The 144,179-nt window shown below is 37.6% G+C and overlaps 1 long non-coding RNA gene across 1 annotated transcript; it reads right to left on the bottom strand.

The window, feature by feature from the left end:
- Nucleotides 1-24,100: 24,100 nt before the first annotated feature.
- On the bottom strand, nt 24,101-133,454 carry LOC138419827 (uncharacterized). The gene is made up of 4 exons (XR_011249085.1): nt 133,245-133,454; nt 29,960-30,041; nt 28,378-28,528; nt 24,101-25,108 (listed from the first exon to the last, which is right to left on the bottom strand). It is a non-coding gene; the product is annotated as an uncharacterized lncRNA (long non-coding RNA).
- Between the last annotated feature and the right edge of the window lie 10,725 nt (nt 133,455-144,179).

The following is a 144,179-nucleotide window of genomic DNA, read 5'->3' as shown; positions in this document are numbered from 1 at the left end:
CATTCCCTGAGTTCTGTTAGTTTGAGTGAGCCTTCCTAAGTCTGATGAACTCTCTCTCAACTGACCAGGCTCTTGTCAAGCTCAATCGGTATGCAGAGCAGAGCCAGGATCATGGAATACCAATCAAGGTAGTTTGTCTTCTGTGATGAACCTAACTGTGTGGTCACCTGGCATTATTTGAGCCATGAGGAAGAATTCTTGTTTTTCAACACCAAATCAAATCGACCATGGGTGACTAACTACCTGTGATAAATATAAAATCTTAACTTCTTTAAACTTAATTCTCCTGTTTTCTTTATAAGATAAAACACTGGAATAGACAAAATTTTTTTCATATATGACATACATAATATTTACCTTTCTCACTATAGATAGATATAGACATATATTACACATGTCATGCTGTACCATTCTGATTTTACTTTCAAGACTCTTCTCTTTTTTTTTTTCCCTTAAATATTTATTTATTTTTTTTGTTTTGTTTTTTATTTTTTAAATTTTAAAATCTTTAATTCTTACATGCATTCCCAAACATGAACCCCCCTCCCACCTCCCTCCCCATAACATCTTTCTGGGTCATCCCCATGCACCAGCCCCAAGCATGCTGCATCCTGCGTCAGACATAGACTGGCGATTCAATTCACATGATAGTATACATGTTAGAATGTCATTCTCCCAAATCATCCCACCCTCTCCCTCTCCCTCTGAGTCCAAAAGTCCGTTGTACACATCTGTGTCTCTTTCCCTGTCTTGCATACAGGGTCGTCATTGCCATCTTCCTAAATTCCATATATATGTGTTAGTATACTGTATTGGTGTTTTTCTTTCTGGCTTACTTCACTCTGTATAATCGGCTCCAGTTTCATCCATCTCATCAGAACTGATTCAAATGAATTCTTTTTAACGGCTGAGTAATACTCCATTGTGTATATGTACCACTGATTTCTTATCCATTCATCTGCTGATGGACATCTAGGTTGTTTCCATGTCCTGGCTATTATAAACAGTGCTGCGATGAACATTGGGGTACATGTGTCTCTTTCAATTCTGGTTTCCTCGGTGTGTATGCCCAGCAGTGGGATTGCTGGGTCATAAGGTAGTTCTATTTGCAATTTTTTAAGGAATCTCCACACTGTTCTCCATAGTGGCTGTACTAGTTTGCATTCCCACCAACAGTGTAGGAGGGTTCCCTTTTCTCCACACCCTCTCCAGCATTTATTGCTTGCAGATTTTTGGATCGCAGACATTCTGACTGGTGTGAAGTGGTACCTCATTGTGGTTTTGATTTGCATTTCTCTAATAATGAGTGATATTGAGCATCTTTTCATGTGTTTGTTAGCCATCCGTATGTCTTCTTTGGAGAAATGTCTATTTAGTTCTTTGGCCCATTTTTTGATTGGGTCGTTTATTTTTCTGGAATTGAGCTGCATAAGTTGCTTGTATATTTTTGAGATTAGTTGTTTGTCAGTTGCTTCATTTGCTATTATTTTCTCCCATTCAGAAGGCTGTCTTTTCACCTTGCTTATATTTTCCTTTGTTGTGCAGAAGCTTTTAATTTTAATTAGATCCCATTTGTTTATTTTTGCTTTTATTTCCAGAATTCTGGGAGGTGGATCATAGAGGATCCTGCTGTGATTTATGTCTGAGAGTGTTTTGCCTATGTTCTCCTCTAGGAGTTTTATAGTTTCTGATCTTACATTTAGATCTTTAATCCATTTTGAGTTTATTTTTGTGTGCGGTGTAAGAAAGTGATCTAGTTTCATTCTTTTACAAGTGGTTGACCAGTTTTCCCAGCACCACTTGTTAAAGAGATTGTCTTTACTCCATTGTATATTCTTGCCTCCTTTGTCAAAGATAAGGTGTCCATATGTGTGTGGATTTATCTCTGGGCTTTCTATTTTGTTCCATTGATCTATATGTCTGTCTTTGTGCCAGTACCATACTGTCTTCTCTTCTCCTTGTAACTCAGTGAACCTCTCTGAGTGTCCCTCAATGTGGAGAAACTTTTCATCTTTAACCTAGATGTTTTATCAAGACTCTTCTCTAAAACAAACCTTAGAAAGCTGTGGTTGAGTCAACGGGATCTGTCAACATGACATCTTTGACCAATGATTTCTAGAACTGTTCTGATTCCTTTTTTCAGATTTTATTTTATGCCTAAATCATTTGGTTTGATTAAAACACGCAACTTATATACTTACTGTAGAGACATTTCATTCTTTACAACTACAAACATTCAATGTCTATAAATTTAAATGGGAAGTTTTCTTTTTTTGTTGAAGTACAGTTGATTTAAAATCTGTTAGTTTCAAGTATACATAAAAAGTGGTTCAGATATATCAGTTCAGTTCAGTCCAGTCATTCAGTGGTGTCCAATTCTTTGTGATCCCATGAATTGCAGCAAACCAGCCTCCCTCTCCATCACCAACTCCTGGAGTTCACTCAAACTCATGTCCATTGAGTCAGTGATGCCATCCAGCCATCTCATCCTCTGTTGTCCCCTTCTCCTTCTGCCCCCAATCCCTCCCAGCATCAGAGTCTTTTCCAATGAGTCAATTCTTCGCATGAGGTGGCCAAAGTACTGGAGTTTCAGCTTTAGCATAATTCAGATATATATATGCGTACATATATATATATATATTTAGATCATTTGTCTCTTGTAGGTTATTAAAATATTGAATATAGTCCCCTATACTATAAAATAGGCCTTTGCTGGTTATCTATTTTATATATAGTAATATGTTCATCTCAACCTCCTAATGTATTCCCCCTCCTCTCCTCTTTGGTAACCATAAGCTTGTTTTCTATGTCTGTTGTCTATTTCTGCTTTGCATATAAGTTCATTTGCATTTTTTGTTTGTTTGTTTTTTTAGATCCCATACAGTAGGAAGTTTTCAACGGTGCTCACTCAGCCTGTTACAAACTAGTTACCACGAATAGCTATGCTGAGCTGACCTCTCCATGTTGGTCTAGAAAATGCCTGCTGCAATTTACTTTCTTCTGTGCTTGAGTTCATACTATTCTGAGAACCCTCTGATGTTGAAGTGGCTGCTGTTGATTCGACTGGAACAAGAATGACTTCCAAGTTGTGTGAGACCTTAAAAAGCCTCCCCTACCAAACAGCAGATATTGACATTTATGTTCCGCCTGCATTGCAATATCATGCGTGCTGTGTGGTAGGGGCACCCTGTGGCTTTGTTGGACAGTCATTTTGCGCTTTCTGCCCTGTAGCAGACTTATTCTAGAGTCCTGTTTAACTACTTTGGCTTATAAATGCTCCACCAAATGGATGAATGGATGGATGAATTATTCCAGACATGAGCTGACAATATTTGCTTATATGTTCATCTGTTGCTTTATAACCATGGTAATAGGTGTAATCTTTCTGATTTAAATTAAGCACCCCCTTTTTCCTCCAAATTACATATTATTGGAAAGGGTTTCATCATCTTCAAACAAGACATGCCAATCACTAGACAATAATTTAAGTAGAAATTAACATAAAATGACAAATATCTGCTTTTAATGAGAGAGAACCAGAATCTTAGAAAAACAGAGCACTAAGGACATCAAAGATTAATCTTCAGTAATTTAGCGTTGAAATAACTGAAGGATAATATCACTATTGACTGAACTATAGTGTCCTTAGCAAAAAGCTTGTCAGGACTAATAAAATCCAACACAAAATTGATACAGGGAATCGTGACCCTACATCTTAACCACCACACTGGGTCTTCCCCATCCAGAGTAGGTAATTAATTAATTTCAACTGGAGAATGTCTTCCAGGTCTGTAATTAACAATATGTATACCTACCATCCTCTCACCCTCATCCTCCATTATGCTAAGAATGTGCAAGGTGATTAGTGAAGCCAGATTGTAAATGTGCCCCCTGGTTGTTCCTTCTTCCACTTCAAACTCTCTCAGCCTCCAACCCCTTCCCACATTCCTTATCATGTTCCTAAAGAGAGTATTTTTTTTTTATTCAAGTAAAGTGTAAAATATCTGTTTTCTTCATTTTCTTGAAAAGATGTTTTACTATACATCTATTTCTTGAGTTATAAAGTAAACCTTGAGTAAGTTTCATGTTGGTTTATTACTATTAATATAAGACATGGTAAAATGCTCATAAAATACATATTCTATGTATTTTAGTCATTTTTTTTAACTTGTGAAGTATTTGAGAAATGATAATTAAAGGTACATAGTAAAGATACTACATGTTTGCTTTCTTCAAGATTTTGACCTGGCATCTGTATAACGTAGGCAGCCCAATAAAATAATCAAGTAAATGGAACAATAAAAAATGTAGCATATGTGAAATGGCATGAATGGAATTAAATCAGGACATTTAACTGGCTTTAGCCATGTGCCCTTGGAAATATTAGTTAGCTTCTCTGCAATTTCCTTGTTTCTTCTATGAAAAGAATACAGGATGCTTGGGGCTGGTGCACTGGGATGACCCAGTGGGATGGTGTGGGGAGGGAGGTGGGAGGGGGGTTCAGGGTTTGGAACACATGTACACCCATGGTGGATTCATGTTGAAGTATGGCAAAACCAATACAATATTGTAAAGTAAAAATAAATAAACAAATAATAATTTTAAAAAAGAATGCTACCAATATGGTGAGCACATCATTATAAATGTATTTTAGGTATGTGTATTAAATATAAGGGCTTCCCAGATGGCTCACTGGTGAAGAATCCACATGTCAGCGTAGGAGACCTGGGTTTGATCCCTGGGTCAGGAAGATCCCCTGGAGAAGGAAATGGCAACCCACGTTAATATTCTTGCCTGGAGAATCCCATGGACAGAGGAGGCAGGTGGGCTGCAGTCCACAGGGTCGCAGAGTCGGACACAACTGAAGCGACTGAGCATGCATGCGTTTGTTATATTTCTAATATTAATTTTCTTAAAGCCAGAAAAAGTATTGAGTTCTTCAGGCAGCATTCCTACAATCTCAACAAACTATTTATTTTTGACATAGCTTTTATTTTGGAGGAACTTCAAGAAAACTTGGATAAATAAAAATGCTGAGCTTTGTAAATGAACATGATTATCCATAAAATGGTGAATATCATGCTAAATTATTAGCAAACAATCATTTATTTGGTTGCAGATGTGCAGAAGAAAAGTTGGAGCTATCAGCAAAAAACTATGCATAAAGGAAAAAGGATAAATAAGGAATGTTATTTTGTCATATTTAAGTATGAAACTTTTGTTAGTAGGAACTAATTTTATTGCTCTCCATTATTCTGACTGTAATATTAACTCAGAAAGTAACTAAGTTGGCTAAACATTTCTCTATAAAAATATTCATTCAAAATATAGCAAAACAGAAACAGACACACAGAGAACAAACTAGCGGTTACCACTGGGGAGAAGGAAGAAAGGAGTAGGGGTAGAACAGGACAGGGTAAAGCAGAACAGGAGTAGGTGATTAGAGGTACAAACTACCATCCATAAAATAGCAAAGCTATAAGAATATATTATACAGGACAGGGAATATAGCCAATATTTTATAACATTAAATGGAGTAAAATCTATAAAAGTATTGAATCACTATGCTGTATACCTGAAACTAATGTAATACTGTAAATCAACTATACTTCAAAAACTCCATTCACATATTACTTTTATAAGTTTTATTTATCTATTTGGCTGCATCAGGTCTTATTTGCAGCACGTGGAATTTTAGTTGCAGTGTGTGGGCTCTCTTCTTAATGGTGCAAAGTCTCCCCAGGTGGCGCTAGCGGTGAAGAACCCTCCTGCCAATGCAGGAGATTTAAGAGTCCTGGGTTCAATCCCTAGGTCAGGAAGATTCCCTGGAGGAGGAAGTGGCAGTCCACTCCAGTGTTCTTGCCTGGAGAATCCCCATGGACAGAGGACCCTGGTGGGCTATGGTCCATAGGGTCACAAAAAGTCAAACACAACTGAAGCAATGGCACACATATGATTCCTTAGTACCTTAACCAAGGATTAAAAATATATCCCCTGCATTTCAAGGTGGATTCCTAACTACTGGACCACCAGGGAAGGCCCCACTCATACATTATTAATCGAAGTAACTCTTAGGAAGAACTTGCTTCAGTTCAGTTCAGTTCAGTTCAGTCGCTCAGTCATGTCCAACTCTGCAACCCGATGAACCGCAGCACGCCAGGCCTCCCTGTCCATCATCAACTCCCGGAGTTCACCCAAACTGCTGTCCATCGAGTCAGTGATGCCATCCAAAATTCACCATTATTTCATTAAACAGAACTTATTCAAAATAATTGTATTTTGAATTGAGATATGTTTCTTTTAAGTTGTCCATACCAATCCAAGACTTAGTTCTTCCTAAATTTATAGATCATCACATTTTTGTGCACTCAGCTGTGATATAAACCAAAAAAGTCTCTGATTTCAGGGTCTTTGTTTTCTTTTTTTTTTTTTTTTGTCTTTACTATAGAATGTCCCACTCTAGCAAGATGGTAGACTAAGAAATATTTAATATACTTTTACTACAACCGTGTTGAAATGCTGGATAAACTAATAGATATATATATTAAATAAATAACTAAGCTTACAAAATGGAGATAATCTCCCTCAAGTTGATAGGCACAATAAGATGACTAAAAACCAGAGCTGAAGTACTTGAGTTGATCAGGCGCTGCAGCTGTGTGTGTCTCCCCAGTGCGAAGGAGACAGAGGAGTCAGGAGTGAGGCGCTAGTCTTAGTACCATAGACACTTGAGGTTTCAGGTCAAATTAGCCTTAAAACATGCCTTTAGTCATGAGAACAAAGGTGGCATTATTATTATTTTTTTAACCACATTTTTAAAGAACAAAATAGAACTTTAAGAAATGCATATCTCTGTATCATATGAAAAACTGAACACAAGTTTATTAGCATATGCAACATAGTTGAAGGATTACATGAATTACGTAGATTACATGAATGTGAGATCATTAGGAAGACTTCATCCAGAATTCTGCAGAGATTAAAGAGAGAATATTTGAAAGAGCTTTACAGGCATCAAGAGTTAGATCCAAATACATACATATAAAATAAGAATCCCAGAAGGAGAAAAAAGGAAAGAAGCAATACTGCAAAGTAATTGCAGTAGAGTTGAGAATGTCCCCCATTCCTCCTATTACAGGGCGGAGCTCACTTATCATTGTGCTTGATACAGATTAGCCTGTGAGTGCTTTGAGCAATGGAGTACAGTGAAGCCAGTTCTGTACTTAGCCTTTCGATGGCTATCCACTTTTGCTTGCTGGCTGGGAGCCCTGAGCTGCCATATATGGAGTCTAAGTACTGTGCTGAACAGACGATATGGAGTGATTTTGAGATGACATGAAAAGTGTGAGTGGCCTGGCAGAAACCAATCTTCAAATCATCTCTACCAATCCCTGGCCTGTTTGTGCCCTCTAGATCAGACTCTTCACCAGTTAAATATCACTGAGTGATCTCTCTGTGCCACGTGGAGCAAAAACATCACTCTGCTGAGTCCTGGAAGAATCAGGAAGCACAAAATCATAAGATGTCTTCAAATGTTTTTGATTTAGAGCTGTTACATCTTGAAGTGAAGTTGCTCAGCTGTGTCAGACTATTTGTGACCCCATGGACTATAGCCTACCAGGCTCCTCCATCCATGGAATTTTCCAGGCAAGAGTACTAGAGTGGGTTGCCATTTCCTTACATCTTGAGGCACTTTTTAAAAGCAGCAATGGATACCTGGAACATAAATAATGCCAAGAATTTTCCAAAATGAACAAAATATGGAATCCTTAGATGGAAGAATTACATCAAGTTCCGAACGAGGGAAATAAAATTAATCTCTACCCAAATTCATAGTTGTAGCCAGAAGAACAAGAGCATAGTGAGGTCTTAAATAAAGCAAAAAGGTAGATTGCATATAAATAATTTTAAGGCCGAAACAGATTCCTTAAAAGAAGGAAAAGAGATGAGAAGATAATGGATTGACACCTTTAAGTGATGTGGGTTAACTGTAAACCCAGAACTCTACATCCTGCCAAATATTCAGGATTGAGATCAGAATCAAGACAACTTCTGTCCTAAAAGACTGGAAATTCAGAAGGAATAGAGATGCATGAAACAATAAAAGAAAACAAATAGCAATATCCACCTGTGAGGAAAACAAAACAGAAAATGACAAGTCAAACTAAGCATCTTTTTATACATTCCCCAAAGTCACTATTAGCAGATGAGCATAACTTATCTTAATTATGCATAACTATCACCATTGTTATTTTTTCCTGTTACTTTATGCTTGATAGAAATAATACTTTATCTCATGTAAACTCAGCAACTCAAAGATAAACATGGAGGATGGGATAAATTGGGAGACTGGGGTTGACACATGTACACCATTGATACTATGTATGAAATATATAACTAATATAGCACTGGGAACTCTACCCAATGCTCTGTAGTATCTGAATGGGAAAGAAATTCGAAGAGGAGACTGTATGTATACATATAACTGAGTCACTTGTACAGTAGAAACTAACAAAACATTGTAAAGCAACTATACATCAATAAAAATTTTTTTAAAAGAAAAAAAGATGAAATAGGAATTAAATTCCTCATATAACAGAGGAAAACATGCATTAAATAAATAACTCATCAGAATCTGAACAGCTGTTAAAATGTAGAGATGAAGTTTGAACTGATTCAGTGATTTCAGATAGTGAGCAGACTCTCTCAAATATACAGTCTCTTGTGCATACTTTTAGGCCTTCCCCCCTTCACATCTCAAGCGGATTTGTTTTAAGCAACTTTAGATGCTTTATCTCTATTTCTCTGTTCACGTCCCCCAAATACTCCCACTTCTCCTTTGCTATCAAACACAAATAATAACATACCAAAATGTGTTCATTCTGAAAACAGAGAATTACCAGTGCCTAAAACTAGGTTTCCAAGACAAAATGATTGTGGAAAAGTTAAGGTATAAATGACCTTGCATATGAACACTGTATATGGAGCATAAATGTCTGCATCTGAAGGATGGAGATGTTGCTTTCTATGTATCTAGCAGAGGAAGACTGCTACTCTCACTTTATTTATTTATTTTTATTTGACTGTGTCAGGTCTTAGCTGTGGCATGTGGGAGCCTGTTCTCTAGTCAGGGATTGAACCTGGGCCCTCTGCATTGGGAGCATGGAGTCTTAACCACTGGACCACCAGGGAAGTCCTGCTACTCCATTTTATTAATAAAATAGATAATAATGGAGCTTAACCAAACAACATAACTAAACCAAGATAACTAAGGAGTTAAAAAAAGAAGAGATTCAAAATAAATAATGCCCAATGCTTCTGAAGATACTATATGAACTACCACCCATGATGACTACCTTAGGTTGGGAGAATCTATGATGTCTGGCATGTGCTAGGACTTGTGTTTAGTTGCTCTGCTAAGCTGCTAAGTCGCTTCAGTCATGTCTGACTCTGTGCGACCCTATAGACGGCAGCCCACCAGGGTTCACCATCCCTGGGATTCTCTAGGCAAGAACACTGGGGTGGGTTGCCATTTCCTCCTCCAATGCATGAAAGTGAAAAGTGAAAGTGAAGTTGCTCAGTCATGTCCAACTCTAAGCGACCCCATGGACTGCAGCCTACCAGGCTCCCTCCATCCATGGGATTTTCCAGGCAAGAGTACTGGAGTGGAGTGCCATTGCCTTCTCCGATTTAGTCTCTCAGTCATGTCCAACTCTTGGTGACCCCGTGGATTGCAGCCCACCAGGCTTCTCTGTCCATGGGATTCTCTAGGCAAGAATATGAGAGTATGCTGCCATTCCCTCCTTAAAGGGATCTTCCCAACCCAGGGATCGAACCCAGGTCTCCAAAACTGCAGATGGATTCTTTACTGTCTGAGCCAACAGGGAATCATGATGTCTGACATAGGAAGTTGCTACTATAAATGATTTTTGATCTCTTGTTAGAAAAACGTCATGTGCCCAAGTGAAAACAATTCCGAACGATAGTAGCCAATACTGATTTACTGATCACTTAAAATTTTCTGCTCCGTGAACTGTTACTTCATACAGATGCAATAACTGGGCACATCTCTAAAATGTGGAGAAGATGTGACTCATGTTAAAGGGAAAGTGAAAGTCGCTCAGTCGTGTCCAACTCTTTGCGACTCCATGGACTACACAGTCCATGGAATTCTCCAGGCCAGAATACTGGAGTGGGTTGCCATTCCCTTCTCCAGGGGATCTTCCCAACCCAGGGATCAAACCCAGGTCTCCAGCATTGTAGGTGGATTATTTACCAGCTGAGCCACTAGGGAAGCCATGTTAAAGTCAAGGTCAATATATGAGGAGGATGGGATTCAGGATACACACATCCTTCCACTAGTCTTCAAAAAAGAACAGTTCTGAGTGAACTAATAAAAGTTAATTCTGGTGGTGATGTTATTAAGGCAGGTAAAGTGGAGCAGAGGCCTAAGCGTGTTCTACTGTGTATGCTAAGTCGCTTTAGTCGTGCCCAACTCTTTGAGACCCCATGGACTGTAGACCGCCAGGCTCCTCTGTCCGTGGAATACTCTAGGCAAGACTCTGGAGTAGGTTGCTATTTCCTCCTCCAGAGTATTTTCCTTACCCAGGGATGGAACCTGTGTCTGTTACATATCCTGCACTGGCAGGCACATTCTTTTCCGCTAGTGCCAGCTGGGTAGCCCAACAGGAACTTTAAACCTGGAGGTAGGAGAAAGGGATGTACAACTAAGAAGACTCTTCTCTGTGCTCCTTCATTGTTCATTCTGAGCTTTATTTCCTTAGCTTATATTGTAGAAAATGGCACCTACACTTGTAATTTGTGTGAATGTTGAAGACAAGGCTAGAGAGTGAGAGAATGAAGACGAAAACACATAGCATAGATTTGAGCATGATGTAGCTATTTAAAACATCACGTGAATTGTTTATTGACTAAAAATTAATCATACTGTTTGAGAAAGAAAGCTAGTAAAGAAAACAAATGTGGGCATAATGGATATGGGCATCAAAACTATTTTAAGAATTGGGCATGTGATCTCATAAAGGGAGACAGAAATGTACTTATTAAATTTTGTCATACTGTTTTTCCTATTAATTTTAATTAGATCCTGTTCAGTATTCAAGGATTATTTTTAGTGGTTACCAGACTTACTATTTAGATGTATTATTTATTGTAGATGGAACTTCCCTCTTGCTAGATGTACTGTCTTTGGGGGAATTTTGTTTCATTTAAGTGTTGTTCAAATGTAGCACCCCATGGCAGGTCCCCGAAGAATACATCACAATGCTATAAATATTGTTCAGAGTACAGGTATTTCTCTCAATGGGGACTTTACTCTGGCTACAGTAACTCTGGCCAGAACTCTTGTTAAGTCAGACATCTAAAACCAATTCTCAGTCACGGTCACAGGTGCAGAAATTTAACACCGGTCATTAAAACAAAAATGACCTCACTAGAGAACTAAGGAATGTTCCTCTCCAATGATGATTTGTATATTGCATATTTATGACCTCTTCAAAAATAATCCATCCAAATAGGAAATTAGTCCCTACAAGAGAAGCATTTAAGTATGAAAAAAAATTTATGGAGGCTGAGATCTAAACTCTCATCCTATAGATAGAGATGGTGACAAAAACTGAAACTTAAGACTGTGGGAGATAGGTGAATTAAGTGTTCTGCTTACTGAATTTTTAATTCACTTGTTTCTCTTTCATTTGTGCATTTTCCACAGTGGATTACAGTAACCAAAGAGTTTTCCTGAAGGAAATAACAAGTAGGCTTTAGTGGGAAACAAAAAAGGAAAGGTATTCCTATTTCCTACACTCGGAAGCAGTTTGAAGTGGCCTATTAACTGGGAATTCCAGAGATGAAGAGTAATTTAGAGCTAGTAGAAAAAAAGCACCTTTGATGAGTGGCTACAAATAAGGTCAGAGAACTGTGCAGTGCTGCATCATGGAAGGACTTCTGTGCTAAATTACGAAGTCTGAAACGTGTTCAGAAAATTACAAAGAGGAATTGAAAGATGATGCATTCGTGTTCTAATGCTGCTATAAAAAATTACCGCAAATTCGGTCACTTTAAACTACATAAATTTATCATCTCACATTTCTGGAGGTCCAAAGTCTGAAATCAGTCTCCCTAGCCGGCAGTCGTAATATCGGCTTGGCTGGTTCCTTCTGCAGCCTCTGAGAGGGGATCCATTCTCTCTGCCTTCTTATTTGTACTCTAAAGGCTGCCTGCATCCTTGATTCCTGGCTCTTTCCTCACATCACCCCTACCTTTTTCTTCCACCATCATCTCTCCTACTAACTCTGATCCTCCTGCCTCACTGTTAGAAGGATTCCTGTAATTAACCTAGGCCCACCTGGAAAATCTAGGATAATCTCCCCATCAGCATCCTTAACTTAATCATATCTGCGAAACTCCTTTAATCTTGTTAAAGATTTGGTGAATTAAGACATGAATATTTTCCAGAAGCTATTATTCAGTTTACCAGAAACTATAAACACAGTTATGACATGATAAACTTTATATTTTAGAATGAACCCTCTGATACCATGGGAGTTAAAGAAGGATCAGTCTGGAAGAAGGGGACCAAGGGGCAGTTGCTGAGCTCTTGAAGAGAAATGGCTTATTCCATACCTATTAATGTTCAGTGTTTGACTCTAACACTACTATGCCCCATTTCCTTCACAGGATTAAATGAGGAATAGCAAAAAAATGTGTATAAGGTGCATTTTAAGAAAACCTAGAAGCTAACTAAATTGGGAGAGAAGTGAGGAGTAGAGACAGGGAGTGATTAAAGTCTCCAAATTTGAATTGACATTAACAGATATGCAAATTTTAGGAAAACAGGAGAGTGAAGAAGAAAAGAAATTCATTCAAAGACCCTATGAGTTTGTAGAGCATCAGTGTGCAAATTTGGAAAAGATGCCCCCCTGCCTCCCCTGGACAGATGCTGTCTCACAGGCACACAACTTGGTCACGTGACCATGCCTTTAGAGAGAGGAAATTGTGTCCCCTTCTCTCGGTTAAGGCTCTATCAGAGCACAGTAGGAGCCTGCCACAGACCACAGTCATAATATGTCCTGAGCTGTTCTGTATATGATAAACAAAGCATTAGTGAACTTAGATGGAGTTGTCTATTGGCACCAGAGTTAAAACAAAAACTCTGGATGCGAGTTTTATATCAGCAGAAAAATAACAGATGAATGAAATGTATAGGCTGGCTGAGATTGTATAGGCAGCAAAGAAAGTATTAATAACTAACTTCAAGAGGCAATCAAGTTTAAAGATAGAATGTCCAGCACCACAGCATGGGACAATCTCTTGTTGCAGAGACATTCTAGGTGAATATATAGTGCATTTAGTCTTGTTTATGACAACGATAGACTGATATCATTTTTCTTGTTTGTAATTTTACAAAAATGTTAATGTATTAAATGTATACCATTTGGGGATCAACAATAAAAAACAGAGGAGAGCTAGATGATTTGATATCAGCAAAAGGGAAGATTGGTAAAAGGGCAACTGGGGTATATCAAACATGGGTGAAAGCAGACAGAAAACGCTTTGATGCATAATTAAATCAAAGTCTCTTAGAAATCTCTGGACAGGAAAAGGGGCAGAAAAAAATTGGAAAAGGAGAAAATAGAAACATGTAATTAACATGAAAATATTGTTGATTTTTTAACCAATTTATTTTTAAAATAAATTAATTCCAAGAAATGATGCTTCGTCCTGATTATTTAAACCTGTGAAATGTTTTGACATGGGAAAATGCATCCCCTTCAGTTCCATTTGTGGAATTTAGTTATCTATTCAATATATGTATTTCATTTAAACTTCAGCTGATTTGAGACACCCAATTCTCCATTGGGAGGCACTTGGCTTTTCTCATAAATGTGTAATTTTCAGCTCGAAGAAACATTTGCACCTTCAGGGAGCAATATATTCTCTTCTCCCAGTAGTTTCTTATTTTATTTACCCTGTCAAGTAGCCAACAAGAACATTTTCTCATACTGTACTGAGCCTAAGTGAAGTTCAAGCATTCAGTTTGCCCAGCTTTTAGAGGAAATAAGAAAATACTTTCTAGCAAAGTAACTAATAATAGCTCTTACTGAGCCATAAGCCACCTGTTTGGACGTATCGATCAAATTAGCTTTTAGAATAAAGACCTAGTATTTTCTTAAATATAATGCATTACCAAAGTGTTTGCATTTTTGCATTTGGCATGGAGGTAAAATGTTGGGAGGAAAAGATCTGAATTTTAGCTCATACATTTGTTAATTACTCCATTTTGGAGGAAACTAACCATGAAGAAGGAGAAGTGCTATTTCTCTTACTGGTCATTTAGTGAGATTCATAAAAGTGAATATGGCAAGCCTGATTCTTTGGATTGTTATTTGTTGAAAATGTGCTGAAATAAAGCTATCAGAAGTGTTTCTTTTAAATGAATATTGAATGGAAGCTCGTGCCATTTATCCAATAAAGTAATTTCTTCCTTACTTAGAATGGGCTTAGTTAGAGGGGAAATCCTATTTCAGGGCCATTTTTTCCTCCTCTCATTTACGCCCAAAGCATATTGTATGTAGACATATCATGCCAGGGACCCAGTAATAGTTCTGCTGTAGACAGTTTCCACCTGACTGCATTTCTATTACTGCGGATAACCTTCAACTCAGGAACAGCATTCACAATTTATAAAGAATATAGAAAAAAGAAGTCTTCCATATAAATCCAGAATTCTAACTGTGTGAAGTATGGATAAATTGCATAACTTTGAAAGCAAATGTGAAATCTTTTTGAGTGTGATCCTCATGGGAAGGAATGCTAACTTGCTGTTCACCTTGAAAGTTTCCTCAGTGTGCTATTATTTTTCTCAAATGTCAAATAGTTTGCAAGACATTTCCCTGATAATTCCCACAGGGCATGGAGAATAAGATTTACTTTGATTAGAAGAGGCTGAAGATGAGGAATCTGGTTTAGCAACAGGCCCTGCCAAAGAATAAAAGCTGATTAGTTTTGTTAACCCGGATCAAGCAGACCAGAGATTGATTCTTGGAATCTGGCTCCATGAAGAAGCACTGAAGAACTGGACTACACTTAAGCAGACAGCCTGAAGTATTCAGGAGCTAGGCACAGCAGATCTGGTTTTTATTGCTGACCCTCTTAATAATGTATTGTGTAACCTTTGGCAAGTAAATTAATACATCCGTTCCTCCTTTTCCTTATCTGTAAAGTGATTTCAGTCGCTTGATCCACAAGATGCTCAACTCCAAGCTTCTTAGTTTGAAGGAGGAGCGGAATTAGTAAGCTTATGATACAAAGAAGTTGTTTGTTTTCTAATCTCTTTCCTGTCCTTCCATTCATGGCTACAGTAGCACTTCACATGTCTGCTTCCATCCAGAGGAAAAGAAGGAAAATAGTCATTAGGTCCTTTTATATCCATATTTTATAAAAGTGAAGGACTATATAAATCAACAGGGCCTGCCAGAAGTATAGCATTTTTTTATAATTGCACTGCGCTAGCTTTAGCTGTAAGTTTCACCCATCCATTCAAGCATGCACATATCCATCCATTCATGCATTCATCCATCTACCCTCCATCAAAATATCCATTGAATCAATATGTACTATGTACTTATCTGCTGGCTGCATAAATACTATAAATACACTGGTCAACAAGACAGGCTTGTTCTTTCTTCAGGGAACTGAGAGTAAATCAGTAGGCCTGTGTTAACAAACAATTAATTTTAATTACATATGTGAAAAGTGTTGTTTAAGAAATACAGCGAGTAGTAACAGTGACTAATGAGCAGTTTTTTCTTCATATAAGAACAGACCTGATTATCCCCACACAAATTAACTTCTTTATTCAAAGGAAGGTAGAGGTGCAAGTTGATTGAAAAGTTAAGAATGAAATCCCTTTTTCAATGTTCAGTCACTTGACCTGTTTGCAAGATCATATTATCAAAACAGTTACACTTCTGGCTTCTGAATAACAAAGAATTACATTTATAAAACTCTCCATGCCTGTCACAACTTCCCAAGAGGCCTTGGGAAAGACTTTGCCCTTGCGAAGTCATCCAGAAGAAGAGTAACCTTTAATTTCAAATTGATATTCCAAGTATACTAAGGCAATAAAGAAGAACGATAACAATCAAATCCTAAAGGAGCTAACAGAATCAGCCTTTATTTGGCAGAGAATGGCATGCAATTATAAAGTGATCAAGGCTCCATACCTATACATTTAATTAAGCATAAAGATGGGCGAGTATTGAAATACTAATGAGAAAACTTAGACTTCCTTATAATGAGATTTCACAATTATGACCCAAATATCCCATTCTAGATTATGTTGACTAACCATCTGTCCTGGTTTATCAGAGACCAAAGGATGTCAGCCTTTTAATGCCAACCCGGGAAAATCGTGGGCAAACTGAGGAGAGCTGTTTTCCAACATAGCTTCTATAAAGTAATAATAATGTAAGCCTAATTATACAAGGTTCTAAACTTATTCAATTTATGCTCTCTAAGCACTGGCAAACCATGAATCATGGCCACTCACCCTTTTGTAAAGGATATTTTAGAACCCACTAATCTGTCAACAAGTCATGTTCTTAGCAGGGGCTACTTGCCCAAAGTACTACCAGGGAACAAACATGCAGAAACTAGTCATCATAGTTATTTATTTCCACTTTGCAAGGTATACCTCTTCTTTGCAGAATCATAAATAAAAGTAAACGGCAAAATCTATCAGCTGGCTGACACACATATGGCTTAACTAGCACTGCGGTTAGTGATTCTAGCTCTGTTTCTGAGTTGTCTCCATTCAAAGTTACTTAGTTAGAGCATGTCAACATCAGTTAATCTTTCTGAGCTTTGGTTTCCTCAACTTAAAAAAAACAAGTTTGACTGTCATAGATGAACCAAAGTCTCCTTTTCCCAGGTTTGAGTTTGGTTCGGTTCAGTTCAGTTCATTTCAGTCGCTCAGTCGTGTCTGACTCTTTGCAACCCCATGAACTGCAGCACACCAGGCCTCCCTGCCATCACCAACTCTCGGAGTTCACCCAAACTCATGTCCATCTAGTCGGTGATGCCATCCAGCCATCTCATCCTCTGTTGTCCCCTTCTCCTCCTGCCCTCAATCCCTCCCAGCATCAGAGTCTTTCCCGATGAGTCAACTCTTCGCATGAGGTGGCCAAAGTATTGGAGTTTCAGCTTCAGCCTCAGTCCTTCCAATGAACACCCAAGACTGATCTCCTTTAGAATGGACTGGTTGGGTCTCCTTGCAGTCCAAGGGACTCTCAAGAGTCTTCTCCAACACCACAGTTCAAAAGCATCAATTCTTCGGTGCTCAGCTTTTTCACGGTCCAACTCTCACATCCATACATGACTACTGGAAAAGCCATAGCCTTGACTAGATGGACCTTTGTAGGCAAAGTAATGTCTCTGCTTTTGAATATGCTATCTAGGTTGGTCATAACTTTTCTTCCAAGGAGTAAGCATCTTTTAATTTCATGGCTGCAATCACCATCTGCAGTGGTTTTGGAGCCCCCAAATTAAAGTCTGACACTGTTTCTACTGTTTCCCCATCTATTTCCCACAAAGTGATGGGACCAGATGCCATGATCTTCGTTTTCTGAATGTTGAGCTTTAACCCAAATTTTTCGCTCTCCTCTTTCACTTTCATAAAGAGGCTGTTTAGTTCCTCTTCACTTTCTGCCATAAGGGTGGTGTCATCTGCATATCTGAGGTGATTGATATTTCTCCCAGCAATCTTGATTCCAGCTTGTGCTTCTTCCAGCCCAGCGTTTCTCATGATGTACTCTGCATAGAAGTTAAAGAAGCAGGGTGACAATATACAGCCTTGACGTACTCCTTTTCCTATTTGGAACCAGTCTGTTGTTCCATGTCCAGTTCTAAGTGTTGCTTCCTGACCTGCATAGAGCATTCTCAAGAGGCAGGTCAGGTGGTCTGGTATTCCCATCTCTTTCAGAATTTTCCACAGTTTATTGTGACTCACACAGTTAAAGGCTTTGGCATAGTCAATAAAGCAGGAATAGATGTTTTTCTGGAACTCTTTCTTTTTCGATGATCTAATGGATGTTGGCAATTTGATCTCTGGATCCTCTGCCTTTTCTAAAACCAATTTGAATATCTGGAAGTTCACGGTTCATGTATTACTGAAGCCTGTCTTGGAGAATTTTGAGCAATACTTTGCTTGCATTTGGTAGATGAAGATAATAGTGGAAAGTAAGTTGCTAATAACCACATTACAGGACTACATGGAGGGCTTCATTTAATTTTACACAAAGGCCTATAAAAATATGAAAATTTCTAAAAAATGATAATGCTTTTCCAGATGATGAACTAAATTACTGTACTGGCTCAATCTGGAATAGGTTAGCCATGACTGGGTTATAGAAGCCTAGGCAAGAAAACAAAACAAAACAAAAAACCAGAAACCAACCAAACCTTTCCTAAGTTCTTGTTTTAAAAAAAATTTAAGCCAATTTCTTGAGATATGATTGACATATCAAGAAACTACATATTTGATATTTACTAATCCATGAGTTCATGGATAAATATACATCTATGACAACATCACCACCATCAAGGTCATAGAAATATTTGTTACTACCCAATGTTCCCACCTGCCTCATTTAATAGTAGTAATAGGAATACCTAAAATAAAACTTTACCTCTTATCTCACAGCTCGTAAAGTAATGCTCAAAATTCTCCAAGCCAGGCTTCAACAGTACATGAACCAAGAAATTCCAGATGTTCAAACTGGATTTAGAAAAGGCAGAGGAACCAAAGACCAAATTGTGAACATCCGTTAGATCATCGAAAAAGCAAGAGAGTTCCAGAAAAACATCTACTTCTGCTTGCCTTTGACTGTGTGGATCACAACAAACTGTGGAAAATACATAAAGAGATGGGAATACCAGACCACCTTACCTGCCTCCCAAGAAATGTGTATGCAGGTCAAAAAGCAACAGATAGAACGGGTCATGGTTCCAAATTGGGAAAGGAGTACATCGAGGCTATATATTGTCACCCTGCTTATTTAACTTATATATAGAGTGCATCATGCAAAATGGCATACTGAATGAAGCATAATCTGGAATCAAGATTGCCGGGAGAAATATCAATCACCTCAGATATGCAGATGACACCACCCTTATGGCAGAAAGTGAAGAGGAACTAAAGAGCCTCCTGATGAAAGTGAAAGAGGAGAGTGAAAAAGCTAGCTTAAAACTCAACATTCAAAAAATTAAGATCACAGCATCCGGTCCCATCACTTCATGGCAAATAGATGGAGAAACAGTGGAAAAAATGACAGACTTTATTTTCTTGGGCACCAAAATCACTGCAGATGGTGACTGCAGCCCTGAAATTAAAAGATGCTTGCTCCTTGGAAGAAAAACTATGACAAACCTAGACAGCATATTAAAAAGCAGAGACATTACTTTACTGAAAAAGGTGTGTATATTTAAAGCTATGGTTTTTCTAGTAGTCATGTATGGATGTGAGAGTTGGACCATAAAGAAAGCCGAGAGCCAAAGAATTGATGCTTTTGAACTGTGGTGTTGGAGAAGACTCCTGAGAGTCCCTTGGACAGCAATGAGATCAAACCAGTCAATCCTAAAGGAAATTAGTCTTGAATATTCATTGGAAGGACTGGTTCTGAAGCTGAAGCTCCAATACGTTGGCCACCTGATGTGAAGAACTGACTCATTGGAAAAGACCCTGATGCTGCGAAAGATTGAAGGTGGGAGGAGAAAGGGATAACAGGATGAGATGTTTGGATGCCAGCACCGACTCGATGGACATGAGTTTGAGCAAGCTCCGGAAGTTGTTGATTGACAGGGAAGCCTGGTGTGTTGCAGTCCATGAGGTCGCAACTGAGAGAATGAACTGAACTGAACTGAACCTCTTATCAGATATTAGTACACAACATATATTGTTAGGTATAGGTGGTATAATAGAATTCCAGCACTTATTCCTCTTATAAAACTGAAACTTTGTACCTTTGACTATCTCTTCCCCATGTACCCCTCTCCTTGGCCCTTGTCAACAATCATCCTATTCTCCGCTCCTGTAAATTGACTATGTTAGATTCCACAAATAAGTGACCTCATTCTGTAACTATCTTCTGTGTCTGGCTTATTTCACTAAGCATAATGTCCTCTAGGTTAATAGATGTTGCCTCAAATAGCAACATTTTCTTCTTTTCTAAAGGTTGAATAATACTAATTGTATGCATATATCATGTTTTCTTTATTCATTCATCCATCCAGGGACATTTGGATTGTTTCCATACCTTAGCTATTGTGAATAATGCTACACTGCCCAGGGGGTGTAGGCATCTTTCTGAGATCCTGATGTCAATTCCTTTAGATAAATATGAAGATTGGAGTTGTTAGATCCCATGGTAGTTTTATATTTAATTTTTCCAGGCATGTTCATATTGTTTTCATAATAGTTGTACCAATTTACATCCCCACCAACAGTTTACCAAACTAATCTTTTACTTACATCCTAACTAACATTTGCTTTTTTAATAGGTGTGAGGTGAAACCTCATTGTAGTTTCAATGTACATTTCCCTGGTGATTAAATGGACTGAACACTTTTCATGTACCTGTTGGCCATTTGCATGTCTTCTTTGGAGGAATGTCTACTGAGGTCCTTTGCACATTTTTCAATAGAATTAGTTGCTTTTATTTCTTGTTACTGTATTTTGAATATTAATCATTTATCAGACATAAGGCTTGCAAAGTTTTCTTTCATTCCATAGGCTATCTTTTCATTGCAACTATTTCTTTTGCTATGCAGAAGATTTTTAGTTTCCTATAATCTCCTCTATTTTTGCTTCTGTTGCCTGTAGTATCCAAAAATTGTGCTTTTGGTGTTGTATCCAAAATCATTGAAAAGATGAAGGTCAAGGAGCTTTTCCTCTGAAGTTTCCTATAGAAGTTTTATCATTTCAGGTCTTAAGTTTAAGTCTTTAATCCATTTTGAGTGAAATTTTGTGTATTCTAGATGTGGATATTCAGCTTTCCTAACATTATTTAAAGAAAAAAAATACCCTTTCCCTTTTTGTATTCTTGGCACCCTTGTTGAAGATTAGTAGACTCTGTATGCATGTGTTTATTTATAGGCTCTTGATTCTATTCCACTGGCCTGTTTGTCTATTTTCATGCCAGCACTGTAGTGTCCTTGCTTATTCAAGCTTCGTAATATAGTTTGAAATCAGGAAGTGTGGTACCTCCAGCTTCATTCTTTTTGCTCAAGATTGTTAAATAGGGGACTCCTGTGGTTCCATATGAATATTGTGATTGTTTTTTAATTTCTGTGAAAAATGGCATTGGAATTTTGTTAAAGATTGCCTTGAACCTATAGAGGGTTTGAGTACTATGGGCATTTTAACAATATTGATTCTTCTAAGTTATGGTTATAGGATATCTTTCCTTTTACAGGTGTCCTCCTCAGTTTCTTTTATCAATATATTAGAGATTTCAGTGTACAGATCTTTCACCACCTTGGTTAAAAATATTCCTAAATATTTTAATGTTTGATGCTATCATGTCAGTTTTCTTAGTGTCTTTTTCATGCAGTTCTAACAACTTTTGGGTGGTGTCTTCAGGGTTTCATATGTGAAAGATCATGTCATTTGTAAACAAAGATAATTTCACTTCTTTCTTCCTTTTCACTTTGTATGTGTTTTCTTCTTTTCTAATTGCTCTGGCTAGAACTTTTCATACTGGTGACAACAGGCACCCTATCTTGTTCCTGACCTTAGAGGAAAAACATTTAACATTTCACCACAGAGTATGATATTAGCTGTTGGTTTATCATATAAAAGTCTCTATTATTTGGGGGTACATTTCTTATATATCTAATTTGTTGAGAATTTTTTAATCACAACATGATGTTGAATTTTATCAAATTATTTTTCTGCATTTATTAAAATTATCATGTGAATTTTATTCTTCATTGTGTTAATATACTGTGTCTAATTTATTGATTTGTGTGTGTTGAACCATTTATCCCAAGGATAAATCCTACTTGATTACAATGCACAATCCTTTTAACATTCCATTGAATTCATTTTACTACCATTTGGTTGAGAATATTGGTGCTCATCAAGGATATTGGCCTATAATTTTCTTTTCTTGTGGTGTCCTTACTTGGCTCTGTTGTAAATTTATTGTTGGTCTTGTGAATGAGTTTGGCACTGCTCTTCCCTCTTCAATTTTTTGGAATAGTTTGAGAAGAATGGTATTAATTCTTCTTTAAATGTTTGGCAAGCTTTACCAATAAGCTATCTGATAATGGGCTTTTCTTTGTTGGGAGGTTTTTCATTATTAATTCAATATCCTTACTCTTATTAAATAAATCTGTTAGATTTTCTATTTCTTCAAAATTTAGTCTTGGTAGACTTAATGTTTCTAAGAACTTACCCATTTCTTTTAGTATATCCAATTTGTTGACATATGGATTTAATAAAAGTTCCTCATGATCCTTTGTATTCCTGTGGTATCAGTGGCAATGTTGCCCCTTTCATTTATTAATTTTATTTTACAATTCTTTTTTTCTCTTCTAGCCTAAGGATTTGTCAATTTTTGGTCTCTTCAAAAAAAATCAACTCTAGCTTCACTGGTCTTTTCTACTGGTTTTCTGTTCCCTATTTCATTGATTTTCACTTTGATCTTTGTTATTTATTTCCCTTTGCTATCTTTGGGCTTATTTTAGTCTTTTTCTAGTTCCTTGAGGTGTACCATTATGTAGTTTACTTGATGTCTTTCTTTGCCCTTAATGTAGATTTTTATTAGTATAAACTTTTCTCTTAGAAGTGCATATGTTGCATCCTATGAATTTGGTATGTTGTGTTTCCTTTTTTATTTTTATCAAGATCTCTTCTGATTTCTCTTTTGTCTTCCTTGACCCCTTGCTTATCCAAGAGTGTGTTATTTAATTTCTACATATCTATGAGTTTTCCAATTTTCACTCCGTTACTGATTTCAAGTTTTATATTACTGTGTTCAAAGAAAATACTTAGTTTGATTTCAGATTTCTTTAATTTGCTAATATGTATTTTGTTGCTTAAAAGATGATCTATCCTGGAGAGTGTTCCATATGATGTAGATCTGTCTCAAATCATGCACGCACACACACACAAACACACACACACATGCGCACACACACACACGCACACACACGTATATATACACACTTCAATACTGAGATGAGTAACTTGTTAATTTCTTCATGATCACTCACTTTTTAGAGTAATGGTCAACTGTACTCTAACTACCTTTCAGAACATACTTATGACTATACAATATAGGTAATATTTCCAAGCAAGAATGGCATACACTAGAAATTTTAATTTATAGCCATACCATTAAATGCCAAAATCAGCACCGTCTTCAACACAACCACCATGTTTTTTTTTAACACTGCTATTTTGTCCTAATTTTCAGAGCTTAAAATTTGTGATTTTTCTCCTGAGCTTCTGAGTTCAGCCTGGCAGCTGGAGTCATATATCTTAATTCTAGAATACAAAAATATTCCCAGTTTTTGCCTAGTCTGAACCAGAGAATCATCTGGCAGTAAGTGAAATGATCACACAGGATAAGATGGAAATCGCCTGAGATCAGGTGTCATGTCATCACAGATGATGGGGTGGGGCAGAAGGAGACTATACAGACAGTGATACTTTCAAATTTCAGCCTCCTCAGTAGACTTGACACTATCTCATGAGAAGCAGTGGCTCACTGTAGCACTTATCCTCAAATAAGAGGAAACATCAGAATCTGTAGCAGAGGAAGAGGAAATATCAGTTGAGTCTCTGACCTACTGCCCATACCTGGCAAACACAAATTTCCTGTTAAGCAATCTAAGAATCAGGTTTTCTGAATTTTATCTAACTCTGACAATTTACATCAAATAAGAGACATTAGGATTGCCCAATTTTTCTAGCCTATGTTTCCTTCAAAGAGTTTGATGAAACTTATATGTAACTCTGTGATGTGTTTCTCACATCAATTTACCTCACAGAATTAAAAATTTTTAAATAAGGATATAAAGATGTCTCAAATGTACTTTTATTAGTAAAAACCCACCTGACATGCTATGCACAGCTAACAATCATATATTAGAGGGGGTATTAAAACTAACATTTCCATGAAAATGAACAGAATGATAAAGAAAACACAAAGCATTTGAGGGTTTGAAGGAGGAAGCAGTGATATCTAAATAAGACGTGGTGTGGCACATGAAAGATTTTACTAATGAGATATTTGAAGAGTTATTTTCTATTTCAGTTCAGTTCAGTCGCTCAGTTGTCCAACTCTTTGTGACCCCATGGATTGCAGCATGCCAGGCTTATCTATCCATCACCAACTCCCAGAGCCTAGTCAAACTCATGTCCATTGAGTTGGTGATACCATCCAATCATCTCATCCTCTGTCATCCCCTTTTCCTCTCGCCTTCAATCTTTCCCGGTATCAGAGTCTTTTCCAATGAGTCGGTTCTTCACATTAGGTGGCCAAAGTACTGGAGTTTCAGCTTCAGCATCAGTCCTTCCAATGAATATTCAGGACTGATCTCCTTTAGGATGGACTGGTTGGATCTCCTTGCAGCCCAAGGGACTCTCAAGAGTCTTCTCCAACACCACAGTTCAAAAGCATCAATTCTTCGGCACTCAGCTTTCTTTATAGTCCAACTCTCACATCCATACATGACTACTGGAAAAACCATAGCTTTGACTAGATAGACCTTTGTTGGTAAAGTAATGTCTCTGCTTTTTAATATGCTGTCTATGTTAGTCATAGCAATTTTCTATTTACTAGTCCCTTAATTTGCTCCAAAAAGACAAAGCCAGTGATTCAAAGATAAAACACTTCACTTGCAAAAATTTTAAAATGTCATGAAAAGTGGAACATAATGTCTTACAAAAGAGTGAGTTTCTATCAAGTAGGTACTTTAAGCAAGAGAGTGTCAAGTAAAAAATTTCTAAAGATGTTTTTGACTTCCATTCACAAGGTGTGTACCATGGAAGAGCTGATCCAGGTTAGGTTAAATGATGTTTCTGAACAAAAGAAGGAAAGAAAGAAATCTGTCATTGAATATGATTGAAAAACACTAAGTTAAAAGAAATTAGACTTTTAATTGCAAGACTTAACAGAGTACTTTAAATAATAATGCTCATTCCTTGGCAATGAATGAAGAGGGGATGTGAATCAAAAAGAATGAATAAAAATGATGTATCTGCGATCTCAGGATATTATTTTTGCCTTCTTATCAACCTTGCTCCAAACTATTCTAAAACCTATTGTACAGAGTGAAGTAAGCCAGAAAGAAAAACACCAATACAGTATACTAACACATATATATGGAATTTAGGAAGATGGCAATGACGACCCTGTATGCAAGACAGGAAAAAAGACACAGATGTGTATAACGGACTTTTGGACTCAGAGGGAGAGGGAGAGGGTGGGATGATTTGGGAGAATGGGAATTCTAACATGTATACTATCATGTAAGAATTGAATCGCCAGTCTATGTCTGACGCAGGATGCAGCATGCTTGGGGCTGGTGCATGGGGATGACCCAGAGAGATGTTGGGGGGAGGGAGGTGGGAGGGGGGGTCATGTTTGGGAACGCATGTAAGAATTAAAGATTTTAAAATTAAAAAAATAAATAAATTAAAAAAAATGAAGTTGTGCTTAAAAAAAAAAATAAAATAAAACCTATTGCTATGTAATGCTAGTATGTTAAAATAATAACAGTAAATACAAACCAGCTATGGAAGATAAACACCGTATTGGTGTTTAATACAATATGAATGTCTAATATTTTATGAGTGCATAAAATAGAATCTCAACATAATGATAGTGAAGAACAGTAAATGTGGTGACATTATCCATAACATATTTACCCCCAGTTGGCAATAAGTCACTGGGCTTGAGGCAACCACTTTAAGTCAAATTTCAAGACCTTGGAGTAACTCATTCATTTAACTGGAGTCTGTAATGAATAATGTTTCTGCCTCCAATGAGTCAGTTGATTTAGCCAGCCCATGCCCTGTATGCCTTGAGATCTAGTCTTGACTCTTTTTCTGCTGCTCTCTAGATGATAGGGGAGCTGACCTCTACAGGTTTCCAGGTCAGCTGACTTCTGCCTGGGTCTAATCAACAGGAGATGTTGATGAGAGACTGGAAGGCATGGAGAATAGAAGATGAGAGATTTCCCTTCTCTTTCTCTGCCTCAGGCTAGGTCTGCAGTGCATCAGAATTGCTTTGATGATTCTAGCCCTTTGGACCTGGTAAACCTTCCTTTCCCTTGGTTCATCCTGCCTAGGAAGACAGAGGTTTTTTTGCTTTTGGTCATCTCTAGATTATACTGGAGTTTTCTTTTGGCCTCTTACCAGTTCTATCACCCATATAACACATTTCCAGCACTTTATCTTATGTATTTTCAGTGGTTTCTGTTTTCCTGGTTGGATTCTGATAAATATAATGGTTTTCTACATTATAGGAGCATTTTTTGTCAATGTTAATGCATTACTGATGTTGAAGCTGAAACTCCAATACTTTGGCCACCTGATGCAAATAGGTGACTGAATTGAAAAGACGGTGATGTCAGGAAAGATTAAGGGCAGGAGGAGAAGGGGATGACAGAAGATGAGATGGTTGGATGGCATCACCGACTTGATGGACATGGATTTGGGTACACTCAGGGAGTTGTTGATGGACAGGGAGGCCTGGAGTGCTGCGGCTCATGGGGTCACAAAGAGTCGGACACACGACTGAGTGACTGAACTGAACTGAACTGAATGCATTACTATTTTCTCAAAAGATTCTGAAGATGAAAAGGATCTTGGAAATTGCTTAGCTAAACAGACTAAAGTGTCTGGTAAAGAGAGAGAGACAGCCAAATGGGTAGGGATGTGAAATTCTCATCCTTGTTTCAACAAGATCATTGTAAATATTTACCTATTAACAGGTATTGATTCTATGTCATAAAAAAAAGCTGTCACATTGATGTGGTTGTAAACCTTAATGTTACAGAAAAGGCCCAGGTAAGACTTGACTTTTTTTCGTTCAATTCACTTTCTATTACATTCTTTCAGATTCATCAACATTTTATAAAGTAAATCCTGCTTCCTCCACCACAGTATCAAAAAGGACTCTCCTAGATTGTCTTGCTTTATCTTGCCATCAATTTCTTGAAGGTGGAAGTATTATTCAGAAATTGAGATTCAGAAAGGTGAAGTAGCCTGCCTTGGAGAAGGCAATGGCAACCCACTCCAGTACTCTTGCCTGGAAACTCCCATGGATGGAGGAGCCTGGTAGGCTGCAGTCCATGGGGTCGCTAAAGTCGGACACGACTGAAACGACTTAGCAGCAGCAGCCTGCCTACATCTCTACTGTAAATAAGCATCCAAATCAGACCTAAACACCCCATTAATGTCCTTCCACACACAGTCCTGTTTCCCTTGATGATTAAATGCTTACCTGATCTTACAGTTACACGAAGAGTTTTAGAGAGCAAAATGGTGGAGTTCAATTTTGGAGATGTGAAATAAAAGTGAATATGCCTTCTAGCAAGGACTTAATCTAATGCCTGATCTACCTCTGATATAGTAACTGTTGCTGACTGTTTTTTGTTTGTTTGTTTGTTTAAACAATGTCTTATAAGAGATTCCATTCCCAAGGCACAAGATGAATATTAGCATCTATATACTTTTCTGTAATCTTCCCAGGTGGCTCAGTGGTAAAAAATCTGCCTGCCAGTGTAGGAGATATGGGTTTGATCCCGGGGTTGGGACAATCCCCTGGAGAAGGGAATGGCAACCCACTCTAGTATTCTTGCCTGGAAAATCCCATGGACAGAGGAGCCTGGTGGGCTACAGTCCTTAGCGTCACAAGAGTCGGATGTGTCTAACCATTCATGCACACTTTTACTTAGCCTACCACTTAGAATACACCTGTGTCACAAATCATTCCACCCTAGCTCCTCAATTAATATTATAATCCTCATCATCATTGTTTCCAAAGTAACTCAGTGTAGAAGCTTTTTCTGATGAGGGAAAGAATAGACAAAATTGTTTAACAGACTCACATATGGGAGGGAAAAACCAATTAAAGACTATCTCTGAACCAGGACCGCCAATATGAGATGAGATGCATAACTAATCAGCCCAAGACATACAACAGGTGAAGTGAGGAAAATGTGATTGTGAGAAATGTAACAGTCTGATGTGCGTAATTCACTTTTCCCATGGAGCCCTGGCCCATCTGCTGTGACTCAATTGAATATCAAAAGATGGAAGGAGGCCATCATTCATTAACTTACCCAACTCCTTCAGGGCCTGGCTTCGCCTGAGCTTTGTTTTTGTTCTTGCACCAAAGATTTGGAAACCACTAATATTTCTCTCTGGGTTTCCAAACTTCCCATGCTAGGATCTAATCCGATTCTCTTCCAAAGGGACCAGAGGTGTGAAGTGCTGTATACACAAAGCAAAGTGTATCGAACATTTGTTAAAGCACCAGAGAACTGCCTCCTCCTCAGCTCTGATGGATTAAAACCATGAAAACATAGCACTAATTCTAATGTTCTTGGAAACAATCCTCCCAGGCTTTCTTTTTCCTATGTCTGCCTGGGCTCAGGCGGATTTCTCACACTAAACATTGCCAGTCAGGCTTTGGATTCATTGCTCAAAAGAGTTTCTAAACGTGAAGGCACACAAGGAGTGAGTAGATGATTTTAAGCTAATTCTGTAGATATGAGTCATTTTAATTTTTATTGGAGTGTAGTTGCTTTACAATGTTGTGCTAGTTTTTTCTGTACAACAAAATGAATCAACTATATGTGTCTACATATGCATATATCCTCTATTTTTTGAATTTCCTTCCCATTTTGGTCACCACAGAGCACTGAGTAGAGTTCCCTGTGGTATCCAATAGATTCTCATTAATTATCTGTTTTCCATATAATATCAGTAAGATATATATATGTCCATCCTAATCTCCCAATTCATCTCACCACCTCCTCTTCCTGCCTTGGTCTCCATATATTTGTTCTCTACATCTATGTCTCAATTTCTGCTTTGTAAATAAGATGTGGTACATATATACAATAAAATATTACTCAGGCATGCAAGGGAACAAAATTGGCTGATTTGTAGAGACATGGGTGGACCTAGAGACTGTCATACACAGTGAAGTAAATCAGAAAAACAGACTTTGCTTTACTTAAACAAATCAGATGCCTTTAAGAGTGCATATATAATTTTTAGAAAATAGTTGAGCTTACAAAATATGCACTGTTTACAAGTAGAGATATGTCTTAACCATGTTGGTGATCCCTTCTGTCTTATATACATACAGACAATAATCCCTACATTTTTTGTTTGTTTGATAGATGGATTTTCAGTTTGACCAGTGTAAAATCAAACAGTACTAATACTACAATGAACTAAATGCCTTTTAAGTAATGTTTTTCATTTGTTAAAAATTAAAGACAAACATGGGGCATTTGAGTATCAGGATTATTCTCTTTTCTTGATTTAAATATTGCTTTCATTGCACTTTAAAAAATAATTAGTTTTATGTTAAAAATGTATATTTTGAAAAGTATATAATTTGGTGAAACTTGATGAATATATAAATCTTTGTAACTATCAGCCAGACCAAATTATAGAAATCGGAGGTTTTTCCTCCTTTCCATCTCAAAGATGGAATCACTCTTCTATTCTGATTGTTCAGTTCAGATCAGTTCAGTCACTCAGTTGTGTCCAACTCTTTGTGATCCCATGGACTGCAGCACGCCAGGCCACCCTGTCCATCACCAACTCCCGGAGTTTACTCAAACTCATGGCCATTGAGTTGGTGATACCACCCAACCATCTCATCCTCCTGTCCCCTTCGTCTCTCACCTTTAATCTTTCCCAGGATCAGGGTCTTTTCCAATGAGTCAGCTCTTCGCATCAGGTATTGGAGTTTCAGCTTCAACATCCACTGGATCATCGAAAAAGCAAGAGAGTTCCAGAAAAAACATTTATTTCTGCTTTATTGACTATGCCAAAGCCTTTGACTGTGTGGATCACAATAAACTGTGGAAAATTCTTCAAGAGATGAGAATACCAAACCACCTGACCTGCCTCTTGAGAAATCTGTCTGCGGGTCAGGAAGAACTGGACATGGAACAACAGTATTGGAGTTTCAGCTTCAACATCAGTCCTTCCAATGAACATTCAGGACTGATTTCCTTTAAGATGGACTGGTTGTATCTCCTTGCAGTCCAAGGGACTCTCAAAAGTCTTCTCCAACACCACAGTTCAAAAGCATCAATTCTTTGGTGCTCAGCTTTCTTCACAGTCCAACTCTCACATCCATACATGACTACTGGAAAAACCATAGCCTTGACTAGACGGACCTTTGTTGGCAAAGTAATGTCTCTGCTTTTTAAAATGCCACCTAGGTTGGTCATAACTTTTCTTCCAAGGAGTAAGCATCTTTTAATTTCATGGCTGCAATCACCATCTGCAGTGATTTTGGAGCCCCCCAAAATAATGTCTGCCACTGTTTCAACTGTTTCTCCATCTATTTGCCATAGATGCCATAATCTTTGTTTTCTAAATGTTGAGCTTTAAGCCAATTTTTTTCCTCTTCTTTCACTTTCATCAAGAGGCTCTTTAGTTCTTCACTTTCTGCCATAAGGGCGGTGTCATCTGCATATCGGAGGTTATTGATATTTCTCCTGGCAATTTTGATTCCAGCGTATGCTCATCCAGCCCAGTGTTTCTCATGATGTACTCTGCATATAAGTTAAATAAGCAGGGTGACAATATACAGCCTTGATGTACTCCTTTTCCTATTTGGAATCAGTCTGTTGTTCCATGTCCAGTTCTTCCTGACCCGCAGACAGATTTCTCAAGAGGCAGGTCAGGTGGTTTGGTATTCTCATCTCTTGAAGAATTTTCCACAGGTTATTGTGATCCACACAGTCAAAGGCTTTGGCATAGTCAATAAAGCAGAAATAAATGTTTTTTCTGGAACTCTCTTGCTTTTTCAATGATCCAGCGGATGTTGGCAATTTGATCTCTGGTTCCTCTGCCTTTCCTAAAACCAGCTTGAGCATCTGGAAGTTCGCGGCTCATGTATTGCTGGAGCCTGGCTTAAAGAATTTTGAGCATTAGTTTACTAGGGTGTGAGATGAGTGTAATCGTGTGGTAGTTTGAGCATTCTTTGGCATTACCTTTCTTAAGGATTGGAATGAAAACCGACCTTTTCCACTCCTGTGGCTACTGCTGAGTTTTTCAAATTTGCTGGCATATTGAGTGCAGCCCTTTCACAGCATCATCTTTTAGCATATGAAATAGCTCAACTGAAATTCCATCACCTCTACTAGCTTTGTTGATTGTTGCTGTTCTGATGGTTGCTGTTGTTTAATTGCTAAAAATCCTGCCTGACTCTATTGGGATATCATGGACTATATCTCTCTTGGCTCCTCTGACTAGGATACTCCAGGCAGTAAAACTGGAATGGGCAGCCATTTCCTTCTCTAGGAATGGAATTTTCCTGACCCAGGGATTGGAACTGTGTCTCCGCCAGGAGGATTCTTTACTGCTGAGCCACTGGGAAGCCTCTATTCCAATATTTCTAATGACTGAAGTCATACAGGAGTATCAGGTAATTTGAAATAGATATGGTAACATTATTCTCTTAACACTTTAAAACAATTTAGAGCTTTATATCTAATTCATTATCAGTGGACCCAGTTTGCAAGTTTTTCTAGTAGAAATACTAGAGTAAACAAAATTACTTTATTCTCCTTTGCAATTTTTTTTTCTTTTTTAAAAAATATAAATTTATTTATTTTAATTGGAGGTTATTAAAATTTAAATAACAGAAATCAATATTGATCTTGCAAATAGAATAAAAATACTTTTCTAAAATGAAGTAATGTAAGGGTATAAGAGAGCTTCTAAATTTCTTGGGTTAAAAAGTAGACTTAAAATCATATCTGGAAATATAAAGCTTACTGCTTTTCATTAGGGAGTCTTACTTAAAACCAAGATTGTTGGGCAGAGTACAACCCGTTAGGTTGCAAAAGGACAGTGGAATATAGCTACAATCTAGCTATAATTTCCAAAACCAGATTAGAAGTATAAAATCTTTAGGAATTACTAGCAGTTTTGAGGGTTATATTTAAATATGCCTGCAAAGATGTTTGGGCTTCCCTGTTGGCTCAGATGGTAACGAATCTACCTGCAATGCAGGAGACCAGGGTTCAATCCCTGGGTTGGGCAGATCCCCTGGAGAGGGAAATGGTAACCTACGCCAGTATTCTTGCCTGGAGAATTCCATGGACAGAGAAGCCTGGTGGACTTAAGTCTATAGCCCGGTGGGCCTGGCTATAGTCCATGGGGCCATACAGTCGGACACAACTGAGCGACTCACACATACACACACACTCGAAGATGCTTAAGAATGTAAGCTTATATGCAGTTGGAAGGCTGCAAGTTCTGTTTTCCTGTCAGAAACCTTAATCAACTGACACTGTTGATACAGTCCAGAAACAATGAACATGATTAGTGGAAGTTACACATTCTACTCATTATTACTTTGTTGAAGACTCATTCAATTGAGAGAACAATATTATAGGACTTACTTACACTGATGTGAATCATTTGGTTCATAAACAAATGAGTAATGACCTGTTAATCCAGGAGATTAAAAGCTAAGTAGATATTTCACAAGAACAAAGACCAGTCTAGGGGAGGAAACAGCAAATTCATGTTAGTCATTGGCTTTCAAAACTGAAAAATGTTAGACAACTTGAGTTTGTGGAGTGGAACAAGGGAACACAGCTGCCATTTTTGCTGAGGACCATTTATAAAGAAGTTTCAGTTTCTTTTTGAAAAATTACTTGGATTTCAAACAAAGAGTGAAAGTCGCTCAGTCATGTCTGACCCATAGAGTCCAAGGGATTCTCTAGGCCATACTGGAGTGGGTAGCCTTTCAAGCAGTTACTAAGAAAATGGGTCCTTAAAGAGATCCCCCCCCCAAAACTTTGTAAATAGCTACCAAACATCTCCTGTGGATGTGATATATGACTCTGGGATTTATTTCACTAGACTTTATACTCATCTTTAATCCATGGACCCACTGTAGTTCAGTTCAGTTCAGTTCAGTCACTCTGTCGTGTCCGACTCTTTGCAGCCCCGTGAACTGCAGCACGCCAGGCCTCCCTGTCCATCACCAACTACCGGAGTTAACGCAAACTCACACCCATCAAGTCGGTGATGCCATCCAGCCACCTCATCTTCTGTCGTCCCCTTCTCCTCCTGCCCCCAATCCCTCCCAGCATCAGAGTCTTTCCCAATAAGTCAACTCTTTGCATGAAGTGGCCAAAGTACTGGAGTTTCAGCTTTAGCATCAGTCCTTCCAAAGAACACCCAGGACTGATTTCCTTTAGAATGGACTGGTTGGATGTCCTTGCAGTCCAAGGGGCTCTCAAGAGTCTTCTCCAACACCACAGTTCTAAAGCATCAATTCTTCAACATTCAGCTTTCATCACAGTCCAACTCTCACATCCATACATGACTCCTGGAAAAATCATATCCTTGACTAGATGGAAGTTTGTGGACCCACTGTAGTAGGTAGGCCTATAACTGTAACTCTATTCATGCTACCATGAGAGAGGAAATTTTCCCAGAATATTGGAAAAATATAAAGAACTAGAAATTGGAAGTTTAGAGAGATCAAGAAAGTCAATCTGGTAATAATAAGGTGATTAGAGCAGAGGATTCAAATAGGGTCTAACATGGTGATTTTAAATGAACTTATTTAAAAAAATAGAAATAGATTCTTAAACATAGAAAACACAAACTTATGGTTACCAAATGGGATAGCTGCTGGGGTGGAGAGGATAAATTAGGAGATTGAGATTAACACATACACACTATTATGTATAAAATAAGTAACAAGGACCTACTCAGTAGAGCAGGAAATCAAACTCAATACCTTGTAATAATCTATAACAGAAAAGAATCTGAAAAAAATGTATATGTATATGGGTGTGTATGTGAATAAAGTCAGTTCACTTTGCTGTATAATTGAAACTAACAACATTGTAAGTTAACAATACTTCAATTTTAAAAATGAATAAAAGGATCTTATTGCAGTTCATGTCAATGAGCGTTATGCCTTTGTTTTCTTCTATGAGTCTTATAGTGTCTGGCCTTACATTTAACTCTTTAATCCATTGAGTTTATTTTTGTGCATAGGAAGTGTTCTAATTTCATTCTTTTACATGTAGCTGTCCAGTTTACTCAGCATCATTTATTGAAGAGGTTGTTTTTTTGACTTTAACTAAGCTATTTCATGTCTCTGAAACTGGGTTCTTCATTTCTGAAAAGAAGAAGATACATTTTTAAGGACTCCTCTAGCTCTTAAATACTATTGCTGTAATTTAAAGTGGAGCTGGTCTCTAAAACTTGCTGATTTATACTTGAAAAAAAAATGGTGATTTTACTTGGTGTTAAAAGACCTTTTCAAACTCTTCAGTCAGAAAAAATAAATTTTTTTTAATTTTCTTTTTTTTACTTTACAATACTGTATTGGTTTTGCCATACATTGACATGAATCCGCCACAGGTGTACATGAGTTCCCAACCCTGAACCCCCCTTCCACCACCTTCCCCATATCATCTCTCTGGGTCATCCCAGTGCACCAGCCCCAAGCATCCTGTATCCTGTATCAAACCTAGACTAGCGATTCGTTTCTTACATGATAGTATACATATTTCAATGCCATTCTCCCAAATCATCCCACCCTCTCCCTCTCCCACAGAGTTCAAAAGTCTGTTCTTTACATCTGTGTCTCTTTTGCTGTCTGGCATACAGGGTCGTCATCATTGCCATCTTTCTAAATTCCATGTATATGTGTTAGTATACTGTAATGGTGTTTTTCTTTCTGGCTTACTTCACTCTGTATAATCGGCTCCAGTTTCATCCACCTCATTAGAACTGATTCAAATGTATTCTTTTTAATGGCTGAGTAATACTCCATTGTGTATATGTACCACAGCTTTCTTATCCATTCATCTGCTGATGGACATCTAGGTTGATGACTTTACAGTTTGTAACAAGATGTCTTGATTCTGGATTTCTGGGCCTGCAAGCATACACTGACTTTCCTATGTAGGATCCTGTTAGATATCAGAGAGTCATTTAGCTCGATATTTCTGGTACTGAGACAAGGGGAAATATGGATTTGTATTGATGAAATGCAATAATGATGTTTAATCTTAGACTCTCAAATGCTTGTATTTTTAGAGAAAGGAAGGTAGTCTTTGACTGAACAATATTAAGACCTGAGAACACAGCTTTATTTTTCTCACTTTGCATGATCATCGTGCACATAAGATACAGAGAGTTTTAAAAAATGACTGAAGAATAAATAACAGACTCAGGGTTAAAAATTCAAGTAGGTTTGAGTCCAGTCCCATGTTTTTCCATAAATTAAATATTAAAGGATTTATAAGTGGTCAGTCAGGATGTAAATCAAATTGGGGGGCTTTACAGATCATATCAGCTCTCTACCCCTGACTCACATGTGCTATTATAAATATGCTGTATTCTATTTTAGTCTTCATCAAAGTTGTGCTGGCTTAGTGTTCAACAGGTTTTGGATTGCTTAACCTCAGCAAACCATTTGAAAATCTAACTATGCCATCCAGTATAGTCACTGGAATGGCCCAATTAAGAATATGCTATTCTTCTCAATGTAATTTAACTATGCCTTTTAGTAGCTTTAAGGCTGCATGAATATTAGAAGATTTTGAATGCATTTGCTAATATGCTGATTACATAATCAATGATACTGATCATGTAGTAGGATAAATTGCCATTGACTTTGAACTGCCTTAAAATTCCCCAAACATAAATTACCATAAAATTTTAATTTGAACTAATTTTGTTTCTAGAAAAGGCAACAGACACTATCATTCTGCCTATGTATTTATTTGTAATTCATTGACTACAGTCAGTGTTCTTAGTATTTCAGATGAAATCTTGCCATTGAAATTTTTCCATTAAAATTATCTAGAGCAGACTTACTGGGTCCCTACTACAATTATATGCATATTCCAGGCCTGATATACACCCTCATTCCTCACCATTTCTGTCCTAGTAAAACATATCTCTCTTACTTGTACTACAATGATCAAGCATCATATCCTTAAAAAATGTCTTTCTTGTAACTACAGGCCATGGTACATAATGTGTATACTTGAAGTAAGTGTTAGTCACTCAGTCATGCCTGACTCTGCGACCCTATGCACTGCAGTCCACCAGGCTCCTGTGTCTATGAGATTTTCCAGGCAAGGATGCTGGAGTGGGTTGCCATTTCCTTCTCCAGAGGATCTTCCCAACCCAGGGATCAAACCAGGGTCTCCTGTACTGCAGGCAGATTCTTTACTGACTGAGCTACAAGGAAGTGTATGCTTTACTCTCATGGAAAGAAGGGAAGAAAGAGGAAGATACAGTATATTAAGAACATTAATTCTACTGCTAGTAATAATAGAAGCTAACATTTATTGATACTTATTCCATTAATCACTTTATATACAGTAATGTTGTCAGTGAAACCCCAATCTAACCATCAGGAACATTGCCTGCAGTTGATAGTCATTTTGTTACTGATAGCACAGGAGAATGCCCACCATAGGAAACCATGGGATATCTCAGTAAGCATACTGTGTATGTGTGTGTGCATGCTCAGTCACTTAGTTCAGTTCAGTTCAGTCACTCAGTTATGTCTGACTCTTTGTGACCCCATGAATTGCAGCACGCCAGGCCTCCCTGTCCATCACCAACTCCTGGAGTTCACTCAGACTCACGTCCATCGAGTCAGTGATGGCCATCCAGCCATCTCATCCTCTGTTGTCCCCTTCTTCTCCTGCCCCTAATCCCTCCCAGCATCAGAGTCTTTTCCAATGAGTCAGCTCTTCGCATGAGGTGGCCAAAGTATTGGAGTTTCAGCTTTAGCATCATTCCTTCCAATGAACACCCAGGACTGATCTCCTTTAGAATGGACTGGTTGGATGTCCTTGCAGTCCAGGGGACTCTCAAGAGTCTTCTCCAACACCACAGTTCAAAAGCATCAATTCTTCGGCTCTCAGCTTTCTTTACAGTCCAACTCTCACATCCATATATGACTACTGGAAAAACCATAGCCTTGACTACATGGACCTTTGTTGGAAAAGTAATGTCTCTGCTTTTGAATATGCTATCTAGGTTGGTCATAACTTTTCTTCCAAGGGGTAAGTGTCTTTTAATTTCATGGCTGCAATCATCATCGCAGTGATTTTGGAGCCCAAGGAAACAAAGTCTGACACTGTTTCCATTGATTCCCAATCTATTTCCCATGAAGTGATGGGACCAGATGCCATGATCTTTGTTTCCTGAATGTTGAGCTTTAAGCCAACTTTTTCACTCCCCTCTTTCACTTTCATCAAGAGACTTTTTAGTTCCTCTTCACTTTCTGCCATAAGGGTGGTGTCATCTGCATATCTGAGGTTGATATTTCTCCCAGCAATCTTGATTTCAGCTTGTGCTTCTTCCAGCCCAGCATTTCTCATGATGTATTCTGCATAGAAGTTAAATAAGCAGGGTGACAATATACAACCTTGATGTACTCCTTTTCCTATTTGGAAGCAGTCTGTTGTCCCATGTCCAATCACTCAGTTGTGTCTAAATCTTTGGGATTAGGAAGGAGTTATTATAGGATTTGGGCTCCCCAGGTCACTCAGATGATAAACATTCTTCTTGAAATGCAGGAGACCTGAGTTTGATCCCTGGGTCATGAAGATCCCCTGGAGAAGAAAATGGCAAGTCATTCCAGTATTCTTGCCTGGGAAATTCCATGGACAGAGGAGCCTGATGGGCTACAGCCCATGGGGTGACAAAGAACTGAACAGTATTAAGTGACTAACACTAATAATTGTAGGACTTAGGCCCCAGTTGAATTGGGGTGGGTCCAAAGAAGTGGAGATTCACACAGGTTTGGGTGATGTCAGAAAGCAGGTATAGTTCCATAACTGTATATCTCAATAAATCTTATTTGCTGGGAAGGTGAACTAACAAAAGCCTAAAGCTGTATTGATAAAACAGAAGCAGCCATCCATATTAACTAGGAGAAAGGGTTGTTGGGTACTTTGTGCCTTGAACAATATTCATAATTGGTCAGTTTTTAGACTTGACTGTGGAGTGATCTTGTTATTGGTGTGATCCATCATGACCACCGTATGGTCTTCTCTGATGTTGATATTCTATGTAATTGCTTATGTTCAACAGTTGAATAACAGGGCCTGGCAGTGAGTGCAAGAACAGCAAGTAGCAACAGCAAGGCCGAGCTGACAGCCCCAGGCTAGCTCCAGATGCCCAGGACTGCTTGTCTCTTACTTGATACATATATTAGGCCATTTATTTCATCAACAATCTGATCAGTTTTATGCTACTATCATCTCCATTCTATTGGTGAGATAAATGAAAGTCAGATGGGTTATATAACTTGCTCAAGGACACAGTGACAGTAATTGGACTCATTAGTGGAACATTAGGCTGTCTGCTTCCCTGATTCCAGAGGCCAAACCATTAATCCTACACTAAACTCTCCATTAATAGGCATATGAGAGAAATAATTATTGTATTTTTCTCCTTTTGAGTCATGTTATTACCCTAAGAGCTACAAACATGAAAAATGTTTCTCAACCCTCTGATATCATCAAACATTTCAATTGTAGCCCTTCTCTCTCCCCTCAACCCTTCACAATGTTTCAGCTTGTAAAGTGGTCAGCTTGCTCTGTTGAGTCACAAGGTCCGCTCAAAGCATATTATTCTGATGCCTTATGCTGAAATACAGAAAGCATAGAAATGTTTCCAGGCTGAGACACCCAAACCCATAAATAGGCAAAGCTTTCCCCTGCCTCCTACCCAAGGATATGAGCAGCAAAACTTTCCTGAACAATCCCAGGAACACCCTCTAAGATTGCTTAGGGATTTATCTGACTTACAACCCAAGTCACAGCAGCCCTGGACAGCTCAACAATATGATGTGGTTCCTCATGACTTACTTTCATACAGACTGGTATTCAGCTTTATCTTCTTCCATGAATTCAGTCACTCTGGGAAGAAGTCAGACTCATGCTACTGGACATTTCATACTTTTAAGATTAAAGACAGGGAATTCCCTGGTGGTCCAGTGATTAGGACTCTGCTTTCGCTGTTGAGAGCCTGGGTTTGATTCCTGGTTGGGGAGCTAAGATCCCACGAGCATTGTGGCATGGCCAAAAAATAAGTAAATAAATTAAAAAATAAAAGATAGTTAATAGCTTGACCCCAAATTTGGCTAATTTCATTTTACATTTATGGGTATATAATATTTTGCTGCACTTATAATTATATAATATAATTATATTGCAGGTCTATATAACATTAGAGATAAACTTCTAGTTTTACAATATAACTGTAAATTCTGAAACGTTTCTCCTAATGTATGGTAAGTCCCCTCCCTTTGAATGTGGACAGGTTTGTGACTGCTTTGGTCACTGAAATATAGCAGAAGTGACCCAATGTGACTTATGAGGCTACATTATAAAGGCAAAGCAGCTTCTGCCTTGTCTGTTGGAAAACTCATATTTGGAGCCCTCAGCCCCAGATGGGAAGTATGTGAAGTCTGAGATTGCCTACATCAGCAGATGAGCCCTTCCTGCCTAGGAACCAGACCTTTGAATGAAGCTGTCTTGGGCCCTTTGGACCATTTGCCATGATAATACCACTGGAAGATATCTCACCACACCACATAGGACAGAAGAACCACCCAACTGAGCGCTGCCCAGATTTCCAACCCAGAAAATCACAATATACAATAAAAGAGTTATTATTTTGTCATAGTTTCATACACAGAAGTAGATAACTGGAATAATTTACCCCTGAAGAACTTATTGCAAAGAATTTCACATGGCTGGAGAAATGGATAATTATTAAAAGGGACCCGTCTTTTTGGCAGATTCAATACATCATGAGCATTATTTGATACTTCTCCCACACCCAAAAAAGTAATGCAATCTGTATACGGTTGGGAGGCAAGCAAATATCCCCTTAAATTATTTTGTGTAAAGCACACCAACTATTCTTTAAGTATTCATTCATTCAACCAGTGTACCATTCACCACAGGCAATAAACTTCGACTTGAATTTCACTTTGTGCAAGGTTTAAGTATGAATTTTTATGGACGCAGTAGTAAGAAACAAGTATATACTACTCCTCAAGGATGTTTTGAGTTTAGAGAAAAAATACAAATTTTAAAAATAATTCTGGTATTTTTGTGACATATTTTCAGTCATCATTTTCTAACATGTCCAATTATCTTCTTCAATTTATGGATTCAAATAGCATGGAAATGCAGTTTAGTTTAATAGGTAATCTACTGAATTACGAACATAACAAAATGATTTAACTGGTATGAAGTTATTTTTATATTAATATACAAAAATAATTTAGGAGAAATGTTACTAATAAATATTAAATTGCTGAATTTAAATATAGTAAGTAAAAAAGGTTTGTATCAGCAGATCTCAAATTGAGTCCATATTTTCATTTAATACACTTTTTTCAAGTGTGTCTAGTACTTTGGTAATTAAAACCTCTGTCGGTCCTTTGCCACTAAATCAGTGTATATTTGCCTTTGGGACAGGAAATATGTAAACCAAAATAAGAGAAATCATGACTGATCTTATTTTTGAAGTTATAAGAAATATATTAGGTGATAGGTCTTGATAAAGCATAATTTTATATTTTACTACTAGTTACAAAAATTATATCACCTCTTATACAGCTACAATTTTCTATTGAAAATAATCAAGATTCTCATTAAGTAAAAACAGTTTTATAATCATCCCTCACTCTACACTATATATGGTTAAAGTATAGGGGTGAACAATATATGAAGTATTCAGATACCCATTAAGAAACTGCAAATATAAGAGGACTAATGCTGAAACAAAGAACAATTGGATGATTAAGAAGGTCAGGGGAGGAACTGAAAGACATCTTTACACAATTCATTAATAAATTCTAACCAAGATCATAAAGGGGGACATGTAGAGAACTCTGTAGCTGCATATACTTTAACACTGATGCTGTGAACACTCATTCACATGGACCAGAACTTTCCCCACATTTGGAATTTGAATGATTTTAAGTGGTAAGATAGCAAAATGAAAAATAAAATAAATCCCGCAATAAGAAGCCATTTTCCTTTTAATCCATCTTTCAGTCCTTTTGAATACTGTGAAAGATTCAGTTTGGCACTGGTGTGTCCTAAACACCATTCTGAAACTTGTTTAATCCAACAAAGAGTCGGTTTATGGCACAAAACCATGACAAAATAGCACAATCGTATTACACTGTGATCACATAGCTTTTTGTATTTATTTTTATATTTACCTTACTTTATCAACTGACACTGATTTTTACACTCATAGTAATAGATAAATAGCTTTCCAGAATGCTGATAGAGTACACATGAAGATTTAATGAGGTATATATGATTACTGCCTGAGCCTTCTGTTCCCGAATGAAGATACATATGTACAGAATCTGAATTTGATTCTGCAGCCAAATCCACTAAAAATGTTGCTATCTATAAATTTGGTTGTCCAGATTCTAATCTTCACCACCAACCTCTACCTCCCATGTCAGAGGCACTATCGTCTGTCACCACAATTAAATAACAAGAACTTCTAACTGATCTCCAGTTCCTATCTCTTTCCCTATCTGTATTCCATTTTAAATACAGCATCCGAAGTATCCCATAAAAAATGCTGTCAGACCCCACAGCTTCTCTCTACAGATTCCTCCAACATCTCCCCACTTTACTCAGAACCAAAGTCCATCTATTTGCAATGTCCTATTGAGATCTGGGTGCTGATTATCAACTTGACCTCACCTATTACAAAGCTCATCCAACTTGCATCCACCAGAAAAAAAAAAAGTTCCTAAGAATATTATTAATATGTCTCCAAGATGTTTGACACTAATACAAATATTTTCCATTAAATTCGAGTTCTAATAATTTTTATTAGATGGTGCTATTTCATTTTTAACTTTTGACATAAGTATTCAACCCCTTAAGCAGTTAATGTTTTGTGCAATTTGAATGATGACTTTCTGGTCTTTATAAAATTAGGACAGTCTTTAAAACTATTAACAATTTATATGTACAATTATTTACCAGTTCTCAAATCCCAGCCTTTATTATTCTTCATAAAAGGCCAAAATCCTATGGTGTAGAGTGAGATCCAAACAGCCCACTGACAGGATGCTGAAGCAAGCGGGAGAGACATGCTAATTGCTCACGCACTCCATTATTAACATGTTCCCAACACTGTTTTCCATTTCACATCATGTATCAGTAAAAATGTGGCAATGACAAGGTAATAGAAGGAAGATTAGCTTTAATGTACTCCCATTCATGTTTATAGTTAGAACAAATATGAACTAATTTATACCTTTAGCTATTTTTCTTTTCTGTGTGTATTGTAACAAATGTGAACATTGCTGGTGTAAGTGCAATCGATCAGTTGAGATAAATGCAAGTTGAGTTCAATGAATCTTTAACACATTTTCATAAGGCTACCTTTTTTAGTAAAAATTGTTAGTCATTTCCCTGTCAGCATAAACACCACAGAATCCTGGGAACTCCAGGTTCCAGTAGGCAACATGGATTTTTTGATTAAACAAGTGAATTGAATAGCAACAAGTCAAATCAAGTTTGTGAACAATTAGATGGTACTGAACAAACAAATAACAAAGCTTGCATTTGATCTTAAAACTACATTTTATGTTTCAACAGTACAGCTAATCAATATTTTGAAAGGTCTTGGACAACTGTAAAATGGTATGGGCAGTTAGTTCTGAATAACTCTAAGTGAAATGTATCCCAAATTATTCACTATTTTTATTTAGTGTTATATTTTTGGATATCCTTTAAATACTAGAGACATAATTAGAATGACTAATAGAATCTTTATCAAATTTAATGATATACTTTAAATATATCAACAGTGAAGACTTTGAGTCAATTTTCAAGGCATACATCAATACAAATACAAGTTGGCACAATGGAAATCTCTTTTTAGATACTGATCTAGATACATATAGATACAAATATATATATATATATATATATATATATATATATATGTAAGTCCTCTATTGGGTATAATCCAAACAAATATACTATCAAGCAGTGCTTAGACCTCAAAAGCACCTAGAAATGCCTCAACTAATAACAGTGCTTGTTAATTTCCCATGCTCACATGGTTCAAAGCTCTGGTGCCTTAATACTGAGATGTCAGGAATAGTTTGGGGAAGGAACTTGGTGGTGACACTCTCCCTGTTTGAGGTGTGTACTGTCTCTGTAACAGCTCACTGTGAAACAATCACTGAAAGCTATTTTCACTTTTCACCTTTTTGCATGAAAGCGAAAATCCTCTTCAGATTTCTTTCAGTTTGCAAAAACTGGTATAAATGTAGATCTTTTCAAAAAACTAAAAGGGCATGAAACAAACCTTCAAAAAGCAGGGGATACCTATATACCCAAAGGAACTGAAATCAGGATCTCAGAGATATCTGCACTCTCCTGCTCACTCCGCATTATTCCCTATAGCCAAGACATGGTAGCAACCTAAACACCCACGGATGGACGAATGGAAAAAGAAATGTAGCAGACACATATAGTGGAACACTCTTCATCTTCGAAAGAAAATCCTGCATTTGAGACAATATCAGTAGACTTGGAGTACACTATGCGAGGTGAAATAAGCCAGACAAACAAAGACAAATGCTGCATGATAAAACTTACATAAGGAATCTAAAATAGTCAAACTAGTTGAAGCAGAGAGTAGAAGGTGGCTTCCAGAAGGTTGGGGGAGGGAGAAATTAGGAGATATTAGTCAAATGGTACTAGCTTTGTTATGCAAGGTAAATGAGTCATAGAGAGCTAGTACAAAGTACTATAGTTAAAATACATGCATATAGTTAAAATTTGCTAAGAGGGTAGAGTGTATGTAAATATTATCAAAATATTATGCAAAAATAATAACAATAAAAAGGGCAGGAGGAGACACTTGGAGGTGATGGTATAGATTGCAGTGATGGATTCAAAGAGGTAGTTCTCTCTAAACTCACTAAACTGTATACATTAAATATGTACAGCATTTTGTATGCCAGTCATACCTCAATAAAGTGGTTTTAAAAGTGAAACGTTAAAGCAAAAAGTTGACAGTCACAGAAAATCACCACTGTGATTCTGATTGCTTAAATGCAAAATCTATCCCTCTAAGAACAATTCATGATTTCCCTAGACAGGTAAATGTCTTTCTATCTAAATTCCCATGTCATTTTATTCGTTGATTTTGTCTCAACAAAAGAATAATGTTTCAGAGTCACAAAAATTGCTAAAGCAATCTGTACCTCATTTCCATTTATTCTTTAGGGCTATCCTATATTCGACAAAAGTATTGATAAAAATAAATGTAGCCCCAAGATATTTAAAAAGGATAAAATAGTCTCTATAGCATTCTTACACTCAGTTCAAGAGCTGAAGAAATTTTTTTAGAAATATATATTTAAACCACTTTAAATAGGAATATTGGCACTTAACACAAATTTTGCAGGGGTCAGAAATGACAAAGTACTCCAACATATTCAGATAAACTTTATTCCTAGTGTGGCATGCATTAACATCATTCACCACATACCTCTGGTTCTCTATCCAGCCAAATAGTGGGACTGCATTTCCCTGCCTCTTGGAGCTCAAGGGCCATGCAGCCAGCATTGGTCAATGAATATGTGAGTGGGAATAATATGTATGACTTCTAGGTGGAAACTTTAGGAATTAATGTGCAACCATTCCTACTTAATTTTTCCCACCTTTGCAATAACCAGAGCACATCCAGACAGTTAATCTACTTCACACTGTGCCTCTGAATGAGGATGATGTAGAGCTGAGCCCATCAGCCACTCTGTGCTGTTCATATATTGTTAGTTGAGCAAGAAACAACCTTCTGTCATTTTAATCCACTGATATTTTTAGAGTTGTTTGTTACAGCAGCATAATCTAACTTATACAGACTGATATACTTATTATTATCATTTTTCTTAGAAAAAAAGAAATATATGGCTCATATTTTCTGGAGCAATATGTCACAAAAGTAAAAACTAAAATATTGAATGTGCATAGTTAAACAATGATGTGATGTATGATATGCTATTTTCCTTTAAAAATATCATTTCTCTAGACTGGAGGGCATGCAGCAAGCATCTGTCAACAACTTGCCACTTTGATCACATAAAAAAGTTACTTTATGAGATCCTTTACTTTGAAATGTTGAATTTTTTATTTTATCCAGAATCTTGTCTGCCATGCTTGGTTATGACACAAATCAAAAACTTTTTTTTAATTATACTGATCAAAAATAGATATTATGATAACTTGACAGGTGAAGCCATCTACCTTTTAAAACTGAAAAAAAGTTCCAAAAGTTGATAAGTGTGTTTGAAAAATACACAATTTCTACAATAAGTATCAACTTCCTGAAGGAAATCCACTTTGAAGCTTGGATATTAAACATAACAGTATAAACTGCATTTGAAAGAGGTAAGACCACGAAAATTGGAAATGTCTAGTCTTGGTCCCTTCACTGTCGGGTGGGTCCATATGGTAAGATCTGGCCACTGAAGTGTGAGCAATTTTGACATACATAATTTCAGGCTGAGGAACTGAAAAGCCTATTTTTGATGTGTCAGACCTTCTTCCAAGTTCTAGTACTCAAAGTAGACTCATATTTCTGATAGGGTTGATAAAAGATGGCAACATCTCTGCCAGTACAGCACGATCTTCAGTGATTTCCTTATACTGGCTAATACCTTAGCAAATTGACTTATTATTAAACATTCCTGGAACAACACTAATTTAAGCATCCCATCTGTTTTTTGCTGGGCCCCTAAGTCATAGAATCAGGCTGTGGCCCAGAATTTTAGGAGGAAAATGGCATCCCTCTTTCATCTACCTGGCTTATGATAACCATGTAACATCAAGAATAAGTAAACCTCATATATTAAGCCACTGTGAAGAGAATTCTTTATCAAGGCTCCAAAACCCTAAGCCAATCCTGAAAAATACACCTATTGGACTAAATAAGAATTCGTCTGTACCTGTTTTAAAGAAACTGGTAAGGGGGTGAATACAGAAGGAAAAAAGCCAAAAGAAGGTACGTTTTAGAATAGTGCTGGCAGAATTTTTCAGAGGAACTCTGGAATGTAAATGATACATCAGTTCAGGGGCTTAACATTCCAGGTTCCTATGCAATATTGTTCTTTACAGCACAAGATTGTACTTACACCCTAGACACATCCACAGTTGAACATCATTTCTATTTTGGCACAGCTGCTTCGTTCTTACTGGAGCTGTTAGTAATTGTCCTCTACCTTCCCCAGTAGCATATTGGACACCTTAAAACCTGGGGGATCATCTTCCATCATCATAATCTTTTAATTTTCATACTGTCTGTGGGTTCTCCAGGCAAGAAGACTGAAGTGGGTTGCCATTTCCTTCTCCAGTGGACCTCATTTTGTTAGACCCCTTCACCATGACCCATCTGTCTTCGGCAGTCCTGAAAAGCATGGCTCATAGCTTCACTGAGTCATGCAAGCCCTTTGCCACAACAAGGCTGTTATCCATGCAAGGGCCTTAGGAAGCATTACTGTGAACAAAGCTAGTGGAGGTGATGGAATTCCACTGGAGCTATTTACAAAGATGATGCTGTTAAAGAGTTGCACTGAATGTCAGCAAATCTGAAAAACTCAGCAGTGGCCACAGGACTGGAAAAGGTCAGTTTTCATTCCAATGCCAAAGAAGGGCAATGCCAAAGAATGTTCAAACTATTGTACAATTGTGCTCATTTCACATGTGAGCAAGATTATGTTCAAAATCCTTCAAGCTGAGCTCCAGCAGTGCATAAACCAAGAACTTCCAGATGTACAAGCTGGATTTAGAAAAGGCAGAGGAACGAGAAATCAAATTGCCAATATCCACTGGATCATAGAAAAAGCAAGAGAATTCCAGAAAAACATCTACTTCTGCTTCATTGACTACACTAGAGACTTTGCTTCTGTGACCACAACAAACTGGAACATTCTTCAAGATATGGGAATAACAGACCACCTTACATGTCTCCTGAGAAATCTGTATATCGGTTGGTTAAGAAGAAACAGTTCGAACCGGACATAGAACAACAGACTGGTTGAAAGTTGGGAAAATAGTACAGCAAGTCTGTATATTGTCACCTTGCTTATTTAACTTTTATGCAGGGTATATCATGTGAAATGATAGACTGGATGAATCACAAGCTGGTATCATCATTGTGGAAGAAATATCAAGAATCTCAGATATCCAAATGATACCGCTCTGATGGCAGAAAGTGAAAAGTACCTAAAGAACCTCTTGATGAAGGTGAAAGAGAGGAGTGAAAAAAGATGGCTTAAAATTGAACATTTAAAAAATGAAGATGATGGCATCCAGTTCCATCATTTCATGGCAAATGGGGAAAAATGGAAACAGTGACAAACTTTATTTTCTTGGGCTCCAAAATCATTGCAGATGGTGAGTGCAGCCATGAAATTAAAAGCCACTTGTTCCTTTAAAGAAATGCTAGGAGAAACCTAGACGTCATATTAGAAAGCAGAGACATCACTTTGCCAACAAAGATCCATCTAGTCAAAGCTATGGTTTTTCCAGTAGTCATGTATGAAGGTGAGAGTTCAGCCTTAAAGAAGGTTAAGCATGGAAGAATTTGAAAAAAAAAAAAAAAGAGAGAGATGCTTTTGAACTGTCAGCTGGAGAAGACTCTTGAGAATCCCTTGGATAGCAAGGATATCAAACCAGTCAATCATAAAGGAAATTGACCCTGAATATTCACTGGAAGGACTGATGCTGAAGCTCCAACACATTGGCCACCTGATGCAAAGAGCTGACTCATTGGAAAGGACTCCGATGCTGGGAAAGATTGAGGGCAGGAGGAGAAGGGGACGACAGAGGATGAGATGGTTGAATGGCATCACCGACTCAATGGACATGAGTTTGAGCAGACTCCTGGAGATAGTGAAGGACAGGGAAGCTTGGCATGCTGCGGGCCATGATGTCACAAAGAGTTGGATAGGACTGAGTGACTGAACAACAGTAGGTTTATTGTTCAAGGAACAATAAAGGCCCGGGTTCTTGTCATGACTAAGGGAGTGAGGAAGAGAACGTTGGAATATACAATTAGAGAGAGAATCAAAGCCAGACAATAGGCCCTTGCAAGCCAAGGCAATGTTTATTCTTGTGTATGTTTGTTATTGATGTTGTTTTCTATTGTAAGTCACTAGAAGAACACAAACACAGGAGTTGCATTAACTGATTCTAGAAAACAAAGAACACGAATGAACTTAATCTCCCACTGTAAAAAACTAGAAAACTGTATATTATACATAAAACAACTGGCTCCACACACGGGACAATAGGTAGCATTGAATTCTGGTTCTGAAAGGGAAGGAAAGTAGTTGAGATCTACAACTGTCCCAGTTTCTTGCCTGGATGCATTGTCTAGACTGTTATTCACAGACAGGGAAGAACACAAACTAGAGCCTGGCAATCTCAGTGAGTTTTGTCACTGGAGACCAGACACGCATGAGATTGGAAGGAGCAGGGCAGAGCTCGGAAAGAACCTGTGCAGAAATTCAGTTCTAGACATCTACACAAAGTCTCCTGCAAGTCTTTGCTGAAAACTTAACTGTATGTACAAGCAAGCTAAAAAAACAAAAAACTGTAAAACTCACATAAGGCAAGAAGTTATTCAATGTCTAGCCATCATAAAAGAATCTTGGTGATCAGCTAGGCCTGGTGGAGACCTCTGGAGAGTTATATTGGTGGAAACCTCAGGAGAGTTATATTGGTGGAAACTTCAGGAGAGTTATGTTTTAGAAATAGGGCTTCCTCATCCCAGGTGGCTCAGTGGTAAAGAATCCACTTGCCAATGCAGGAGACACAGGTTCTCTCCCTGGGCCAAATTCAATCTCTGGGTCAGGAATATCCCCTGGAGAAGGAAATGGCAATTCACTCCAGTATTCTTGCCTGGGAAATACCACCGACAGAGGAGACTCACAGGCTATACTCCATGTGGCTGCAAAATGAAGTTTACTCTAGAAACACCCTAAGAAATCTTAAAAACTGGTCCATGTTCATAATATGTACCCATAATAATTGTCAAAATGCATTGCTTAAACAATAGCATAGCGTTCATAAGATCCAGCCTCATATCAAATATTTTATACATACCAAGAAGCAGATAAAAGTAAATAACTAGCCAAGAATAAAATCATTCAACAGAAGACACAGAAATGGCAGAAATGATTACAGACAAGGATGTCAAGCACTTATTTTAAGTATGAGCAGTATTTCATTAAAAACATGGAGAGAAAATTAAGATGTTTAAAAACGGGCTTCCATAGATTAGAACAATATAAAATTAAGATATTGATAGATGGGATTAACAACAGATTAGATGCTGCAGAATAAAAATATAAGTGAACTTTAAAACATAGCAGTAGAATCAAACCAAATAACACAGGGGAAAAAAAAAAGAATTTAAAAAGCCTCTATGAACTGTGAGACAACTTACATAGTCTGACATACATAAAATTGATCTCCTAGAAGAAGCAGAGAGACTAGGAAGACATAAAAAATATTCAAAATCATAGTGACTAAAAAATTTCCAAGTATGATACAATTTATAAGCCCACAGATCCAAAAACCTCAAAGAACATATACAGGATAGACATACACAGACATGCCAAGATGCAGCAAAATGCTGTGCTGTGTGCTTAGTTGCTCAGTAATGTCTGACTCTTTGTGACCCCATGGACTATAGCCTACCAGGCTCCTCTGTCCACAGGGATTCTCCAGGCAAGAGTACTGCAGTGGGTTGCCATGACCTTCTCCAGGGGATTTTCCTGACTCAGGATGCAACCCATGTTTCTTGCATGGGCAGGGTGATTCTTTACCACTGTACCACCTGGGAGGCCAGGGGATGGAAGGGAGAGAGGAAGATTAAATTAATAGAGGACTTCCCTGGTGATCCAGTGGTTGACTCCATGCTTCCAATGCAGGGATGAGGGTTCAATCCCTTATCAGGGAATAAGGATCCCACATGCCTCAGGTCATGGTCAAAAAAAATTTTTTTTAAGCTAAGAAATAAATTTTAAAAAGATTAAATTAAGAGACCTTTCTTACTGCTAAACCACTCTGCAGATTTATTTGCTTTTAAGAACATATCACTATATTAAATTATTGTTAATTTGTCCAATTTTCAGCATCCTCTAACAAGTAAGAAAATAGATATGTCTTGCCCTCTACTCTATCAGCTACCCATAGAATTATGCCTAGCATATAGTGGGTAGGGACTAACAGATGTAGGAAAGGAAGATATAAAGAAAGGATTTTCAAAACTAGGTTTCAAAAATGCCTTTAAAAACTTTTTTCTCATTGGCCTAAGGTTATTTGCATTCTGCATAAATTAGTTTCCTTCCTGGGAGTTAAAATGTTATCTACTTTGCTCTTTGGGAAATAATAAAGTGAGATGAAATTGAGATGGCATTTGGCCAGTATTCCCTCTCTTGAGTTCTTGTAGGGAGATGCATACACAAAGGAGGAAGCAAGGCAGAGGAAAACTTTATTACTGGTTGACATTCTGTCCCCACAGCCCTGGGAAGAATGCTTGCGATACAGACCGGAACAATTGGAGAAATCATTTTTTAATCTGCTTTGAATGCCCATGCAAACCAGAATAAAGAAGTCCAAAAGGCTGGATTTTGTTCATTTCCACCTCAAAGAACAGAGACAATTATCAAGTCCGCATTGCAGAGAACGAGAAGGACTGGACAAGAGTACAACTGCAAAGGTTGGTTAGAACTGATTTTTTAAGTGTGTTTTATTTTTTATCATCATCATAGACCATGGTTATTATCCCCTTGCTTAGCTGTCTTTTTTAAAGGAAGAAACCATTTTTTTAAAAGCAAGTATAACTACCTTCTGACCCTGACCCCCACCAAAAGGATTTTTAGTTTTTCTCACTACTGAAGCAAACTAGATAACTAATAAGAACCTACTTTATAGCACAGGAAACTCTACCCAATACTCTGTAAGACCTATATGAGAAAAAAGTCTTTAAAAATGTGTGTATATATATATATATATATATATATATATATATATATGATACAATTTGCTGTACACCTGAAACTAATGCAACATTGTAAATCAACTTACCCCAATATTTTTTTAAAATTACATCTCAATAAAACTCTTTTAAAAAAAGCCTTTAAAGTATGGAGAGATAGTAAATTGGTGATATATTACCAAGATTAACAGTCTCATGAATCTCTATTTCTTTGCATGATAAATGTCTAAAACAGCCAAGGGGATTGGGGTTGGAAGATACTGGAACTTCTCTCAGAGAAGAAGGCAAAAGCTTTATTCAATGTTTCCTTTAATTACAAAAATCAGAAAAGGATATAAGGACAGAAAATAAGAGATGATTAGTAGATGGGCCCAAGCTCCTCCTTCATGCAAACAGACTCTTTCTAGCGTCTTTGAATAAAATGAGAAACAGCATGGAAATAATGACCCAACAATACGTGATGACAGAACTTCGACTTACAACCTCTGCAGCCATCGTTCCGGAAGGCCAAACCACTACCTCTTCAACATCAACCAGAATGGTTAATTAATGTTAAGTTCATACTTCCCTATTTTTCCCTCTGCTTGAGAAAGCCAAATCTTCTTTCTAAATCAGTCATACAATTTGCTCATTTCTAGGTAACCCAACGTCAGCTTCCCATGCCAACAACTTACAAAGAACACCTGAATTTATTCCCTGTTTTTTGCTATAAAATTCTCCCACATTCTTGCCTGGTTTTGAGACTCTACCAAATTCAAGAAAAAAAAAAAAATTGACTCCCTTGCTATAATAAGCTCTGCAGAGTTTCCTTTGTCTGTTCTTATTTGAGTTGTTTTCCTTTATTTCCACAAAATAAGACAGGCATAACATTTATCCCCATGCACAAAAGGTGATAAACTTCTATAGCAGTAGTCTACTTTCTGCACTAAAGTATTTTTTGCTGATATCAATCCTTGTTGAGAAGGATTGTACCTTGAAAATATTTAGACTTTCATGAACTCCCTTGAACTATAATAAACTTAAAATGAAAATAATAAATAAAATGCTGGAAAGTCGCTTCAGTCGCGTCCGACTCTGTGCGACCCCATAAACGGCAGCTCACCAGGCTCCCCCGTCCGTGGGATTCTCCAAGCAAGAACACTGGAGTGGGTTGCCATTTCCTTCTCCAATGCATGAAAGTGAAAAGTGAAAGTGAAGTCATTCAGTCGTGTCCAACTCTTCGCAACCCCATGGACTGCAGCCTACCAGGCTCCTCCATCCATGGGATCTTCCAGGCAAGAGTACTGGAGTGGGGTGCCATTGCCTTCTCCAGTGCATGAAAGTGAAAAGTGAAAGTGAAGTTGCTCAGTCGTGTCCAGCTCTGTGCGACCCCAGAGACGGCAGCCCACCAGGCTCTCCCATCCCTGGGATTCTCCAGGCAAGAACACTGGAGTGGGTTGCCATTTCCTTCTCCAAATAAATAAAATAATGTTTCAATTATTATTCTTGAATACCAGAGGAGAGTACTAAATTGCTTTGTTTCATGGGTTTCTTGATTTTTTTTTTTTTCGGTAGGCTTTTATCCCAAGGTGAAACCAGAAAGAATTATGAGATTATGAATACAGGAGATTCTCCCATGCCCTTTTCTCTGTGAGCACTGCCACTTTCTTAACGAGTGAGATTCTATATAAAATGTTCAGGAAAGAAAAAAATTATCTCCATTCATTTGAACCCACTCCCTTCTTACCTCCTACATCAACAACTCCATGATCTCTAACCATTTTGTATATACCCTCAAAATTCCCAATTTTTCTGTTATATCAGGAATAAATGTATAGATACTCAGTTGCTTTCTAAGTGATGGTGAAGCAAAAGGGCCACTTCAGATCTTGTGAGAGGCACAATTTTAAGAAAGCCAAATTTTCGTGGGTAAAATGAGCCTTCTCTTGGTATAGAGATAGAAACCATGCTAGATGCCTTATTTATATAATCTAATTTAATCCTCACAATAGTCAAGCTAGGTAGTTATGACTTCATTAAAATGTGGAGCGAAATGGAATATTCCTCGCTATATCAGTAAACAAAGGATGTCACAGTCATCAGCAACAGCAGCCACCACCCATGGTGAGCTGTGAGGCCTGAGGGAACTCAGGGAGGAAAGAATACCTGCCATCTAGCAGCCACCAGAGCTGTGAAGAAATTCAGGATGCAAAAACACAGGATACTGGCCCCAGATTGGTGTAGTGCGCATCAAAGGAAATATTTCAGTGGGCCCAGACTCCTGCGTCTTCCCATATATAGAAAAGTGCTAAATTCCTTAACTTGAGATATCTGGGTTTCCTTTAATTCACAACAATCCTTTGATATTCAGACTATCTGATACTTTTTGTTGCAAAACATTTTACATATAACCTGGCTCCCCTCTTACTTCCTCAGAGCTGTTTTCTCAAGGTTGCTTGAGATGGTGCCTCCTAGGCTTGAAGTCCTAAAAATTCCTGCTGAATAAAACTTAACTTTCAACTTTCAGATTGGGGGTATTTTTGTTTTTTTAATTTTTTCTAAATTCAAATTTATTTATTTTAATTGGAGGTTAATTACTTTACAGTATTGTATTGGTTTTGCCATACATCAACATGAATCTGCCACAGGTATACACGTGTTCCCCATCCTGAACCCCTCTCCCTTATTGGGAGTATTTTTGAAGTCTATAGTGGGTAACACTTAAAATGGGACAGGTTCGGCAACTTCCTACCTATGATATCATGAGAGATCAGATTTGCTGATATTTAAAACCACCTCTATTGGTAAAGAATCTGACTGTCAATGCAGGAGATGCAAGAGACGTGAATTCGATCCCAGGGTTGGGAAGATCTGCTGGAGCAGGGGATGGCAACCCACTCGAGTATTCTTGCCTGTAAAATCCCATGGATAGAGGGGCCTGGCTGGTGACAGTCCATATGGTTACAAAGAGTTGGAGATGACTGAGCACACAGGGTCTCTCTGACCCCAAAGACTCTTCTTAGTCAGTACTTAGCTAATCCTAAATTAAGTACTTAGGATTAGTACTTACATAGCTCAGTTCAGTTCAGTTCAGTTCAGTCGCTCAGTCGTGTCCGACTCTGCGACCCCATAAATCGCAGCATGCCAGGCCTCCCTGTACACCACCAACTCCCGGAGTTCACACAGAGTCGCGTCCATCAAGTCAGTGATGCCATCCAGCCATCTCATCTTCTGTCATCCCCTTCTCCTCCTGCCCCCAATCCCTCCCAGCATCAAAGTCTTCTCCAATGAGTCAATACTTCGCATGAGGTGGCCAAAGTACTGGAGCTTCAGCTTTAGCATCATTCCTTCCAAAGAAATCCCAGGGCTGATCTCCTTCAGAATGGACTGGTTGGATCTCCTTGCAGTCCAAGGGACTCTCAAGAGTCTTCTCCAACACCACAGTTCAAAAACATCAATTCTTCGGTGCTCAGCCTTCTTCACAGTCCAACTCTCACATCCATACATGACTACTAGAAAAACCATAGCCTTGACTAGACAGACCTTAGTCAGCAAAGTAATGTCTCTGCTTTTGAATATGCTATCTAGGTTGGTCATAACTTTTCTTCCAAGGAGTAAGCATCTTTTAATTTCATGGCTGCAGTCACCATCTGCAGTGATTTTGGAGCCCGCCAAAATAAAGTCTGACACTGTTTCCACTGTTTCCCCATCTATCTCCCATGGAGTGATGGGACCGGATGTCATGATCTTCGTTTTCTGAATGTTGAGCTTTAAGCCAACTTTTTCACTCTCCTCTTTCACTTTCATTAAGAGGCTTTTTAGTTCTTCTTCACTTTCTGCCATAAGGGTGGTGCCATCTGCATATCTGAGGTTATTGATATTTCTCCCAGCAATCTTGATTCCAGCTTGTTTCTTCCAGTCCAGTGTTTCTCATGATGTACTCTGCATATAAGTTAAATAAGCAGGATGACAATATATAGCCTTGACGTACTCCTTTTCCTATTTGGAACCAGTCTGTTGTTCCATGTCCAGTTCTAACTGTTGCTTCCTGACCTGCATATAGGTTTCTCAAGAGGTAGGTTAGGTGGTCTCGTATTCCCATCTCTTTCAGAATTTTCCACAGTTCATTGTGATCCACACAGTCACAGGATTTGGCATAGTCAATAAAGCAGAAATAGATGTCTTTCTGAAACTCTCTTGCTTTCTCCATGATCCAGCAGATGTTGGCAATTTGATCTCTGGTTCCTCTGCCTTTTCTAAAACCAGTTTGAACATCACAGTTCATGTATTACTGAAGCCTGGCTTGGAGAATTTTGAGCATTACTTTACTAGCGTGTGAGATGAGTGCAATTGTGCAGTAGTTTGAGCATTCTTTTGCATTGCCTTTCTTTGGGATTGGAATAAAAACTGATTTTTTCCAGTCCTGTGGCCACTGCTGAGTTTTCCAAATTTGCTGGCATATTGAGGGCAGCACTTTCACAGCATCATCTTTCAAGAGTTGAAATAGCTCTACTGGAATTCCATCACTTCCACTAGCTTTGTTTGTAGTGATGCTTTCTAAGGCCCACTTGACTTCACATTCCAGGATGTCTGGCTCTGGATGAGTGATCACACCACCACTCATTAAAAAAAAAAAATTCTCTTTCTGGATAGCTAGGACATTCTTGAAAACACTGAACCTGATCATTAGAATTTAATTTTCGGTTTACCATATTCTATCTCTTCTGACTCAACAGAAAATTAAGTCAATGTGATCTTTTCATTAAAGCATGCTGTAACAAGGATTGGAAAGTGAAAAAAAAAATGTTGTTTCAAGTGCTTTGAAAAGTCAAAGACTAGCTTTCTCAGCCCAGATGTCCTAGGAGGGAGGAGGAGAAAGGAGCCTGAAGCCAAGCTTCAGGTAAAATAGGGTCTGGATTATAACTCTGGGCTAGCAAGAAAGAGAAGAAAATGTAGTCAGTTGAGGAAGAGGTAAAGCAAGTGCAAAGTAGTCCATGACTGACTTAACAACGGCAGGACCACTTCAGCTGTATGTGGAATCATACAGGGTCTCACAGTCTATTGGAAAAAGAAAGAAAGAAGAATGCATTCAGCTGTCTGCCATCTTCTGTAATTCATCTGTCCCAGTATATCCCAGAGAATTAATGTTCCCAAACTTTTGGACTTGACAACCTGACTTTTCTAGAACTGACTCTGGGAAATCCATTTCTCAGGCCCCACTGATTAGTTCTTCATCTGAAACTAAGAGTGAAGGGAATATCTATTGTCTTCCTAGAAACATTTGGGGTAGATATGGGAGTTAGAGCCCTTGCAGCTGCTACTCTGGTGTCCAATGATTGTCATCCAAAAACCTGGCCCTCCTACTGGAGCTGCTGAAATAGCTGGTGGTCTCAATAAACAAGCCAGCTGGTGGGATAAGTGCCTAATATTCAGGGATTGATTATGTTTATGTGTGTACAGTATATGTGTGTGTATACTCATGAACACAGAGACTGGGGTGTGGAGGGGTGGACAGAGGGAGCCGAGAAAGTTGGAGAAGATACACTGGGTGACCAAAGAGTTCATTCCAGTTTTCCGCAAGGTGTTACGGGAAAAACCCCAATGAAGTTTTTGGCCCACCCGATATGAACTGAGTCCCATGGAACCACTCTTTCAAATCTGCATTCAGCATTCCTGCTGATTCTCTGTTTCCTCATGAGCAACGCATGTGAATGAGTTTTGGAATTTTCAAAACAATAAACAAATGGTAGAATATATTTCAATGAAATGCCCCAAAGTAATCCACCCTATAAACTTTAGTCACCTATTTATTAGTTTATTTAATAAATCCCAACAATTCACTCAGCATTCATTTATTATATTATGAGGTTCTGTTCTAGGAATTAGGGTTATAGCAGAGAATAAAATAGATAAAAAATTTTGTCCAGGAGGAGCTTAAACTATTAAGATAGCTATTAAGATAGTGTCAGCTGGTGATAAATCTTAGGAAGAAAACAAGACGGTGCAATGTGCAGAAAGAGGAGGGAAAAGTTAATTTAGGTTGGTTTAAACTGAATCCTTAATGATAAGAAGGAGAGAGCTAAGCCAGCTAAATTAAGGATATGGGGGGGTGGGGGGATTAGGAGTTTTTGAGAGAGGACAAACTAAGTGAAAAGATCCAACAGAGAGAATAAACCTGGTACATTTAAAGAGAAAAATAGAAGGCATGTCTTCCCATCCTTTTCTAGTAGAGTTATGGAGTTCAAGTTAATAAGGGAAATAACAACTGTGTTTTCCATACAAGAGTAAGGAATATTCTTTCCTGAGAATGTTATTGGAGGATGAAGAGAGCAGGTGGTATAGTGGAAAACATTCTTTTAGTTCCTCTAAAAGGATAGCTGTAATACAAATGCTGGAGAAATTTCAAAAACATATTTGTGGCTCCTAGAAGATAAATAATTATAGCGTAAACCTTGATCAGCCATGAGGTGTGGCTAATATTTTACCTCAGGGGTTTTACTGCATAAAAATTGATGCTTTCACAAAAAAAAAAAAACAAAAATGTTGTCCTTGGTCATATGAGCACAGTTCTCACACAAAATTGTCCTTACACCTAAGAGGTAAAACTCTGAAGCATAAGTCTCATTCAATATGTAAATTAAAGGCCAATCTGACTGTATCTCTTTTAACATAAATGTTGAATTCAACAGATAAATACAAATGAAATACACTCATAGACAAATGCATATGAGTGACTTTGTCTGCCCTCTCCCAAATCTTTGTATCTTATTTTGCAATATGTTTACCCATCCTCAAGCAAACAGCTAGAGAAAAAGATGAAAGTGGGAAAAGGAGAAATGCAGTTGCCTTGACTCACCTCTCCACAATAGTACAGATGCTTATATAAATCAGCACTATATAATTATCTTCTATACATCAAACTGACATTTCATTACAGTGGTAATACCAAGTGCTGGCAAAGGTGAGGTTTATTTGACAGTATCACTCACTGATGGAATAAGCATAATCTCTTAGAAGTCAATGTCTATCAACAGCCTTAAGAAAACTAGTAGTAATGCCACATTTCAATCTAGACAGCATATTAAAAAGCAGAAGCATTACTTTGCCTACAAAGGTCCATCTAGTCAAAGCTATGGTTTTTCTGGCAGGCATGTATGGATGTGAGAGTTGGACTATAAAGAAAGCTGAGCACCAAAGAATTAATGCTTCTGAACTGTGGTGTTGGAGAAGACTCTTGAGAGTCACTTGGATGGCAAGAAGATCAAACCAGTCAATCCTAAAGGAAATCAATCCTGAATATTCATTGAAAGGACTGATGCTGAAACTGAAGCGCCAATACTTTGGCCACCTGAGGCAAAGAGCTGACTCATCAGAAATGACCCTGATGCTGGGAAAGATTGAAGGCAGGGGAAGAGGAGAAGAGGATGACAGAGGATGAGATGGCTGGATGGTATCACTGACTCAATGGACATGAGTTTGAGCAAGCCCCAGGAGATGATGAATAGGGAAGCCTGGTGAGCTGCAGTCCATGGGGTTGCAAAGAGTCAGACATGACTGAGTGATTGAACAACAACAAATATTACCATGTTTACTATCCTTGATTTTTAGGAAAATTAGATTTGTAGAAATATTATTTCTTAATATGTTAATGATGAAGTCTAACAAATCTTTAAAAAAATGTAAAAGAAGTAACAGAAATGTGTTAAAAGAGGGTTATTTGAATAAATGATGGTACAATAGAAGGGTGGAAATTTTGAAAAATAATATATTTTGAAAACAAAAATATTACTAACATGGGAAAACACAGTACCCTATTCAGGAGAAAAATTGGGAGCAATGCCATGTTGCATTAGAGATCTTAAGATAAATCACCAAATCTTGTGCTTCTCTCTTCTAAAGGAAAGAGTTGCCATTGCTAAGTGACTGTTGAGCCAGTTATTACACTTTCTAGCTTCTCTTTTATCTAGATGAGTCCATGATATATGTGCTTATGAAGAGATTAGAAGAATTTATTTGTGCCATTTCCAGTCAAGATTATGTAAGAAGATATATTTTCTCCATGCATTGTTTAAATCCATTTCTTGTATGGAAGCAACTAATTACAATGTTGTGGAAGGTGAAAGTTGAGAGATATAAAATAGAAGGAACCTGGGTCTATGTATCACTCCATAAAATAGAGTCTCCCAGAGACAAAGAAATAGACCTGTATACCTAAAAACAGTAAGTTTCCATTGTGTTGAATCTTTGTGCCTTTTGAGGCTATTTGTTTCAACAGCTGGTGTTAACCCTAACTAATTGGGAAATGTTCTGTCTATGATGACAGAAAAGTCACATGCGTGTATGTGTGTGTGTGTGTATGCATGCACAAACTTAAGTGTGCAGTTCTATGGGTTTTAGAAAATGTATATACTCATTTAACCACCCATAACACCAGAAAGTTCATTGCCCTTTCCTCAAAAAACAAAATATATATGTGTGTGTGTGTGTGTATGTTTTTTCCCTGTTCTGATTTCTGTCACCATAGATTACACTTGTCTATAATTAAAATGGGCTTCCCTGGTGGCTCAGATGGTAAAGCGTCTGCCTGCAATGCTGGAGACCCAGGTTCGATATCTGGGTCAGGAAGGGCCCCTGGAGAAGGAAATGGCAACCCACTCCAGTACTCTTGCCTGGGAAATCCCATGGACAGAGGAGCCTGGTAGGCTACAGTCCATGGGGTTGCAAAGTGTCAGACACGACTGAGCTACTACTTTACTTTACAATTAAAATTCAAATAAATAGACTTTTATATATTCCCATACAAATAACTTTAAAAAATATTTTAATTTGAAATAATTTGACATTCACAGAAGAGTTAACGTTGTATGAAGAGTTCTTATATGTCTTTGACTCAGCTTCCTGAAGAGTTAATATGTGACCATCATGCATTGAATATGTGTGCCCTCCAGAATTTATACATTTAAGCCCTAATCCTTAATGTGGTGCTAGTAGCAGATGGGACTTTGGGAACATAATCCAGTCATAAGGATGAAGCCCTTGTGAATGAGATTACCAGAAATGTAAAGCCGTATATGCTCTCCATGTGAACTAAGAAACAGCAAGTGTCAGTTTCCAGCAAGAAATAAAACAAATATGCAGTATGATTTCAACTTATTCCTTTACCTAGATTTGGTCTGCCTTAAAATCCTAGTCAAACTATCGTACTCTTATAATAAAGTATCCTTTCAACCTAAATCAGAACAAGTGGTTATTTTTTCTAGCTTTAATGAAATATTATCGGCACATAACATATGGACATGAATTTGAACAAACTCCAGGAGACAGTGAAGGACAGGGAAGCCTGGCATGCTATAGTCCATGAGTTTGCAAAGAACACAACTTAGCAACTGAACGACAAGCATATGGAACCTTAAGGTATAAAGGAAACCAGAATTGAAAGAGACACATGTACCCCAATGTTCATCGCAGCACTGTTTATAATAGCCAGGACATGGAAACAACCTAGATGTCCATCAGCAGATGAATGGATAAGAAAGCTGTGGTACATATACACAATGGAGTATTACTCAGCCGTTAAAAAGAATTCATTTGAATCAGTTCTGATGAGATGGATGAAACTGGAGCCGATTATACAGAGTGAAGTAAGCCAGAAAGAAAAACACCAATACAGTATACTAACACATATATATGGAATTTAGGAAGATGGCAATGACGACCCTGTATGCAAGACAGGGAAAGAGACACAGATGTGTATAACGGACTTTTGGACTCAGAGGGAGAGGGAGAGGGTGGGATGATTTGGGAGAATGACATTCTAACATGTATACTATCATGTGAATTGAATCGCCAGTCTATGTCTGACGCAGGATGCAGCATGCTTGGGGCTGGTGCATGGGGATGACCCAGAGAGATGTTTTGGGGAGGGAGGTGGGAGGGGGGTTCATGTTTGGGAATGCATGTAAGAATTAAAGATTTTAAAATTTAAAATAAAATAAAATAAATTAAAAAAATTAAAAAAATGTGATGATTTGATAGTTTATTATGTAAAATAATCATGACAATAATGTATGTAACATATCAAGTTCTCTCCTAAGTAGCTAGAAAATTGTTGTCTGATAACATTTAACATTTATACTCATAACTTCCAAGTACATAAAACAGTATTGTTCATTATAGCCACTACTCTGTATGTTTGGAGAAGGCAATGGCACCCCACTCCAGTGCTCTTGCCTGGAAAGTCCCATGGATGGAGGAGCCTGGTAGGCTGCAGTCCATGGGGTCGCAAAGAGTCAGACACGACTGAGTGACTTCACTTTGACTTTTCACCTTTATGCATTGGAGAAGGAAATGGCAACCCACGCCAGTATTCTTGCCTGGAGAATCCCAGGGATGGGGAAGCCTGGTGAGCTGCAGTCTATGGGGTCACGCAGAGTCGGACACGACTGAAGCGACTTAGCAGCAGCAGCACTCTGTATATTAGATCCCTAGCACTTACTCACTTTACGGCTGCAAATGTGTACCCTTTGATCAGCATTTCCCCATTTCCCGCACTCCCCAGTTCCTGGAGGCCATCATCTACTCTCTATTATTATAAGTTCAGCCTCTCAATTTCTAAGAATAAGTGAGAAAACATAGTATGTTTCTCTGACATTTCACTTAGCATAGTCCCTCAAAAATTATCCATGTTATTGCAAAAAGACAGAATTTCCTAGTGTATGGCTCAATAATATTCCATCACACACACACACACACACACACACTCACCTCACACGTACAAACACACACACATCACACTTTCTTTAGCCAATCAACCATCAATGGATGCTTGGATTCTTTCAATGCCTTGGTTATTGGGAATCATGCTGCAATGAACATGGGGGTTCAGATTGGTCTTTGTTATAGTGATTTCATCTCCTTTGCATATATTCCCAGAAGTGGGATTGCTGAGTCATATGGTAGATCAATTTTTAAATTTTTGAGGGCTCTTCATACTGATTCCCATAATGGCAGTACCAATTTACATTCACACCAACAGTACGTAAGTGTTCTCCTTTTCATATCCTCACCAACATTTGTTGTCTCTAGTCCACTTGATAATAGCCATTCTAACAGGTGTGAAGTTATAATATTCTGTTGCATTTTTTATTGCCTCCCTGATAACTTCTGAGATGTTGCTCACTTGACTTCTTCGGAAAAATGTCTATTTTGTTCCTCTGCCCATTTTTTAATCATTTTTTTAAACCAATTACCTGATATAGCTGCTTTGTCCACCCTGATGAACTATCATTACTTGGCTTTCAAAACAACAAATACTCTTAGTTTTCTGCTCATCTCAGTGATCATCCTTCTCTGTCTCCTTTAATCATCCCTATTTCTGTCTCCAACTTCACAGTGTAAAGTCTTTGAGAATCAATCCTTGGTTATCTTCTCTTCTTTACCTATGCTTATTTCCTGGAAGCTCATTTCTCTCCTGGTTTCTCAGATGGTAAAGAATCTGCCTGCAATGAGGGAGACCTGAGTTCAATCCCTGGGTTGGGAAGATCCCATGGAGGAGGGCATGGCAACCCATTCCAGTATTCTTGCCTGGAGAATCCCCATGGACAGAGGAGCCTGGTGGGCTATAGCCCATAAGACTGCAAAGAGCTGGATATGATTGAGTGATTAAACACACAGCACACATTTCCTTCCCTTGTGGCTCAACTGGTAAAGAATCTGCCTACAATTCTGGGAGTCCTGAGTTCGATTCCTAGGTTGACAAGATCCCCTGGAGACCAGAAAGGCTACCCACTCCAGTATTCTGGCCTGGAGAATTCCATGGACTATATATTCGGGCATGACTGAGAGACTTTCACTTTCACTTTTACACACTTCCCTAAAATTCCATAATATCCAGTAACTCTCTTACTTGCCCCAGCAAAACCATCTCTCCTAAACTCCAGATTTGTCCATCCAATGGCCTACTTAACACAATCATCACTTGAATGTCTAGAGACACTGAGAATTTTATTTACCCTGTACTGGGTAAATCATGTTGACTCTATCTTCAGTATATAATCAGAATTTGACTACCTCTAAGCATATCCAGTCATTTTGCATTTGAAGACAAATTATAAAGTGCTCTAATAAAGATGGTTTACAATAGTTGCTCATGTTCTTAGGAAACTTCTCATTCAGGAGAGGTGGAAAATCTTTGAATCCCACCCTCTTTGCACCATTTTAAGAAATTTATCTAATAGTACCAAACCTCAGTTTGATTATATGAAAAACAGGATCAAAACCACCAACTTGAAAGAATTTTCTAAGGATGTCATCATATACCAAAGTTTTATCTCTAAGAAATGTATATCGTACCTCTAAAATACCCCAGTAGGGGTGCCCAGAACCTAGAAATCCCCAATTTAAATCTTTTCTTCCATAACTCACACAAAGCTAAATGCTGTTCTGCTTGCAGAATCTGATCTATTGTGGTGAGCTGAAGAACTCTGCTAACTCGGTCCCTCTACCAAAGCCAACTGTGGAATGAAAGATAGTTTCAATGTTTCAAGTCTGGATTTTGAACAAGAATAAAGAAGAAAAGGTGGTTTGAAGAGAAAGTGATAACTTTATTGTGGAAACTGGTATGAGACTCATGGAGAAAGCAAAAAGAACTCCCTCAATAATTTGAAACTTTGGAGCCCAGTGGAGATCAAGGAACTCAATAAACTGCTGAACTCACAGAAGATAATGGCAACTGTAGGAGAGAAAAGAGAAAGAAGACAACCCAAGGAGGTAAAACAGCAAAGACCAGATCTTTTCCTAGCCTTTGGTTTTCACTTGTATAACTCTGTTTTCAGCTAGCATAGTAACATCACTTTTTGTCATTTTTTTCTTGCCCAAGGAAACATGTCCTTTAAAAGCTTTTGCTGCTAAACAAAAGCTCTTGTATTGATTGAGTTAATGTAACTTTAAAAAAATTTTTTTTTTAATTCACTAAAATGTTGTCCACAACATTCAGGACATCAGACTGCCTTGCGTGTGAAGCACTTCTTAATAAAATTATGGAAATGATTTGGCTTACTTGGATAAGTTCCAACACAGGCTAGCTTAACCAAAATTCTGCAGCAGCAAGAAGGAAAATGGAGCACTGGGTGGAATCCTCTTGAAGGCTTTAGCAGAGTGAAATCCTAAAGAATTAAAAAGCCACAGAGTCAGTGACCTGGGTTTCAATTCTACCATGTCTGCAGTTCGTGCCTCTGTAGGCTAGGTTTCTCCACTGTGAGACGTGTGTCTTACTTAGAGTAATCTTGTGAGCATTCAGTTCAGTTCAGTTGAGTTCAGTCGCTCAGTCGTGTCCAACTCCTTGCAACCCCATGAATCGCAGCACGCCAGGCCTCCCTGTCCATCACCATCTCCCGGAATTCACTCAGACTCATGCCCATCGAGTCCGTGATGCCATCCAGCCATCTCATCCTCGGTCGTCCCCTTCTCCTACTGCCCCCAATCCCTCCCAGCATCAGAGTCTTTTCCAATGAGTCAACTCTTTGCATGAGGTGGCCAAAGTACTGGAGCTTCAGCTTTAGCATCATTCCTTCCAAAGAAATCCCAGGGCTGATCTCCTTTAGAATGGACTGGTAGGATCTCCTTGCAGTCCAAGGGACTCTCAAGAGTCTTCTCCAACACCACAGTTCACAAGCATCAATTCTTCAGTGCTCAGCCTTCTTCACAGTCCAACTCTCACATCCATACATGACCACAGGAAAAACCATAGCCTTGACTAGACGGACTTTAGTTGGCAAAGTAATGTCTCTGCTTTTGAATATGCTATCTAGGTTGGTCATAACTTTTCTTCCAAGGAGTAAGCGTCTTTTAATTTCATGTCTGCAGTCACCATCTGCAGTGATTTTGGAGCTCCAGAAAATAAAGTCTAACACTGTTTCTACTGTTTCCCCATCTATTTCCCATGAAGTGATAGGACCAGATGCCATGATCTTCGTTTTCTGAATGTTGAGCTTTAAGCCAACTTTTTCACTCTCCTCTTTCACTTTCATCAGGAGTGAGCATTAAGAGACATTAAGTGTCCAGAGAAGAAAGCAACTGGCACCATCGCAGGCTGATGGCTAGACTCCCACACTGTGTGTCTCCTCTGTCAGCATTTGTCCCAGGGAACATGAGGTAGATTACAGGGCTTTGTGTAAACAGGCATGGGGCCATGATGAAAGTTTTCTAAGAATACATTGAAAGCCTTGCCTGAACAGCCGAAAGTGCTTTTCAGCACTAATTAACTTGATTTAAAACTTCTCAAATGTTTCCCCATCTCTTTGTGTAAACATAAGAGTGACTCAGAAAGACAACTTGAATGCAGTCAATAAAACCATGAAAAAAAATGCTTTAAGAATATAAAACTATTCCCATTATCTTCTCTGAAGGTCTCGGATTGTTACTTGGTAATCTTGAAATGAAAGCAGATCTAATACTAGTTGATAACAGTACTTTTTTCCCACAACATGCTGTTAGAAATATAAAATTAGACTGAACTGCCAACCTTATCTTTAAAGGTACGTGAAATGTGAAAATGTCTAAAATTTTATTATATACTCTGTTGAAATGTGAACATAACTTGCTTTTTTAAAATGTCCTTCCTTTTGTGTTAAATAGTAATAGAAAGTTTAAAAAGAGATGCCCAACTACAATGCTACTGTAAAAAATAAAACACATGAACATAGAAACAGTGTAACTTTTGAGAGCTTTCTAACTTCAGTAAAGAGACACAATGTGAACCAATATGAAAATACTTATTAAAGAAGATAAAATCTATTAAACAGCAATACTCTGATTCTAACAATTCAGATTTAATGACACATTTAGAATATGCTATTACTGATGCTGTTCATTTAAATATGCTATTACTGATATTGTTTCATTAGGAATACAATTTCCAGCTCAGTGTTTTCATGCCTAAGTGACCTCTAAATTGGTCTGCCACAAATCACCTCTAATGCACACACAACAATCTAATCCACTCAACCCTGTTCAGAGACTGAACAAAGCAGAAAGAGGTTTTGACTTCTCAGGAGACAGATGAATCTTCAGACACAAAATATGCTTCCTTTTTCCTGTCATGTTCTTCTTTGTCCCTTCATCTTTTGCTTTTCCTTTCTCTTTCATTCTCCCTGTCTCCCCTGAATTATTTTCTCTTCCTACTCAGCATCCTCCAATACTTTTCCAACACCCCCAACTAAGGTCAAGTTGAGTACTAGAGTGGCACACTCTGCTTTCTGAAATAATAGAACTTGTTGCCCAAAATTGGGATTTATGGACATAGGAGAAAAGGAATATCTCCAACTGTTCTATTCCAAGGGGCATTCATCTCTGAACAAACAAAGCCAGTAACCACCACTGCTATGTAGTTGAACAGTGAAAGGGGGTATGGTTCTAAAGTCAGATACTGTGAATCCAAATCTTGGATTTCATTACCTGTCCAGCCTGGAGTAAGTTATGTATCTTTGCAGGGTTATTGCTTAATATATAGAAGTTGGGGCTAAGAGCAAGATTTATTTCATAGACTTCACACAGATTAATCATTTATTTTTTAAGCATTTATTGTGTTTCTGTTCTGACTAGACATTGCTCAATGGGTTGGTGATACAGCAATGAACAAAACAGACACAACTCTTGCCCCATTGGAGCTTACAGTCTGTTAAAAGGAGGCAAAATCTGGAGTGAGTAGCCTATCTCTTCTCCAGAGGATCGTCATGACCCAGGAATCAAACCAGGGCCTCCTGCATTGCAGGTGGATTCTTTACCAACTGAGCTATCAGGGAAGCCCTGAAATATATACTATTCTATAATAAATTAGATTTGGCTTCCCCAGAGGCTCAGCAGGTAAAGAATCTGCCTGCAATGTAGGAGACATAGGAGGTGCGGATTCAATCCCTGGGTCAAGAAGATCCCCTAGAGGAGGGTATGGCAACCTGCTCCAGTATTCTTGCCTGGAAAATCCCATGGATAGAGGAGCCTGGCGGGCTATGGTCCATGAAGTCGCAAAGAGCTGGACATGACTGAAGCAACTGAGCACACACACGTATAATAAATATAGGAAACTACTAGGTGATGACAAATACAGTGAGGAAGATGCATGTGAAGTACTTAGCAGCATGGTTGGAATGTAGTAAGTACTCAGTAAATATTCAGGCATTCAGGGTAATTTTCAGAGAAGTTTACCTGGTTAGAGGACAGACTCCATCATAAACTAAATAGAGTCCTTATTCATCTCAGCCCTGGGCTGAAAACACAGACGCAATGACTGCTTCGAAGCAAGGGAGAATCCGTCAGCTGCCTGGACACAGGGAACTATAACACATTACTTCTCCCCTCTATGCAGCCATGCATCCACCAGCCCCCAAAGGGCAAAATAAAGGCCATTTTGTTCTGCCCATAAAATAGTGTGTTCAGTGCCAGAGAAAAAGAAAGTTGTTATTTTACTTTGACAAGGTCCCTAATAAAAATAATATATAAGGATCTATTGATTTTTTTCACTGTCAGTGTTTTTGTTTTCCTTGAAGTTTTTATGTTTACCATGCCCAAGTAAAAGAGGATTTATTTTAGATCTCGACAAGTTCCATCAAGGAGTCACTTCAGATGTTCCTTTGAAAACAAATGCATGGCAACAAGATGACCAGTATGTTCACATAATTGCATGGGAGCTGCAGGAAAGGGGAGCAAAGCCCAGTGAGACCTGGGACTGTCTCTCCCGTTAATAGGCAAGGAAAGGAGCAGCTTGGAGACAAGAGAGGGACCAGCAGGGAATTGTGAAACAGGAAAACACTCAATTAAAACTCAGAGGCCCATGCTCTATAGACCACTTGGCATTTATGCATCTGTAATTAAGCAACACAGCAATGTGAGATGTGATATTTGGGAGGTTGTCCTATTTGTCCCTTTACAGGCCACTTCTAACAAGTTCAGAGAAACGACAGGATTAAATGGGGAGATGTCTGCTGCTGCTGCTCAGTCGTGTCTGACTTTGTGACCCCATGGACTGTAGCCTGCCAGACTTCTCTGTCCATGGGATTTCCCAGGCAAGAATACTGGAGCAGGTTGCCACACTCTTCTCCAGGGGATCTTTCCAACCCAGGGATCAAACCTGCAACTGCCCTGCAGGCAGACTCTTTACCACTGAGCCACCTGGGAACCCCCAGGGAGAAGTGTGCTTATACCTAATTTGTCTTTGGGGCCATTACCTCCATGAATAGCAGTGTTTGGGCTGGTTCATGGTGAATTGGCAACACCAAGGAGTTACTCCATGAGAGAAGCCCCATTCATTTCTCCAATGTGTGCCTTTTAAAACTATCTGCTTACAGGTTCAATTTAATGGGCTATTTATGACCCAGCAATTTCCGTCCATTTGGTATGTATCTGCCAGATTTATCCAGTCATTTGGAGGGTTTTTGTCCACCAGATGTATTATGTCTACCAGAGTACTGCATGGCATGTACTGATGGAAGGTTGCTTGGGGGATAAAGAAAATATACATCTTTTTTTTTTTTTTCAAATAATATATAGAGTTGTGTGTGTATGTGTTTAAGTACTCATCACATATCGCCTTGGGATAGAAACAAGAAATAGTTGCAGCAATTTGCTACAGGCTGAAGATATTTGTAAACTGTGATTATAAATTTAACACATGCTGTAGGAGTCAATGCTTGTTTGTGCTGAAGGCTAAAAAGGGCCTTGGGGGACAGCTGCTTAGGAGTTATAGGATTTCAAATCACCATCATTGGCCCCAATTTTATCTTACAAAGGCTACAATTCCCCACCTTTGCCACTACCATATTTGCTTGGATTAAACCCTCCAAAGTCAAAAGTTCCTGATGTATCAAATAATATCTTTGTCATATTGAGACAAATCTGAGTATCACAGGTATACTCTGAAAATGAAAAAAAATTAAGGTATCCAGCACATGGGAAAGTAATTGACAATTGATGAATATGTTTGAAGAATAGTAAGAATGCTCTGGAATACATGTCTGGAATACAGCAGGTACAGGAGAGCAAGAGGCAGAGACAATCTCCTATACACATTTTGTAGCAAAGACTGATACACAATGGTTACTGATGGGATGCTCTGAGGAAGGAATGAAAGAAGAATGTGATAATCATTTCATGATGTATTTATGTTGAATCATGATGCTGTACACCTTAAACTTATACAGTGCTGTATGTCAATTATATCCCGATAAAACTGGAAGAAAAAAATAGAACGGAGGGAGGATGAAAGTAAGGGAAATTGTCCATTACTGCCATGAGTTCAGTTTATAAAATGCTGGAACTGGTCTATCTTACTTCCAGGCAGGGTCCATTTTGATTCACCTCACTCTTACTACCCACACTCTTATGCTAGTAGGAAAGAGGAAGGGTTTTTTGCTGTTCTTGGCCACATTGTCTATTACTTTGCCGACAAAGGTCTGTATAGTCAAAGCTATGGTTTTTCCAGTAGTCATGTATTGATGCAAGAGTTGGCCCATAAAGAAGGTTGAGCATGGAAGAATGGATGCTTTTGAACCATGGTGTTGGAGAAGACTCTTGAGAGTCCCTGGGACTACAAGGAGTTCAAAGTCAATCCTAAAGGAAATCAATCCTGACCATTTGTTGGAAGGACTGATACTGAAGCTAAAACTCCAATACTTTGGCCACCTGATGTGAAGAGCTGACTCATTGGAAAAGACCCTGATGCTGGGAAACACCGAGGCCAGGAGGAGAAGGGGATGACAGAGGATGGGATGGTTGGATGGCATCACCGACTCAATGGACATGAGTTTGGGTGGACTCCGGGAGTTGGTGTTGGACAGGGAGGCTTCGCGTGCTATGGTTCATGGGGTCGCAAAGAGTTGGATACGACTGAGCAATTGAACTGAACTGATGCAAAGAGCTGACTCATTGGAAAAGCCCCTGATGCTGGAAAGATTGAAGGCAGGAGGAGGAAGGGATGGCAGAGAATGAGATGGTTGGATGGCATCAAGGACTCAATGGACATGGGTTTGAGCAAGCTCCAGGAGATGGTGAAGGACAGGGAAGCCTGGTGTGCCGCAGTCCATGGAGTCACAGAGTGGGACACAACTGAGCGACTAAACAACAGACATTGATGACTAGTAATTCTAAGATAGCGTGATGTGTTTGAAACAGACAGCCCCATCTTACACAGACAAGGCTTCTAACTCCACTTCTATGACTTTCTAGCTGGACGACTTTAAACTTTCTAAACCTCTTCTAGATTGGGATAAGAATTTCTGCCCCTTAGGATTGCCATGGGAATTAAAGAGTAGTATGAATACTTGCATCCTTAAGGAAGACAGACACAAGGCGAAGAGAAAGAGTTTCCTCCCCAGGGACACACAGGTTCCACTGGAGCTTTGTCTTTGTGCCACTCCTTTTCCCCTTCGCGGCATTACTCATAAGTAGTCAGGAGCATGGTGCATTGCTCTGAGCTTTCCTTTTTCCTGTATGTTCTTCTGTATCCCAATTGTGCCTCATTTTTCACAAAGCACTTATCTCCAGCTTTGGCAGGACTTCTCTACCCACTGGGATTAAGGATCAAAATAAACTCAGGAATGTTTGTTGTCATATATTCCCCAAGAGTACTGAAATCTGAACAGATGTCTGGCCCTTCATGGACCCAGCCCGTCCATTCTTGGAGGCCACTAGGGAAGGACCACTGTTCCACAGCAGGATTCTGGCAAGGAGCAGAGAATAATTCTGTGTATCTGAATATTCACTGGAAGGACTGATGCTGAAACTAAAGCTCCAAAACTTTGGCGACCTGATGCGAAGAACCGAATTATTGGAAAAGACCCTGATGCTGGGAAAGATTCAAGGCAGGAGAAGGGGATGACAGAGGATGAGATGGTTTGATGGCATCACCAACTTAATGGACATGAGTTTGAGCAAACTCCGGGAGATAGTAAAGGGCAGGGAAGCTTGATGTGCTGCAGTCCATGGGGTCACAAAGAGCTGGGCACAACTAAGTAACTGAACAATTAACAACAATCCCCAAGAGAACAATTAACACATTTTTTTGAATCCTGCTGTCCCTGCAAAAACCTTTCAGTAATTTTTCCTTCTAGATAGCATATCTCACTGATGAATGTTCACTTCACATTGCGATTATCTGTCATTGAAAGGAACTACTTATTTGTAATACAAATATTTGTTCTTTGCTCTTTTTTTTTTTCTTGTTCACTAGAACATGAATATGACTAGTGCTTATTTAAAGAAAACTTGGTAAGTATAAAGAAGACATTTGGGAAACATTTGCTTATTCAGATTGAAAACACTAGTGGGTCTCAAAGTACACTTAAGAATTACTTAAAGTACTTGTTTAATCAGTACACTCATGGCCCCATTACACATATGCAGATTCAAATAAAAATATTGGGGGTCAAAAGCAAGGCATTCCAGTAATTTCCCAGGTGACTCCTATGTAGACCTTAGAGTTCCACTTCTGGATAATCAATGTGAATAAGTCAGAAAGAATTTAGATCACATATAATTCCTCAGCTTTTCTAAGAGCCTAAATCATTGCTGGGGCAGTATGAAGAAGGAAAACAATATTCACTGAGCACTTAATATATACCCAGTGTTCTGCAAAGCATCTGCTATGCAGAAGCTCATTTACTTTTCATAGAAAAGCTATGACAGAAGCTTCTTTATTTTTCCCATTTTCCACATGAATCAGTAGAATCTCAGACTGATTAAGCCAGTGAGAGGTTGCTCACACAACTGGTAGGCAGTAGGATTCATCCTGGCCTGCCTCAGAGGTAACTCTGGTCCCTGTGTGACAAAGTCTCATTTCTCTTAACAAATCCTTACACAGTATCCTTTGAAAAATAGGATACTTGGCCTTTATGTTCATTGAACTGAGTTGTTTTCAGTAGTTATAAACTTTTATGACTTTTTTCTAGTTATTACAGACAATATGTTTTTCCTATAGTGCCTTGGTAGTGAAACCCACATGCTACTATCTGGCCGGCCTCTTAATAGAATGTACTTATTTACACAATCAGTTCCCTGTACCGTTGTTTATTTCTTGGTCCAGCTGTAGATTAATTATAATCCCCATGTTTATGTTCTTATGAGTGCTGTTTTAAAATCATATTTAAGTCAGTTATCAAAAATGCTGGATGACATATAAAGGTTGTTTTTTTCTTTTATATGAGAAAAATCTCCTCGCTGAAAATTCCCAAGTTCTAACTCAAGGACAGAAATTAATTTTGTGGTGTGAAGTTGGGGATAATTTATGGAACCTCACAAAGATAAATAAAACCTTATTATTTTTCCTAAAATACATGTGATGTTGTTTTAAGAAGTCAACAAATTCATTAAAAAAAAAATACTACCACACAAGTCCTGAACTAAAGGGGCTGCTGCATTTACGAAACTAGTAAAGTTTAGTGCCAAGTGTGATCTATTAATATTTGAGGTTAGCCCCTGTTTTCACCATATGTGGTGAAGACTTAAAAAAATTAAGTTTCAATATTAAGTGCTATGTTTCACATATGGTAAAATTGAAAAGTTCTCAAAGGGCTTAACAATAAATTTCCCTTCCCACTCTGCTCCAGTAAATAAGACCCATTAGCCAAAAAAAAATCCTCTTTATCGCTGTACCTTTCCAGGCTCCTCTGTACATGGGATTCTCCAGACAAGAATACTAGAGTGGGTTGCCATTTCCTTCTCCAGGGGATCTTCCCAACCCTGGGACTGAACCCGGGTCTCCTGCATTGCATCTGAGCAACCAGGAAAGCCCTAAATAAAATTATAAATAGTTTCACATTTATTGTCACATAGCATCCTGATAATCTCTATGAGGTTTGATAATACTGATGATCTAGAATTAATTTTATTTTATAGATTAGAAAATCAAAGCAGAAGGCAACTCATTACCTAAGATCTCTCATTTAGCTACCATAACAAACTCCTCTTTTCTGATATTCAAGATGGCTTCTTGCTAGATGTTTCACATTTTGAAGCGAAGAAATATAACTTGCATGCTCCTTGGTTCTTTCACAGAATTAACACTTTCAAAGTGTTTAGCTAATTTACTAAATTTCATATTATTTTGAATTAGAGAACAGTAACCTTGGGCTTCCTGGGTAGCTCAGTTGGTAAAGAATTTGCCTGCAATGCAAGAGATCCCGCTTTAATTCTTGGGGTGGGAAGTTCCCCTGGAGAAGGGATAGACTACCCACTCCAGTATTCTTGGGCTTCGCTGGTAGCTCAGACAGTAAAGAATATGCCTGCAATGTGAGAGACCTGGGTTCAATCCCTGGGTTGGGAAGATCCCCTGGAGGAGGGCCTGGGCAACCCACTTCAGTATTCTTGCCTGGAGAATACCCATGGACAGAGAAGCCTGGTGGGCTACCGTCCATGGGGTTGCAAAAAGTTTGAACACAGCTAAGTGACTAAGCACAGCACACAACCTTGCATTGAGTTGGCATAGACTATAACACTTGCATTAGATTTGAACTGATTATGACAAAGCTCTCATTTGGATGAAAATTATCCTAGGGTGAGATTCTAGATTTCAATTTTAACCAATGTTTTGCTGTGTGACTTAGGGGAAATCACACCCCCTCTTCTCTGAATTTCATTTTCTTCATCTGTAAAGGAGGAGGAGGATATTATAGATCCCCAAGCATCCTTATAATTGTATTATGTTGGAAGGAGGATCAATTATCAGAGTTTGTCATTATGCTTTGGGACATATAGAACTTCATCAGCAATCATTTTACTCACTTCTTTCAACTGCATAAATCTCATCCTTTCCAGATAAAGTCTAAGCATCCCAGTGCAATACCCCAAGTTTTCTATGAGTTGGACCCTTTTTATTTTTTTCTTAAATTTCAGCGTCCATATCCCATCATTTAAAATTTTTGAACTCCTCCAAATACTCCACTGGTTCCATTTCTAACGGTTTTATTGTATATCCCCACACTAAAATGCTCTGTCCTCACGTCTCCATTTGAATAGTTACTGCTTCTTCTTCATCATTCAGCCTAGATTCCATCTTCTCTAAGAAGCATGTCATGATCCCCTCAGCCTGGGCTAAGTGCTGTGTGTGAGGCACTGCAATGCTTTGCAAACTTTTCATAATTCTAAACATTTGTCTGTGGAAATTATTTAAATGTCCCACTTACAGTCTGAAGGCAGCAGTGAGAACAAACTATTTTAATCTGGATCACATTGTGTTAAAAATAAACTGAACGCTTAAAATCCTCACTCTGGTTGCTCATACCTTTTCTACTTCCTACTCCTTCAAGAAGGACTTTGCAGAACTTTATTTGTATTTATGCGTGCCCCCAAAAAGTCTGTTAATGTTTGATCAAGAGTTATCCAATCCAGGTGTCAAATGATTTATTTCGACACGGTATTCAGCATCCTTGGCAAAAATCTCGGCATTCGTGGTTCTAGGTGTTAATAGCACTATAATATCAAAGTGTCATTTCTGGTCTGGAAATGCTTCATTTCAGCCACAAATGAGTATTGTCAAAGGCGATTAACTGTGTCACCTTAATAGATGAGGCTGCTCTCCCTGCCTGCCCTTGCAGGGGTGCTCACCTAGAAGAAATGTTGCTTTGTAAAGGCATGGAAAGGTAAATGGGCACTCTGCTAGAGGAAAGAGTGAAGCAGACCATTAGCCTATTCAGCGTTCAGGGCATGGTTTTTAAGTTAAGTTGAAGTTCAGCAGTTTGGCATTTCTGATATTGCTTAACTACCTGGAAATTGAATTAGATCTAAGTGCTTTTTTCTTAGTGCCCAGGAATTTCTTGGGTGAAAAAAAGGGGGAAAAAAACCAACAACAAACAGGACTGCTTCCAAATCTTTCCATGTTGAATACCATTCAGAAATGGGTATTGCATATATTATCTGCATTAATCAAATGCACTTATGTTACAAAGTTTAAGGTATGTAATTAAGCAGACATAATTAGTAGAAAATATTTTTCCTAGCCACAATCCCCTCCGCTACAATACATACATCAAAAGTGAGTCTCATTTTCAAATTTTAATGATTTTAGTTTAATGATTCTATGGTTTTTATCCATTCCTTGAATTCTGGGATATACAACTAGATGTTTTTATTTAGAACATAAGAGGATGTCTAGAGTGATAGGGAACTACAAAAAGATCTGTTGGATATGTGATTTACTTTTTATTTTAAGATGTGAGAAAGTATAACCTGAGTTCCTGTAATAAAAATTGCATTTCCTAAATAAAGGCTTAGATCAAGAGTTAATGGACACAATGTAAGCAATACTGTGATGCTGTGGAAATGGAAATAAGGTGTATAATGGTATTTGGTGACTGATCATTATATCTTCATCTTTTGTAAATCATTCAGTCAAATGAAGGAATGAGAACTCCAGACTGAATCCCTGAAGTCCCTTATAACTTAACTCTTCATTCTGTAGGCGAAGAAACTGCTATGCAGAGAAGTGATTTGAACTGTCTAGTGACTGAACTGAACTGAACTGAACTGAATATCAGATGAGCAAGCTCAGGATTTACACGGCGGTCTTCAAAATTCTATGTACACATACTTTTTGCTCTCTCTCTCTCTCTTTCATTTATAGGAAACTCAGTCCTTTCTATTAACTATTAACAAGAGATGAAATGCAAACATTACTATAAAACTTGAAGCATTATGCACAGGTGTAAACATTAATACAAAGAAAATAAAGTAATAAAGATAAAGTAAAACTGAACAAAGCAAGTATAAAGTCAATATACAATAGGCTGTTCAAATAAATTAATTTATATTAAAAAAAAAACGACTCTGAGCACCTACTGGTTAAAAAATGCTAAACTAAAAGCACTGTATTGCTCATAAAAATAAACCCCAAGACTCAGTGAAGGAAGCGCTGGATTTCTTAGTACTTAGTATTAAGACATCTGCAATTTTCAGTCTAGCATATAAGGATACTAGAAGTCATCACTTTTGTTCTAACAACAAGAAAAAAAGTTGAACAAACTGAAAATCAACAACTCTTCTGAGGTCCAGCAATGAACTGATGCCACAAGGAAAACTGATGCCCCCCAAACTGGTGGATGCAGAGAATGAAAACTTAACTAGAGTAAAAGTTTAAGAGTATAAATTTGCATAAGAACCATTACTGGAGTAGAGAAACCGACACCATCAATTGCCCAATTGTGAGAGACTCAATGTGTTCAAGCTTGAGAGTTAAAAAAAGAAACACCAGCAGTCCAATCTTGGACGAGTTCCTATACTGTTTTGAGTTTTACTCCATGAGCCTTACCAGGTTCTCATAGCAAAGATCTGAAAGATGAGGAAATGAGTCATCATTTTGAAATACAACTTATTTTACCAGAGCCTAATCAACTTTGGGGAAGAGAATTATCCAACTCCAATTCCCACTAGCCTTCCTATCATAATAAGGGGGTGAAAAGTATTTATGGGATTACAACCCAAGGGCACAGGTACAAGTTCAAGACCAAAACCTGATCATAAAACTAAAATGTGCCCTCCTCCACATACACACACACACACCTGCCACATTAATAGAGCTTCTGCACAATAGGGGAGACAAAAATCAGGAACAGAGGAAATTTTAGTTTCTGATCACTATAGTTAAGTAAACAGTAAAAGCAGCCTAATTCCTAGCCAAATAAATAGAAAATCTCACACTATAGATTTATTTGTCTCAGACCCTTTGTTCTAACATGTGTAACTTTCAACAAAAAAAGTAAAAACAAAAATACATTTTGAAGAGATAAGAAAGAGTCAGCATCAGACTCAGATATGGTAGAGATAAAGAAATTATACTGGGGAGCTTAAAAAATGTTTGACTAATATGCTAAGAGCTGTAATGGCAAAAGTATACAACATGGAAGAACAAATGGATACTGAAGCTGAGACATGTAAAGCCTAAAAAAGAATCAAAAGGAAATACTAGAAATAAAAAACACTGTAACATAAGGGAAGAATACCTTTGATGAGTGCCTTAAGAGACCCAACATGTCAGAATCAGTGAGCTTGAAGAAACATCACCAGAAATTTCCCAAACTGAAATATAAAGAGGAAAAAAAAAAAAAAGCTATAAAAGAGAGAACCAAATAACCAATAGCTAAGGAACAAATTACCAAAGGATAGAAGCCAAGCCACAAATCTAGGAGGCTCAGGGAAAGTCAAGAAGTATATGTACTAAAATAACCACATCTAGGCCTATCATATTCATATTGCAATAAACCAAAGAGCAAATCCTGAAAGAAGCTAAAGGAAAGACAAAGCAGAACTACCTATAGAGGAACCAAGATAATAATTACTCTGGACCTTTCTTTAGAAGCCATGGAAACAAGAGGGTGGTGTTAAATATTAAAACTGAAAGAAAAAATCCAAAATTCAATATCCAGTAAAAGTATCCTTCAAAAGTGAAGGGGGAAATGAAGAGCTTTTCAGAAAAAAAAAAAATTTAGAGGATTTGTCACCAGTAGACTTACGTTGGCAAGAAATGTTAAAAGAGGCTTTATAGAAATAAGGAAAATAACATAAGTCAGAAACTTGGATCTACATTAAAAAAAAGGAAAAGCACTGGTGAAGGAATGAATGAAGGTAAAATATTCTATTTTTTATTGTTCTTAGTTGAGCTAATGGATTACAGTTTGTTTAAAGAATAATAACAAGAAAGTATACCTTATGTGTAAGTGAATAATGACAGAAAATTTATAAGGGGCAGGAATTGAGAATACTCTGTTATAAAGCACTTGCATTATACATAGAAGTGCCGTAGTGTTATGAAAGATGATAGTTATAAATACAATCTAGAAAGTCAAGGGCAAGCAGAAAAATAAGAAGTGTAACTGATGTGATAAGAGAGGAGAAAAAAAGAGATTGCATGAGATGTTTAACTAAAACCAGAGATGGCAGAAAATAAGTGGAAAACAAAAAAGTCACAAAGGCAATGAATAGAAAACAGTAAACAATAAATAAATAAAGCTGATATTATATAACTAAAAACTATAAATATCAATGGACTAAACACACTGATCAAGAATCTCTCAGAATGGATTTTTTTTAAAAAACTACAACTACACGTTATGTATAACAAAGTTTATTTTTTGAAACTTACTTTAAATATAAGACTCAAATGGATTAAAAAGTGAAGAGATAGATGAAGCTAACCCATTCTGACATTAATCAAAAGAAAGTGGCAGTAGGTATATTAATTTCAGACAAGTGAACTCTGGGGCTCTGAACATTATCAAAGACAGAGGAACATCATACGACGATAAAGAGGTCAATTCTCCAAGAAGACAAAACAATCCTTAATATGTCTGCAGCCAACAGTACAGCATCAAAACATAGAGGACAAAAACTGATAGAACTGTAAGGAAAAACAGATGAACTTTCTGTAGTACTATAGTCAGAATTAAATGCCCCTCTGTTGGTATTTGGAGAAGGAAATGGCAACCCACTCCAGTATTCTTGCCTGGAGAATCCCACGGATGGAAAAGCCTGGTAGGCTACAGTCCACGGGGTCGCAAAGAGTCGGACACGACTGAGCGACTTCACTTCAATTCACTTCACTTCACTGTTGGTATTTGGCAGAATCAATACACAGTATATCAACAAGGATACAGAAGAGTTGAATATCACTGATAATCAGCTTGAACTGACACCTAGAGAATACTTCATCCAACAGCAATGGAACCCATTTTTTGTTTTGTTTCAGTTCACACAGAAAAGATTTCATCAACATAGGCCATATTCAGTAGGCTATAAAACATAATTGAACACATTTAAGGGAATAGAAATTGCATAAAGTATGCTTTCAGACAATTATAATAAACCAGGAATTGAGTCGAAAGATAACTACAAAAACACTAAAATATTTGGAGATTAAACAGCACACTTGGAAATAACAAGTAGATCAACAAAGAAGTACTGAGAAAAATTTTAAAAATATTTTAAACAAGTGAAAATAAAATATAAATTATAAAAATTTGGCAGATACAGAGAAAGTAGAGCTTAGAAGAAAATTTATCCTTCATTCTGTTAATGTGGTGTTTCACATTTATTGGTTAATGTATATTGAACCACACTTTTTATCCCAGGGATAAATCCCACTTGATCATAGTGTATATCCTTTTAATCTGCTGCTGAATTCAGTTTGTTGCTATTTTGTTGAGGAAGAAAATGGCAACCCACTCCAGTACCCTTGCCTGGAAAATCCCATGGACAGAGAACCCTGGTAGGCTACAGTCCATGGGGTCGCAAAGAGTCGGACACAACTGAGCGATTTCACTTTCACTTTCACTTTCTGAATCTATGTCTGCTGTGGGCATTAGCCTGTAATTTTGTTTTCTTATACTTTGTTTTGTTTTGATGTCAGAGTAATACAAGTCTCATAGAATGAGTTTGGACGTGCCCCATTCTTTTCAATTTTTTGAAAGACTTCAATAAGGATTGAAATTAATTCTTTAAACATTTGATATAATTCACCAGTAAAGCCATCCAGTCCTGGGCTTTTGTTATTGGGAGGTTTTTTTATCCTTTCCATTTCTGTGGCATTTGTTACAATTTCCCCCTCTTTCATTGCTGATCAATTTGGGTCTTCAACAAACATTTCCCCAAAGAAGATGTGCAAATGCCCAACAGGATAATAAAAATACTCAAAATTGTTATCAGGGAAATGCAAATCAAAACCACAAAGAGATATCACTGCATATCTTTTAGGATGACTACTCGTCAAATAAATGAAAAGCGTTGGAAAGGATTTGAAGACATTGAAACCCTAGTAACCTGTTGGTGGGAATGTGAAATGGTGCAGCAGCAATGGAAAATGGTATAGAGCTTCCTCCAAAAAATTAAAAATAAAACTATCACATGATCTAGCAGTGTAACTTCTGGGTATGTCATCAAAAAATTGAAACCAGAATCTCAAAGGGATATCATCACTCCCATGATCATTACAGTATTATTCACAATAGCAAAGATATGAAAGCAACCTGTGTTCATGAACAGATGAATGGATATGTACACACAACAGAATATTACTCAGCCATGAAAAATCCTGACATCTGCAACAATATGGATGAACTTGGAGGACACTGTGCTAGCGAAATAAGTCAGTCATGAAAGGACCAATCCTCTACTTCTATAAAGTATCTAAAGCAGTGAAATTCACAGAAGCTGAGAATATAATAGTGGTTGCCAGGGGCAAGGGTTTGGGGGAAATGAGCAATTGTTGTTCAATAGGTATAGTTTCAGTTACCCCACACGAATGTGTTAGATATGTGCTGTACAACACAGTGAATATAGCTAACAATATTGTATTATGCAATTCAAAACTTGTTAAGAGAATATATCTGAGATAAATGTTCTTACTATTAAATAAACAAAAAAGAGGTACAAGGACACTTTGAGAGGTGTTAGATATATCTATTACTTTGATTATACTGACAGTATAATTAGTGTTTGCATATAACTAACCCCCCAAACTATATAAAACATATGTACAGACTTTGTCTATTAATTACACACCAATAAAGCTGTTAAAAGGAAGGATATTTATAACATCAAATGCATACACTAGTAAAGAAAGATCTAAAATCAATATGCTAAGCTTCACATTAGGAAACTATAAAGATGAATGATAAAATGTTTATCATGAGATATTAGGCCATCTCTTACACAACCCTATGATCTCAATTCTAGCATCTCAAGATCTAGCCCCATAAAACTCTTTTTTTTCTCCTGGTACATGCTGGCTAGGTCTGGATATGTCCCCTTTCTTACCCTAACAGGGCCAAGACTTATCCAGCAAAATTATGTTGTGACATAATCCAGTTAATATTGGTCTGGTGGTCAAGAGGAAAGTTAGAGTAGACACTTATATGTACTACTTCTATGATCCTGCTGGCAAAGTCCTCTGCAATTTTGCCAAGAAAGAGTACAACTCTTTTTCTTAACAGGACATAGCAGATCATTTCTATATACTTCTACAAGTCCAAAGCATTGTATGTCATCTGGAAACCCAAGATTTGGGGCTGCATTAACAAATACACTTCATCCTATATCTTGATAGCATCCTACTCTTCCAAGTTAAGACTCTGATGCTGGCATAATAGACTTTCAGAACTAGAGATTAACTTCCTCTAACATTCTGCTATTCTTCTAAGTCCTAGGCTTGACCCGAATTGTTTCTGCTCTTTGCATGAGATGGAAGTTTCTCAGTATCATGCTAACAACGTTCTCTGGATTCAGACTTAGTCCTTTATCTAATCCCATTGTCCTATATTTACTCCCTCTGTCCTCCAATTTTTCAAATACCTGAGACAAGCACCTGCCAGCACATATTCTTTCACTAATAGCTTATCCACTTTTACCACAATTGAAATTCCCTGTAATTGCACAACTATTGCTCAAGCTCTATGGTATTCTATGCATATGTGCTATATGCTAAAGAACTATCCATTCTCCATGTACCACTAGTGATGAGCTGATTATTGACAATTCTTGGGTGATTAGTCCAGCTTCAAAATCCTCTGTCAGAGCCTGATTATTCTTGGTACCACCTGCCTCATGTCAGGTTCTGGGAGACAGATTGGTTCCAGTAGATGATGAAAGTATGCTCAGACAGAAGTTTGGAGCAATGTATTCACAGCAAAAGCATCAGTTGATTCCATGAGGAGCACTAGAGCTGGGATGAGCTTTCAGCATTTTCTTGCCTTAAGGCAATTTTTACCAAGCTCATCTCTTGGGCTGAGGGCAAATTCTCAGAGACAAATTCAACAGTCTGACACCCTTCAGGTAGCTGGAAGAAGGAGTGTGCCATTCCACCATTGGGTTAGATTCTTCACCATACTTGTCTAAGTGACACTTAGTTTAAAAATTAGATTCTACTTGCAAGTCTAAAATTTGCACTTTTGGACAAATAACTTGACATCTCCAGGAATCAAAATTTCCATATGAAATATAGAAATGTTAATATCTTCTCTAAGCTCCTTCTCAGCACATTAAGGCAGGAAAAAATGAAATCACAGAGCAAGGATTTTAAAACTATAAGATTACCTAAAGATGACTCATAAGCTCCTAATTTTGCCTAAGCCTGAATCCATGCCCATTTCTCATGTCCTTAGATAATGCAGAGTCAAAAGTTGTTTCCTGGGTGAAATATGATGTACAAAATTTTCCTTGAAGAGGATGTACATATTAGATGTGAAATCATGTTTTTGCAGGCTGGTAAATATCAGCAGATATTTTACTCCTAATATATAAGGCAAATAGCAAGTGGAAGATATATATAAGTCCATGAACATAACCAGCCTAAGGATTCATGCTGGTAAGCAAACAACAGATTACAGCTTCTCTCTCACCCTCAGGGAACTGCTGAAACCACCTTTTGAGGAAATTACTAGTCAAGGCACTGGGACACATTGAACAAGTGTACATGAAAAAAAGAACTCCTTCCTCCCCCAGCCCTTGACTTAGAGGCGAAAACAAAACAAAACAGGTGTCCTCTTCCAAGCCACTCCAGGCCATTAAAAAATAAGTAAAATAAAATGGTTCCATCCCAGGCCAAGTTATGCAAGTGTTAGATAGAGATAACTCAGAACTCAGAACCACCCACACTACTTGGGTAGAATGCCAGCAAGGCAGACGGACCAGCTTGTAAAATATCTTCAGATGGTCCCAACATTTATTGCATCTGTTTTTATGATTTGAACAAATGGGAAAAAATGTTTTTGGCTTTGTATATTTTATTGGTTTCAAAATCAGGTTATGTCATTTAAAAATCTGTCTCTGGAAGGAACTTCACTTAATTAAATCCTCCCAATGTGACTGGATTTAAGCTCCCAGTGTTGACTGGACTGAACTGATGTTATTTACAAAAATTTTGGAGATTTGCTTTCAAGATCAGCTGTTCCTTCAGATGAAGGCTTTTTCTTACATCTCTGCTGGCCATCTTTTGATCTCGAAAGGGACTAGCCTGGGGAACAAAGTCATTTCTAGCACATGACAGAGGAGTAAGATCGAAAGACAGATACTGACATGGAACCTCTGATTGATTAGTATTAACGTGTTTATGTTAGGACTTCTTGTTATGAGATACAATTGCATTTTTTTCCTTTTGCATTGAGTTCACTGTTATATCTGAATGAATACTCAAAGATACAGAAATGTACATTGGAAGATATTATTTGTAATGGATGTTTAGGTAGAAATGGCATTGAACATAAACATCAAAAAACTTGAGCAATAGATTATACCCTACCCTTTATTGACCATGTGACTTTGTAAAATTATAAACTCCCTGTAGTTAAATGAAGATAATATCTTTAATGTAGAAATTTTGGGAGAGGAAAAAAAATACAGTATTATAAATGTAGATGAAAGAAAACACATTGAAATTATTAAAGGTGTTACATACTATGCTATCTAAAAACATAACTTTTCTAGAGTTTATACTAAAACTTTAAGAGATTTATGCTGACAAAACGACTCCCATATGTGATATGTATGTATTTAATGACATGATGATTTCACATAAATAAATGAAAAGAAGGTTCTGTTTATGGCATTTTATGCCATGTCAACAGCCATCAGCCCTTCATATATACAAATATGATCAGAGGTGATAATTTTGATTGGAAAAATTAAACACAACAGGCAAGTAAATAAAGATGTCTAGAAAAATGTCTAAATTACAAAATTACCTTCAGGACATGATAGAATTAAAAATCCTTTATTGATAAAAATCATGATTGCGTAGTAACTTTGATGGTTTGCATTTTTTATTAAGAAAAATGACAGCAAATTCTTAAACTCTTTCAATCATCTGGTTTAAGTGGGATGAATTTGTCTGAACGGAGCGTTTGTCAAAATTTTAAAGATAAATTACCAAGCTTATTTAAAGAATGACTATTGTAAGAAATGATAAATGATAACAACAAGTAATCAATATAGGGATTCTATTAATTACATTCAAATTTTTCATCATATGTCTAAAAGTTGACCCATATTTTAAGGTAAATAACGATAATAATAAAGCTGGCATAATGTATATTTTAGGTAATTTTTCAGAGTATCAGTGATGGGAAATGCAGAATAAAATGTATCCACATGTGACACCATTTTGAACTTAGCATAACTAAGGCTGAGACAGGATAAAATTCACCATTTATTGGTGACGTATTGTGTGGAAAGAATTTGGCATCCATGATCGAAGTGAATCCTTGTAACTGCTTATGATATAGAAGCCATTATTCTAGTCTTACAAATGAAGACAGTCAGATGAAACAACTAATTCAAGATCACTCAGCCAGTAGATAGGAAACAAGAAACTCAAACTCATATCTATAGAGCACCAAAGTTCATGGTCATAGCCATTACTCTATTCAGCCTTGGAGCTCAGGAGACTTGAATTTTAAGAGTGAAAAGACTCAGCTGTTTAAATGAGAGAGGTCTGGGCCTAGGTGTAAGATGCTCTATCTGTGCCACTTGATGCTGAGCTTTGCATCTCTCCCCACATTTGTTGGACTGAACTAGGACTGTAGAGGTGATTTATAATTTTATGAGCTGATGGCTAAAACACAAAAGCTACAAATATCCTAGAGGGACTCATATACTTGACTCAGACTTACGTTAGTGAGGAAATATCTGGCACATGTTGGTAAAGTCCATGGTGAAACCAGATTACCCATGTGAAATATTTTAACCAGATGTTTTTTGGTGAGTTACATGGAATGTCAAGCTCAGTAAGTTAATTTTAAAAATTATTTTTGTTTTTTGGCCTTGCCATATGGCATCTTGGAGTTTAGTTCCCTGACCAGGGATCAAACCTGCCTCCCTATGGTACAGGCGCAGAGTCCTAACCACTGGACTACCAGAGAAGTCCCAGTAAGTTATGTTTTTTTTTTTTTACACTGATTCTACAATTCAGGGTTCAGTCTTTACAGACACTGAAACAATAGTAGAGCAAGATCTAGTCAAGCCAGTTGATCCTTTTATATTACTCAGATCCATTGGTAAAAGAACAGAGGTTCAGTGTTTCAGAAAACTGAGACTGAAGGAACATAGATAGGACAGAGGTTCAGAGCATTGTCTCTTCAGTTGCTCTATTCAACAATACAATCAATAATGATAGTATTAGTCAGAGCTTATGAAGTAGAGCAGACTTCCCTGGTAACAAGCCTGCCTACCAATGCAGGTAGACACAAGAGATGCAGGTTTGAATCCAAGATGGGGAAGATTCCCTGGAAAAGGAAATGACGACCCACTCCAGGATTCTTGTTTGGAAAACTCCATAGACAGAGGAGCCTAGTGGGTGACTGCCCCTGGGGTTATGAAGAGTCGGACAAGACTGAGCAGACATGAGCACACATGTGCCCATACACACACACGCATGCACACTCGTGAGGTCCAAGCACTGTGCTCAGTATTTTAATATAGTGGCTTACTGAAATCTTCTGAGGTCGGGACTATTGTTTCTCCATTTTACAGATGAAGAAACAGTTGCAGAGCTTGAACAATTCATTCAGTCACGAGGTCAGTGGAGTCGAGATTCAAACATAAGCCCCCGTGTGGGTCAGGGCCCAAGCTCTCAACCACCGCATCATTTTTTTTTTTTTTAAATTACAAACATCATGCGAAGTATTATTGCGATTCTGCTCTTGCTAATGTTTCTCTTTCCTATCATTATCTTACTTGATCATCACAGCAACCTTGTCAAGGAGGTATGATCAACTGCATACAGCAGACAAGGAAGCTGAGGGTCATAGGACTGAATATATCCATACAATGCATCTACCAATGTCTGACTTCCCATAGAAAGACATTGGGCAATGAAAGTCTGTCTTTCCCAAACAAATTTCCATGTTTTTTTCCCCTTGGAGAAAAAAAAATACACATACCATACACAGAACTTTATTTTTGATACATTTTATAAGCTATACATTATAATTATGTAAATGAAATTGTCATCAATTTTAATCATGCTAAAATGCTCATCTTTTTTTATATAAGGAGAAGAGGAATAAATACTCATTAACACTGAAGGCCTCAAGAACTTAAATTTTACTTTGAGATAGGAAATTGATATAAAAACAAGGATGCATTAATTACACTATCACTCTTCCCTCCCTTCTCCATTAAAAAAATAATTTGTACAAGTAATCATCTTTAAAGCCAAAAGGAATTTTACAGGAAAAATAAATTATGTATCATTTAGACTTTTAAAAGCATCAAGCCTTACCAAGTACATAGGTAGGTATGAACTCTCCTCTTTGCCTTGGGAACCTCCCCTTTTGCCTTACTAGGTTTCTGGAGGATTGAGGGGGTGGACAGTGGCAGAAAAAGTTGATTATATTTTGTGCATTTGCTTATGTATGTCCTTATATATCTATGAAGAGGCATTTATTGAAATACTTATTTTGCATCTTTTATTGTAATATATCTTTTATTGTAACAACTAAATAAACTTTGTGTCCTAAGACCTTTCATTATAGTGAATACTCAAAACTTTAGCTCCCTTCATGCACTCCTTCCTTCCAGGCCAACCTGGAACTGTTTCCAGGTTGTATCTGTATTTGTGTGTGTTAGTCATTCAGTTGTGTGCAACTGTTTGCGACCCTTTAGACCGTAGCCCACCAAGTCCCTCTCTCCATGGAATTCTCCAGTAAGAATACTGGAGTGGGTAGCCATTCTCTTCTCCAGGGGATCTTCCAGACCCAGGGATCGAACCCAGATCTCCTGCATTGCAGGCAGATTCTTTATGGTCTGACTATATTTGTTTAATTAAAAATCATTGAATATCTCTGTACAACTTCACAGTTATCCTGGTCATGGACTGGCAGAACTAGTAATTTTTAAAAATGCATAGGATACATTCCTTTATTCGAAGTAACATCAGCCTCTTTCACCAATTCAGTTAATTAGATCACTATCCCTTGACTTATATTGCTTTAAACCCAGGAAAACTCAGAGACATGACTACTACTAACAAGGGCAGAAAAAATAGTGCCAAATATAATATTCTAATATTAATGATAATATTTAATGTGTAGCCTTTTTTACAGGCCAAGTTTAATGCTAAGGGCTTCATATCTCCCCTTTCATCCTAAATAAAAGCCCAAGAGGTAGATACTATTATTAATAACTCTGATAATGGCATTGACTTGGGAAAGAATGAGTAATTGACTCAGTTACACTGTCGCTGAATGTCTACATTCTGATCCAGACTTTTTTGATTTTCCAAATTATTTTCCTGAAAACTATAAACTGACACCTTTTATCTCCTGAATAGTTACAGAACATGCATATACATTACAATAATAGCATACCTTGTAGGAGGAAGCCTAGTTCTAGTAACCGTTTTTCTTAGTTTAGTTGCTAAGTCATGTCCAACTCTTTTACAACCCCATGGACTGTAGCTTACCAGGCTCCTCTGTCCATGGGATTTCTCAGGCAACAATACTGGAGTGGGTTGCCATTTCCTTCTCTAAGGGATATTCCCAACCCATAGATCTAACCCAAGTCTCCTGCATTGCAGGTGTATTCTTTATCACTGAGGCACCTGGGAAGCTCAGCAGTAGAGTGTCTTATTAAAATCAGGAATGTGATTTAAGATTTTTATGGTTCTACCATTAATCTATGTTCTTGAGATTGCATACAACATGCTCAGCAAAAGCAAAAACTGACCAAAATAAAAAGGATAAAACTTGTAAAGGAGATAAAATCATTATTCTTTACAGATGAGATGCATATCTGTCTGCCAGGAAAACCATACAGAAGGAACTAAAGTTATCTTCAAACGTAGCTGGCACATTACAGAGCTTAGTTATGAAGTAAGTGTATAGAATCAATAGAAACTTATAGGACATTGCTGGAATAAAGCAAAGTATTAGAATCCTTATTATGTTAAAAAAAGAATGTTGAGGTAAAGTGCAGTTGTATATTGTTAATCTACCTTGTTTAAATTAACTTTTACTCATTTTTCAATTCATCTAATAATATTTTTAGAAAAATGTCTTCGTCACAGATACTAAAATCCTGAAATGTCTCTGCTTCCCCATAATCAGCCTTTGAAGTCTTAGTCTTAAAAGTATACAGGTCTCAGATGGTTGAAATTGAAGCAAGTCAGGTGAGCTGACTTCCTTGCTTTCTGTGGCTGTGAACCGAGTGAATCATCCAGTGAGTGGATGTTTCCTTGACTGCTACAACTTTGGAATTCAGAAGCAGTTCCCCATGGGGTCCAACCTGTTGGCAAGGCATCACGAGGAGAAGAGCAGGCATTTCATTATCTAAACAGCAGTTTGAAATGGAAGTTCTTCATGCTTCTCAGTGGTAGTTGCACCCACCAGTAAAGTGATGCCAAGAGATGAGGTTGGATGGGAGTATGGGGCAGTCTGACATGAACAGTGTGAGTAAATATGCGCCTTCATTGTGTCCCCAGTACCTCTAAAGGCTAGAAGACATATTTCCTTTCTACCAAAGGAGATAGAAACCTCCTTGACACAAAACAAGATATAGAGTTTTATTTTGTTTTGTCTGCTTTCTTCTCCATTCTTTCCTTCTTGTATGAAATGAAGGTGCTCTGGAAGCTTGGAGCATCCAAGACTTAGGTGGAACTTCAAGTATCTGAATGGCATGCAATGACTGCTTTGTACCCACCACTATTCAGTGAGTATGTGAAGCTTAGCAATGGCCCTAGAACCAGATTGATCTGGACTAGTCTCAACTCTGTTACATTTTCACTGTGTGAACTGAAGCACAATCCACAGTAAATGTTTTTATAGCATTACCAAGCATTTCATGACTTCTCTTATTTGTGAAATGACTTACCTCAGAGGGCTGTTGTCAGGATTAAACATGATAATGGATGCAGAGCGTAGCACTTTACAATAAATATGAGTTACCTATTTCAGTAATTGAGGTGTTAGGAAGAAATAACTCAGTAATCTACTCTTAAAAAGAAGTATTTCTTCTGACATACTATTTTCAATGCCTTCAGTTGTAAACATTCAGAGAACTCAATGAAGGATAATTTAACAAACACTGCAGAATATTCAATGGATCATGTAATTTAAATATGGTATTCAGAGTGAGTTTATTTATAATGTGATCAAGATTGTGATTTTTTTTTCTTTTTGCCATATTCTTGGTTCAAGGTACTCCCATTTTTAAACTAAATGCTCAAAGTGGCTTCCCTGATGATTGAAAATGGCTATAGATGCCCTAAACTTGATGTTGGTGTTCCACAATGTCCAAAGGGATCTTACCATGTTCAAGATTCTAAGGAAAAGTGTTAACATGCCTCATAGTTGAACTACAATTGAAATCTCTCAGTATAATTATGGGAAGTCATCATAGCAGTTGGCTAAATTTAACTGAATCAGAAACTGTCACAAGTAGGGTATGATTAACCCATTAATCCAATCATGGCCCTTGCCCAAGAACTAGAGTTTAGAGTAACTTTGACTTTGACTTTGACCTTTAACTTTTGTTCAGAACAGTTAGGAGGAGATGGAGGACTAGAAATAGAGGTGAATTATATACTTCAAGTAGATATATATTTATATTAACAGAAAACATTTTCTAGCACTTTGTTATGACCTCTCCCATTTGCAGGACTAACTTGCCTTGATATTTTTAACTTGGTATCTAGAGACACAACCATGCTGAACCCCAACCATTACTGAGTGGCAGGATCTTCAGCAAGTCATATCAGATCTCTGGGCATCAAGGTTTTCACTTGTAAAAGAGAAGGCTGGATTAGATGACCTAAAACTTCTCAACAGTTTCAGGGGTCTCAGTGAACACAAGGCATTTCCTTTATAAATGGGGAAGATGGCTGTTAAACAACCTCTCAGCTTCTGTTCTGGAAATTACACAAAATAACCCAAGTTTCTTTTATCTTTCCTCACCAGCACTATTTTCCATTCCTTTAATCTTTTTGTTGATATTCTATGGACCAGCTACAATTTCTCTGTATCTCATTCTCTATATAAGATGTCTAACTGGAAAAAAAAATCTTAAGAGAGGTTAGAAATGTACCCTAAGTAAAGAGGACTCTCTTCCAAGAAGTTATTTTGAACCTTGCTTGTGTTATTTAACAATATTTTATTCTTGAAAATTCCCAACACAGAATATTTTGGCTGGTACTTAAAATGTTCTATTGCTTTTAGAGTATACTTTATTTTTGTAAACTTTAAATACAAAGAAATTTACAATTCCTAACACGTGTTCACTGAATCTGAACATAAACTACCTATGTAACACATTCTTTATTAAAAACTAGAATGCTATCATCGCATAATATTCCTCATGCCCTGTAAAAGTCTAACGACATGGTTTAGATCTGTTCTTGTTGTTTTGTCGCTAAGTTGTGGATGACTGTTTGTGATCACATGGACTGAAGCCTCAGCTGAGATTGCTTTCAGTCTGTAGTAAGTCCTTAGAGCATTGATATATTATCAATATCTAAACTACTGATTCAACTTTAACTTTCAACATTAAAATAAAATCACCTTGCAGTTTCCTTCCTTCTTTGTTAAACAGGAATAAATCTAGGATTTTAAATATTAGCATTAGCTTTTAGAATTGAGGAAAAAACAAACCTATAAGTCTAGAAGGGTCTCCAGCTAAGGATAAGGATTTTAAAATAATAATTTCAATAAATAAATCAGTAATTTCTAAGATTCAACTTTGGGTGAACTGATTAACACCAAAATAAAAGAGGGATGCTATGGAAGAATGAAAGAAAAAATCTTTTGTCAATCCTCAGATTCATCAGGTGTGGTACAGGGGAAATATAGTGATATAAGGCAACTGAGAACTATCCAGTAAAAAGATGACAGAAGTTTCCTATTTAACCTATTTCATCTTTTAAACTCACTAATCAGAGAAACTTTAAATGGGGCAAACACTCAACAGTTGCAGTTGCAACAATTTTGCAAAAGATCACATGACTAAGAAAACATGTTCAACAAACACATGTCTAATTTAAGCTGAAATGCTTTCCAGAGTAAGTAAATACTGGTGTGACCAATGCCACAAGAGGTTCAAGGAGAGAGCGATGAATTCCAAAACAGGAGAAGATGAACTTGAGTGTGGTCTTAAATAATAGATTTTAGACTTTTAGAGAAGTTGGGGAAAGTTAAAATAATGGTTCAGTTCAGTTCAGTCGCTCAGTCGTGTCCGACTCTTTGCGACCCCATGATTTGCAGCACGCCAGGCCTCCTTGCCCATCACCAACTCCCGGAGTTCATCCAAACTCACGTCCATCGAGTCAGTGATGCCATCCAGTCATCTCATCCTCGGTCGTCCCCTTCTCCTCCTGCCCCCAATCCCTCCCAGCATCAGAGTCTTTTCCAATGAGTCAACTCTTCGCATGAGGTGGCCAAAGTCCTGGAGTTTCAGCTTTAGCATTATTCCTTCCAAAGAAATCCCAGGGCTGATCTCCTTCAGAATGGTAAATACATGTATCTTGTTTTTTTTGTTGTTGTTGTTAATTTCTTCACCTCTACTCTATTTCACTTCTTTCATTCTAATAGCAAATGCTAAGTTTATCTCATGGGCTAAACTCTGTGTGCTCTGGGACCTCAGAAGCATGTTTATTTTATTTATTTATTTATTTTTTGACTCCCTTTTCCTGTCTGTAGGTCTCAACTAAATACTATTACCTCAGCAAAGTCATTGCTGACTTAGAAAAAAAAAAAAAAAACCACTTTTCCTGTTATTATTTGTATTCCTCACTCACCTCCAATTTCTATCATCACATTTTTTTTTAACTTTTCAGGGTTTTTTACCTTTCTTGTACAGGGAACACCATAGTATCCTCACTACTTCATGGAATGAATGCATGAATATACCAGTGTCTCTTTTAACTACTTTGCAAATTCTTAAAAGGAAGTGAACTTCCATAATTTTTTCTTTTAGTGTTAATACTCTGCTTTCAGAATAGAAATTTATAAAAACATATTAAATGTTACAGAGGTAACTACAGAACATTGTAAGACAAAGGTGATCTCAGTAGAAATTTTCTAGTACTGCAGAAAATACAAAATGGTTTCAAAGAGGCAGTAATCTATATGTTGGACCTCCAAAAACACTAAGAGTTATTTACTTGGCAGACAAAGGGTCACAGACAACCCAATCAGTTTGCATCCAGCCATTCATTCACTCATCTGATACACATTTATCAAGATACGAAGTGCAGTCTTATTCTAGTCATCTATGACACAAGGTAATCAATATCAGAGTGAAATGAAAGTCACTCAGTCGTGTCTGACTCTTTGCGACCCCATGGACTACACAGTCCATGGGATTCTCCAGGCCAGAATACTGGAATGGGTATCCAGTCCCTTCTCCAGGGGATCTCCCCAACCCAGGGATTGAACTCAGGTCTCCTGCATTAAAGATGGGTTCTTTACCAGCTGAGCCACCAGGGAAGCCCTTAGATAGAGTACCTGGTGTCATTTAACTTAAAATGTCAATCCCATCAGGGGCTGAGAATTAATTAAATAAACAAACTCAAGTGCTATATGTTTTGCACTGAGCATTTTTTCTATATTATTTCATTTAGTTCTCATAATTCCATGGAATAGTTACTATCATCTGCCCCCACTGTATAATAATAAAACTGAAACACAAAGAAGTTAAAGAATTATCCAGGGTGACAATCTCCACACCACTGAAGTGACAGGAGAGGAATTCACACGTGATTGATCAATCAGTTGACAGATTGATTTCAGAGCCTGAGCAGCTGATTCAGAGTTAATATAAAGTCATATGTATCACAAGTACAAACTATGATGGACAAAGGGATATGGGATTAGGCTTGAGAGGTAGACAGGACCAGTTCTCTGACTTTTTTTAAGGACTTTTTTTCCCTCAGAGCTATGGGAATCCACTGAAGTTTTTTTTATATGTATAGATGGGATAAAGAATACAGACCCCCCTACACAGTAACATTCACCTGGAAATAGTGTCCAGAGTGTACATGAGGAAAAGAATCATTAAAACCAATACAATATTGTAAAGTAATTAACCTCCAATTAAAATACATTTATATTTAAAAAATAAACAAAAAAAGCATTGAAAAAAAAGTAAATCTAAAAGAAAAAAAAACTAAAGAAAGGAATAAATCTAGAATCAACTATATGTCAATAAAATACATCATTTTAAAAATAATAAATTTAATTTGTATAAGATAAATACATACCTTGAGGATCAAAAGCAAAATATAATTGAGCTTGACTATCTTGCTTAGCTTATAAAGTGGTTTGAAAATACCTGTAGGAAAGGACCTCTAAATATGATTTGAGACTTAATTGTGTGCATACCTTAAATTTAAATGAAATATCTATGTAGAGACATTTTATAAACTATTACCATATAAATGAGAAGTAATTTCTTTTTTTCTTGCCAAATGATAATTTTTCTGATTAAAATTCAATTTTTTTAAAATAATAATATAACCACTGATGCTTTCAAATTGTGGTGCTGGAGAAGACTTTTGAGAGTCCCCTGGACAGCAAGGAGATCAAACCAGTCAGTCCTAAAGAAAATTAACCCTTAATATTCATTGGAAGGACTGATGCTGAAATTGAAGCTCCAATCCTTTTGCCACCTGATGCAGAGAGCTGTCTCATTGGAAAAGACCCTGATGCTGGGAAAGATTAGGGGCAGAAGGAGAAGGGGGTGACAGAGGATGAGATGGTTGGATGGCATCACCAAATCAATGGGCATGAGTTTGATCAAACTCCAGGGGATAGTGAAGGACAGGGAAGCCTGGTGTGCTGCAGTCCATGGGGTCATGAAGAGTTGGGTGCAACTTAGCAACTGAACAACAACAATCTCTTATATATGTTAGGTTTGAAGATGAAATTACATGTTGATAGGTTCAAAACAATCAAATATCACCAATTTCATATGGTTCGACCTAATAAAAGAAATGCACATAAAAATAAATATATCTAGACTGTAAGATAGTCTAGTACACAGTTTATTTCATCACACTGGTACTGAGGTAGGGTGGTATGGTGGATGGAAGTTTCAGTTTAAATCTGAGATCTACAGTAAACTTTTCTGGTAACTTAGTGCAAGTTATTTTTCCTTAGGAGAGTTCCATTTTCTCTGCAGAAATCAGTACACAAGTGACTAATATATTAGGATGGCTGGAGACAAAGTAACACTGTACTGTGAGGAGATTACAAAGTCCCTTGCTAAATTCCTTACATGAGGGCAGGAGGATTATAATTATAGTTATCAATTTGGCATAGAAAAAAGTGCCTTCTTCCCCACAATCCTTTCTAACTACTGAAATCTCAGAAGTTGACATAGTTTGACCCCTGAGGTTAAAATGGCAGTTGTGTTCACCAACCACTAGTTAGTCCAGAAGAAAATGAATCCTGTTGTTATCTTTTTCTAGGTTATGCTCTTAGAACATATATTCTGAAATCCAGAGAAAGATAAGGAAACCCTAAGAGAGGAAACCTTTTGCTAGGGTTCAACAAACTGTATAGACAACTTTGTATTGTATTACTCTAATGCATTAACACAAATATATTATTTTCATTTTAAATTATAGATCCTAACTTCAGACCAAGAATTGGAAAGTCTAGAGATTATAATATGGTAAAAAAGTCTTAGGAATAAATTTACTATCTACTTAAGGTAGCATAATTAAGAATTTGAAAAAAAATTAAAAGCAATAATATCTAGATATCTCAAAATAGGGAGTTATCAGGTGATAACCATGTTATATCTGACTTCGTGGCTAATATTTTGCTAATATTTATCATTTTGGGGGAAAGACAATTTTTTCAAAGTTCACTTGCTGATCCACAGGGAATGAGTTATAAGTGAGATTGGGTTACAGAAATCTGTAGAGTTAATGAACATGAAAGAAGAAAATTAAGCAATTTCAAAGTCAAGATGTATTTTAGTATATTCTATAAATAAAAGAAAGTAAGGATGTGGTGAAAGTAAATGTAACTCAGTCATGTCCAATTCTTTGGGATCCTACTGAATATAGCCCACCAAGCTCCCTCTGCCCATGGGATTCTACAAGCAATAATACTGGAGTGGGCTGCTGTGCCCTCCTCCAGGGAATCTTCCTGATCCAGGGATTGAACCTGGGTCTCCCACATTGCAGGCATCTGAGCCACAAAGTAAGCCCAAGGATGTGGTACTATTTCCCATTGCTCTAAACCTCTGAAGTCAAGAATAGAGTTTAATCTCCTGTGTCAATCCAAGTAGCTAGGATCATTATAATAGATCAATATAACTTCTGAGCATCCTGACAACTCTTACAGAGAACTGGCTTTGCTTTTATAAATAGATATGTAGATTTTAAAAGTTAAAATTTAGTAATTTGGATTAATGTGCTTTTTGTTCTTAATTTAACAAAAGATAGAAGCAGTCTGAAATAACAAGATGTATGGATGACTCTCAGTATTTTTCTTCATAACCTTATAATTGTAACTGCACATTTCTCTTACTGAAATATAGCACTAGCAGAACAAAACAAATCATGAAAAGAAGCATATATAAAGAGCAATAAATGTCAGGGGAGAGGGATATCAACTTGGAAAATTTGTTAAAAAAAATTACATGAAGTCTATGAATTCAGCTTTGGACTAGGGGATGTGATGGGCAGAGCAATTGTTCCAGACATAAAGAATCGCATAGTTAAAGAACTAGGGTTGAGATGGATGAAACTGGAGCCGATTACGCAGAGTGAAGTAAGCCAGAAAGAAAAACACCAATACAGTATCCTAACACATATATATGGAATTTAGAAAGATGGCAATGACGACCCTGTATGCAAGACAGCAAAAAAGACACAGATGTGTATAGCAGACTTTTGGACTCAGAGGGAGAGGGAGAGGGTGGGATGATTTGGGAGAATGGCATTGAAACATGTATACTATCATGTAAGAATCGAATCTCCAGTCTCTGTCCAATGCAGGATACAGCATGCTTGGGGCTGGTGCATGGGGATGACCCAGAGAGATGTTGTGGGGAGGGAGGTGGGAAGGGGGTTCATGTTTGGGATCGCATGTACACCCGTGGTGGATTCATGTCAATGTATGGCAAAACCAATACAGTATTGTAAAGTAAAATAAAGTTAAAATAAAAATTAAAAAATAATAATAATAAAAAAGAACTAGGGGAAAGAGCATGCTGAGCATAACGAAATAATAGATTGGTACAGTATTTTTTTTATATGTTTGCAGTATTTCAGATCTGGAAGTCTCAGGATACAAGTCTATATAGATCTTAGAGTATGATTACCACTGGAATATGCAGGCTTGGGGAGATATAGCCTTCAACATGATTCTGAGACTTGAAACTTGAGTGGCTAAGAATTGCATATCAGTTTCACAGAAATGTTCCCAACATGTGAGATGAATGAGATTTGGGGAGAAGTTTTACAACATGCTGTAGATACGTGGGGTAGATGAGCCCACCTGGAAATTGTAAATGCAAGTTTGAACAGTGCTCAAGGTCTTAGAGTTGGATTTTTACAGCATCTTCAGGAATAAAGAGAGATGACTCTAGGTAATTCTCTAGACTCAACTCTCTCCATTGTTGAGTCCAACACACACAAAGCTTAATGCTCCAGAAATACTACAAACATTTTCTTCCCCTACATTTTCTGCTGCCCGCTTCACTTTTCCTGTGCTGCTCCCTTCTACCGTGATGGCTTAGTGATACTTGACTTCTTCTCAAGAGCTTATGCCACTTTGAATAATCAGTTTAAATGCTTTTCTTTCTTTGAAAAAGTTCCAAATTTACCCTGCCTGATTCTTGTCATTCTCCTTCTTGGTTCTTATTTCACTTTTTAAACACTGGGACTGATGCCATGCTGTATTTGAATTATTTGCTTTTATGAGTATTTCCCAATAGACCTAAATACAGTTAAGGAAAGGCAGAGTGCTAGTACTTTTATCTGTTCAGCCCTGAGTCCAAGCAGTGTTTAGCATATAGTCTTTACTTGGAAAATTTTCAAAGATTCTTTCAGCTACCAAGAGTTTTGTGTAAACAGTATCACAAGCAAAAATGACAAAGATGTTACTGAGGAGAAACTAAGATAGAAAAGAAGCTATGGAAAACGTGAAAACAGAATTCCAAACCAAACTGACACTCAGATTATATAGTTAGCACTTTCCAGTTATAGCCATTTCTGCCTACTTTATAGAGTTTGTTGTTGTTGTTGTGTTTTTTTACTTTAGCTTATTTTCTTCTGTCAGTTATTCATGTCAATATGATAAGGTATCATATCCAATGATCTTGCTTATTAAGTGAAATATTAGGTTGTAAGATGTTTTAACATAATTAGTTGTTTGCAATTATTTTTCTCTTTTCATATTTACCATTATAACCTCATCACCTAGCAAACTGCCTGGTGCATAAGGAAGACACTTTACTTTCTCAGGCCACTGGACCTGACTATCATGAGGTGTAATAGTTTGTGTTATTTCTCATTTAAAATTTAATAAATCTCAATATTTATGTAAGGAGCATTTATAAAAATAGTTTGTTAATAGAGTTTGAAGTATAAAATCTCTCAAAATTTAAGTCAAGAAATATTAATTTAATTACTTGTGCAGTTAGTATTTGGTAATTAAAAAGGATCAAATATATAACCAGTTTTTTAATCAAAAAGTATTTTTAATATTATAGCATTAAATTATAGAGTTACCATTATTAGTCATATTTATTCATAAGAGGTAATTTGATATCTTCCAAAATAAGCCAATACATGGTGTAACCTCTTGCAGTCTAATTTTCCATGGATGAGCTCTTGCATATTTAATATCCTTGGAGGTTATATTTTAACATAGTCTAATTACCACTTTCCCTTTATTTCTATTCAGTTTGACACAACCACTTTGCCTAAAATAATTCAATATTCTTATGAATGAGATAGTGTTAAAACTAGCCTATAACATCAATTGCCTTTGTTTACGCCAACAACTCTAGTGAATTAACATACTCGAATGTGAGAACAAATGGCCCTTAGAAAGAAGTGAGAAAATACTCTTCATAATTTTTATATGACTTTTGAATAATTTTAAACATTTCTAGCTTGCAACCATACATCTGCACTATACATCAGAATTTTTGGTAGTCTGATATGAAAGTCAAGAACATTTTTATTCTTTCTTTCCCATTGCAATCTTACTCATCCAACCAGGCACCATGTTGCCTGATCAGCCCCAGATGCTTTAGGCAAGCCCAAAGTATGCTTGATGAAACATCACATGGCATTTTTGAGGACTGTGATGCCTCTGCACAGACGCACAAACAGCTGGCCTGTGCACAAGGGATGTTATGAACACATTTCCTGAAGGCAGGTGACTACAACTGAACCACAATACTGATTCTTACCAGTCAGGCCCCCTTGAGTGAGTAACATCACCTCCCTTACCCTCAGTTTCCCAGTTTCTAAAACCTGCCTTATACTATTGTCCAAATTATCATAATTAAATGAGATAATCCATGGCAAATGAGTTTATCAGTATGGCATGTCTTGTGGTAAGAAATCAAATACTATAAGTTGTATTATTATGATTACCATTGGTCTAAATTTTAGACTATCATTTATGTATTCTAAAATTATATTGCTTGAGGCTGTATAATTTAATAGAGGTCAAGTATCTATTAACTTTGGGGACCAGATAAAGACTTTCCAAAAGGCTGATTAAAAGTCAACATTCAAAAAACCAAGATCATGGCATCTGGTCCCATCACTTCATGGCAAATGGATGCAGAAAATGTGGAAATAGTAATAGATTTTATTTTCTTGGAATTCAAAATCACTACAGATGGTGACTGTAGCCATGAAATTAAAAGATGCTTGCTCTTTGGAAGAAAAGCTATAACGAATTTATTAAAAAAGCAAAGACATCACTTTGCTGACAAAGGTCTGTATAGTCAGAGCTATGGTTTTTCCAGTAGTTATATACGGAAGGGAGAGTTGGACCATAAAGAAGGCTGACCACCAAAGCACTGATGCTTTTGAATTATGGTGTTGGAGAAAACTCTTGAGAGTCCCTTGGACAGAAAGGAGATCAAACAAGTCAATCCTAAAGGAAATCAACCCTGTATATTCACTGAAGGACTGACACTAAAGCTGAACCGCCGATACTGAAGCAAAGATCCAACTCATTAGAAAAGACCCTGATGCTGGGAAAGATTGAGGACAGGAGGAGAAAGGGGCAACAGAGGATAAAATGGTTGGATGGTATCACCAAATCAATGGACATGAGTTTGACCAAACTCTGGGAGATATTGAAGGACAGGGAAGCCTGGCATGCTGCAGTCCATGGGGTTGCAAAGAGTTGGACATGACTTAATGACTGAACAACAGTAACTTTTATAAGACTACACAGGATGATCAAAATACTTGTTCCATGCTTTTCTAGATTTTAGACCCAGCCCTAGCATTAGTGGGGCTTCCCTTTTAACCCAGTCAATAAAGAGCCTGCCCGCAATGGGTTCTATCCCTGGGTCAGGAAGATTCCCTGGAGAAGGAAATGGCAACCCACTCTAACATTTCTTGCCTGGAGAATCCCGTGGATAGAGGAGCCTGGCAGGCTACAGTCCATGGGGTCGCAAGAGTCGGACATGACTTAGCGACTAAACCACTACCACCTAGCATTAGTAGTTGATAAAATGACATCCATTGATATTACCATAAAAAGACATGTTTGTATTGAGACATTGGGAACAATTTAGAAAGCAGAGAAAGGAAAAAAAGCAAAATGTGCTCACAGTCACTACTTTCCATTTCATAGCTGGTTGCCTTACTGGGAGGGAAGAAAAAAGCAACCTGAAATCTGTAATGGTTCAAAGCCAAGGAAGTAACTATTCAAAAAATCATGATTGTGAAACATTGAAAATCTATAATAGACATTTATAATTTAATTCTCAGGATGTTCTTGCTAATATATCTTCCTTGGCTGAGAGCAGGTTCTGCCTCCAGCAAACATGGGCAGTGCTTCAAGATGGCCAGAGCCATATTGATTTGCAGAATTCATGTTTTGGTCTCTATCTATCATTGCAAACATTCTCCATTAACTACAATCATTAGCACCACTTCTGCACGATGATCAGTTCGTGCTAATGCAAGAGAACAGTGCTGCAATCTGTCATGTCTTCAGCAAACAACCCTAATCAAACAAATCAAAATATATATTTCTTCTCCTAGCTGGACTCTGATCTATTCACACACTGACTTAAATACTCATCTCAGGACTCTCAAATCTGATTGATGATGTATTTGAACAGTTTAGAAAAGGATAATCAACCACGAAGCCCAACTTGAAGCTGAGCTGAATTTCAAAGCCTAAACATTTAATATGCTTTGATTTATACTTGCTGAAAGGCTTAAGAAATCCACACTGATTATGTATGTATCATCATTCATAGGTTTAAATTTTAAGTTTCATTAGCTGAAATGTTTTTTTGTGGAGAGCACTCCCAACTTAGCACCTGGACTTCAATAGCACACTTTTTAAGTCAGGTAAAGATGTTGATCATCCTTTGCCAACAGCTGATACATTTCTCTCAATATTAAAAACTCCATTTTATAGATTACCAGTATTAATTATAAGTGATTTATCTGTGGTTATGAATCGTACCTTGTGATCACTGAAACATTAAAAATAGTTCATTGAAGGCATTCCCATAACATTAAAATGCAGGGTTCTCTAGAATTCCTATGAAATATACATAATTGTGAAATAACCTGTCTCATAATATATGTAGGCCTGGGGAAAGTAAACAATTTTAAGCTTATTTTGAGGGTCTCAATTAAGGATAACCGAGTGTCATATACTAAGATATCATAATTACAATTTCAAATTCTTATTCTTTGCTCTCAGCATATTTATTACAAAGTAATTGAGAAATTCAGCCTATTATATGTTTGTGTAACAATATATAATTTCCTTTTCCAGGGAACATGCTAGACATTTGATATGTGTAATTACCAAATTTTATTTTCCTTACGAGCTTATTATCCCTGGTTAGGAAAATCAGATAAATAAGTGGCCTAATTCTTACTTTCAGCTACCTGAAAGATGACTTGGAAAGAAAATTGTTTTTCACTGAGACATTAATGTTATCTGATGACAGGTTAGAAAGACAAGAATTATTCTACAGGGAAATACAGATTGAAGTTGGTAGTTATCAAAGCACTTATTAGATGCATGAGAGTGCTAATGAGTTCATTTCTGAACCGTCTCATTTTCCCAAAAAGAGTGCGTCCCCAGAAAAATAGTAACAGAGTCAAACGGACACAATGGGCACAAATGTAGATTTCATGTGCAGCCCAGTGTTTGGACACATTAGATCAGGGGACGCTCTAGTCCCATGTCAGAGATAGGCCCCAATCAATTATTCATATAAAATGCTCCTGTCACCATAGACATGCTCATTTCATATATCCTGTAGACAGCATTGGAGGATTCTGATTCCCCACTCTTGGGTGACAGCAAGATTGTACTTTCACTTCACTCTCCTCCTGGCAATCATGAAGATTTTTTCCCCTACTACATTCCTACCACTGGGTAGGAATTCAAAAACTATTTGTTGAATGAAAACTATTATCACTAATGACTGGGAAATTTAGATGGTTCAGAATTTCCTGTTGTGTACCATGATTTTCCAGCTTTCAGACTTGTACAAACATAAAGAATTTAGTGTTATCCATGAAGCCATGGTCTTCTTTGTTACTTTGGATTTAAAAAAAAAATCACCTAAAGCTGTATTATACATTTTGTATTTGAAGGGTATGCCTGACCTGTCTGTAATATCCAGCAGCTACTAATTAGACCAAAGCAGGAAAATACAGATATTTGAAAAACATAAGATACACATTGGGATGAGATTTTACCATTTTCTTTAAGAAAAAATAATGAAGGAGTAAAATTCCTGTACTTAGTAAAAAAAAAAAAAAAAAAAATTGGTAATAGTTTCCATTCTGCCCATCGCTGCGCTTTGCTAGTAATCAAAGTGAGTCTATTTGAGGTGTTAATACATTGAAAATACAAGCACTATGTAAAATAAATAGCTCAGTCAATTAAAACTTTTTCATCTTTTGGCTGAATAATCTTACGGACTATAAAGAAGGCTGAGTGCCAAAGAACTGATGCTTTGGAAATGTGTTGGAGAAGACTCTTGAGAATCCCTTGGACAGAAAGGAGATCCAACCAGTCAATCCTAAAGGAAATCAGTTCTAACTATTCAGTGGAAGGACTGATGCTGAAGCTGAAACTCCAATACTCTGGCCACCTGATGTGAAGAGCTGACTCATTGGAAAAGACCCTGATTCTGGGAAAGATTGAGGGCAGGAGGAGAAGGGGGCAATAGAGAGTGAGACAGTTGGATGCCATCACCAACTCAATGTACATGAGTTTGAGCAAACTCTGGGAGATAGTGAAGGACAGGGAAGCCAAGTGTCCTGCAGTCTATGGGGTCGCAAAAAAGTTGGACACAACTTGGCCACCGAACAACAATATAGCTTAATATTGCAGGAGATGCAGATTTGATCCCTGGGTGGGGAAGATCACCTGGAGAAAGAAATGGCAACCCACTCCAGCTTTCTTACCTGGAGAATTCCATGGACAGAGGAACCTGGAGGGGTATAGCCCATGGGCTCGCAAAGAATCAGACATGATTAATACTTGCTACTCCTACCACAACCAACCCCTGGCAACAAAGGGCATACCCAAGACTATAATCAGATTATGCTGTGTGTCCCCCAGTGTTTAATACTTTAGTTCACACTTAAGAAGCTTCACTGACACAACACAATGCAGAATTCACACTGATGGTACTGAACATTTAAAACTGATAAACTTCTCCTTCCAGAGTCAGATTAGCAAAGATTTAAATGTGAGTCATTCATGTAAAGCAACTATCTGTTCAGTTCAGTTCAGTTCAGTCGCTCAGTCATGTCCGACTCTTTGCGACCCCATGAATCACAGCACGCCAGGCCTCCCTGTCCATCACCATCTCCGGAGTTCACTCAGACTCACGTCCATCGAGTCCGTGATGCCATCCAGCCATCTCATCCTTGGTCGTCCCCTTCTCCTTCTGCCCCCAATCCCTCCCAGCATCAGAGTCTTCCAACGAGTCAACTCTTCACATGAGGTGGCCAAAGTACTGGAGCTTCAGCTTTAGCATCATTCCTTCCAAAGAAATCCCAGGGCTGATCTCCTTCAGAATGGACTGGTTGGATCTCCTTGCAGTCCAAGGGACTCTCAAGAGTCTTCTCCAGCACCACAGTTCAAAAGTATCAATTCTTCAGCGCTCAGCCTTCTTCACAGTCCAACTCTCACATCCATACGTGACCACAGGAAAAACCATAGCCTTGACTGGACGGACCTTAGTCAGCAAAGTAATGTCTCTGCTTTTGAATATACTGTCTAGGTTGGTCATAACTTTTCTTCCAAGGAGTAAGCGTCTTTTAATTTCATGGCTGCAGTCACCATCTGCAGTGATTTTAATTTTAAAAATGATAAATAAAAATATCTTTTAAAAAATTCTAAGTCACATAAACACAATTCCTAGCTCATCTCCTGTGGCTTCTGTGTACTTCCCACACTAACCTGGGATTATTTTCACTTGCTCTCAACCCCTTTTGCCTTTTCAGAGTCCCTGACTCACACACAAAGCCTCCCTTAGCATGAGGTTTGCTGATAGTAGCCTTCATAAAGGGGAAAGGGAAATTTATTTTTCCCCTTCCCCTCTTGCATAGATATGTTAGGTACCATTATCATCACCACCATCACCACTATCATTAATTCATTCTAAGTTTATGCTAAATACCTGACATAGCCAATCTTTAAAATGACTCTGTGCATGTATGCTCAGTCATGTTCAACTGTAGCCCTCTAATATCCTCTGTCCATGGAATTCTCCAGGCAGGAATACTGTAATGGATTGCCATTTCCTACTTCAGGGAATCTTCCCAACCTGAGAATCGAACCCATGTCTCCTGCTTTGGCAGGCAGATTCTTAACCAATTATTCCACCTAGGAAGATTCCAAAATGACTCTATAAAAGTACTGTATTCTCCTTTTGATAACAAGGAAAAATCAATTTTCTGCCAATTAAAAAACAGCAAGGAAAAGTTCAGAGAAATGGTCACCTGTCTAAGGTCACACAGCTAGTGAGTTGGACAGTTGTTTTACAAACAGTTTATATATTCATACCAGTAAATATCAGAGTTTCTATAACTACATAACTTCAGCTGAATATGGTACTACCAGACATTGTGATATTTGCAGTCTGGTGTATCCATTCTCTTCTCTGCCCATTAAAAAACATAAAACAAAACAACATATAGTTGAGTCATTTATGAAAATATTGTGATAATGGATAGAGTGAGAGTTTTGGATTGACATATACACACTGCTGTATTTAAAATGGATAAGCAGCTAGGACCTACTGTATGGCACAGGGAACTCTGCCCAATATTACAGAACAACCTAAATGGGAAATTAACTTGAAAAAGAATAGAAATGTGTATGTAAAACTGAATCATATTGTTGTACACCGGAAACTATCACGACATTGTTAGCCAACCATAGGCCAATAGAAAATGGAAATTTTAAAAAATATTTTTTAGTATGTGGTTGTGAAGAGTTTGTACAATAATCTGTCAAGCACTTAGCATATTATAATAATGCAGAAAATCTTTTCTACTGTCATCTCCTCTGTACTATTCTGATACATTTTGTCATTTGGCTTTATTTTTCTTTCCTGAGAATGGAAAAGGGCTAGAAGCCTCCCTTCCTTATCCACAGACACTCTGATAGTAGTTCTTCCTATTTATAATCATTTCCTCTCATATGAGCAGTAGCAGTTAGAGTTTCACATTCATCTTTGCTTCCTGTTACACAAATCCCAATTACAGAAAACCAATGCAGGCTTCTCTCTCACACTCATATTTAGGGCACATATAAGGCAGTTGCCTTAGTACTGAAAACTTGTGGGTTTGGATTACTTAGAGCCCTAAATATCCACAGTGTTATCCAGTGTGGTAGGTGACAATATGGTTGGAAACCAAGCATTCCTGAAGAGACCCAGATATAAGAACAGACAGAAAATCAGATATGAACTTGCAATGTAATATGCTGACATTTGAGGAAAAATTTGCCCTGAATATGTATGGACATCATGTTATGATTCCAAGAGTTGATAATATGTCTTTCTACAATACCGTTGAGGATTTACCTAAAACACTTTCCCCAGTTCAGCTCAATAATGCCTGTCATCCTTTTCCTTTTTAAAAAAATATTCTCTAAGCCGCTTAGTAAAATACCTCATGATGTTCAACAGTGAAGGTATTCAAGTTGCTTCTTATTTTAGTTAGTGTCCTCTTTTCTTTCCACTTCATTCCTCATTCTGAATGCTTCCCTGCAAAGTGTCTTAAGCAAATCAAAGGAAAATTTTGGATGCAATGTTTCCCTTAGAAGCCCCATGTCTTTATGTACATTTTAAGGGTCACTTGGTGAATAACATTGATCATATTCTACACATGAAAGAATATTCACTGAACACATTCTTTGTTTCCCAGAAAACATCAAAGGTTTAATGCTACCAAGTATTCTGTACTCTGGGCCATCTGAATCAGTATGATGCTCTTATATTCAGAAGAGATGTCCGCAGTTGAATAGCCTATTTATAAATAGCATTACATATTATACTTAATGTTAGTTCATCCTTCCTATAATCTTTTGGGCTAGGAGTGCATGATAACACCTACCCAGCACCATCATGACTCCCTGCATGCCAGTCTCATCCTCAGCCCATGATATGCCACCTTTTACCTCTTTTTCTCCCCTTGCAATGAAACAGACAAAAGTGCTTGCAACTAGAGGCAATCCAATGTGAGTTAAACAGCTGTTATGGACAGCAGCACGCCAGGCTTCTCTGTCCATCACCAACTCCCAGAGTTAACCAGTCAGCCATGTGTAAATTATTATGGACACTTTAAGAGCCTATTGTTTGAGAAACCTGAGATGGCAATACAAACTTGCTTTTGGTCTAATAGCAAACACAGATCAGTAAACAAGTCACTCCAGACAGGTGAGAAATGTTAAAAAGAGATACATCCTATGTGTCATGGACTCATCAAGAAATGAATGAATTACTGTTCCTACTTCATAAACAGAGGAAGTAATATTAGGAAAAACGTTAGAGGAGATAAAAAAAAAATGATAGAACATAATGTATAGCATTCCCCTAGACACATCTCACCTTCTAAGTTTTACCTTTCCACACGTACAGTCTGTAAAGTGCCCTTTCCAAATTTAGTACTTTTTTTAATAAGCACCATAGCTAGAAAAGGTGCTACTGAGATATAACCCTTTATAATATAGATGTAACACTTCCCCATTACTTATCTGGGATAAGATGAGAGTCAGGATGTACCTATAGCCGGGAAAACCTAGATTCTGGAATTTCTGCCCTATAACCTTGGACATATTACCATAGTTCACTAGAAGATGCCAGCCAAAGTAACATTTAAATATAATTAGATGTCAAAGAGGCAGAGCAGGTTCTGGAGTCATAATGACCTGGGTTCAAATTCTCAATTAGCTATCAAACAGCTGGATGAAATGAGTACAGTTTCCTTGCCACACACTGCCCCCCACCAACCCAAAGAAAGGGGTAGTAACACCCACTCTATACAATAGTAGTGAAAGTGAAAGTGTTAGTTGCACAGTTGTGTCTATTTGTAACCCCACTGACTCCAGCCCACCATGCTCCTCTGTCTGTGGAATTCTCCAGGCAAGAATACTGGAGTAGGTTTCCATGGCCAGTAATATATTACTGGCAGAGGCAAAATCATCCTCATTTGATAGACTACAAAATTGAGACTCAAAAAGTAACAGAAACTAAGTTGCTCAACTCACAAATGGAAGAGCACAAATTCCAATCCAACTGTTAGGAATTCTAAACACTGAGTTTTTAAGTACTACAATATAAGCAATGCTCATCAGCACATCAGTATTGCCCATAGAAAAGAACAAAAATATATTGATTCAGTATTTGGTTTAATATTGATTTATTCGGCATATTAACTATAAGTTGGTGGTGGACAGGGAAGAAAATGTTGATTCAGTATTTGGTTTAGTTTGAAAAGCTTACACTGAAGCACTGCACAATAGTATATGTGTGTGTGTGTGTGTGTGTGTGTGTGTACACACACAAACAATATTGCACATATTATCTATAATGTATACAAAATGTTTCTGTAGTTCAGTTCAGTTCAGTCGCTCAGTTGTGTCCGAGTCTTTGTGACCCCATGGACTGCAGCACACCAGGCTTTCCTGTCCATCACCAACTCCCGGAGTTCACTCAAACTCATGTTCATTGAGACATTGATGTTCATCAGATTGAACTGAACTATAAGAACATTTTATATACATGATATATAAAATATTATGTACAATATTGTTTGTGTGTGTATGTGTGTATATATATAATATTGTGCAGTGCTTCAGTTTAAGCTTTTTAATAGTGTGGCTTCAGTTCTGGTACTTTCAATTACATTGAGTTAGCTGTGCCATATTTAGTAAATAAAAATACAGAACACACACTTAAACTTGAATTTCAGATAACAATGAGTATTTCTTAGTAAAAGTATGTGCCATGCATTATGGGATCAGTGACATATTGCTTTGTCTAGTGATATTGTTGGTGGAGATTAACAAAAATTTTCCAAACACTTTATATTTTTTCTAATTTTCTTTAAAAATGAAGATGTTACTCTCTGGGACAATTAGGACTGATCCTGCAAATGTTAATGCTCGTGTACTTCTGGATGTTTCCATTTTTCATCACTTGTTTCTGTTTTAGAGCAGACAAGCACACCCATACATGGACATACTGCAAGTAAACAGAATCGCTTGTCATCGGGGAGCTGATTCCAACCAAGCCTGTGGTAATTAAGCAATCACATTACTTTAAGTCTCAAAAGGCAAATGGATGAGTCTTTATGTCTTTCTCAGGGGAATACAGAGTTACATTTTTTAATAACTGCAAAAGCTATCTCGGGATGGAGCAAAATGGAGAATTAAATGCAAATACTCAGACTTTGAAGAAGATACTCCCTCTAACAGTGTCTGATTTCTTAGCCTGGAGTCAAATTTCTTTTGGAAGGAATATGCATGACTCGGATTCGAGCCAGCTTGGCATCAAAAATCTTCTGTGTGGCTTTTCACAGCTGCCAGAAGCTTTGACTTCTCCAGAGAAAAAGAAAGAGGGGTGGGGGGAGAATAAAACTTGCTTTAACTACTCATTCCTAATTGCAGAGAAAACTTTGGTTTGCCTTTTTGGGCGCTTTAGTCTTCTGTGCCTACATGAAGAGGAAAAAGAATAAGGGGGAAAAGCCTCTATATGCATAGCTGAGTACAAAATACATAAGAAGAAGGGGATGGCAGAGGATGAGATGGTTGGATGGCATCACTGACTCAATGAACATGAGTTTGAGTTAGTTCCAGGAGTTGGTGAAGGACAGGGAAGCCTGGAGTCTATGGGGTTGCAGAATCAGACTCAACTGAGTGACTGAACTGAATTGAACCTCTAAGAGGTGAAGATTGGAGCTGCCTTGTCTACAAGAATATCTACCGAGAGATGCTAGTTCCCTGAAATTTAAATACTTTAATACATCATCCTAATCTTTGAATATGTTTCTCTCTACCTCCATTGTGCTTCACTCCATATCCAAATTTCTTTCCATTCTCTGTCTCAATCTTCTTGACAAATTGATTCATTTCTATCCATTTTCCAAAATTCATCTCAGGGGTCATCACATCATGAAAGCCTTCACTATTTGGAGATTCCTATGTCCAGCTTAATATTTTCCCATGTTCTTCCATGGCACCGTATCCCATTAATCAACCTCTTATGTTACATTTTTTCTCATATGCCCCAATAAACCATGTTCTCCTTGCATGTCTCACTTTGTTTTCTATACCAGCATCAACATAGAAGATAACTAGATGTATTTATTTCAGTGTGCACATGTGTGGGGTGGTTATTTTTTTTTACAAGGGTCCTGTGCTGTTATGAATTGATAAGGACCATCAGAATGCTTATCATTTTGTCTGCATATGTAGTGAAAGAAAGTGAAGTCACTCAGTTGTGTTCGACTCTTTGAGACCCGTGGACTGTAGCCCGCCAAGCTCCTCCATCCATGGGATTCTCCAGGCAAGAATACTGGAGTGGGTTGCCATTGCCTTCTGCATATGTAGTAGATATTGTCATTGCCCCACCTATGTCCTCTTGCCCTCATAGTTCCACCACACACTGATCTGACCTCCAGCTGGGACATCTGTATTTCTCTGTCATAGGTCTCACACTAGTAGCTTGAGCCTTCTTTCCCCCATCAGAGGTGACACAAGATAATGTCTCTTCCCACAGCCCTTGCAATGGGATCAGTTGTGTCCCTCTCCGGCTAATTTGTTGAAGCCTGAATGACACTAAATTTGGAGATATGGCTGTAAATATATGGTTAAGTTCAAATGGGCGGTTCAGTTCAGTTCAATCGCTCAGTCGTGTTCGACTCTTTGTGACCCCATGAATCGCAGCACGCCAGGCCTCCCTGTCCATCACCATCTCCCGGAGTTCACTCAGATCCATAGAGTCAGTGATGCCATCCAGCTATCTCATCCTCGGTTGTCCACTTCTCCTCCTGCCCCCAATCCCTCCCAGCATCAGAGTCTTTTCCAATGAGTCAACTCTTCGCGTGAGGTGGCCAAAGTACTGGAGTTTCAGCTTTAGCATCATTCCTTCCAAAGAAATCCCAGGGCTGATCTCCTTCAGAATGGACTCCTTGGATCTCCTTGCAGTCCAAGGGACTCTCAAGAGTCTTCTCCAACACCTCAGTTAGATGGGCCCTAATCCAATCTGACTGCTATCCTTATAGAAAAAGAAAACTTGGATACACTGTGCTAGAAAGCTCTCCACAGTAGAGTCGTGCCTAAGAGAAATCATTTTTGCCCTCTTTTCTTCGTAGTACATGACACACAGAACAGACTCAAACACTTTATCAAATGAATGAATATTTAATGATACGTGTTTTGCACAACCTCTGATTCTAGAGAGATGGTGAATATCTAACTGTATTTTTGCACAACCTCTAATTCTAGAGAGATGGTGAATATCTAACTGTATTTATCAGAGGATTCCTATACAGTGTTTTAGTACATCTTAAATAACTACACAAACATACATACATACAAACAAGAAAGCCTCCTTTCCCCATGGCGACTCAATAAATAAATAAGCCATACTCATAAAGCTTGTCAAAGTACCACTTCCCATGGGAGAATTTTGCGCTTCTCTCTCATTTATCTAGGCATGTGCTGAGGCTTTTGACCCAATTTAGCATAGATAAATGACCCATGATGTGAAATTTCCCAACAGTTTAATAATGCATTTAACTCAAAGAGACATTTGCTTGCAGCTGCCTTGAAGCACTTTGGAGGCGATATATGTCTCTTTGAAATGATGGATGGTGAGGAGGCAGGCCTGCGTGAGAGAGCCCCCGCCCATCTCCCCTAGGGAAGAAGGGAGGAAATCCTCTTTAAACTGCCTGCAGCAAACCCAGAGTTTTTGAGACTTAATGTAATATATGCATTTTCAGTATCATGTACAGTTATGACCATTAGATAATTGTAGTATGAAGCTTTTTGTATCCTGCATAATACTCCTTTTTTCTGTAATACATTTAAAACATTGTATGGATTTCCCCTACAGAAGATAGAGAAATTTTTGCTCTTCCTTAAAAGCATTTTCATAATTCACATAATAATTTAGTAGAGGCAAAACTGTTCTGCATGGTTTTTTTTTTAATCATACTCCATGGAAGAGAAAATTTTCCCTTGTATTTGTTAAATTCAATGATCACTAAGTCAATACATCCAAACAGAGGTGGTCTATCATGTTCAATATTCTAGTTAAGAAAGGAAGATGAAAAGAAAATGAATTTCTTAATGCATGATTTCACTTCCTTTCCACATTTTGCTTGTAACAATGGCTGTTCGGTGGTTAAAAAAAAAAATTAAGAACAAAGAATGTACCTTTCTCCTGTCTTATCATATATTCTTTCATGCACATATAATTCTTCAGAGGATAAAATAAACAATAGAAAAATGCTTTGAACTGTTCTAGATCTATAACTTGTTTTATTCAACCATATTTTTTGAGTTGGTTACTGCTTTGGGAGACATTCCATCACTTTAGCGATCACAAAGGATGATGTAGAATCCTGGTATAGTCATTTACTGAGTTTAATATACACAATAATTATATCCATGTGGGGAAGTATGTGGAAAATTTACAGGAGGAATACAAAGCGAAATTGAGTAGAAAAAGACTAGAAATACACCATCTGGAGGAGAGCCTGCCAAATTTCTGAACCAGACTACTGACATCTCAAATAGGTCATATTATCTCAGAAAGTCAGTTCAACACCGATGTGAAATTTTCCAGACATAGCTTGAATTTGTGGATGTGTGAAAGCGCGCTTTGTTTTATATACACAAACACACACACACATGCTCACCATCAAAAGTAGGAGGCAAAGGGTGATCAACTGATATTTAGATCCTCAGAAATGATTATACTAACACCTCTAAATTTCAGATTCCATCTGGCTCCAGACCTCAGCCAGTCGAAGTCCTGAATCGATCAAGCTTATTTTTCAATGGACTCCATATTAACCCACCTTCACTTGGCTTGTGCTGCCTCCCCTGGGGACCTGGGATACCACCACCACAGTGGCTCTGACAAGCTCCCTAAGTTTTGTCCCCACCTCCTGCAAATAACTCAGTAGAAGGAACCTACACCACATTCAATCCATTGTTACGTGAACACAAATCTCTGTATCAGGCTCTCCTCCTATTAGATATTTGTGCTGATCAGTTCTTGGATAAATGTCAAGATTTTGTACTCAAAAGATCTCAGAAAGGGAAAAGGAGGCTACTAAATTGTATGCACTTATACAGGTGCAATGGCAGTATCTCAGTTAAAACTTGTTTTTGATGAGTGGACAGACATATCTAACCTAGCTTAATAATGGATATGCTTGACTGCATCATTTCTGATACATGTAATGATGGAGATAGAGGATAGGTAGATAGATGACGCGTGGATAGACGATGGATAGCTAGATAGAAAAGAACAGATCTACATATCATGATTTTCAAAGAGGGGAGAAATTCTTGAGTAATGTGAGAACAAAGCAAAGACATCCAAAGGAAAGACATAGCAGAAAGGAGTTTGCCTTTGGAATCAGATGGCCTTGGGTTTGAATTCCAAATTGCATACAGGTTATGAGATTCTAGGTAAATAACAAAACCTCGCAGAATGTCCATTTCTTCAGCTGTCAGATCTTCTTATTCTCATTTAACACTTGGAGTAGTTTTGATGAATAGAGACATAATAGAGCACCATGAAGCAAGATACACTCAATAAGCACACACTAAGCACAAGATGTTATTCTTGTGACCATTATTTTATACACTGAAGGCGGCAAAGTCATTGGCCCTTAAATTGGGCCAACACAAAGAAGGCTTAAGAGTGGTATGAGTTGTAGCTAATAATGAAGGAAGAATGGCAACCCATCCCTCTAAGGATGTGCAGATTTCAACTAGGCAACCCATGAAGAACAAAAACACAAAAACCAACTCCTCTCAATTTCTAATTCATCCACATAACTGTAATTTCACATAGTAAGGAAAGTGACTGTTTTCCTGTACACTATAGCATGCAGTTTTCAAAATAGCCAAATACAGTAGTCCTTAGGATTCCAATTACCAGATGAGAAAAATGAAAACAAGACTAGCAACATTCCCAACATCAGTGAGATTTAAAACTCTCAACCTCCAGGCATTCTAATTTCAGGCTGAAGGCATTCTCCATAGTATCACAGCTTCACATCTGGATTTATCCACATATTGTCACTTCTCTTTTGGAAACAAAAAATCTGCCACAATCCCAAAGAAGGCCAGTTTGATAAAGCTGCAAAAATAGTACTTTGGGTTTTTTTTCTTTTCTTTAATTATCTAGAAGTTTGACACTTAATTTACTTCCTATGACATATCTGATCTTAGATTAAAATTATATGTGAAAGCATTATATTCATTATTTATTCAACTCTAGAATCTCCCCCAAAGAGAACAATAACTTTGTAGTAATTATATATATATATGTTTATGAACTCTATATTTCACTCAAGATTTATGCAAAAAGTATAAACTGAAGGCCCTTCTGAGATAGGAATTTTTTCAGAAATGGGAACTGAAAAATATGTCTTATGCTTGCTTATATGTGATCAATTATATAAGAAGATGCTATGAAGTAGGAAGAATACTTAATAATTAAATATGAAAAATCTGAATACAGGTCTTAGTGGTCCTTGGGTAGATGTATGTTCTTGGGTAAACCATCTATGACTCACCATTTCTTTTATAACATGAACAGAACATGATGAGAGAGAGTGTATCACTACATTTGAGTCTGAGGTTTGAAGGGGGGCAACAGGGCTCATGCTTTGCCCTTCAAGTTCCTCGTATGATCTCAATTAAGATCTTCCTCAAACTCTAATGTTGGATCTGCAAAATGGGGACATTTTTCACTACATGAGTAAATTCAAAGATTAAATGAATTTTTCAAACTCATAATATTTTACTTATAGGCCAAGCACAAAATAAATGAAATAAATAATAGTTATCTGAAGTAAAACAGAGTCATGATGTTCTATAAAGTACAAAAGATACAATGGCTAGTAACTATAATATCAGTTGATTTTGTTATAAACTATTATTGGTGATTGACTATTTAAAGAACTAAGACCTTATTGGGCTGAGGAGACATAAATTGGGGAAATCTATGTTTATTTTCCACTTCTACTCCAATGAGATTATCCTTAAAAAATTGTCTTCACTCCACTAACCTAGAATAATTAACATGATGGAAGTTAGATTATTGTATATCCTAAAAGATATGATTAGCACTTCTAGAAGACAAAGGGCTATGGTTGCCATAGTGTGCTACTGCCTTTATCTCATGAGTTTATTTCTAATTCTTCAGATTCAGAATCTTGATCTGAAAGTCAGATTATCTGTGGCCTCTCTGAATTCAGGCCAGAATTTTCTATAAGGAGAACAGCCAGCTCAACTGGAGAAATTTGGTCTACCTCAGCTATAAAAGAGCAACTTGAAGACCTGAGTTTTATAGAAAGGATTTTTTTTTTTAATTATTAAGGCTAAAGGTAACTACACAAAAAAAATTTTCCACACCCATAAATATTCTTTCATACTTCCATAGTATTTCTGCCCAGTCCTCTAGAATACTAATACTGTCACAGCCAAGGTGCCCAGGCAGAGTGGAAATAAACAGGTTAACATTTGTAAGTGAACTCAGAAATGCTGAAAGAAAAACAACAATGCAAACATATCTTGGTTCCTTTCTTTGTTTTATGGACTCTATTTATTCTGGCAGAAAACCCTCAAGTCTCACAGTTGGCATGTACTTCTCAAAATGATGCCTTATGATATTGTAGCAACGTGAGCAGAGGAGATGAAAAACATGATTTAACAGCATGAAGAAAGCAAATGGTCATTCACTGACTCATTCCCACAGAAATACTCCTAATATCTTAACTGAAGGCAGGTGAGCAGAGGAAATGGAAGGCCAATTACAGTGGCTGCAAATATGTGTGGCTCCCTTCATGCTTCAATGATGCAGTAATTATGTTTCTAAGAAATGATATATGCAGGCAACCTCATTCTTATTTCAATCCTGCTGTTTATTTCCTGTCATTTTAACACATACTCTTATGCATGGAATAATACTATATGTTATACCACATCATATGGTACTCCTGCTGAACTCCCACTGAAGTAATGGAATTTTTAAAAGATCATTTTACACATTCTTCTATTTTGGTCAAAGTGCAGTCAGTCTTTATAAAATCAATTTGTGCTAATACGGCGCTTTCACAAATGTACCTTCTTATGTATATATCCACTATCTGAATGTAAGGTTCCAGGATGAAACTGTGAAAGAATGATCAAGGCTAACCTCCTCATAATCGTGCCATAAGACTGTATACCTTTTACTATCTCTGAATGGGCATATGAGAATTATACAGACACTTATATGAGTAAAATTACGAGAGTGTTATGTGGGAACTGCATGAGTATTTTAATGTTAGGAAGATGTTTCACCAGATTGCCAGTCCAGGTTTGATGCATGAGGCAGGGTGCTCAGGGCTGGTGCACTGGGATGACCCTGAGGGATGGGATGGGGAGGGAGGTGGTAGGGGGGTTCAGGATGGGGAACACACGTACACCCATGGCTGATTCATATCAGTGTATGGCAAAAATCACTACAATATTATAAAATAATTAGCCTCCAATTAAAATAAATTTTAAAAAATAAAAAAATTTTTAAAAAGGGAAGTGTTTCACTTTTTGCCTTGTTGTTACCACTGTTAGTGGACTTCCCAGGTGGCTCAGTGGTAAAGAATCCAACTGCAGTGCAGGAGACATGGGTTCGATCCCTGGGTTAGGAAGATCCCTTGGAGACGGAAATGGGAATCCACTCCAGTATTCCTGCCTGGGAAATTCCAAGAACAGAGGAGCATGGAAGGCTCCAGCCCACGGGGTCGCAAAGAGCTGGCCACGACTTAGCGACTAAGCAGCAGGAGCACTACTTTTAGTATTCATTAAAGATATTAATTTTGCACATGTAGAAATAAAAGCCTGGTCGTATTTTCTGGTTAATCAGATTTCATGAACAGTTGGTCTCTGGGATAGAATCTTTTAAAATCATCTCCCATTCTTATCAGGTAGCCCTCATTAGGCATATTTTTCTTTCTCTCCTTCTAAACTGCACTTCAGGAAAATAACTCTGATATGCAGAGGACAGTCTGAAGCCTAGGGTTGGGGGCAAGGGTCTTGGAGAAAGGGTAGTACTACTCATTAGGGAAAGACTACTGGAATGGATTAAGTCAGATAAGACAAGCTAAAGCAATAATGCTGAGAATTCATTGACGTATCCAAAGAAAAATGACCAAGAATTTGCTAACTATTAAAAGTGGGGCTTAAGGAAGACAGAAAAATCTAGAATAATTTCCATATTCTGAGTTAACTAGATGGGATATGGTGATGCTATTATAGATGAAGATAATGAGTTCAATTTTGAACATGAATTTAAATATCAATGGAATATTTTTCTGCAAAGACTAAAGTTCTCTGACTCCCAAGAAAAATGGGGAAGGTCAAGGAAAAGAACTAGGGATTTTTCTGAAGACTAGAGATGGCATCTACAACTTCAGCCATCCTTGAAATATTCTGAGAACAAATTAGTTATGCTAAGACAATTGCTTCTCCTCACCACACAATTATTCCTCTGAATCTTCTTGAATGGGCCATTTGGTTATCCTAAAAAATATCATATTTTGGTGTTTTAATTAATACCAATACATTATTGCTTAGCTAGAAATTTAAACAATTTTTAAGTAATTAGACTCAGAATATTGAAACCTTTCTGGCAATTAAAGTCATAACTCATTTCTACTCACTTAGGCACCTGGAGTGAGCTGGAAAAAGGTAATTATATTCACTATAAATTTACATGCTATGCATATCCTGGTAAGTATTCTGCAGGAAAGTATTACAGGAAGATACAGGTGCTTAAATTAATAAACATTAGGAAATCAGCAAGAGAATTAAACTACAGTAGTTATTGTTTTCAAACTAATTATTTAATAATTGAACATCTCTCTACACCTGGTCCCACATCAAAATATTCCATGACCTTGCGAGGTTTGGAGTTCTTATTTGATCATTTAATATCAAATTTGCATCATACAGGTCAGTGAACTGGGTAGTTGTCGGAGGGCATTTTAAATTTCCCTGAAGCTCTCCTCAAAGTTCACAAATCAAAACATTCACACTTGTAAAACAGGGTGTAATTAATTGTTAAGAAGCCTTGTTAGTACTTCAGACCCAAGAACAAACAAGGCTTGTTGCAGACATTAAGACTGCTGGCAGAACTTTTAGAGGAGGCATTGACTGAGCGGTTACCCATGGGCTTGACATAATCACTGTAATATTCTCAGCTTTGGGACAATACCGTCTCCCTGTTTTAAAATCTGTCCAAAGGCTGTATTCTCTAGCACCTCCAGCTGTCTTTGTTTTTTTTACACTGAGTATTGGCATTCTGAAAATTTCATGTTTTTATGAGGAATCCCAGGGGATTCCTTTTACAAAGTTAGTACTACTTCATTGCAGCCAGAGCAGAATAAGAGGATCTATGTACACCTCTTCCCTGTCTAGGATTACTAAAACTATTTTTTTTTAATGTTTGAAGTAATGCTTCTGTTTCATATTACATCATTGAAAAAATTAAATAGATGAATGAATACATGACTAAATGAGCACCTAGCTGACTGTATGATGCAGGTGTTAATTTTCTGATCCTGCAACAGTAGAAGTAGCGGAAGTGGTGACTACTCAATTTTTCACCTACTCATACCACCTCCAAAACTGTCGGAGCTTACTCTCCCTCCCTAAGCTGCCATTCACTGGAGTAAACAGAGAAACCCACCCTCATGACCCTTTCTATTTAATCCTTCAGGAAAAAACCATTGTTCTACTGTCCTCGCTTTGCTTTTCATATTCTTGAACTTCCTTTTAAATGAAAATCCTTCAGTATGTGTTCTTCTGTGTCTTTCTGCCTTTTATCTAAAAATCATGTTTTAGATGAATGCATGCTATTGTGCATACCTGTGCATAACTCCTAACTGCTGAGTAGTGCTCCACAGGAGGAACACACTACATGTGTTTGCGCCTTCATCTATTGATGGGGATTGGAGTTATCTTAGTTTTTCAATATTACCGATTAAAACTTCTAGGACTATTCTTGCACAGTATTTTGTGTTTATAAGTTTTCATTTCCAAAGGTAAATATCTAGGAGTGAAACTGCGAGATTGTGGGCTAAATGTCTGCTTAAATGGATGAGAAAACGGCAAACATTTTTACATTGTTGGCTTGCCATCTTTTCTCTTTCTGGCATGCTCCCACCTATTCGTCTTTTATTATTCATTGTAATAAGTAGCACCAAGCCTGGTGTGGCCAGCAAGAATCCAGTGAGAGTGAGAGTGGGAAGACATGAATGTGAAGATGGCAAGTGTACGCATGACTTGATGAGGACCCAGATTCCATTTTATGGTTTCGGGATTCCTTTGAAAGCTTTCCAGCAAAGGCAAGCCATGATTTCATTTCTGCAATGAGAGCACATTGCTCCACAAGAAACGCACATGTGACCCTTTTATTTTTGGCCTGACTCCCCAAGAAAAGACAAAATAACAAGGCTCTTTATTCTGAGACTAAAAATCATGCTTTTGAACTGTGGTGTTGGAGAAGACTCTTACGAGTCCCTTGGACTGCAAGGAGATCCAATCAGTCCATTCTGAAGGAGATCAACCCTGGGATTTCTTTGGAGGGAATGATGCTAAAGCTGAAACTCCAGTACTTTGGCTACCTCATGCAAAGAGTTGACTCATTGGAAAAGACTCTGATGCTGGGAGGGATTGGGGGCAGGAGGAAAAGGGGACGACCGAGGATGAGATGGCTGGATGGCATCACCAACTCGATGGACATGAGTTTGAGTGAACTCCGGGAGTTGGTGATGGACAGGGAAGCCTGGTGTGCTGCAGTTCATGGGGTCGCAGAGTCGGACACAACTGAGTGACTGAATTGAACTGAACTGAACTGAAAAATCATTCACTATTTCACATTATTATGTTTTTCACTTAAATATACATATAAAGTCCTTAGAGGGTGATTTATAGATTACTTCTGTTGTGGAGAATTTCCTCCTGTGCATTTTATAAATAGATGGGCTAAACTAAAGGTAAAATTGTTAAGCTATAATTTTAGGCAGTGCTTGGTCTGCTTTTTATTCTTTTAATATAAATTTATTTATTTTAATTGGAGGTTAATTACTTTACAATATTGTATTGGTTTTGCCACACATCAATATGAATCTGCCACAGGTATAAACGTGTTCCCCATCCTGAACCCCCCTCTCTCCTCCCTCCCCGTACAATCCCTCTGGGTCATCTCAATGCACCAGCCCCAAGCATCCAGTATCATGCATTGAACCTGGACTGGCGATTCATTTCATATATGATATTATACATGTTTCAATGCCATTCTCCCAAGTCATCCCACGCTCGCCCTCTCCTACAGAGTCCAAAAGACTGTTCTAAACATCTGTGTCTCTTTGGCTGTCTCACATACAGGGTTATTGTTACCATCTTTTTAAATTCCATATATATGCGTTAATATACTGTATTGGTGTTTTTCTTTCTGGCTTACTTAAATCTGTATAATAGGCTCCAGTTTCATCGACCTCATTAGAACTGATTCAAATGTATTCTTTTTAATGGCTGAGTAATACTCCATTGTGTATATGTACCACAGCTTTCTTATCCATTCATCTGCTGATGGACATCTAGGTTGCTTTCATGTCCTGGCTATTATAAACAGTGCTGTGATGAACATTGGTCTGCTTTTTAAAACTGAGATTCTTCTCTAGCTCAACACTAACTTTCCACTCATGGGTCGGATGGTCATAGGTTCAAATGTGAATCTATGTAACTTGGACAAATTGTCTAACTTCCCCTTTTTCCTCTGAGTCATGGGACTATTAATACCAAAACCATTGTTAATGAGCTAGCACACTGCATGACACATAGTAAGTGTTCTGGAACTCTTTATTCTCATTGTAAACCTACTATTTTTCATTGAGTATGAGTGGCAGGCATGGTTTGATCATGAGTCACTATAAAGATTTGTTTGAATTGAGGATATAAAAGGCTGACCAAGGGAAATGATTGAGTATCCTGTGATCACCCTTGATTATCTTTTACCCCCTGGAGAAACGTGTATTTAATATGGCCAGTGTTGGACAAAATATCTTGATCAAAACCTGAGACAGAAAGATTGGTACCAGCTTGAGAAATGAGCAGTGAATTCACAGGACCAAATGGAGACAGGGATTTCTATGGTAACAATAAACCTTGTCCTTATAGTCCTGGACCTGGCCGTAGCTCACTTTTGACAGATGGTGTTGTGAGGAATCTTTCACTTTTAAAAAATATATTTACTGGACTTGCCAGGTGGTTCAGTGGTTAATAAGTCATCTACCAATGCCAGGGTCATAGGTTTGATCCCTGGTCTAGGCAGATTCCACATGCTGCAAGACAACTAAGCCCATGCACCACAACCTTTGAGTCCATGCACCCTAGACCCATACTCCACAACACGAGAAGCCACTTCAATGAGAAGCTCATGCACTCCAGCTACAGAGTAGCCCCTGCTCACCACAACTAGAGAAAAGCCCTTGCAGCGTGAAGATCCAGCACAGCCAAAAATAAATTTGTAAAATGTATTTACTTACAGCTATAGGACCTCATTTAGAACATTTAGCCTTCCAGGCACCAACATACATGGGAAAGTAGTTGATTTGCAAGGCAGAAGAGTGGCATTTCTATAATCTTGGAGAGAACACAGAATTTCCAGAAAGAAATTGTGGTTCCAATCCCAGTTTCGATTCCCTTATTAGGTACCTCATCTCTACCTGCCCTCAGCTCACTGTAAAATGAAAGGCTTGAAGTCCATATCTGTCTCTGAGGTTTCTACTATCTGTCCAATTCTAACGTGCCCTATGTCTGGTAAGATTTTTTTTTAAGTTTCCTATGTAATACGCAAAAATAATTTCGGATGCTCATCCCTGTGGTGACATTTAAATGTCTAGGAATTCCTTTCAGGCAGCGACATCTATCAAGAAGGATGATACCTCTGAACAACAGTTAAAACGAGAGAGAATTTATCAACCTTCCTATTAACTGCAAATTTATAGGATGTTTGAAAGTTGCAAGCAAACTCTTAGGGCCATGTTAACGAGGTGGCCTTTAACTTGAAAGAGATGTGTAGCTGAACTGTGTCTTTGAGACTTGGCATTTTAATGAAGTTTCATCCCATTTGAACAAAGGCAAGGAAGGCCAGCAAAAATGCCATATCTGCTCGACACTTGATGATTTCTGTCCTAAGGGAGAAAAGGTTAGGCTATGTCAGAGCCCACATGCTTTTAGCCATTTATCTGTTCCTTCCAGTACTTGAAGGCTTTCATGCTTCCCAGGTCACTTCCTCAGGATCTCCAATGTGCAACAGTATCTAAGGATGAGGAGCTAATGGACATATCCAAACTTATGACACCCCATTACCAATTCATTTACTTCCCTGACATTTCAAAGTGATCTTCTACCTTTGTGACCTTTAGAACAATAGATTATTTATGTAGGTATTTCAGAAGATGTACAGTGCATTAAAATTACTGAAGCATTTCATAGACTGGTGGGGCCACAGGGAAGCCTCAAGTGTAAGGAAAATAGTGTTCCTCTTCCAGTTACTTTTGAAATGGTTTAAATCATCCACAGAATAAAGGTTACACTAATAAATGTCTCATTTGTTTTAAATGCTCTGAAATGTGAACACTTCTGTGGAACATATAAAATCATATACAGTAAATGGGCTATGGCGAGATACAGTGAATGGTAATCATTTCTTTCTGAGTTACTCTTTAATCCTCCTGCCCCTTGATGAAGTTTCAAATTGGTGTAGAGTAGGAGTAAAGGAAATTAACCCTGAATATTCATAGGAAGGACTGATACTGAACCTGAAGCTCCAGTACTTTGGCTACATGATGCAAAGAAGCAAGTCATTGGAAAAGCCCCTGATGCTGGGGAAGATTGAGGGCAGGAGGAGAAGGGGGTGGCAGAGGATGAGATGGTTGGATGGCATCACCAATTCAACAGACATGAGTTTGAGCAAGCTCAAGGAGATAGTGAAGGACAGGGAAGCCTGGAATGCCACAGTCTATGGGTTTGCAAAGAGTCAGACATAACTTAGTGACTGAACAACAAGGAGTGAGGAATATAGAGTGAGGCAGACATTGGGATCTTTGAGGTTGGAGGTAGTATGCAGTTGACTTCAATCTGGTTTTCTTTACTGCTGCTGCTACTGTTGCTAAGTCACTTTAGTCGTGTCCAACTCTGTGCGACCCCATAGACGGCAGCCCATCAGGCTCCCCCGTCCCTGGGATTTTCCAGACAAGAACACTGGAGTGGGTTGCCATTTCCTTCTCCAATGTATGAAAGTGAAAAGTGAAAGTGAACGTGAAGTCGTGTCTGACTCTTCGAGACCCCGTGGACTGTAGCCTACCAGGCTCCTCCATCCATGGGATTTTCCAGGCAAGAGTATTGGAGTGGGGTGTCATTGCCTTCTCCAGGTTTTCTTTACTAGCATGGCACAAAGGGAGGCTGTGAAGTGAATGTTATGGGTTCTCCAACATATTCTTCCATCATTTTCCTCCACATTCATTACAAGTATGGAATACCAACCATCTACAGTTCTCCAAACACGCCGTGCCTTTTGCGTGTTTTATCTGATATCCATTCCCTTGTCTACCTTCTCATCTTCTGTTTATCCTTTAAAACCCAACTACTCTAAGAAGCACACTGCTACACAGCAATCAGAATTTCCTCTACATTAACTCTGTATCAAGAATGTATTTTCACACTGTACACTGTAAAGTTTAACAACATGGATTCAGAAGTCAAACCATCAGATTGCAAACTGTGGCTTTATTGCATTTGTTGTAGAATCATGGGTAAATTTCTAAACCTATCTGTGTCTTTTACTCATATACATAAAAATGAAGATAAGAATTATTAATTTCACATGGTTTGTATAAAGCTTCTAAAATATATACATCAAAATGTTTTAAAGTAATACTTGGGACAAAGTGTTCAATAAATGTTATTAATAGCTCTTTTTCATTCTTTCACCATATTACATATATCACACAGAAAAAGAATACATGAAACCTCCTACATTAGGATCAGTTCAATTATTAGTATCTTAACTGGAATATTGTGGCTCTGTGCCACTCTAATTCAAGACTAAGTTGCCAATTCTTTGACCCCGTTTGGCATCAGTTCTGTAAAACTCTCAGGCCTCAGTAAGCTCAAGGAATATTGACTTTCTTTTCTTTTTTTTCCACAGAAAGGATGATTCAATCAGAGAAATAATATCCCTGGTCTTATATTTTCCTCCAAACATTATAATCTGGAGTTTTATGTCTTTGGAATGTTTTGGTTAAACCACAGTTCTAGAATCACATCTTACATGAAATGTGTCACTTCTCCAGTAAAAATAATACAAGCTATAAAACATTAGTAATATTTTTCATGAGTGCATCAATTCAATGAATTGTTCAAAGAGCCAACACTGTGCAACAACAGTGACTCACAACAGGTGCATATAGTAAGCCTGGAGCTGCCGGAGGCCCTGTGTGTCGCTTAGCAGAGGTCCTGTTTTTAGGAAAAGAAACAAAGACCAAGTGCCAAAAGGCAAGCTGAGCCATGGCAGAAAAAACAAAAGCGCTCTGAAAACATTCTTTGAACACTCAAGTTCAGCTATGTCACTTCTCATTTCTAAGATCTATTCAATAATAATAGCTTTTATTGCTAATAGTAAAACTTGTAACAGCAGTACCTGGCTTAAACAAGTTTAAGTATGTTCTGTAAACTTACCATTGGGGGAATACTGTTCATACATCAGATGAGTTTTCCCATCTGAAAATGGGCTGTAATATTATATTATGGTACTAATCAAAGGATCGGGTTCTTTTATTGCTCAAAGTATGTTCTGAGTACATACCACACTCCTGATGCCTCTGAGGCACTGGGATACAGTAGTGAAGTACAAATTAGATCTCTACCCTCATGGACCTCACCTTCTAGATATATGGAGTGATCCATGGGTTGGTACATGGTAGAAATGCAATAAAGACAGATCCTTCCCCTTTTATTCCTTCTGACATTATCTAGGTATTAGAATGCCTTTGTTGGCAATCCAAAGAAAAGATAATCTGATATTTAGGGAAAAGGAACTTTCAGCCATGAAGGTGGAAGATGTCTAGAACACAGTGCCTATCTTTAATTATTTGACAAAATCTCACAAAGCCAGAAATTAAAATACTTTATAAGTTTAAAAATAATCAAGCACATTATAAGCACTCATTGTATCTTAATATAAGTAATTATTTTAGTCAAGATCATGATTATCATGGCATCATTTCCAGGGACCATGTTTGGTTTTTTTCCCCCATATACACTAAGCCAAGGACAGCAAGGGCTTACATAAGCTTCAGTAGATTTCTGTTGATCAAAATAAGGCAGAATTGGCTGAGTAAATGAATGATATAAGATAACTATTTATCTTTCCACTGGAGCTTTTCTTTTTCTTTTTTAAAAAAATATTTTTTTTTTAATGTGGACCATTTTTAACGTTTTTACTGATTTTTTTTACAATATTGCTGCTGTTTTATGTTTTGGATTTTTGGCTGCAAGGCTTGTGGAATCTTAGTTCCCCTACCAGGGATTGAACCCATATCTCCTGCCTTTGAAGGCGAAGTCTTAAGCACTGGACCTCTGGAAATGCCCCTACTTGAGCTTTTCAAAGAAGCTCTGCAACCTCTTCACCAAAAGTCCTCAGCAAATAGAATACAGAATCTGATCAGGCTAAGTGACCTTTAGGGTCCTATTGCCATTCAGTGCTCAGATCCTTTTTCTATGATTCTATACTTCATCATGTTGTGTGTGTGTGTGTGTGTGTGTGTGTGTGTGTGTGTGTGTTTCAATTTGCAGCATGGAGCTCCTCTCCATTTGCATCAACATTACTGTGTTCTGCTCTATTAGTCTCTTAATCTCTTTGCTAATTCCCATATGCTGCTGCGCCATTTAATTAAGGGCTGCACTGCCGTGTGGCTGAAGCTGAATGTCCTCACCCACCGGGAGCACACTCAGGCTTATGAGAATGTAGAGGCTCTCACTTTGTGAGTGTTAGAAAATCTAGACTACTTTACATTTCCAAAATACTTTTTTGTGAAAGGAACTCATATCTGTATCCAATAGGATCAAGTTTAGACTTTTAGAAATGTTGATATTTGCTCTTAACATTTTTTAAACAGGGAAAGAATTATTATTATTTCAAAAGAGTTATTATGATTCAATAATTATTATTTCAAACAGGTAAAAGTATTATTCCAAAATACTGATACTGTTTTGTTAGAATTACCTAGTCCACATTAATCCTACTCCAGAAAGATCCGATGAAAGAGCTCATGATTTTTCCACACACAGAAAATATTTTTTTTCTTTTTATGTGCTTAGTCACTCAGTAATGCCCAACTCTTTGCAACCCCATGGACTGCAGCCCACCAAGCTTCTCTGTCCATGGGGATTCTCCAGGCAAGAATACTGGAGTGGGTAGCCATGCCCTCCTCCAGGGGATCGTCCCAACCCAGAGATTGAACCCCGGTCTCCCACATTGAAGGTGAGTGCTTTACTGACTGAGCCACCAGGGAAATGTTTCTTTTTATAGGATGTTCTATAAAATCAGGCAGAAACAGCATCTGTTGTGTTTCCAGGACATTTCCACTTCTGCAGTCAACAATGAAGAAAAGGAAGACATTATAAAAACCCACCAAAAAAGATCATTTCAAGCCATATTAATATGAGAGGTGATTGTTTTCTGTATTGCTTAGGGTACACCTGGAATATTGTATACTACTTGGGCTAATCCCAAATTTAGAAAGTGACTATTTCTTGACCGCCCTTTAAGTGTTTTCAAAGGACCTTAAAATCATGAATAATAAAACACATTTGCAATAACTGACATTTAGCCTGACAAAGGTAAAACACATCCTCAAAAGGACGTGACAGACTACCAGTTTAAGCCCCAACATGTAAAGAGCTTGAAAGTCATCATCCCATCCTAATCAGAAGAAAAAAATTATACAAAATGAAAATATTGACCTAAGTTGAGGCCATTTGTAATAAGAACTTAAGACAAACTACAGACTCCAAAGTATGGAGAGATAGGAAAATCTAGAGAAGCAATCAATTCAAGATCCGCTTACCTGGATCTTAAAGTGCTGGACTCAAAAATGGATAGAAACACTTAAATGGTAATTTTGATAAAGTACTTGAGGATAGACTAGTCTTAGGGAGGTCCCCATCTTTTCAAAGGGGAAACCTCACTTGGTTCTCTGCTAAAGATCTGAGAAAAAACCCCACGTGGCTCAGGAAGGAGGAAAGACAGAATAACTATTATGAATATTCCCAGAGCCTCCTCTTCAACTCCCCAGCGGTAAAGATTTTGCCAGGGCCATGTCCCAGAGCCATGGGAAATGGTATAAGTAAAGCTTCATGCATATTGCTAACTGAAATAGTCTAGCATGAAAAAGTCTACAAGTGGTATGATTTCAATTATAACATTCTGAAAAAGACACAACTATAGAGATCACAAAGAGGTCAGTGATGGCAAGGGATATAGTGGATGAGTGAGGGGAGTGGCAGGTTGAATAAATTAACCACTAGGTATTTTGATGGTGGTAAACACATGGTATACCACTACAACCATGAATGTAAATATTCTAGCATTTGTGAAAATCTATAGAACTTTACAGAACAAACAGTAAACCTTATTATATGCAGATTAAAAAATCAAAAGACTGGGAAATTCCAGGAGGGAATACACAATGTGAAAAAATTCATTATAGATACATGAAACAACTTCACTGAAAAGAATAGTAGAATAAGTTACTGGCACAATGAACTTTGGAAATGAATGGAGTCTATAAGACTAAAGGCCAAAAAACACGCACACACACACACACACACAAAAAACAAAACAAAACAAACTAAGCACTGTATTTTAGTTGATTAAGTTGTTCCTGTAGACATATGGGTTAAAAATCCTAAAACCACTGTGCACAATACTGGAATTAACCAAAAAAGTAAATGAATGCAAAATAGTGGGAGCTAGTCTTTGCACAGTTGGATATTCCAAATAATCAAGAAAAGACAAGAATGATCCATGTAGTAAAGGATTAGAGATACCAAAATGAACTCATGCTTAGCTCAGAATAGGTAAAGAATTATTTGTAGTTATTTGTATATACACAGATTCATATACACACATATAATTCTATACCTTTTTGGCTGAGAGGCGCTAGAAGTGAACATATCTTATTATCAATGAGCTCACCTAATAATCAGAACATGGTTTGTAATACTACTATGCAACAGAAAGAACAAGAAGTCCTTAGAGGCTTATTCTAAGTAAGACTAGAGCAGGAAACATATAAGACAAGCCTGGAGAATCTTATAGTGCCAAAAGTAAGGAAGTAATACATATACGTGCACACAGAAAAATTGAGGTATGTCAAAGAAACATAAGGATACACAGAATGAATTCCCAATGACCAAGGATGGAACAATATGAGCAGCACAATAAAGCACTAATCGGCTATAAAGCAATGGATAAGTATGAGACTCTGCTTATATAATTAACTGAGTAAATGATAGAGAGACAAATCTCATATTTACAAATCTCCCATCTATACACAATTCCAATCTTGTAGACCTTTCACCTTTAAACCACTTATTAAGTGCTGACTGCACATAACAATTGCCTTCCGAAAAGTACAATATGAAAAGGGAGAAAAAGAGAATGACTTTTCAGTGGAGAAACCTGGCAAACACCAACAGACAGCTGATCAATGTTAAAATCTACCATTATAGGTCATGTTGAAAGTATGTACATGTATGTATTAGGCTTCTCCAGAGAAACAGAAGCAATAGAAGGTTAGATAGATGATTATAGAAATTGACTCCTGCAATTACAGAGGCTAGGATGTCCTACAATTTTCCATCTGCCAGCTGGAAAACCAGGAAAATCAGTGCTATAGTTCAGCCTGAGTTTGAAAACCTGAGAATGAGGGGAGCTGATAGTGTAATTTCCAGTTAGAGTCTGAAGGCCCAAGAACCAGGATTGTTGATTTTCAAAGGCAGGAGAAAATGGATGTCTCATCAAATTTGTCCTTACTTGAGCTTTTGGTTCTATCCAAGTCCTCAATGGATTGGATGCTAACCTGTTTTAGTGAGGGTAGTATTTCTTTTTTAATTCAATTTACTGATTCATTAGTTAATCTCTTCAACAAACACCCTAATATACCCAGAAACTTCATGTTCTACCAGCTCTCTAGGCATCACTTAGCCCAGTCAAGTTGACACATAAAATTAACCAGCACAGTACTCTTGATATGATGAATGAGAATGAGATTTTACCTCTATGGTCTTCCTTGAAAAATCCATAACTTCCATCTAATTATGAGTAAAATATCATCAAATCCTCATTAAAGTCCATTCAACAAAATACCTGACCAAAATCCCCAAAACTATCGAGATCATCGTAACACGAAATGTCTGAGAAATCGTCACATCAAAGATCAGTTCAGTCAGTTCACTCAGTCGTGTCCTACCCTTTGCGACCTCATGAACCTCAGCACACCAGGCCTTCCTGTCCATCACCAGCTCTCAGAGTTTGCTCAAATTCATGTCCATTGAGTCGGTGATGCCATCCAACCATCGCATCCTCTGTCGGAGAAGCCCTTCTCCTTCCACCTTCAATCTTTCCCAGCATCAGGGTCTTTTCAAATGAGTCAGTTCTTCGCATCAGTTGGCCCAAGTATTGGAGTTTTGACTTCAACATCAGTTCTTCCAATGAATATTCAGAACTGGTTTCCTTTAGGATGGACTGGCTGGATCTCCTTGCAGTCCAAGGGATTCTCAAGAATCTTCTCCAACACCACGGTTCAAAAGCATCAGTTCTTCAGCACTCAGCTTTCTTTATAGTCCTACTCTCACATCCATACATGACTACTCAAAAAACTATAGCTTTGACTAGACGAACCTTTGTTGGCAAAGTAATGTCTCTGCGTTTTAATATGCTGTCTAGGTTGGTCATAACCTTTCTTCCAATGAGCAAATGTCTTAATTTCATGGCTGCAGTCACCATCTGCACTGATTTTGGAGCCCTAAAAACTAAATTCAGCTACTGTTTCCCCATCTATTTGCAATGAAGTGATAGGACCAGATGCCATGATCAAAGATAAACCTAAGAAAACTTGACAAATAAATGTAATTGGGTGTCCTGAATGGTATCTTGGAACAGAAAGGGGATTTTAAAAAACTGAGGAAAACTGAATAATATATGGACTTATGTTAATAACAATGTATCAGTGTCTAATTGTGACAAATGTATTATACTAATATTAGATGAAGAAACTAAATTTGAATAATTAGAGAATCTATCTTGAAGCATATGGGAAGTCTGTAATATCTTTACAATAATTTTGTGAACCTAAAACTGTTCTAAATTTAAAAGTTTGTTCAAAAATAAAAGAATATGGCTGTCATTTTGATATATTGGAGATCTCAGATGAAAGCTGTTGGCTTCGTCACAGCAATTTCCCAGACATGATTTAATCTAGCGTGTGATCACAGTCCAAATGTTGACTCAAAGCAAAAAAGAAATCACAACAAAAACAGTAACATTACACACATAAAAACACACACCTCACTATTTAGAAAAGTTTGAACTAAATGATAGTGCGATAGTCAAAGAATTCAAAGAAAAACTGAAGGATTAACTAACAGTGATTTTGTCCTAAAAGATTAATAGCAACATTTAAATGTTATATTGTTGTCTACAACAGCCTCTGGGCTCGCCCCTGTTTCTATTTATAAAGTTTTATGGGAACACTTTTTTAAGTGTATCTTCTATGGCCATTTTCATATTACAATGGCTGAGTTGAGTAATGGTGACAGAGTATGGCCTGCAAAATACTTATTATCTGGCCTTTTACAGAGAAAGTTTGCCAACCCATGCTTTAGACATCAATCTTTTGAATTCTTAAACACCATTATTCTACTTTCTCAACTTCTTCCCAAGATCCCAGCTTCTATGCTTACCCACTATCAATGTTCATTCCACATCCACTCTCTCCAAGAAGCTGTGTAATAAGCTGTTCTCTATAGTAAAAATGTCCTAAGAGCTTAGCCAAAGAGAGAGTGGACACTGCTTTCAAATATACAATGATGATCACACTAAAGTGTGACACCGAGTGCCTCACTGATTTGGTCTCTGATGACGGGGGTGAGAGTGAGCAACCAGGTAAGCAGCGAAGCGCACGATAGCATATGTAGCATTCCCTGCAGCTCACTGCTTTTAATGCATGTCAGCACTTCTGCCCTCAGACCTCATCTCCTACCAATGGTAGAAAGGCGAGGTCAACGCTGCAAGACTCACAGCTTCACAAATATGGGAAATATGGTTGCTCATCACTTGCTTCCAGCTTTCCCAATGGAATTTGCCTCGATTCATTCTCTACTCTTCCTTCCTCCTCTCGTCCTTTCTCCTTCTTTCCCCTTCCCTCCATCTTTTCATTTTCCCTGTAATAATTTCTTCATTTTTTTTGAGAATGTATTGCATGTGAAAGTGATATCCAAGTCAACAAGAGAGAACTGCTTCCTTCCTAAGGAACTCATTTTCATTTGGAATTGTCTGAAATTTCCTAAAAAAAAAAAAAAAAGTGTATTATGACATTAAATAGCATGTATGTGCTGTGCTTATTTGCTCGACTCTTTGCGAACCCATGGACTGTAGCCCGCCAGGCTCCTCTGTCCATGGGGATTCTCCAGACAAGAATATTGGAGTGGGTTGCCATGACCTCCTACAGGGGATCTTTCCAACCCAGGGATCAAACTCAGCTCTCCTACAGTGCAGGTGGATTCTTTACCATCTGAGCCACCAAGGAATCCCAAGAATACTGGAGTGGGTAGCCTATCCCTTCTCCAGGGGATCTTCCTGACCCAGGAATCAAACTGGGGTCTCCTGCATTGCAGGTGAATTCTTCACCAGCTGGGGAACTAGGGAAGCCCTATTAAGTAGTATAATAGAGGTATAAATAAGGATCTAGTATGAAGGATTCTTATAGAAATTGATGCTTGTTTTAATTGCTTCCTCCTACGAGGACCAGGTAAACAAGGTATTTAGTCTTACAAATTTAACACAAAGGCATCAGGACTAACTATTTTCCACATATCAGAAGAGTAGAAACAGTAATAATAAGTGTGATTATTCCTTATATTTGTATGGTATATACAAAGATAGTCTCATAGTTACTTTTATATTTGCTGTATCCAAAGCCAGGCTTGTGGGATATAAAGGATCTAACAGTCACAGGAGTGAAGTTTATTGTTTGCATACAATTCTGCCGCCATGTTATTCCCAAATCTCTTCTAAGATGCTATTTCCCACTGACTCCATTTACTCCCCACATTTCTTCTCAGCATGAGGCTCTCTACAGTTATACAATCTGACATGCACGGTTAAAGAAAAATATGCAATCCTTTCCACAAATTACATCTTAGAAATATGATACCTGTTATACAATGGTGCAGCCACTAGAAGGGTGTAACAGAGAAGCAAAATATACTATGCTATGATTATTACTCCTCTTTCCCAAGGGTCTCAAATCCAGACAAATCATCGTCTCTAAAATACCAGAAATGTATTTCCAAGAAAAATAATAGGAACATATGAACACCACTTGATAATAAACTTTGCTCCTTTATCTGCAATTTAGGATAATTCAGGCCAGTTCACAGTAATTTTTATATCCTCTATGCTCTTCCAAGGTATAAATAGTCTTAAGTGCCCCATGAAGATCAACATTGGTTCAGAAATCTCTTTCCTGAAGATATCTTTGTTCTTTCATTTTAGTTTCATGGTGACCTCTATACATTAATTTTTTTTTTTACTTTATTTTACTTTACAATACTGTATTGGTTTTGCCATACATTGGCATGAATCCACCACGGAGTGCACTGAATGATACAGACAATTTGGGAGAAAGTATTAAAGGGAAAAATTTATTTTCTTTACATATAGACAAGGTTGAAAAAGTATCTTTTAACTTCCTCATAACAGCTTTTATAAATAAATAAATACATCATTTAGCCAGGGAAATACTATTATATATAACTTCTAAACCAGGCATAGAAGATGATTAATTAGCTCCATTTTCTACCATATTAAGACAGGAAAATATCCTTCAGAAAAGAACAATGCTTTGGATATGTTACAAATCACCCAGTTCTCTCATGTTTTTTTTTTTCCCTTTTGCTCTTCAGTCACAAATGTCAAGACTCTAAAATGCCTCATGAAATACAATGTTTCTGTTAACTCTGTTAAAAATTCACTCAATGAATATCTTCTTGCTCAAAAGTATGTTCATTTCCTCTAGCTACAACTGAACAAGGAGAAAACATGATTTCTGAAGTCTGTGTTGCAGTGGGCATACATCAAGGTTGAATGTACTTACTACACTAGAAAATCAGCTTTCCATCTTTTATTATTATTTTTTAACTTTCACACTACTATCACATTCACGACACTCCTGGCTCAAGATGCATGAGGGTTTTGTCTGACCAAGAAAACATCTGTAACCCCACTTGGGTGTCCCACAGTTTATCTCAATTCTGACACAATCTACCCAAGATAGTATCAGAACCCACAGGTTAAGGGCTTGGACACAACTGCTCCCACCCCACTTCAGATGCCAATAACAAATCCAGGTTGTCACCTGTCCTCCTCCATGGGTTTGATTAATTTGCTAGAGGGGGTCACAGAACTCGAGGAAAATTCTTATGCTTACTGGTTGATCAAAGGCTATGAAAAAGATACAGATGAACAGCCAGATGAAGAAGTCCATAGGGTTGAGTCTAGGAGGATTAAGTCTCAAGAGCAGGTGCTTTTGTCCCCATGGAGTTGGGGTGTGTCACCCTCCTAGTACTTGAATGTGCTCACTCACCTAGAAGCTCTCTGAAATCCATACCATTGGGATTTTTGTGTAGGCTTGCTCACAAAGGCATGATCAAATATTAGCTTCATTCCCTGATCCTCTCTTCTTTAGAGAAGTGGAGGGTTGTAGGGCTGAAAGTTTCAAGCATCTAATCGTGGCTTGGTCTTTCCTGTGACCAGCCCTCATCCAGGAGTCCACCCAGAGTTGCCTCATTAAAACAAACAACACTCCTATCACCCAGGAAATTACAAGGGTTTCAGGAATGCTGTGTCAGGAACTGGGGTCAAAGATCAAGTAACAGATAGACAGCCTAGAAATAAACCTATGTATCTACGGGCCAGGAGTTGGTGATGGGCAGGGAAGCCGGATATGTATATTTCATGGGGTTGCAAAGAGTCGGACACGGCTAAGCGACTGAACTGACAGACTGACTGACCTATGGTCAATCTACAACAAAAGAAACAAGAACATACGATGGAGAAAAGACAGTAAATAAATGGTGCTGGTAAAACTGGACAGTAACACTTAAAAAAAAGAAATTAGAACATTGTTTAACAGCATACACAAAAATAAACTCAAAATGGACCAAAGATCTAAACGTAACACTAGGTACTATAAAACTCTTAGAGGAAAGCATAGGCAGACACTCTTCACATAAATCACAGCAATATCTTTTTGGATCCATCTTCCAGAGTAATAGAAATAAAAACAAGAATAAATGGGGCCAAATTAAACTCAAAAGCTTTTGCACAGAAAAGAAAACTATAAACAAAAAGACAACCCACAATGGGAGAAAATATTTGCAAACAATGCAACCAACACAACATTGATTTCCAAAATTTACAAACAGCTCATGTGGCTCAAAATTTTTTTTTAATGTGTAGAAGATTTAAATAGACATTTCTCCAAATACAGATGGCCAAGAGGTACATGAAAAGATGCTCAACATCACTAATTATTAGAGGAGTATAAATTAAAACTGCAATGAGATATCACCTCACACCAGTTAGAATGGCTATCATCAAAAATCTATGAACAATAAATTCTAGAGAAGATGCAGAGAGAAGGAAACTCTTCTACACTGTTAATGAGAATGTAAATCCATATAGCTATTATGGGATTACAGAGAACAGTATGCTTAGTTTCCTTAGGTTCCTGAAGAAACTAAAAATAGAGCAAACATATGATCCAGCAACTTCATTCCTGTGCATAAATCCAAAGAAAAATGAGTTTTGAAAGGATACTTGGATCCCAATATTCATTGCAGTGCTGTTTACAATAGCAAAGACGTGGAAACAACCTAAACATCCATTGACAGATGAATGGATAAAGATGTGGTCAGTATATGCAGTGGAATACTACTCAGCTATGAAAAAAGAATGAAGAAATGCTTTTTGCAGCAACATCGATGCACCTGGAGATAGTCACACTAAGTGAAATAAATCAGAGAGGAAGACTAATATATGATATTGCTTATATGCAGAATCTTAAAAACGTGATGCAAATGACCTTATTTACAAAACAGAACAAATTTATGGTTATTAAGAGAGAAAAGTATGGCAGGGGAGTAGATTGGGAGTTTGGGACTGACATGTACACACTGCTATATTTAAAACAGGTAACTATCAAGGATATACTAGACAGCCCAGGGACCTCTGCTCAGTACTCTGTAGTAACCTAAATGGGAAAAGAATTAGATATGTACATATGTATAACTGAACCTCTTTGCTGCACTCTTGAAACTAACACAATGTTTTTAAACAACTATAATACAAAATGAAAACATTTTGAAATAGGAATTTACAAAAGTTTTAAAAACTTGTGCCAGGAGCTGGGAGCAGAGACCAGTATGAATATTTTCGATTATCTCACACTTTCTTAAAGGGGAGTCTCTTGGATATTCACTGTGTCGTTCGGTTTCTTAGTTTCTAAATGCTTTCAGCATCAAATTTAAATGTTAGTTACTAGATATAGGCACACTAAAGATGCTAAGAAATTATAAGTGCTAGGAAAAGAAGGAACAGATTAACACCAAAATTAGTCAAGAGAATTTTAATGTGAGGGACCTTGAAAGAGTACTTATTTAAGAATTCAATACAATCATTATTCTCTAAGGAAACAATACATTATTATTTGAAAGTTTATCCTGAATTTGACTGAACAGTTTTAAATTGTGATGTATTTTATTTAAGTTGTTTGTATCTGTTTTAGTAAAAAAAAAAAAAATCTGCTCTGATACTTATAAATTTAAAGTGATTTTAAAATATTAATGTTCAAAATACTGCATTGCAATTTTTAATTAAGTTTTAGGTTCGATGTACTATGTACTCAGTGTTAGGTACCTTTAGCACTGTCTCATTTACTATTATTATTATCAACCCTAAAGGCAATCAGTCCTGAATATTCCTTGGAAGGACTGATGCTGAAACTGAAACTCCAATACTCTGGCCACCTGATGCAAAAAACTGACTCCCTGGAAATGACCCTGATGCTGGGAAAGATTGAAGGCAGGAGGAAAAGGAGATGACAAAGGATGAGATGGTTGGATGGCATCACCGACTCAACGAACATGAGTTTGAGCAAGATCCTAGAGTTGGTGATGGACAGGGAAGCCTGGCATGCTTCAGTCCACGGGGTCACAAAGAGTCGCACACAACTGAGCAACTGAACTGAACTGAACTGAACTTATAGCTAAGTGACACATTATGGATCAATGAAAAAGCTGAAGTTTGTATTTACTAAGTAAATAAAGTTACACAAATAATAACACATCTAAAAATAAAATTCAAACCTTTACTACATGTCAGACCCTGTGTACAAAATGACAAAGCAATGTGCTTGACTTTAAGGAGATTCTATGACATCTTTTGCAGTTTGGGCTGCAGTTTTTCTTTTGCCTGTGTACAGGATCTTTTGATGTGAAACAGCGTCGCTCCTCTAATCAAGAGGCACAGTTTAGCTCCTACCACCTTAAATCTGCATTGTCCTTGTGTCTTCTTTTGACAAATAGAATGGGACACAAATGATGCTGTGCCAGTTCTGAGCTGGTACCGCAGCCTGTTCTTGGAAACTAGCTTAGTGGCCATTAATTAATTGGCTAGCTTGCTGGATGATGAGAGACAAAGAGCCCAGTTGCCCCTATCACCCCAGCCAACAGCCAGCCAAAACAGAGCCACAGATGCGTGCGTAAACACAGCCAAGACCAAAGGGCCCTCTAGTTGAGTGCAGTTCGAATTGCTAACTCACGAAACCAAAAGCTAATATTTAGTGGCTGCTTTAAGCAATTAAGTTCAGGGGTTGACATTTATACAAGAAAATTTATCTGATACTTTCAACATCTTTCCCACAAATTTTAATTAAGAAGAGAGAGGAAAATAACTCCTATAGCTAGGAGAATAGGATTTTTTCTTTCTTCTGTAAATGGATGGCTTCTGATATGGTCCTTTAAGGAGAATCAGAAATTGAATTGAAAGAACCATACCACAGCTAATGTTGGAAGCTCTTTGTGGACATTGTTACACATATGAAGCATCTTACAGCCATAAATTAAATCCCAGTCAAAGTATTTGGATGAGTTCGGTAAGGTTCTGACATCTGTTTTTCAGTTTTCACATCTTAACTAAGAATACGTAGCTCTTATATCACAGACTTATTGTAAGACTCAATCGACAAATATAAATACTTAAAACAGCACATACTATGTACTATTAGTCACTAGTGTTGGATGCCAAGTTTAGAGTGTGATTTGTTATGTTTACCTATCAGAATGATTCTGTACTGTTTATGGGCATGTACACTCATGCATGTGAGCTGAAGCACAGAAAGTGGGAAAAGAAACATCTAGAAAAGCAGAAGCATAAATACAGAATTGGCATATTTGGCTACACATCTGAAAAGTGATTTGTAGTTTTACAAAGAATTTTTATATTGTCATGTTCACAGCCAAAGAAACTGAATAATTCAAAAAACATTCATTGAGGAACTTCTATATTTCAGGCACTGTATTAAATAATGCTTATGGAACGGAGGAGCAACTATAGATAACATTAAATTTATGGACCCTGAAAATGTTGCAATTCAGCAAGCTTCCCTTTTTACATTTCCCAACAGAAAGCTTAAATAAAAACATTCTGCCCAGTTCTAGCAAGCATACCTCTTTGTGTATTAACATTGTCCCAGTATAAAGTTATTCTCCGACTACAACCCTTTTCTTTTTCTAATACACTAAATTAGTGACTTTATTTCAGCTTTTTCTTTTTTGAATAAGGAGAAACCAACACATAGAGAAAAAATTCCTTTACAAAAGCAGTCACTCCTACATTCTTTGGCTTTAGAATGTGAGTCACAATGCTCTATTCAAAACCAACTTTTCATAATCACAAATTTATAAACTGAACAGACAAGAGACTCTAAAAAAAATTTGTTTGCATTTATAAAGTTTGCCTCTGCTTCTTCCGTGCATCAGTTACTCCCTACTGTGTCAATATTTAGAACCTCCTTTTTGATTTTTACTATTGATTTAAGAGGGTTTCTCAACCCTGTCACTATTGACATTTTGGATTAGATGGTTAGGAGGTTTTCCTGCAGATTGTTTAGAGCAGTATCCCTGGCCTCCAATATCCCCCCTCTCCCAACTGTCACAGCCAAGAATATTTTCAGATATTGTCAAATGTCCCCTAGGTGCAGAACCTCTGATTTAAGGAATTAATTATTTGGCAAAATGTTTATTAAGAGTTTGCTTCATTTATTTGTTTATTGACAATACTTTTGGCAATGGCACGGAATAAGCCAAGTCTAAATGACCTCACAGCTGACATTGAGTAAACACATGAAATTACAAAGTATGTCGATGACTTTCCAAATTTTAAAATATAGAAACAAACTGTCTCCAGAATAACCAAGCTTACAAACAGTGGAAAGTATATTTCTCTTTTAAAAAAACATGTATGTCTCATTAATTACTATGTCAACAGGAAAAAAAAAGTCTTACATAGCAAATGGTGGAAAGAAACATATATATATTTTTTTAATTTTAAAATCTTTAATTCTTACATGCATTCCCAAACATGAACCCCCCTCCCACCTCCCTCCCCATAACATCTCTCTGGGTCATCCCCATGCACCAGCCCCAAGCATGCTGTATCCTGTGTCAGACATAGACTGGCGATTCAATTCTTACATGATAGTATACATGTTAGAATGCCATTCTCCCAAATCATCCCACCCTCTCCCTCCTTTATTGAATATTTTCTTTTATTTACAAAACACCCATAATTCAATTCTGCTGAGCTATGCAATAACACCATTATGTTAATATAACAGATGTCTTTCAGACTGTCAAACATTAATTACAATTAACTAGAGTGTTTTTAAAATAAGATTAAATTGAGACTTATTTTGAATTATAGTTCAACAAGCTAATATTCTTTTTTCAAAGACTGAGTATTGACTGATCATGGTAAATAGCGATCACAAGATAAATTAAACAAAAAAAAAAGAAAATCCTCAGGGAGGAAATGTGGTATTTTGTGTGCTATCTTTGAAGCAGTTCTGTCTTTTGCATGGAATGAAGTGTATATTTGCTACTTCCAAAGTATAAACCTGTAGTATTTAATACTGGTGGAACAAATTGTCAATTTTCAAATCTCTATCAAGACTTACCAAGGGTTCTAAAATCATTTGGTATAATAATTTTAATAAATCTGTAATAATTTGTTTCTATCCATAGAAAAGGAGATTGTAATTTTTTATATATTTTTCAAGCAGGAGGCTCAAAACAGTAAAACTACTATTAAATATTGTAATATCTGAACAGATCATTTTTGCCTCATAAATCTAAAAATCCCTGAAATGCACTCATATAATACATATCAATTTGGTTTGTCGCCTTTTGACTTATATTACAAATTTTACTACAGTTCAAACAGATGCTGAAGTACAATGTATTAAAGCCATATTATGAAAAAAAGCTACTCCCTAGATTAGATATTAATGTGTGAGCTCTGCTGACCACATATAACTCACTATTCTAAAATGGTGGGAGTTAAAGTTATGTGGTACTCTTTAAACTTCACTAACTTTCAAATCAAATTTAATCTCAAATTCCTAATGTAACACTTACTATACAAGTGAACAGAGGCAACTCATCTAACATCTACCTTCATCTAAAACCCGTGTCTATAATGTCTGGATAATTAGAATACCCATACCCACCAATTTGCTGCTATTTTTTTTAATGTATTTTGCTTTTGCTTAGCCCTATCCTAGGAAAATGTTGAGTGAATATTAGCTCCACTAAGTTCCCATATGGGGAAAACCAAAATTTGACCTATGACACAGGTTACCAACATTCTTGGGGTATTCCTGGTATTTGTAGAAAGGATCCAGTGATTCTAACAAAAATAATATGTAATAGACTTCTGAGCTTCTGACCTCTGCAACTGTTCAGATAATAACGCTTTGTTACTTTAGGCCACTGAGTTTGTGATTTATGTTTGCAATAGAAAGCTAATATAGATTTCTGTTTATCCTTTTTCCCAAAGATATCTCTCTACAATCCACCTTTCTTTTCTCAAATAACTCCCTTGTATCCTTACACCTTAAAGAAAGTAAGTCAAGTCTTAACTTGATATCCAGCACAATTCAACTCTTAGTTTTAGCCAACGTTCTTATCTGATATCTCAGTACTGCTGCTGCTGCTGCTGCTAAGTTGCTTCAGTCGTGTCTGACTCTGTGCAACCCCATAGACAGCAGCCCACCAGGCTCCCCCGTCCCTGGGATTCTCCAGGCAAGAACACTGGAGTGGGTTGCTATTTCCTTCTCCATCTCAATATTAATACTATAAAAAATACTATAAACAGGGGCGTTTCATCCAAGCTACACTGATCTCTTACTCTTAAAATTAAATGCATGCACAGGATTTTGTTATCATTGGAAAAAAGAAAAAACACTTCAAACAAAACATTTGGAAAGGGCATTTCCTTGGTTCATGTAACTGAAAAATCCAAGTTTGTATTAATCAAAACTATATCCAGATCCTTGAATAATATCCTCAGGGATCTATCACCATCTTTTATGTCTATGTGTTTCTGTTGACTTTCTTCTCATACTTTCTCTACAATATAGCACAAAGTTTACATTCTACGGATATTGCAAACTAGTACAAAGAGAATTTTCTTAAAAACTCCAACAAATGTATCAAATATGGCTCCAATTTAGACTGAATTTCCCAGAAAGTGGAGATTGAAGCAAGGATTAAAGTGCTAACAGTTTTGTTTTGTTATGTTTTTTTAAAGAGGTTCAGACCAAGGCAGTGAAAGTAAGGAAAAATGAAAGTGAGATAAATAAAGATGTGCTACATTACAATACAAGGCTTTAACACGCTATTTATTCTTCAAAATGTGCTGCAGAGACATGGCTGCAATACTCCTAAGCTGGCATATTCACTGGGCACAAGAGACTTCTCCAGGACTGAATGGAGAACCCCTATCTGCAACTCAGAACAAGCAAGTGGAACCTTCTTATATCCCATTTTCTATTATTTTATGTTGCCCTCTGTTTCATACTATGGTGTTTATCCCAGTCTCAGAGTAGAGTGACAACCTGCACAATGAGAGTCTTCAAATGAAAAAGAGATAACTTGTTAATAAATATTATAACTAAAATAAAATTTTTTTTCAACTGTAATCTCAACATTTTTTCCATTCTGATATCTTCGAAGTTTATCAGTTCTGACAGGTATTCCAGTACCTTTTAAATCACCTGAAGATATAAGAACTATAAACTACTTGAGTTAAATCCCTTTAGGGCAAACTGATATTTGGTGCTACCCTATACAAACTCCACAATTCTCAGTTTAGGCAGATGTCTTTGCCACAACAACTTTTCTTGAGCTTTCTTATGCACTTATCTCTATGACAAAGGCATTGTATATAAGGTCTCATTAAGCCTTCACAACAATCCAGGGGAGTAGTGACTTTCAGAGATGAGGAAACTGCCTCAAAGAGCGTGCATAGAAATAAACAGCTATTAAACTGTGGAGCTGATATTCAAACAGAAATCAGTCCACACCCTAAATCATTATGCTTTCCTGATACCTGGTGTACTTTTTGCCTAATAAAACTTCTTTACTTATTTATACATGTCTACAATGTTACTTATGGGCTTCCCTGGTGGCTCAGTGGTAAAGAAACCACCTTCCAAAGCAGGAGATGTGGGTTTGATCCCTGGGTCAGCAAGATCCCCTGAAGAAGGAAATGGCAACCCACTACAGTATTCTTCCCTGGGAAATTTCATGGACAGAAGAACCTGGTGGGTCCATGGGGTGGCAAATGAGTCAGACACAACTTAGCAACTAAAAAACACAGTAACATGTAATGTAAACAATCCTGAGGATCTAGTTCAAATGTTCTACTGCCTGAAATCATTGCCCACTGTCCCAGGCAGAAGGGACTGCTCCCTATCTAAGAGTTTCTACAATTTGTGATTTGAGCATCATTAATATTTGTTTTGAACATACCATGATGGAAACTGCATTTTACAATATTTTTATTGGAAAAAAATACATTCAAGAAAGCAAAAACATAATAAGTATACTATTTGATGAATTTCTACACGGGAAACAAACATTTGTAACCAACAAACAGAACATGACCAAAATAACAGACACTCCTTTAAAAAATTTTTTTTTTATTTCCTATCTCTATCCTCCAAAATAACTTATTCTGATTTCTAAGAGCACGCACTAGTTTCAGGCAGCTGTTCCTTTAAGTTCTTCATAGCTAATTTATTTAACATTCACAACCATTCTAGGCATCGACAGAAACTAAATAACTTACTCAAAGTAATACAGTTACTGAGGAGTGCAGAATTAGGATTTAAATTCTAGCAGTTAGCTGCAGATACCACCATTTATCCTGTACTTCTACATGATTCATATGGCAAACAGTACCTTGCATCTTGTTTTCACACTCAGTTTAGTTCAGTTCAGTTGCTCAGTCGTGTCCGAATCTCTGCAACCCCATGAATCACAGCACGCCAGGCCTCCCTGTCCATCACCAATTCCCGGAGTTCACCCAAACTCATGTCCATCGAGTCAGTGGTGCCATCCAGCCATTTCATCCTCTGTCATCCCCTTTTCCTCCTGCCCCCAATCCCTCCCAGCATCAGAGTCTTTTCCAATGAGTCAACTCTTTGCATGAAGCGGCCAAATTACTGGAGTTTCAGCTTTAGCATCATTCCTTCCAAAGAAATCCCAGGGTTGATCTCCTTCAGAATGGACTGGTTGGATCTCCTTGCAGTCCAAGGGACTCTCAAGAGTCTTCTCCAACACCACAGTTCAAAAGCATCAATTCTTCGGTGCTCAGCTTTCTTCACAGTCCAACCCTCACATCCATACATGACCACAGGAAAAACCATAGCCTTGACTAGACGGACCTTTGTTGGAAAAGTAATGTCTCTGCTTTTCAACATGTCATCTAGGTTGGTCATAACTTTTCTTCCAAGGTGTAAGTGTCTTTTAATTTCATGGCTGCAGTCACCATCTGCAGTGATTTTGGAGCCCCCCAAAATAAAGTCTGACGCTGTTTCCACTGTTTCCCCATCTATTTCCCATGAAGTGATGGGACCAGATGCCATGATCTTCGTTTTCTGAATGTAGAGCTTTAAGCCAACTTCTTCACGCTCCACTTTCACTTTCATCAAGAAGCTTTTTAGTTCCTCTTCACTTTCTGCCATAAGGGTGGTGTCATCTGCATATCTGAGGTTATTGATATTTCTCCTGGCAATCTTGATTCCAGCTTGTGCTTCTTCCAGCCCAGCATTTCTCATGATGTACTCTGCATATAAGTTAAATAAGTTGGGTGACAATATACAGCCTTGATGTACTCATTTTCCTATTTGGAACCAGTCTGTTATTCCATGTCCAGTTCTAACTGTTGCTTCCTGACCTGCATATAGGTTTCTCAAGAGGCAGGTCAGGTAGTCTGGTATTCCCATCTATTTCAAAATTTTCCACAGTTTATTGTGATCCATACAGTTGTGGTTATATCTTATTTCTGTAAGTTAGAGGGTAGCGTCCTGAAGTACAAATTCATCTTGTACCAACATCTAATTCATCTTGGTAACTTGTTTAATATTCACTGTAGCCTATAGCATATTCAACAAATATTTGCTAGTTGATTAAACAGAGGAATGAATGAGATGAAACAAATAAATGTTCATTTAAAATGTTGTTCAATGACACTTTTAAACTTTGGCAACATTGTAATGATTTTTACCCACAGTTTAAGGCATTCCTTTTTGTAAATTTCTTATTGTTACCACAGAACACATTTCAGTGAGCCCTAAATCACTCAGCCTTTTCCAGTAATTGGGCATTTTCCATTAAATATAGTTGCATAAACAGCAAAACTCGGTGCAAAAACTCGTAATGTTGTCTGATGAGATTTGGACAAAGGAGAATTTCACCTTCATATGAATAGTCTCTACTCAGCCAGCATCTTTCAGCTTCAGATTACAAAGTACTTATCTGTTTAATTCTTTCCTCTACTGACATTTCTTATTGCTGTAAGATGCCTTTGAAAAATGCCTTTCCACCACTTCCTCAGAAGTAGCAATGCTTACTTGTTAAAATATATTCTTCTCCCAGTACTTACAACCAATATTTCTATTAGTGTAAATGATTAAGTTACAGAAGCAACATCAGTTAATATCAATGCTAAAGCCTTCTGGGTTAGTTCTGGTTAAGACTTTAGAGATTAACATGCTGAACTCTTTATGGTCCAGAAAGATGACGTGAGCAGACCAATGTCACCAGCTTGCTAACAGCATGGAATGCTATGAAATCTCCACCTTACAAACTTTCAGCACTGTATTCATCCTACCCCTAAATAAATGCAGTATCTTCTCCCCTCTTAGATTAAGGCCAGGCAGGACCATCTTTCA

The sequence above is a fragment of the Ovis canadensis genome, chromosome 14 (genome assembly GCF_042477335.2).
Source record: "Ovis canadensis isolate MfBH-ARS-UI-01 breed Bighorn chromosome 14, ARS-UI_OviCan_v2, whole genome shotgun sequence".
In the NCBI taxonomy this organism is placed as follows: Eukaryota; Metazoa; Chordata; class Mammalia; order Artiodactyla; family Bovidae; genus Ovis; species Ovis canadensis.
The sequence above is the reverse complement of the archived record's forward strand: the minus strand, read 5'-3'. Positions and strand labels throughout refer to the sequence as shown.